This window comes from Primulina tabacum, chromosome 11, assembly GCF_025594145.1.
Source record: "Primulina tabacum isolate GXHZ01 chromosome 11, ASM2559414v2, whole genome shotgun sequence".
NCBI lineage: Eukaryota > Viridiplantae > Streptophyta > Magnoliopsida > Lamiales > Gesneriaceae > Primulina > Primulina tabacum.
Window position 1 is genome coordinate 7022028 of NC_134560.1, and position 140003 is coordinate 7162030.

At 34.6% G+C, this 140003-nt stretch overlaps 13 protein-coding genes, 1 long non-coding RNA gene and 4 pseudogenes across 18 annotated transcripts; 9 read left to right on the plus strand and 9 right to left on the minus strand.

Moving 5' to 3' along the window:
• The window catches only part of LOC142519522 (ferric reduction oxidase 2-like), a 4103-nt pseudogene extending 1497 nt beyond the window's left edge, over positions 1–2606 (minus strand).
• Positions 2607–13578: 10972 nt separating this feature from the next.
• LOC142519579 (putative serine/threonine-protein kinase At1g01540) lies at positions 13579–21027 on the plus strand (annotated as a pseudogene).
• A 3327-nt stretch (positions 21028–24354) lies between these two features.
• On the plus strand, positions 24355–26748 carry LOC142517838 (protein BPS1, chloroplastic-like). The gene is given in 3 exon segments (XM_075620301.1): positions 24355–24501; positions 25468–26305; positions 26307–26748. Coding segments are annotated over 2 exon segments (1029 nt in total). The 5' UTR covers positions 24355–24501; positions 25468–25480; the 3' UTR covers positions 26511–26748.
• A 1551-nt stretch (positions 26749–28299) lies between these two features.
• LOC142518157 (mechanosensitive ion channel protein 1, mitochondrial-like) lies at positions 28300–33403 on the minus strand. Its single transcript, XM_075620864.1, has 7 exons — positions 33197–33403; positions 32242–33088; positions 31887–32164; positions 31021–31121; positions 29784–29891; positions 29170–29391; positions 28300–28517 (listed from the first exon to the last, which is right to left on the minus strand). Exons 2-7 carry the CDS (start codon positions 33009–33011, stop codon positions 28419–28421), a joined length of 1578 nt encoding a protein of 525 aa, XP_075476979.1. The 5' UTR covers positions 33012–33088; positions 33197–33403; the 3' UTR covers positions 28300–28418.
• Positions 33404–34625: 1222 nt separating this feature from the next.
• LOC142519580 (uncharacterized) lies at positions 34626–36981 on the plus strand. The gene is made up of 3 exons (XM_075622623.1): positions 34626–35345; positions 36232–36774; positions 36880–36981. The coding sequence occupies exons 1-3, from the start codon at positions 34626–34628 to the stop codon at positions 36979–36981; spliced, it is 1365 nt and encodes a 454-aa protein (XP_075478738.1).
• On the minus strand, positions 36854–39881 carry LOC142518576 (uncharacterized). Of its 2 annotated transcripts, XR_012813586.1 has the most exons (6): positions 39431–39881; positions 38569–38723; positions 38321–38387; positions 37858–37909; positions 37560–37705; positions 36854–36985 (listed from the first exon to the last, which is right to left on the minus strand). XR_012813586.1 is itself a non-coding variant. In XM_075621368.1 (5 exons), the coding sequence occupies exons 1-5, from the start codon at positions 39777–39779 to the stop codon at positions 37612–37614; spliced, it is 717 nt and encodes a 238-aa protein (XP_075477483.1). In that variant the 5' UTR covers positions 39780–39857; the 3' UTR covers positions 37467–37611. The 2 variants fall into 2 exon arrangements, 1 of the variants encoding a protein (XP_075477483.1); XM_075621368.1 differs by lacking the exon at positions 36854–36985 and having other exon boundaries at positions 37467–37705; positions 39431–39857.
• Positions 39882–40099: 218 nt separating this feature from the next.
• Positions 40100–43423, minus strand: LOC142519582 (sphingoid long-chain bases kinase 2, mitochondrial-like; annotated as a pseudogene).
• Positions 43424–47962: 4539 nt separating this feature from the next.
• LOC142518095 (C-terminal binding protein AN-like) lies at positions 47963–52060 on the minus strand. The gene is made up of 7 exons (XM_075620772.1): positions 51422–52060; positions 50594–50762; positions 50382–50512; positions 49065–49868; positions 48866–48913; positions 48468–48581; positions 47963–48172 (listed from the first exon to the last, which is right to left on the minus strand). The coding sequence occupies exons 1-7, from the start codon at positions 51992–51994 to the stop codon at positions 48101–48103; spliced, it is 1911 nt and encodes a 636-aa protein (XP_075476887.1). The 5' UTR covers positions 51995–52060; the 3' UTR covers positions 47963–48100.
• A 2950-nt stretch (positions 52061–55010) lies between these two features.
• Positions 55011–55658, plus strand: LOC142519583 (uncharacterized). The gene has a single exon (XM_075622624.1). The coding sequence runs from the start codon at positions 55011–55013 to the stop codon at positions 55656–55658; it is 648 nt and encodes a 215-aa protein (XP_075478739.1).
• A 6573-nt stretch (positions 55659–62231) lies between these two features.
• On the plus strand, positions 62232–64365 carry LOC142518236 (heavy metal-associated isoprenylated plant protein 39-like). Its single transcript, XM_075620981.1, has 3 exons — positions 62232–62463; positions 62760–62835; positions 63804–64365. The coding sequence occupies exons 1-3, from the start codon at positions 62458–62460 to the stop codon at positions 64175–64177; spliced, it is 456 nt and encodes a 151-aa protein (XP_075477096.1). The 5' UTR covers positions 62232–62457; the 3' UTR covers positions 64178–64365.
• Positions 64366–73021: 8656 nt separating this feature from the next.
• Positions 73022–75665, minus strand: LOC142518609 (1-aminocyclopropane-1-carboxylate synthase-like; annotated as a pseudogene).
• A 4838-nt stretch (positions 75666–80503) lies between these two features.
• On the minus strand, positions 80504–81358 carry LOC142519584 (uncharacterized). Its single transcript, XM_075622626.1, has one exon. The coding sequence runs from the start codon at positions 81356–81358 to the stop codon at positions 80504–80506; it is 855 nt and encodes a 284-aa protein (XP_075478741.1).
• Positions 81359–96467: 15109 nt separating this feature from the next.
• On the plus strand, positions 96468–97145 carry LOC142518533 (desiccation-related protein PCC27-45-like). The gene is made up of 2 exons (XM_075621324.1): positions 96468–96699; positions 96824–97145. The coding sequence occupies exons 1-2, from the start codon at positions 96497–96499 to the stop codon at positions 97074–97076; spliced, it is 456 nt and encodes a 151-aa protein (XP_075477439.1). The 5' UTR covers positions 96468–96496; the 3' UTR covers positions 97077–97145.
• A 5180-nt stretch (positions 97146–102325) lies between these two features.
• Positions 102326–103231, plus strand: LOC142518310 (RING-H2 finger protein ATL67-like). Its single transcript, XM_075621074.1, has one exon. The coding sequence runs from the start codon at positions 102442–102444 to the stop codon at positions 103048–103050; it is 609 nt and encodes a 202-aa protein (XP_075477189.1). The 5' UTR covers positions 102326–102441; the 3' UTR covers positions 103051–103231.
• An 8599-nt stretch (positions 103232–111830) lies between these two features.
• Positions 111831–116043, minus strand: LOC142519513 (U11/U12 small nuclear ribonucleoprotein 59 kDa protein-like). Of its 2 annotated transcripts, XM_075622552.1 has the most exons (9): positions 115725–115860; positions 115349–115425; positions 114806–115145; positions 114620–114703; positions 114437–114502; positions 113547–113619; positions 112985–113370; positions 112609–112649; positions 111831–112234 (listed from the first exon to the last, which is right to left on the minus strand). In XM_075622552.1, the coding sequence occupies exons 3-9, from the start codon at positions 115127–115129 to the stop codon at positions 112150–112152; spliced, it is 1059 nt and encodes a 352-aa protein (XP_075478667.1). In that variant the 5' UTR covers positions 115130–115145; positions 115349–115425; positions 115725–115860; the 3' UTR covers positions 111831–112149. The 2 variants fall into 2 exon arrangements, with proteins under 2 accessions (XP_075478667.1, XP_075478665.1); XM_075622550.1 differs by lacking the exon at positions 115349–115425 and having other exon boundaries at positions 115725–116043.
• Positions 116044–118069: 2026 nt separating this feature from the next.
• On the minus strand, positions 118070–120045 carry LOC142519217 (protein CURVATURE THYLAKOID 1A, chloroplastic-like). The gene is made up of 5 exons (XM_075622158.1): positions 119785–120045; positions 118816–118910; positions 118628–118735; positions 118449–118520; positions 118070–118279 (listed from the first exon to the last, which is right to left on the minus strand). The coding sequence occupies exons 1-5, from the start codon at positions 119924–119926 to the stop codon at positions 118214–118216; spliced, it is 483 nt and encodes a 160-aa protein (XP_075478273.1). The 5' UTR covers positions 119927–120045; the 3' UTR covers positions 118070–118213.
• Positions 120046–120604: 559 nt separating this feature from the next.
• On the plus strand, positions 120605–123542 carry LOC142519367 (uncharacterized). Of its 3 annotated transcripts, XM_075622363.1 has the most exons (8): positions 120605–120794; positions 121032–121114; positions 121210–121326; positions 121511–121936; positions 122028–122422; positions 122650–122749; positions 122829–122888; positions 122962–123541. In XM_075622363.1, exons 3-7 carry the CDS (start codon positions 121294–121296, stop codon positions 122853–122855), a joined length of 981 nt encoding a protein of 326 aa, XP_075478478.1. In that variant the 5' UTR covers positions 120605–120794; positions 121032–121114; positions 121210–121293; the 3' UTR covers positions 122856–122888; positions 122962–123541. The 3 variants fall into 3 exon arrangements, with proteins under 3 accessions (XP_075478478.1, XP_075478477.1, XP_075478476.1); XM_075622362.1 differs by having other exon boundaries at positions 122829–123542; XM_075622361.1 differs by having other exon boundaries at positions 120606–120794; positions 122650–123541.
• Positions 123543–137707: 14165 nt separating this feature from the next.
• On the plus strand, positions 137708–139167 carry LOC142519163 (uncharacterized). Its single transcript, XR_012813718.1, has 3 exons — positions 137708–137796; positions 138324–138383; positions 138896–139167. It is a non-coding gene; the product is annotated as an uncharacterized LOC142519163 (long non-coding RNA).
• Positions 139168–140003: the final 836 nt, after the last annotated feature.

Consider the following 140003-nt stretch of genomic DNA (forward strand, 5'->3'; position numbering starts at 1 on the left):
GAAATATTAGGCATATTCATAAACATGATACTGGTTGGGGTATAACTTAAACCTGTCCCAAAAAAAAAAAGTTAACAAAACAAAAAATTACATTATTTATCCGTACTATATAAACTGTGTATTAATATTAGAGTCCCAACTCCCAAGGCATGATTTTATTTATACTTTAGATGGATGATATGTACATGCGTACACACCTTTGCTTTTGGAGAAGTTGAGTTCAACAGTTTGGCAAGGCAGAACCCTTGCAGACACGAGGCGAACGCCTCGTCTTGATTGCAAGAATCGAAGATATCGATCGATCATGAAAAGGAAGAATCCAGGGAGCATAATGCAGGTATAGCTAATGCCAACATGGAGTACGAAGAAGAGCATGAATAGGATGTATAGGTGATGAGTGTAGAAGAAGAGCTCAAACATTTTTCGCCTTATCCCGGGGAATGTCGTAGCCCACAAGGCCAATCCTGCTAGCAAAGACAACTCTCCTGCTACGTTGGACACCCCAGTATTCTCCCATGTCAGCATCTAAGTTTTGATTTGGAGAAACGCGAGGCACAAGTCATGATCACTATATTATATATTGGTTCTCGATGGGTAACAACATAGAAAATGAATAGTTAGCTACCTCCGATAATTCATGTGTGGCAGCCCAATAGATAATATAGCAAACGCCGTGAGCAGTGAAAAGGATCATCATAATATGGCCCAACCATATGTGATACTTCACACTGGCCTCAGACGTGAGCCCAAAAAGGGGGAGAACCGATGACCCGCGTGTCACCGGGAAAAATAGGAACGCTAGGGCTATATTCCCCACCAGTCCAAGGCGGAGCCCCGACGATTCTAGCTTCGCTTCCCACCTGCAGTAAAAAAAATGGAATTATCTATAATATTTTTTTAAAAAAAATTCATTTGATATTGTTGTATTTAGGGAAAATCGAGTGATTCGCTGGATATGGACATTGGACACTTTACATTATCTATTTTATTAATAAAAATAAAACTAAAAATTTATAAAATGGTATTATAAGTTTAAAATTAGCTAGAAAATTGTTGTAGTAAAATTTATAAAATGGTATGATTCAAAATAGTGACACTCCAAAAAAATAGAAGAAAGTCTAATCAAAACCATATTACATAGTTTTGATATATATATATATATATATATATATATATATATATATTGTGTGTGTGTGTGTATATATATATATATATATATGTTGTGAGACCGGTCATCGATCCGACCCTACTCATAAAAAATTATTACTAATTATTATTTTTTATGCTAAAAATATTACTTTTATATATATATATGTTGTGAGACCGGTCATCGATCCGACCCTACTCATAAAAAATTATTACTAATTATTATTTTTTATGCTAAAAATATTACTTTTCATTGTAGGTATAGATTAGGTCGACATATACTGTTTCAGAAAAAAAAACATGCTCTTTAATAAATTAATAAATATTAGATATAGAATGCTTCGTGCATGCGACGTGTGTGTATATATAATAATAATAATAATAATTACTTACACTTTTTCTCCACTTTTCGCTGCCGACATAGGTGTAATTTTTGCGAAACTGATACTCAAATAATTGGCAAAATTCCAGACAAGAAGAGCCATAAACATTAGGAAAAATGCAAGCTCAATTCGAGACACAATTCCCAATCCTTTTATTATCAATGGCCTCTTCCATGCTGCCATTTTATGCTCTCCTTTTGATCTGCATGTTTAACATATAACAATATACAACAAATTATAACATGTAAAACTTTATAATTAAGGTTTATAAAAATTTAAACTTGGTGTTAATAAAATTATTGATATCAAATATTTTTATATATATTATATTTTGAATTAATTTCGAATTTTGACTTTCTGCTGTGTGGAGAAGTATGAATTGTAGCAACATGTCATTATTTGGAATTTTAGAAATCCAAGCTTTTAAAAAATATTAATTAATAACTTTAATCTATATTAAAATAAGATTTTATTTGATTACAAGATGTAAATCAAATTTTGGAAATCAAATAATTACCGGTTATTGTGAATCTCCCTTGATTTCTTTCCTAAGTGAAGATACACACAACCCAAAGCAGCAATGAATAACATGGGGAACGTGTAGACCAAATAAGTCGCGCCTGCAAATAAACTTACAATTAAAGTTACATTTTCAAAAAAGAAAATTAAAAAGATAAATATATCCAAAGAATTATATTATAATCTCTGTAAATGCATTTCTTCTTCTATCGGTGGCACCAAAAAATACAAGCAAAAGTTACATTTATGTGCACATATTAATACATTACTACGATTTATTTATCAAACCTTGGTTGTTTCCAAAGTAAGTGGAGGCTGTCTCCTTTCGTATCTCCGGCAACCAAGTCAATCTATAAGGATTAGTGGGCATCATGATCCACAAGAAAAGATAGCCCGTAAACACGGCCACCAGCACAGCCATTATCACCGCCCTGACGGCGTTGCCACCGCCGCCGTGAGATGGTGGCGCTGCAGAGTCCATTTTAAGTGATATTCCTCTCTTTGATTGGACTTGATCGTATTTTTTTTTATGTGAAACGATACTGTATTGTGTGAGGGAATGTCTAAGGGAATGTTATGTTATTTATAGGGAGAATTATATGGATGTAACGTATGTTAAATTTTGTGACACTCTAGCTAGTGGACTTGGGAATCCGGCAAGAAGCACGGCTCCATCCACACGTACTCCCAATCATAAAAAATTCAAAATCAATGATATTTCGAGTAAGAGCAAATCTAGTGCAAATATGCTATGATAGCTACCAATTATTGGTAAAAGTGTGAAATGATTAAAAGTAAAGAGTGAAATGATTAAATTTTATAGAGAGAATTTATTCAAGGTTATAAAGTGTACTTTTTTAGCTCGAGAATGATTTGTTACAATTAGTTTTCGAGATTGTCTTAAATTTGAAATTTTAGTATTAAATAAATTATAAGTTATCGACATGAAATTATGACTATAAATATTTAAATAGTGATATTTTTGTTCAAAAATTCGAATCGGTGCTAAAAGTTGTCCTTTCTGATTTCGTTTGAGAAAGAGTGCAAGTTGACATTTTCCTTCAAGTCAAAAGCTTGTCCACTCCCATTTGTTTGATTACTTGCATGGTTCATGCAAGTTTGTACGTCATATGAGAACTTTATCAACACTACTTGCTTTAGGGACGAGTAATATACTACACGGGAAGTAGAGTGTTTGTATAAAATAATTGGTCGATCATCTTATTGTAAAATTTAAAAGTATTGATGGACTTCATATTTTTTGTTTTCAAGTTAGATGATCGATCGATCATATTATACAAAACAAAAACTAAAAAATAAATCTTTCGGTGTAGCATACACTCACCCTTGATCATTTCACTATAAAATTAAAAAAATATTGATGAACCCTACTTTTTTTTTTTTCAAGTTACAAAACAAAAACCGAGAATAAAATTGGGAATCCATGTTGTAAGTACGGATGTAAATGAACCAAAACGTTTGTGAGCTATTCGAAGTTCGATTCGATAAAAGCTCGTTTGAGCTCGTTTAATGAGGCTCGTTAAGATAAACGAACCAAGTTCAAGTTCTACAATATTCGGCTCGTTAGCTCGTGAACATGTTCGTTAGTAAATTCATAAGTAATATCTTAGATGAAAAATAATAATTTTGATATTTAATTTATTGATTTAACACATTAATTATAAAGTATATAGAAAAATCTATTAAATTTATTTATTATAATAAATTGAAAATTTTTAATAAGAATATTATATTTTTTATGTATAATTTATCTTTTAGTGAATTTTTAAATGTACAATTCATATTTATTGAGCTCGTTTAGGTTCGATAAAAGCTTGAATAAGCTAATGAGCCATGAATATATTTGTTAAATAAAGCTCGAGCTCGGCTCGATTATAAACAAGCCAAACTCAAACATTCAAGAGTTCGGCTTGGCTCGACTCGATTACATCCCTAGTTGTAAGTAATTGGTATTTCAAAAACAAGAAAAATAAAAATAAAGGCGGTTCAAAGAGTTTAGTTTAACCAAGACTTCAACTATATGGAAACAACATGCAATTTTAAACAATCTTGTATTAATTTTACTTTATTGTGTCGTGGAGATATTGAAAATTTCAAAATTAGTCATGCTAGATATACATTTAGATTGACATGCTAGATATACATTTAGATTCAAAATTAGCCTTAAGGAGATGATTTTTCAAACTTTTGTTTTTTTTCTTTTTTAGTCATGCTAGATATACATTTAGATTGACATGCGGAATGACTTTTTTTCAAGAATAATAGAGAATAAAAAAAATAAAAGAAATCCAATTAAATTTAAATATATTTTTCTAATTTATCATACAAAATGTAAGCATGAAATATAACCTTTATGTGTACACCTAAAATTTCACCTTTTTTTTTTTTTTTATCTTTTCAATAATCCATTTCACTTCTTGAAAAAATTCATGCGCCGAGTGTATTTACTACATGCACGTTCCACAATGTGCCCGCGAGCTTATTCTACTTGAACACGCAAGGAGTGCTTTAATTTGCTTTTAAAAAAATATGAGTTTTGATGATAATATGAACTAAATTAATATTTATTCAATAGTGGAAGAAAGAAATCAACTCATTTATTAAGGAATTTAATGTGTATATATATATATATTTGTTATTGTTTTATATCGTATCACATGGTAGAAAAAAGGGACTCTTAACTTTGTATGCTTTTGGTTTTCTTTTCGGGTACGGACAAAAAACCAATAATATTCCATGGATTTTGTTTACATGTGGAAAAAAAAAAACCTTAGTTTTTGAGTAGATGGAATTTATAGTATTTTAGCTCAAATGTCCTCAGAAATATATATATATATATATACACACACAGTTAGAAATTAATAAAAGTTACAATTCATATATCATATTTTGAATTCGTTGAATAAAAAATAATTTAAAATACCGAAATTCAGACACAATTTGCGTAAAAAATAATTATTTGTGAAGGGCTCGTGGTTGTGCGGATTCAAGATTCGTTGTCTGCGTGCTTCACGTGTGCCTCCGCCTCTTTAGCTTCCTACCTGGCTAAATGACATGCTTCTTTCTTTATTTTCGTAAATCATTTTGAAATATAATAATTGCTCAATTATTTTTCAAAATGATTGCATAATTAATGTCGATAATGTTGAAAAATATATTTAAAATGTGAGTATTGAATATTTGAATGTTGAAAATAAAAGTTGTAAATATTGAAAATTAGTGTGTGATGATGTAGGTAATGATGTATTTTATTTTTGGATTATTTGTAAAGATTTCCTATAAATAGATCTCTCATTTGTGAAGAAAATCACAATTGAGTAGAGAGAAAAATATTATAAAGTGTGTAGTTTGGTAAATTTTGAGAGTTTGAGATTTTTACTTTTTACCATAAATTTTTACTTTTTCACAACACGTTATCAGCACGAAGCTCTAAAAGTCCTACATACTTTTCCAAGCTCCAAACAGAAGAAAAAGGTAACAAAAATAATTATATTTATTTTACTGTTATTTATTTATTGTGTATTTATTTAATATACAATATAATGTTATTATTAGAAATAATAAAAATAAATTTTTCATAAACTTGTTATAAATCCTGGGAGGATGTTAAGACGACATCCCACACTCCCGGTAAGGGATACGACAAGTATAAAAGCCTATAAGGTTTTTAAACAAAATAAATTATGACACTCATTATAATATTATGATATGATATACATAATTATTTAAACATGTCTAATATTATATATATCATATTATTACCATAAAATTATACAAATACATACCTTTATTTTTTTTGTACCCCAACGGTCATAAATGGTAAAAAACGGCTAGTTTTTGCCCTATAAATATGATCTCACAAACACATTCCATCACTCCAACTTTCTCTTCTTCTCTAAAAATTATTCATCATCAAATTTTTCGAAGAAAAAAGAAGATGGCTTTCTCAAGGTTATTTTTAATTATTTTGGTTATCATACTCACGAGTCTTTTATTTATCGGAGAATATCCTCATCGTGCGTTTTCTTTATTTTTACAAATACTTGTACTTGTTGTTTATCCGTTACTTTGTATTGCAATAATTATTAACTAATAAAATGTATCGTAATTTTTTTTAGTACCACCATGTCAAATTTAACAAAGCTCGAATTTGTTGCGCTCGACATCACGGGAAAGAATTATATGCCATGGACTCTAGATGTAGAAATGCATCTTGAGTCATTGGGTCTAAGCGAGACCATTAAAGAAAATGGCATATGCACGTCACAAGAAAAGGCAAGAGCCATGATATTTTTTCGTCGACATCTCGACGATGGATTGAAATGTGAATATCTGACTGAAAAAAATCCCATGGCTTTGTGGAAGGGATTAAAAGAAAGATTCGAACATATAAGAGAAGTTATACTTCCGACCGCCCGGGATGAATGGAATACATTGAGATTCCAAGACTTTAAAAAAGTCAGTGATTACAATTCGGCGATGTATAGAATAATCTCGCAATTAAAATTTTGTGGACATGAGGTCACAGAATCTGAGATGCTTGAAAAAACATTTTCCACGTTTCATGCATCAAATATTACTCTACAGCAACAATATAGAGTACGTGGATTCGCGAGATATTCTGAACTCATCGCCTGTCTTCTTGTGGCGGAAAAAAACAACGAGCTATTAAAGAGAAATCATCAGTCCCGACCCACTGGATCAACAGCATTTCCAGAAGTAAATGCTGTAAGTAAAAATGAATTTAAATCTGGAAACCAAAATCAAATTCAAAGACAAGATTTTGGTCGAGGTCGAGGTCGTGGACGTGGACGTGGACGTGGAATTGGCCGTGGTCGTGGTCAAGGCCGTGGTTTTGAAAATAATCGAGATAGTTATTTTTATAACTCATCTCAAAAGAACGTCCCAAACCATCCACAGAAAAGGCATCATGAGAATACAAGTGTTAATGAGAAGCACTCAAAAAGATATGAAAGTTCTTGTTACAGATGTGGTACTCCAGGATATTGGTCCAAAGTTTGTCGAGCCCCTGAGCACCTTTGTAAACTTTATAAAGAATCATTAAAGGGGAAAGAAAAGGAGACCAACTTCACTGAACGCAGTGACCGTTTGAGTGATTCAACTCATTTTGATGCTGGTGATTTTATGAATGATTTCTCTGGAAATAATCAATATGTTGGTGGGATAGAAATGAACAATATTGATGCTGCAGATTTTCTCAACGATTTCTCTGAAAATGAACAATATAATGGTAGAATATAAATGTACAATAATCTATTTTTCATGTATTCATAGAATAATGTTTTATTGTATAATTATGATTTGTGTTATATTTAAATATATATTGCAAGTAATTTATTTCATTGCATATTTTTTTGAAGTTCAAATATGGAAAATGCTATGAGCAAAGCTCAAGTTTGCATACCCGATAGTGGTACAACGCACACTATCCTCCGAGATAAAAGATATTTCTTGGAACTAAAACCAACAAAAACAACGGTGAATACAATATCAGGTCCTGTAGACTTGATTAAAGGATGTGGTAAAGCACAATTTTTGTTACCTAATGGTACAAAATTTTTGATCAATGATGCTTTATATTCACCACAATCGAAAAGAAATTTGTTGAGTTTTAATGATATATATTCCCATGGGTATGATACTCAAACAATGAATGAAGGGAATGAGAAATATATGTATAAATCAGGAAAGAAATATGTGATTGAAAAACTACCAATGCTCCCTACTGGATTGCATTATACACATATAAGTCCCATTGAATCAAACATGGTAGTTGATAATTCTTCGATATTAACCAATTGGCATGATCGATTGGGACATCCTGGTTCAACAATGATGCGAAGAATTATAGAAAATACACATGGTCATCCACTGAAAGACCAGAAGATCTTTCAGAATAATAAGTTTCAATGTAAAGTATGTTCTCTTGGAAAACTTATTATAAGACCATCACCAGTCAAAATCCAAACTGAATCACCAATGTTTCTTGAACGTATTCAGGGTGATATTTGTGGACCAATCCATCCACCATGTGGACCATTCAGATACTTTATGGTATTGATTGATGCCTCCAGCAGATGGTCACATGTATGTTTATTATCAACTCGAAATGTTGCATTTGCAAGATTACTTGCTCAAATAATAAAATTGAGGAATCAATTTCCCGATTATACAATCAAGAAAATTAGACTTGATAATGCTGGTGAATTTACTTCCCAAACTTTCAATGATTATTGTATGTCTATGAGAATCATTGTTGAGCATCCTGTTGCTCATGTACATACACAGAATGATTGGCTGAATCATTGATTAAACGTCTGCAAATGATTGCTAGACCAATGATTATGAAAACAAAGCTCCCTATTTCTATATGGGGACATGCAATTTTACACGCTGCTTCATTAATTCGCATCAGACCAAGTGCATATCATAAATACTCCCCATTGCAGCTTGCATTTGGTAAAGAACCAGACATTTCTCATCTGAGAATTTTTGGATGTATGGTGTATGTGCCTATTGCACCACCGCAACGAAAGAAAATGGGACCTCAAAGAAAGGTTGGAATTTATATCGGTTATGATAGTTCATCAATCATTCGATATCTTGAACCTCAGACAGGCGACGTGTTCACAGCACGTTTTGCTGATTGTCATTTTAATGAGGAAATCTTCCCAATGTTAGGGGGAGAACAGAAACATACCGAAAAGAAAATTACATGGTATGTATCATCATTGTTACATCTGGATCCAAGAACAAAACAATGTGAAAAAGATGTACAACAAATTGTACACTTGCAAAGAATAGCAAATCAAATACCAGATGCATTTGAAGACACAAAAGGGGTAACTAAATCATATATACATGCTGCAAATGCCCCTGCTCGAATTGAAATTCCAAAGAAACAAATGGAAGATACTCATGATGTCATTAAACGCCTGAAGCGTGGAAGGCCAGTCGGTTCCAAGTATAAAAATCCTCGAAAAAGAAAATTCATAGAGAAACACGATGATCACAAAATAAAGAATGACGTTTCTGAAGAAACACATGATGATCACAAAATAGAGAATGGTGTTCCTGAAGAAACACATGATGATGAAAATGTTCTGTCAGAACCACAAACTGACGAGAATCATGAAATCTCTATCAATTATATTAATACTGGAAAAATATGGAACCGAAAAGATATAGATGAAATTGATGATATATTTTCTTATAATGTGGTAATCGACATCATAAATGATAACGAAGATCATGAACCAAAATCTTTTGGTGAATGTAAAAATCGGCAGGATTGGATAAAATGGAAAGATGCCATCCAGGTTGAATTAAATTCGCTAAATAAACGTAATGTTTTTGGACCTATAGTCCTTACACCTGAAGGTGTAAAACCTGTTGGATACAAATGGGTTTTTATTCGAAAGCGAAATGAGAAAAATGAAATAGTAAGATATAAAGCTCGACTTGTTGCACAAGGTTTTTCTCAAAGGCCTGGAATTGATTATGAAGAAACGTATTCTCCTGTGATGGATGCAATTACGTTTCGGTATTTGATTAGCTTGGCGGTATCTGAAAATTTAGAAATGCGTCTTATGGATGTTGTTACAGCTTACTTATATGGATCACTTGATAGTAATATATATATGAAAATCCCTGAAGGATTTAAGATGCCTGAAGCACAAAGTTCAAAACCCAGGGAATGTTATTCTGTGAAATTACAAAGATCATTATATGGGTTAAAGCAATCAGGTCGAATGTGGTATAATCGACTAAGTGATCACTTGATGAAAAAGGGATATGTAAATAATTCAATATGCCCTTGTGTTTTCATTAAGAAAACAACATCCGGATGCGTAATTATTGCTGTATATGTTGATGATTTAAACATCATTGGAACGAATAAAGAAATTCAAGAAGTTGTGTCATACTTGAAGGAAGAATTTGAAATGAAGGATCTTGGAAAAACCAAGTATTGTCTGGGTTTACAAATTGAACAAAAAGAATGTGGAATGTTTGTTCACCAGACAAATTATACAGAAAAGATCCTTAAACGTTTTAATATGGATAAAGCAAATCCTTTAAGTACTCCAATGGTTGTTAGATCATTAAACATAGAAAAGGATCCATTCCGTCCATGTGAAGATGATGAAGATATTCTTGGTCCAGAAGTACCATATCTAAGTGCCATCGGTGCCCTTATGTACCTTACAAATTGTACAAGGCCTGATATATCTTTTGCCGTGAATCTGTTGGCAAGATTTAGCACATATCCAACAAAGAGACACTGGAACGGAATTAAACATATATTCCGTTATCTACGAGGAACGACAGACTTGGGACTTTTGTATTCAAAAGATGCTAATCCAAGTATAATTGGTTATGCTGATGCTGGATACTTATCTGATCCACACAAGGCACGTTCCCAAACTGGATATGTATTTACTCGTGGAGGCACTGCAATATCTTGGCGTTCTCAGAAACAAACGCTCGTAACAACTTCATCAAATCATGCCGAGATTATTGCACTACATGAAGCAAGTCGTGAATGTGTGTGGTTAAAATCAATGACCCAACATATCCAAATTTCATGCGGATTATCATCTGATGAGAAGCCTGTGATACTGTATGAAGATAATGCTGCATGTGTTGCTCAAATGAAAGAAGGATACATAAAAAACGACAGAACTAAACATATTCCTCCTAAGTTCTTCGCATTCACTAAGGAGCTAGAGAAGAATAAATATATTGATGTTCGTCACATTCAATCAAGTGAAAACTCATCAGATCTCTTCACAAAGGCACTTCCTACGTCAATATTCAGAAAGCACATATATAATATTGGGATGCGCAATCTACGAAATTTGTGAAGAATTGTTCGTGTCAACATGAGGGGGAGTTTACGTGACTGCACTCTTTTTCCCTTACTATGGTTTTTATCCCAATGGGTTTTTCCTAGTAAGGTTTTTAACGAGGCAGTATAAAAACACGTAAAGACAATCATTATGATCATCATCACAAGGGGGAGTGTTGAAAAATATATTTAAAATGTGAGTATTGAATATTTGAATGTTGAATATTTGAATGTTGAAAATAAGAGTTGTAAATATTGAAAATTAGTGTGTGATGATGTAGGTAATGATGTATTTTATTTTTGGATTATTTGTAAAGATTTCCTATAAATAGATCTCTCATTTGTGAAGAAAATCACAATTGAGTAGAGAGAAAAATATTATAAAGTGTGTAGTTTGGTAAATTTTGAGAGTTTGAGATTTTTACTTTTTACCATAAATTTTTACTTTTTCACAACAGATAATATAATTGTCTACCATATCTTAATTTCCGGGATCATCCGAGTCCCCAGATGCAAGCCTCCTCCATTGCATATATATATACACACACACACACACAAGTTAATGATATTCGCACTCGATTTTGTGTTATATATATTTCACTCGATATATATAATTAGTATAAATAACATTCATATGTATATAACTTTAAAAATAATATAATTTAATTTAATAAGAATAAGAGAAAATAATACATGATGAATTGCACATTATGGATCTAGCTTGGTCCAACAATGGACCTTATATGATTTAAATGGTTAGTTAACTTTCGATTTTTCTTATATATGGTCAGCCAAGCGTGACCATTTTAGCACTTTGTGTGGCGAAGATTAATCAGAATCAAATTAGGCTACCTAAAGGTGAACTTGGAATATAAGTTGTCATTTTTTAATAAAAAAAAACACTTAATAAATTCAATTTCTTTAAAAAAATTATTTTTTAAAAAAACATAAGCATTTCGACTATTGGATAAATAAATATATATATATGTATGTATGATAAAGTCAAATATGTACAAGTTCAATGAACCACGAACGTCAAATTACCTATCAGCCTAGCACGTGCTTGTTCAAATTCGATTTGTACGTAGCTTGGCCAAATTTTAACCAAATATAGATGTCTAAATGAATTAGATAAATAACATTCAGCTAAACATTAATTAAAGTGATTATTAATTCACTAAATATAATCTCATAAAATATATAATTTAAATACAATAAAATATATTTTAATTAAATTAAATTTTAGTTTTCTGGTCGGTTCGGTTTTGACAAATAAAATCCGAAACCGAAACCATATAAACGTCAGTTTTAACATTTATATCGGAATTTAAAATTTTGATTTTCGGTTGAGTTCGATTTTCGATTTGGATTTTCAATTTTTTCAGTTTTATCCAAAGTTTGAACACCCCAACCTAATATATATGGTTATGAAAGAGAATATTTTATTAGTAATCCAATGAATAGGCTATATGTAGAAATAATATTCCCATCATGCACAAATATGAATCTTAGTTATATCATGAATCACATAAATGAAAATGGCAAGTTAGGAACGACATATTATAATTACCACGATCGTCTGCATATAATCTATCATAATTTGATCTCTATCTTTGTTTCGATACTTTTCGTATTGCCTGGTTAGTTGTTAAATTTCACGTGAGACCGTTCCATAAGAATATTTACTCGTATGAAAATTATTATATCTCTCAAATTCTATAACATATAAATGCCGATAATATCATGCTCTACGATAAATTATAATACCACCCATACTCTATGAACTAATTACACATGTTGACGAAACTAAAAAACTTTTAAAAAATAATCATATAGCTACGCAAAACGTGTATTGTGGTGCTAGTATACATTAAGTCTTCAGATTCAATTATAGTTCTTCACGTTGAAAATAGAACAAAAAGTGGCTTTTATATATATATATATATATATATATATATATATATATATATATATATATATATATATAATAGGGTGAGCTGGGTCAATCAATCCATCGGATCCTGATGTGAAGATAATGAGGAAAAATGAGTTGTATGATGTCCTGAACACAAGAAAACGAACATGTGAATGGTCGTCGGAGAGGTGTCCGGCGTTGCCATTCGGATGTTTAAGTTAGCAAGTTGAAGATGAATAAAACCAGTGTAGAGAAATAAATTCTACTGGTATATATGTGTGAATATATGTCAAGATATATTAAGCCACAGAAGTGAATCAGACATAAGGCGTGATCACGCCTTATTCCAGGACCTCTTCTGTTTTGTCAAGGCAGGAGTTGAGCAGACACAAGGCGTGATCACGCCTTGTCCCAGGACCTCTTCTGTTTTTCTCCTTCTTCCATAACTTAATCTTAGCAACTTCAAATGGTATAAAAATTACATTTTTAGCCCAAATTTATTCCAAAATCACAAAACTTTCTCGATCTTTATCATAAGAATTCTTGGATGATAGGAAAAATTCTTCATCAATTATTTCCTTCATTCTCGGAAATCTTTCCTACTTGGCATTGAACTCTTTGACGATTATCTCCAAAAATTGAACTCCAAAATTGAACTTTTTACGCCTTTTGGTCAAGCTACAAACAATAAAAAAACATGACGATTTAAGTATAAAACTCGGAATAAAAATGTCAGATAAGCACGAATACTACAAAATAAAGTTTTAAGAGAGTTATATGATTCGTTCTTATCAGGCCTCGAATGGATTATCTGACGGAAATGTGATTGGTGAAGGTGGATACAGGATTGTGTATTATGGTGTTCAGCCTGATAATACTCGGGTCGCCATCAAGAATTTATTGAACAATCTGTATGGAAATTCCTTGGATGTTATCTGATTTCGAAAATATAATTTTCTCGACACCGTAGGCTGTGTGACCGTGAATAAGATTTTCGAATCAGTTAGCCATTATTAATCTTGGATACACATCTTTCTCCGCTTCTGATTTTGGTTTAGTTAGCTTAGGGAATCGCCCTTTGCTTGAGTATGTTCTCATGATGTGTAGCTCTGGGAAAAATCGATTATTAGCAAAATATCATTGCCTAACATAATATCATGGCCCAGCAGACATCTGGTGCATTCCTTTAATTTTCATTGAGTTAGAACTTGATATTTATCAATGAGCCTTCATTGCTTGAAACTGATCAATAGGGCGTGTTAAGCTTTGGATATTGATTTCGGATATATGTTTATCACTCTCTAGTTAACACATGATGAGGCATATTAGCTTATAAAATTATTATTGGAGCCACCTTCGACGTGCTCGAGCTTTTGGGATAAATGGTTTCTAATAGTCTTGCCCCTCTTGGCATCATCATTAATTAACGTGTAAAACCCAAGATTTTGTAATCATGATAATATTTCTATAATTTAAGTGTGTTAGTATTATGCAATCTTCGGGTATCTATCTCATTATTTAAGATGTAAGATTTGCAAGATTATCTAAAGTTGTGTGGATAATTATATCGTGCACAATATTTTTGAGCTCAAGATTTAAGATAATATTGTGCATATACTTTGAACTTGTGATAATAAATAGACGACGATCTAAGAAATTAAATAAGGAATATTTGGATATGAGCAGGTAAAGTCTGGAATATAAATTCAAAGTTGAAAAGATTTTTACGAGATAAAAATCTAAGATTTGATATGATATTGATACCAGATAAAGATATAAGATTTGATATGATAATTATCCTAGATTTAAAATTTGATTCAAAAATTCAAACGCAAGGATAATACACGATCAGGATAGCAGCCACCTCCCTATAAATAGGAGAAGCTTTCATTCAGAATTTACACATCATTTACACATCAAATTTTCGAATTTCTCTCCATATTCTCGAAATTTGCTCCCCAAAATTCTGCACAAGTCATCAAAATTTTGTCTAAGTTCAGAAATTCGTTTCTCTCGTTCGAGTAGCCGAAATCCGATCTTCACCGTTCAGAATATGCTTCAATATGTTTGAAACAACATATCCAAATTTCGACTAAATCCGACGGTTAGTTATTCGTTTATAGCCTTCGTAAGAAAACTGCTCAGATTTTAGGCGAGAAACAGCATACCTACGTTTTTTGTCAATAAGCAGGTTAAAACAAATTTCAAACTCGATCTCCACCGTTCATAATATGTTTGACGTAATTTTAAACGTACTGTGAAATTTTGAGTCCGATCCAACGGTTCAATAAGGCGCAATGAATTTTTCAAGACTGCTGATTTTTCGGGCGATGGTGCTGCTGCGTTTTCGAAGTGTCGGTTACATGATTCTTATATGATTTTCGAATTCTTCGTGTTTTTATTCAAGGATTAAGGTAAGTGGACTTGTTTTAAATGTGTAAATTTCGGTTATGCATTTCGGGTGTTTTAAAATTCGGTCGAGTGCAAATTCTTCTTCTACCCCTTCTGGTTACGATTTTTGGCATGAGTAATGTTTTGACACTGTGATAATTCAACTTGATATGGGTGGGAATCTCAACCATACGTACCCTTACGCGGTGGGAGAGATAACCGCTATACGGCCTCGTCCCCTTAGAGTAGTAAAAATTAGGGACTGATATTAGTAAACCATTGAAAGTAGATGAATCTCAGTATCTGGTTAATGATGTGCACGTGGTATAAGTCATGTTATGAAAGGTGTGTGTTTCAAATTTTTATGCATTTTGTTATGTTGTGCTCGAACGGCCCCCACTTGCTGAGTATTTCCCAAAATACTCACTCCTTACTCTACCCTCCCAGATAAATCAGAAAAAGAAATAGAGAAAGAAGAATCAGACACCAGTTTTTGGACTGATAGTGGACGCATGAAGAATTTTAATTAAGAATATGTTCTTGTGAGTTTTAATTCAAGTTGTAAACGCTTCCGCAGATTTTTATCTTTTTCAGAGTTACTATTGTAAGGACAACTCCATTTTTATGATATTTATGATATAAACTGGTTTTGGTTTATACTGTACTACGAGGCTTGTTGTTTAGCAATTATGTGATTGTTGAATAACGCCGGTGTTGAACCCCGGTCTCGGGGCGTGACTGTAACTCCCCGAAAATTTAAAGGTCCACGCAAACCACATGCATGCAATTATTAAATTCTTTTGTATTTTATTTAATTATTTTGATTGCATTAATTATTTATGTTGTGAATATTTGCATGTGTAAAATATATTTTTCGACATTGTTGTATTAAAATGTATTTTTAAAAGTTATTCAGGTTGCGATCGAGGAACGGAGACCGAGGGCTGAAAAAAATAGAAAATGTTTTTATTAAACAGTTGTTTTTAATTATTTAAAATATGAGTGATGCTTTTTAATATTTTTGAAAATAAGGGATTTTGAGGCGATTTTATACGCCGGTACGTAATTTTTATCGGTGTTGGATTTTCAACAAAAAATACGAGCTTTTTGGCAACCCGACTAATAAATTCACAAATTTATTTAAACAAAAACTTTGTTTATATTTTATTTAAATCCTAATTAAACTAATGGGCTTAATTAGAAGGCTTAATAGGCCTAAGCCTTAATTAGTTGAATTATGTAGTATATAATATGTTAAAAATCCCTACACCTAGCATCACAAAATCGGCCACCCACTTTGCAATTCTGAAAACTCTCCCCAACCCCCACCACACACGGCAGCACACATACACATCACTTTGAAGGATTTTGGGAAGGGTTTTCGAAGGTAGTTAGCAAGAACAAGCCAAAGTCGTCTCCCGTTCTTCGTTGTCAACGTATATTCGAGCGTATATAACGCAAAGCCACGCCATACATCTCATTTTCTCATCCATCATATCATAATATTGTTTAAATATTGTATGCATGAAGAACATTATTTATTTTCTGTATTTTCGGAATATGACATGCACATGGGAGAAAACTTAAGATTTTTGATGCAAACTCAAATTTTTATCAAGTAAAGGGGCTGCCATGGTCTTAGGTATGAACTAGTAGTGTTTATGCATGATTTAAGGTCCTAAAACACTCACTAGACTCACGGCAATCACCAAAGAAACAAGCCGCAACTGATAATAAAAACAAGTCGGGACCGAAATCGAAACGTTTTGATCATGGGGTTCGGTTTAAGGGAATATCGATGCTTGGCCTAGCTTGGGTCACAGCTGGGCTCGGCCAGGGCTGGTAGGGGCTTGGCTAGGGTCGTGTTGAGAGGATAGGAGGAGCCCTAGGGTGGCTGGGCACTGCTGCACGTAGGGGAGAAGGGGAGATGCGCGAGACCCACTTGAAGAAGAAAGTGGCGTGCTGCTGGTGCAAGCGCCTAGGCTGGTGCGCGGGTTCAGGCGAAGGCTAGGGTGGTCTAGGTGATGGCTCAGGGTGGTCCAAAGTGGGTCAGGGAGGCTAGGGCTCGTTGGTGGCTGCTGCAAAGAGTCCCACGCAAGTAGGACTCTCACAAATAAGGGGATGCGCAGGTGCTGTCTATGTACAGCACCTTGCTGCTTGGTTCAGGGGCTCGGGCTTGGGGTGGCTCGGATCTGGGACTGGTGTAGGGTCAGTTAGGCTCATGAGGGGTCGGTGGTTAGGTGGCTGGAAGAGTCCTAGGCAACTAGGGAACACACTTCAACAAGAACACTACAAACACACACGTGCAGAATTTTAGGTAGAGTTCCAGGATGTTTTGGGAGCGGGCCAGGGCTGGTTTTTGGGCTGGGCTTGGTAAGTAGGGTCCCTAGGTGGGTTGGCTAGGTTTTGGCTCAAGGTGGCTCGGGCGTGGCTCGAGTAAATTGGGAGATGGCTCGGGTGGTTCGTTAGGGTGTCAATTTCGAAAATTATAAGGCTAAAAATAGATCCAAGGGTCCACGGGTGTGGCTCATGACTTGGAAGGGTAGAATAAATAATAAAAATGCTATCTTTAAAATTTGGGATCAAAATAATGAGTTTTAGATTTAATCGGGATTTTATCGCCTCACGGAACGCTAATTAACGAATTAATTGAAACACCTAGTTTTAAGCTTTATAAAATTATAGAAAATTAGATTTAAGCTTAAATAATTATTAGAAGTCTAAGTTTTTAATTTGGGAATTTTATATTAAAGTTTGAGATTTTTCGAGATTAAAACACCGTCAAAATGATTAATTAAGGATTAATTTAAAAAGCCAAGTTTTTAAGCTAAATAAAATTATGGAAATTTTAATTTAGGCTTAAATAGTTATTTGGGACATGTTAGAGTCATTGAATTCAAGAAAATGTCAAAAACGGGAAATTTTACGTCTAGTGGTAAAACGGTCTTTTTACACCTAAAAATTAGTAAACGTCATGACAGTGCCCTAAATACTGTTTTTATGAAAATATGATTATTTTTAATGTTTATGAATTGTTCATGATAAAAATATGATTTTTAAGTGTTTAAGGAATTTTTATGATTTACGGAAGACATTTAAAATACATGTTGCATGCTTGCTTTCAAAAATGAAAAATGTTATGTTATTCATGATTTTTATAAAGTGATGTGAATGAAAAATATTGAAGGAAGTGAAGTGATTGTGACTAATTCGTTAATAATGGCGACGTCGTGAGGGTGATGGTCCCAGTGGGAGCCTGACGATTGTGTTTCCATTATTACGAATATGAGGTTATGAGGTTTGAGGAAGAATGAGAATATCGTGAGAGGAGAAGGCCCCAGAGGGAGCCCATTTATGGGAGAAGGCCCCAGAGGGAGCCCCGACGATCGTATTTCTATTCGATCATGTTAGGCCAAGGCTCAGTTGACCGGTGAGAGCGTCGCTGATATCCCCGCCACCCAGTACTGCGGTTTCATGTAGATGGATCCATCGATTTTCATGTCATGTCATGATGAGGAAAGTCACAATTAACGATCTGAATTCCACAAAGGAAAAAGAAAAGGAAAAGGAAAAATGTTTATGATCATGTTAAAAAGGTTTTATGTCATGTCATGTTGAGGAAAAAAGAAAAGGTTAAGGTTTATGTTATACATGTCATGAAAATGTTTATTCTTAGGGTTGATGCATCATTATGAAAATGTTTCTATTTAAAGTTCATGCATCATAAAAGATTTACGAAAATGTTCATGTTTGAAGTTTATGCATCTTCATGAAAACGATATTTTAAGTACAAATATTTTTCACTGTTATATGTTGACTGTATTACGTATTACTTGTTATAAAGATGATGGTGTGTTGAGTCTTTAGACTCTCTAGGTGTGATGGATGCAGGTGAGTTTGAGGGAGGACTTGACGGGTGATTTGACTGGACTGAAGGCGCACATAACCCGAGGACCAGCGCTTCTACTTTTTCCGTATTTACGATTTACTGATTCATGATTTTAAGTTAAAGATTTTTAAGACTATTTATTTATGCTTTTGAGAGATTTTTGAGAGGTTTAGTATGGGTTATATTTTTCAAACTTATTGCTTTATTTAGGTTGGGTAAAACAGGTGACGATTTCATTTTTATGACCTTTTCACTTGATTTTTAAAATGCTAGTTGGATGATGTTTTATTTTAAAAGGTAAAATATTTTATAAAAATATTTTCATGAGGGTTATGTATATGGCCGAAAATTGAGTGTTAAAAAAAATTTTTTCTTGCACTTTTAAAGTAATAAAAAGGACAGACGTTTCAGTGACATAACGAGTTAAAGATCAGAGAAGTGCGAGTAAGAATTAAGTTTCATGTCACAAGTGTGATAAAATATAATATTGTACAGAGGGCGATAACGCTTGTAGTTACTAAAAAAACGTTTTACTTTTTGACTAAAAGTGTGGAAGGTATAACTTTTCAATATATGAATGTGTAGTTCCCATTTTTCTCGAGGCCTGAAATTTGATCTGCTGAGGCATTGCAGGGCTCAAGCTGAGAAAGAGTTCAAGGTGGAAGTGGAAGCAATTGGACGTGTCCGGCATAAGAATCTACTAAGACTGCTAGGATACAGTGTTGAAGGAGCTTACAGGTATTTCCATATTTCATTTAATTTTGTTACTTATTAGTTTCGACTGTTGCTCCAATTTCTTCTGCTGTTCCATGTAGGATGCTTGTTTATGAATGTGGAAAATGGAAATTTAGACCAGTGGCTTCATGGAGATGTTGGGGAAGTTAGTCCTTTTCCCATAATTCAGATGGGCATTGTCATAGGGACGGCAAAAGGGTAAGGTATTTTTAAGACTGTCACACCACGGGTCCACTGGTCCGATTTAACTAGATTCTACAAAGTGAGCTTTGCTCATAATTACTTTTCACTTTCTTAATGAAAAAAAGAGTTCATTGCATTTTCATGTAAATCTATTACACTCACACCTCTTCAACCTTCTGATGTAGGATAGAGTGTTACAATTTAATTCTATTTTCTTTTCATCGCATGGAAAGGAATGTCGTTTGGCTTATTTCTTGAGTTATTCTTTGTGATAGCTTGGCCTATCTCCATGAGGGTCTAGAATCAAAGGTAGTTCACCGTGACCTCAAGACCAGCAACATACTGCTCGACCTTCAGTAGAATGCAAAGTTGTCAGATTTTGTGGGCTTGCTAAATTTCTGAATTCGGAGAGGAGTTACGTGACGACGAGAGTTATGGGAACATTTGGGTTAGTTCGTTCGTTGTAATATTATACTTCTTTTGGCTTGTTTTCAGGTATTAACCCCACCTCAAATGGATCAATGTGAAAGAAATATCTTACTTTTCCATGGTTTACAAGTTATGTAGCACCAGAATATGCTTGCACCGGTATGCTGAATGAAAAAAGCAACATATATAGCTTTAGAATGCTGATTATGGAGATTATAACTGGTAGATCTCCGGTTGATCATAGTAGGCCACCGGGAGGTAAAAGTTTTAACTACCAGAATACCCAATTTTATTTAACTCAATACCTGCCTGTTCTTGATTGTTAAATTCTAAACATCACAAACGATAAATGCAGGTCAATCTAGTTGATTGGCTGAAAATGATGGTGAGTGACAGGAAATCTGAGGAAGTAATACATCCTAAGTTGCCTGAAAAACCTGTTTCAAAAATGCTGAAACGTGTGATCTTGGCCGCCGCCCTTCGTTGTGTCGATCCCGATGCTCAGAAGAGGCCTAAAATGGGTCATGTGATACACATGCTCGAATAAGAAAACCTACTATCTCGTTATATATGCCATTAAATTCTTTTTCTTGTTTTTTTTTCCTGAACTCTGGTCAAGTTTAGTTTTGAATCATCTCCAGCAACTAAAAGGTTTTTTGGAATGCAGGAACGACGAATTGGCCGCACATCTTCTGGTTCCCTCAGGGAAAATAGTAGTCACGCGCCGGATAAACAAAGCAGTGAAGGTATATCTGATGCTTCTCAAGGGGATAGCAGTAGGTGCCAAAATTTACCAAGCAGGTAGAGATAGATGGTAAAAAGATTGCATACCATTAATTATTATTTTTTTTTGAAAACATTGCATACCATTATTTTAATCTATTATTCAAAATTTTGCATGCCTATTCATATCATTCCTTTATCAACTAATTATCGTATTTATCATCAAAATATCACTAGCATTTTGTATAAAATGAATGATTCTTTCTTTCCTTCATTGTTTTTAGAAATTACAGATCATTGTTACGGCCTTTCTTGGATTGTGCAAAAGACAAATGTGGCAAACCTCTTGATTTCATCTTTTTCAAAACTTATAAATTATCCCACATAATAAAAGATAAATGTGTGGTCTGCAAGTTTCCCGCTTGACTTCGTACTTCTGCTACATGCGACTCCAACCCAAAACCGAATCAGGGCTTTTTCTCCTGTAAATTTCACTGACACGAGAATGCAGTAACCATTGACAAGGATTTGTAATCATATGACACCAGGTAAGGGGCCACTTGCTGTGGACTTGGCTATTCTCTTCAAAATAAAATAAAAATTCAACTTTTATAGATTATTTCGGTACATGTGATTTTTGTTATAATCGGGTATCGAACCTGAAATTTTGTCTTAATCTTACATTAGACTTTATTTTGAAATATAAACTTTAAATTGATGGACTGACGCCTGGGTATGGACCTTTATCCGATCAGGTGGTAAGAGCCAACGAAGTAAGCCGAAGATGGTTATAAACACGGGTGTGGTGAGTCATTTTAGCCAGATAATTTGGTTGAAATTCTTGTTCTGGTTGCTAAATGGCAACTAGGCGTGCACTTGCAATGTTACATATTGGTAGATAGCATTGAGTTAAGCATGAATGCAAATATAGGTCACATTTGGTGTCATTTGAGTGAAGATGAACTGGCAAATGGCTGTATTGTTTTTCACTGGCCCATCAAGTATGTCTGCCAAGTCTTTTCTTTTGTCACCCAATGGATAAACATATATATCTCTTTTTAAAATAAAAAAAAATCAGTAAATATACAAATTCATTATGTTACATTACAATCAATTCGATTTCATAAAAGGTTCTTGTGAAAGACAAGAAAACAAACACAAGTCTTGATACCTAATAACAAAATTACCACTCTGATTTCTCAATAGTCGAACTACTCGTCGTACTCAGACTAATTGGAGCTAAATCGCATTCGCGGACTAGACGGACGGAATCATCTTTATTAGTTATCCTTATATCACCAAAATATTTTGGCAAAAACTTGTGTGAAATGGCCTCACGGGTCGTAATCTCTTATTTGAGTTATCCATGAAAATATATTACTTTTTATTGTGAATATCGGTATGATTGACTCGTTTCACAGATAAAGATTCGTGAGATCGTCTCACAAGAGACCTACTCATAGAATATTTAGTCAATAAGATACATGTTTAATTTATTGTTTATTATGTTCCATGATGTGGTGATCTTCAGCTTAGTGGGTAGTTCTTCCTTAATTTTATCATTAGTTTGTTATTATTCTGTTTATTATGGTAAGGCTATTATAAATAGTCTGAAGCTTATCGAATAAAGCATTAACAGTTTGAGTTCAAATCCGCCATTCTTTCGTCTTCTCCCCACTTTAATAAATAATTTCATATCAGTTTCTCGACTGATATTCCACGGGCATCAGTCTCTTAGTAGTGGTCTTTCCTTCCTTCGTATTTTTTTAGTACGCTTGAGGCATCTTTGTCTCACGTGGTGTGCCAAAATCAGTTTGGACAGAAATTTTATAGGTGTGCTAGATACAAAATCACACCAAAGTTATAGATAATCCGATTTTTATAATCAAATGATGTAGATCTTAATTCAGTTATTGGTTTAAACTCTCTTGGTAAGCAACAAAACTAAAATTTAAAAGGTCAGAAGATTTTCACAAACAACTTCTAACTATATTGTGTCATTAGAAAAACGGAAGGAATATGCTGAAACTAAGGACATTAAGCTACTGATTTATCGGATTAAAATGAGTTACAAAAATGAAGATTTGTGGAAGCTTTTTGTTGTAATTTTGAGTTGACTGTTGATGAAATAGCTAAGACATTCTTTCTGATGATTATTTTTTTTTCTCGCATTTTCCAAGTAGTTTGACTCATCTTCCACGATCATTGCATGTGATCGTTGGTCAAGTTCAGCCCCAACTTCCGTAATCGTGAGTGCGGACACTTCTCAAATTGACCGAATTTCTAATGAACTTTTGTTTTCTATTTTTTTGGCAAATTTGAGTCCAACAAAATATATATATAATAATTTATTATGGATCTATCTATTTTTTTAAAATGATTGATTCTTAATATGTTATTAAAATTGAACACTTTTTATTAATTTATTTTCAATATGATTTCTACTACCATCCTTACTCGGGAGCTTCTTCGTAAGTATTGTCGCAAGAGGGTTTCTCATAGGTGTATTATGAAGGTGGACGTCCAAAAAGCTTTTGATACCGTGGATTGGAGTTTTTTGCGTGAGGTACTCATTGGCCTGGGCTTCCCAATAAGTTTTATTTAATTTACATAAAGGTTTTAATCCAATTTTTTAAAACTTCTCTTAAACTTATCTCGGATAATATACAGTTATATCCACAACTATTTATAAACTAACTAATAAACATATTCTTTTTAGGCAAAAACTTGTGTGAGACGGTTTCAGCGGTCGTATTTTGGGAGATATATCTCTTATTTGAGTCATCCATGAAAAAATATTAATTTTTATTGTGAATATCGGTAAGGTTGACCCGTCTCACATATAACGATTCGTGAGACCGTCACTCTTCTTTTTAAATTTTCAAATATTTTATTTTAATAAAAATTATTGTAATTATTAATATTTCAATTAAAAACAGAATTTATAAAATAAAAAAGTATTACATTTAATATATAATATATATAAACTTTTATTGGAAAAATCATTTTTACCCATTATTTTACTACAAATGTCGTCTGGCAGTTTCTCCCACTACGGTCCAATTTGGCGGACTATAATCCACCACGCTCTCTCCCACCATATAAGAATAAGCCCCCGGTATAACTGAAATCCAATCGCATTTCGGCACGTGTCCCTGTATCCCACCAACGGTGATTTATCTGACCATTTTATTTCTAATTATAATTATCTTACGACACAAAGACAGCAAACCCTATCTTTGCGAAGACTTCGACGAAGTTTCACAACTTTTCTACGCCTTTCCGAGTATTGTTTCAGGTTCGTCGCATCTTCTCTCCTTGTAAATCACGTATAATACGTATTGATCTATTTGATTTCTCTATTTTTGTGTCTGTCATGTGATTTTTATTAGCAACTAACTTTAGATTTCTGACTTAATTTGTAAATTTTTTCGGGAATTTGGTCCTTAACGTTCTAATCGGCGCAGATCTGATAGTCTAGGTAAGTTTCTTATTTAGAATATGATTTTTTCTTTATCGAAAGTTTGATTTTCTTACATGTTGATTGTCAAATAGTGATAGAAATTAGGACTTCACTTATAATAAAAATTTAATTTCCAGAGATTTTGTGCGTTGACCTTTCTTTTAGTTGAAGATCTGAAGTTTTGGTGTAAACTCGGTGAAGATCTATAAGTTTTGGTAAAGTATTTGGAGAACATCATTTAGTTTTTATTAGATTCGTACGTTGACCGTGCTTATGGGAGGAAATCTATTTTTTTTGTGCGTGAAAGTATTCTGAGTATTTTCTTTTAGTTTCTTGAAGAATCTATATGTTTAGTGAAATTTTTTATTTTTTTAATTATATTTAAATTTCTGTCTGACATCTATATTTCCCTGAGTTTCTGGATGCGATTTGAATATTTTATGATAGCGTTTTTATATGTATTACGGAATCTGGGACATGGTTGTTCTTGCAGATCAGATCTGGCGGTTATATGATGAATTCTGGGGATGACCCCTGGGCTTTACGTGTCTTGGTAGTAGGAGTGATGAATTCATGCTTAAAGTCTGTATTACCATCAATGTTTGAAGTTGTAAAAATTCTGCTTAATGTATTTAAGGTTTTATACCGATTCTTGAAACAACACATTTGATTACTTCTTAGATATTTATTGTGTGTCATCTTTTTCTATGGATCCCTCATTCTTTTCCTTGTAGGATCCAAAGTTTAAAGAATATGTCTTGTCGCATGTGATCCAAGTGTTGTGTTTCTTTTACTTTGCAGTTAGCTTGTGAAAATGAGCCGTGCACAAGAACCACAGAGGCCTTTCCTCCCATTCGGAAATCCCTTCCGAATGATTTTACCAAAAGGCGCTCGCCTTTCCCCAAAGCTCCTCGCTTTGTTGAATAATTTTGAGGAGACGTTGGCAGCAAGGCTTAAAAAGCTTAAGCCAGCTGATAAGGAAGATGTCCTCCGTCTATCATGGATGATTTCTGCAATGGTAGCCTTGTGTGAAATTCATACTGACATAAAAACTCTTATTACAGCACTTGAGCTCCCCGTCTCTGATTGGGAGGATAAGTGGATTGACGTTTACTTGGACAATAGTGTGAAGTTATTAGATATATGCATTTCTTTCAGCTCTGAAGTCGCTCGACTGAAACAAGGTGACCTTTATCTCCAGTGTGTTTTGCATAATTTGAGCAGTGCTTCATCTGATCAGTTTGTTCGGGCTCGATCATCGCTCGACGGATGGAGCAAGCATATTGGTTCAAAGAATCCAAGACTTGATAACTGTTTTTCGGTAATGGACAGTCTGATCCAAATGCTAGATGAACCGAAGGTTAAAAACTCTTCAAAGGGAAAGGTCTTAATGCGAGCTATGTATGGAGTGAAGGTTGTGACCCTCTTCATTTGCAGCAGTTTTGCAGCTGCATTCTCCGGTTCTCCTAAAAAGTTGATAGACCTTCCAGTTCCAGAGTCTTACTTGTGGGCGGGTGAATTTATGGCAATTCAGGCATTCGTTAATTTGGAGATAAGAAGCATATATTCCAGCAAAAGTTTCACCATATTGAAAGAACTTGAAGCTGTTGATATGAGAGCAAAGAAGTTGTACCCTATTCCTGGAAGAAGATGGGGTAGACCCACCTATTGAAACTGGAGTATTGAAAGAGTCGACCCTGGATTTAAAAAAATCGGTAGAAATTTTCTCACAAGGGCTTGATCACCTTGCAAAGGAGGTGGACAGGTTCTTCCAAATTGTTTTAACTGGACGCGACGCATTGATTTCTAACCTTAGAATTGGTGGGGAGTGGCGACGCCTTTGACCAAGTGCTGGGTAGCAACATCGAAAAAGACCAGATGGGTAAGGTAAAACGGAAGGTATAAAATCTTCCTTGTATACAAATATGTGTAGTTAAGGAGTGTCTTGTTTTCTAGTTCAATATATACAATATATGGTTGTGATTTTGTTGTACGTTGTTGTAATTGTGGTGTGACGAGAAATGTACGAACTCTTATGTAAGGTTTTAATGGAATGAATTTGGGATTTATGATCCCATGAAATGTGTTGAGTCTTACGTGGTGGTTTTGTTTTTTAAGCCTTTATGGTGGAGGATGTTCAGTGTTCTCATCTTTATTTCTTTGCATCCCCAGGCCCACTCGGCTGGTGAGTGAAGGTTTGGGATGCGAGTTGATACGAACAGAGTAATCTTCGAATTCAAGTTCGAACTCGAATTTTATTGAGTTGACTTGAAGCTGAAAGCTAAAGCATGACAAATGAAATGAATTATTTTTAGCTTGAGCTGGAGTTCGTTGGAGTATAATTTATTTTGTTAGATGCTAAATATTTTTTAGATCTATAAAGAAAAGCTTCAAATTATGTTTTGTGATTGCGAGTTTCATTTATTTTGTATTGATCTTAAATTATTGATAAAGATATATTATAATTCATTTTAGATATAAGCTCTTATGAGATAGCTTGGTACATCTTTTGGTTTGCCTTGAGCTCCAATCATTATTTAATACGATTCAAGTAATTTTGTATACGAATATAAGTTCATATGTATGCGTGTTAGGCAACCAAGTTCCCCCTGAATTTAATGTCATGCACATCCAAAATTGATTTCTAAACCGACGAAGAATTTGCCTTTAGATTCGATAGTTCTTTGAATAGATGCGTTTCACTTGGTCTTGCCCAGATTCCATAATGAAACGTGAATTTTTTAGAATGGTAAGATTATTGGCTTTTAAGACATTTGTAAATTCTGGCATAGTCTCCTCCCGTAGTTTAAGCTCGTCATTCTTGTTGTTCGACAATGCTCTGCACGTTTGATCAAACCCACGAATATTAACGAGACCGGGGTATTATATATTAAACCCCTGCCTTGTCAAAGGGGGAAGGAAGTCTATAATATGGAAAATTCCACGAAATGACATGCAAGTTATCAACACTTTAATGATGAAAATAGGTACCCTTTCAAATTGTAATGAAATCTTCAGACCGCAATTTTGTCCCCAAGAATCTATTAAAATCACATTCACGAAACTATCCTAGATAATCGTCTATCATTCCCTACGACAGTTCATTTGATACACTTCGCGATCTCAATTAAGTGTTCATTAAACGGTTAAAACTGAACCGGAACTTAAAATTCGTTTTAAACGGTCGATATTGATTTTGAATTCGGATATTTTGGTTTGCATATTATATATATTATTAAAATATATAAAAGGATATATATCATCAATTCAAAAGATTATGAACTTTAATGCAAAATATTAAATTGATGTTTTAAAATTATTTTAATATACTTAATTATGTTATTGTATTTTGATTCTATTTATTTTAAATTGTTAGTTTTATTTAATTATCAAATCTTTCATTTTTAGGCATTTTAAAAAGAATATTCAAATACTTACGAATAAAATTATATTTATACCGAAATTGGTCAAAACCAAACAGACTTTTGCATACCTCTAATCTTAATATAACGATTATGAGTTGCTCTATATTTTGTTCGTTCAGTTTTGATGGATTGAAACGCTTTCAATACAACATTTCAACACACAAAATAACTTCGTTCACTCCCAAAAGAAACTTGCAGAAATCACGAGTGTGTAAAAATTCCAAATGTTTTAAAGGGTGAGAAACGTCACCAAGGAATCCAAAATGGTGCTTGTGAAATACATTTGATTCTTACACACAAATTGGTAGAAGATGCAACATTGGTGTGTCAATGTAGAGTGTTTTCCTGAGTTCTGCCTAATGCAGCACCGTGTTGTTGAATTATTCGGACAGCCTGAAGAAGAATATCCTGCTCCGCCTCATTTCCCTACAGCCATCAACACCGTGAGGACCTTGTAATAAGCTAAACCGAGTTATATATAAAACTAACACATTATGCAAGATCTTGGAATGTCTGGACGAAAGGGTATCAAGAGAAATGGAAGAACAATGTTGATCATTATGCGATGTCAATCATAGTCGATTTAAATAAGAAATTTAGATTAAAATTTAAAAGATTAAGAGCTGGGGGATTCGACCAACTTGACCAATGTTGTTAAAATTAAAAAGATACAGAGAATGGGAGAATTCAACCAACTTGAATGAAAAACTATTAGAGGGACATGAATCTAGAGTCAATGACATCATAGTATCACTGTTCATCAAAAGAAATGCTTTAAACATAAAGTTACATAATGACCAAATCCCATGATCATGAAGATCAGAAAATGCATAATAAGTATTCCCCGTTGGGTTGTACCAGAAAAATCTACCCGTGTTTTCAATTTTATAAATATAATAATTCGAAAATGATAATCACTGTAAAAGGCTTTTAGAACAACTCTAAAGTATAGATTTACCAAGAACAGATAAAAATAGATAAAATCTTGTTCAATCAATTGGTTATGAATGCTTCTTCGTCCAATTAACTTGTATGCAGATCATAAAATATTTGAAATGACCAAGAAAAAAGAACATACCACATTTTTTAAATTGCATCCAAAGGTCAAAACAGCATATGATCTCTCAATACAAGACAAGAAACAATATGGTGCCTCCTTCTCCAAGAACACATTTGAATTTGATCGAAGCATGCTTTTTATATCCTCTGATATCTGGGAAATCTTGTCTATGTCATCAATTTGTAATGGAATTTTTGTGCTCATGGTTCGCCATTTGGCCCGTGATTTATTCACAATTACCTATAATTGGCACAAGGAACTAGTTAACCTTTCCTGAACTGAAAAATCTTGAACTCCACCGTTGACCTTTGCACTTGCTATATTGACCAATTAGTTTTACAGTTCGCAAATGTACATCTGGAAATGATTCATAACTGCATGCTAATACAAATTGTTAAACATAAGATACCCAGGAAGCTGACAAAAATATAAATTATAATCACGATATTTTCAAGAATGTGATATAACAATTAATTATCTACAGCTGGATCAATAAATCAACAATAAACTTGTTGATGTAGAGACAAGCCGATGAGTGCAAGGATAATCTTTGGTGGTCGTTATTTTAACTAAAGAAATATCTAATAAAAAACAAAGTAATTCAACAAGTGAAAAGAAATAAATATGCATACCTGACTGGAAAACAGAGAATTCGGGACAATAACTGGAAACTTTTCTGCAGTCAGCAGTGATGTAGTAGTGAGACCCATATCTACCACTTGACCTTCCACAGACCCAGCCTGCAAAACAAAGTGCAAAGGGATGAAAGGGAGATTGAAAAAGACGACAGACTATCCGATCTGTAGAATGCAACTGAAGCTAGATCAATAAGGTGCCTGTGGACTGGAGAATGTATTGTGGGCCACTAGATACAAAGTATTTAATTCACTTCCTTCACAGCTCTCAAATCTCAACCACCAGGGAAGGATATGGATAGCCTGCATTTGTTCTAAAAATGTGAAAAGAACAAAAACTATTCCCTTTTATAGTATTTTGTTTTGATTTTCACCTTGAAGGCAGGAGGTTCTCTTTTACCACATATGATAAATGATTCGTTGAAATCTCAATTGGAGATGGAATGAAAATATTACTTATTCATTTCTTTCTGGAGACTACCAAGCTCGAATTGAGAAAATGTATTGATATGATTCATATATTGTATTAAGCAGAAAATGGAAAAAAATAAAAATGTGCTCACATATTTATTGAAAGATCACTCTCTTTGTTCGCATCATATATTAGGATTGAGTGATTGATATGACAATCATAGTACACAGCATATGATGAAATATATTAACGCCTTTCAAAAAAACTTTTGCAGAATATGCATAATATTGTCTGTAATGATTTTGTAGCAGCTCAGTGATTCATCTACGAAATTTATTTCGTGTAATTTGTTTAATTCCTACTACCAACTTTCCTCCTCTCCCTAACCAAGAATAAAATATAAGGGACAAATGAAATCTTAACTTCTTATCATCATAATAAATGACTGAAATGATAATGCATCTGTCACATAACTCCATTATTTTACACGCACAAGAAATTGTGCAGATTCACTAGAATCATATATTTCATCTTTGTCTCAAAGACTCAGGTTTACAAAACTTGAAGCAGTTTGGTACGTAGGTGCTTTAGGAAACAAGCATGAAATTCATTTTATCTCTTGTCAAACTAAAGAAAAAGAAATGCCAAAGACTTATTGCAAGATAAAATGTCACCAGAAACTTTTAGCTCATTCTTGGAATTCCAAAGAGCCATGGCATGAAGCATAAGGGGGAGATATTAATACAAATTTTCTAATCAAGATGTGAACCTGCACGCCAGAAACCCATATATTTTTTAAGACGGCAAAAATATTTTACGTACTTTGATCGTGTCTCCAATCGAAAATGGTCGTGATATCTGCACGGAAAGACCGCTTAAAACATTCCCAAGTATGTCCCTTGCAGCAAAGGCAGTTGCCACTCCTGATAACGTATACAAGATGGTGCAGTCAGATTTGAATTTAATTTTTTGATAAGAAACAAAATTTATTAATAGATATATATGTACAATTGAAGGATAACTGGATAAGACATCCTTAAAAGCAATCTTGCAAGACTATCAATTGACAGTCAAATTAGAGTATACATAATGACGGATTCAGGGTAAGATAGGTTGCCACCCAATTAATAATTAACTAAATAGAGTTTTTTGTAAAATCTCTATCCAATTGTGTCCAAAACAAACAATCAGATTTAAACTATTAAAGAACATGTATGATTTGTGGAGTACAACTAATTGCAGGAAGAACTCACCACAAGAACCCCTCCCAAAGAGAGATAATATGGAGAATGGAAGAACAGAAGAAAGTAAAGGACTAATGGAACCATCCGGCCGGTGGTCTTATATATAAAGTTGTAGTAATTGCGATGATCTCAATATGGAAAATTGCATCACTTCTGAGCCAAAGATTTTCTACAAGGTACTCTTTTAAATGAATAATACCTCTTGACTACATGTAAACTGGAGACAAGTCATAGTTATTCTGATATTCTGATATGATTCTCGCTGTCAAGATTCCATATCATAGCAAATTCGTCTCAATTTTGTTAACAGTCATTAAAATTTACACAAAGGATGGTGCATGATTCATGGACATTTTATTTTCACAACTCATAAAAAAAGTTATTCCTTGAAATATACTCCGTATCATTTCTATCACGAAACCATTATCACTAACAAAGACTCACCTCCTATTCCTCCTACAGTCATAACAGACTGCACAGCAACTCCACATGCCTCTGCTAAAGCCATCAACCCCACAACAAGGAGTCCAACAGATGATATTTTGTCCAGAGTCAACAACTTATCCCTGTCGACATGTTCCATGCTCGTAGCTGCCAAAGCTCGAGTAATAACATTTGTTTTCCACCGATGCAGGAACCAGACAAGTGAAACAATAAAAGCACCCCTCCAAGCAGGCACGATGTACTCTGAAGAAATAACTGTTGGAGCTACCATTTCACCACTGCAGAAGAATCGAAGATTAAATCCATTTTTCCTAGATGCTTAAACGAACATCAAGCCAAATATAGATACACTAACATTTGCAAAAATGCCAGGAACGTAATAAAATATCGAACTGGGTCCTCCATAGCACTCCAAAAGCTTTTCTCATAAGGGACAGAACCCCACAGCGAGCTCCTAGCCAACAAAGCAACTGGATTTTGCATGGAGTATCTATGAAATCGCCTCAAGATACTAGGCAACAATGACCACGCCAGTAAAGTTCCGACCAAAGTTCCGCCTACAGGTACAATAACATCTCTAAGATAAGGATAGGTATCAAAAATCTTTTGAACATGAGAAGCAGCTTCATCTGACACTTCTTTTGCCTTTTCCCCACTATATTTCATAGCTTCACCAGCCGATTGCCAGATGTCATTTGCTTTACCAATCCAACCGTCCTGTCCAACACCACCATCAGTCACACCACTCCCACTTGCACCAGAATCAGCAATAACATTTGAGTCACGAGTTATGCTACCTTTACCCTCGGTAGATGAGGAAAACAGCCTATTACTAACGAAAGGGCTGATCCATACAAATGAAAAACTACCTCGAAAAACCAAACTCCCCATTAGCTTGTTCGTATAACATGCATCAAAGTAACCCCCTCTCGAACACCGAGCATAAATAGCAGAGTTCGAAAACAATATTCTAGAACTATTGCTCTCAAGATTCTGCACATGCCCAGATTCCCCAGTGTGATAACTTTTACTTGTATATGCAACACACGGTTTAATATGAATACCACAATTAGCTTTTGCAGAAGAACATAAAGGTCTCAGCCGAGAAATTCTCACCGCAGCCATACTGTAATATTCGGCAGAATTTTCTACAGTCACTTAGTAATCAAAATCTTCACCGAAGCAAAGTCCAAGTCCCAACACTTCAACATGAATCACACTCCAAATCAGCAATAAGAAAAACAAAGCAAAATCGGGGACAAGTAAGAATTTACAAATTTACGTATTACACTAAAATCAGTAAATCTTACTGAAAAAAGCTGAATCAAATTACAGCACAGAAAAAAAAAAAAAAAAACACCACCACGAAGCAGAATGCTTATCAATGACCAGCTTTCCAGATTTAACACCTCAACCAGCTTCTGTGGACTTTAAATAAGAGAAAAACTATATAAAAAAAAATTAAAGGAAATGATAAACAATCTAAAGAACATCTGGTACTTTGCTTGGGTACAGGGCAAAGCAAAAATGCAAAATCAATTTAAATATATAAGAAAAAAGGATAAATTTCCAATGCGTCCCTAAACTATCAATTATTCACTTACCCCCAAAATATTTACTTTTAAATTAATATCTTTGCTAAAAAAAAATTAGTAATTTTGATTCTTTCACGATATGAATTTGAATTTTGATTTGGAATTGAATTTGAAAATTCAAGTATTTGAAATTTTATTTGGTGTTTGGTTTAAAATTTAAAAATGATATTTACAAATCAATTTTTTGTTTGGAGAAAAAATGATTCGAATTTGGAATTTTAAAATTTATTAAGCTAGAAATCATCTAAATATAAATAAAATTTGATGGGTTTTGGATTAAAAAGTAATTGTATATTTTTAAAATCCAAATCCCACCAAATCTTATCAAAGTTGATGGGATTTGGATATACTCATTGAAATCTCATTAAATCACATAAAATTCTAAACAAATCCAAATTCTTTTTTTGAATCACCTTGTCGAACAATAAAAATAAGATTTTGAAATCCAAATCCCATGAAATATTCCCAAATCTTGGTTACCAAACACACTGTTATGGTTCTAAAGATTGTGACTGATGTATAAAAGAAAAGACCGATAGAACTTTTGTAATAAAAGGAAAATCAATAATATCTGGATTTTCAAATTCATTAGTTTTATTTGTTTATGAATCCTGGGCCGTATGGGAAACCCTTGCGCGATAAATCTTTTGTTTTCCAGGCCCAACAATAAACTAGTTAAATAGAATGGACCGGCCCTAACAAGCTTATCCCAACTCCAATTTACCAACCAGAGGCGATGTTGTGAAGATATTCGGCCCATGATTATTTTTAAAAATTTTGTAACTAGAATTAATTTCAGCCCAACATTATCGGATACAATCCTGATACATCAAATCTCCTACTTGGACAGTGAAACCTAAAGCTAATTCCAGATATTCAAAATTCTGCGTTATCATATATATATATATATATATATATATATATCATGACTATCTTCGTTATATTGGGTTTTTATTTATGGAGATATTTTGATCTTCACCACTGATTGATTGTGCAAGTAAATTAACCTGAAAGCAGTAAATTGGATACTGCAACAATGTCATCAAAACAACAAAAATTTTCAAGATGGATAATTGTATTTTTGATGCTAGCCAACTTCATCGTCTTCTCCTTTTCTTTGTACATCTTCAGAGCTTCAAATTTCATGCCCCTTTGTTTAAGAGAGTACAATAACAACGAGCCTTTAATCAGAACAGTAGATTCTCAAAAAATTTCTGATTCCCTTTCAAAAAACCTTACAGAAGTTGCACTTCAAAACCCTAGTTTTCGAGAGAGAACCCGACTCGAACACGTCGTTTTTGGTATCGGAGCATCTTCTAAACTATGGGACAGGAGGAAAGAGTACATCAAAATATGGTGGAGGCCGGACGAGATGCGAGGTTTTGCATGGCTGGATCAGCCGGTCGACCACGACGAGTCCCTCCCTCAAGTGAAAATATCGAGTAATACTTCAGAATTCCCGTATAACCACGTGGGTGGTGACCGTTCTGCTTTAAGAATATCACGTATAGTGTCGGAGATCGTTAGGTTGGAGTTGGATGATGTGAGATGGATCGTGTTGGGAGACGACGATACGTTTTTCGTGGCCGATAATCTTGTTAGGGTTTTGTCCAAATATGATCATACCAAGTTTTATTATATTGGTAGTACCACGGAAAGTCATAGGCAAAACTTATATTTTTCATATCATATGGCTTATGGAGGAGGAGGGTTTGCCATAAGTTATCCATTGGCTAAAGAACTTGAAAAAATGCAAGATAGATGCATGCAGAGGTATCCCACGATGTACGGCTCAGATGATCGGATCCACGCTTGCATGTCTGAACTTGGAGTTCCTCTCACCAAGGAAGTTGGATTTCACCAGGTTTGATTAGATTTCATCTGCTTCGGATTCAGTTGACATAAAATTTTTATTCTAGCTAATATATATGGGTATGTCTTTCATATTTTCTCGCGTTCAAAGAAATAGGATTTGTCGTTCACGTTAAAAAAAAAAAAATTGGACTAGATATTATTCGTATGCAAATATATTCCAGCATCCCTTTAATATTCTTTGACTTGGACATGACATTTAGTACATGAAGCTGTTCCTGGATCCAGCGAGAGTACCTTCGATGGAATAATTTCTTAGTTTTGTGTTTAGTTTCATTGATCTCATGCGCAAAAAAATCTTATTTTGTTCCATTTTCGTGTGTGCAAATTATATTCATAAAATTTCTTATCTTGTGCCGTTATGTGTGGCAAATTAACTACATACATAAAAGTTCTTGATTTCTGTCATTGTTATCTGTGGCAAAAATTGTTTGCTGAGTAAAAAAGATTTCCTAGTTGGTTGTTGTGTAGATAAGGGTTTGAGTTGTCATGAATTCGATTCTCCTGCCAACACTTTCTCGAACGATCTCTGTCGCAAAAAGTTTGTCTAGTGTGATTTACCTAACTAGCCTGATTTGCAGGCGACTCTTCAACCCGGAGGTTTACCTAATGTGCACCAAACGGCAGCGGCTTCGAGTTCTATCGTCATAAAAAAGTTATTTAGACATTCTAGATTTATGTTCGTGCTTTATTTATATATTTTAAATAGCTATTAATTTAACGTAATATGTTTCAAGCTCTTTTAATTTTTCCCATGGTAGAGATTAAAACTGTCCTTATTGTAGGTGTGTGGTACAAATAGTTTATCAAGATAAGCTAGAAAAATGTTAAATATATAAGAACGAATTAATTTATCTGAAATGCTAACCCTATTGCAGCTGGACATATACGGCAATCCAATGGGACTATTATCTGCGCATCCGGTAGCACCATTAGTTACACTCCACCACCTCGATGTAATGGACCCGATATTCCCAAATGTGGACCAGGCACACGCCCTTAAACGACTTAGGATGCCGATGAGACTGGACTCAGCTGCGCTCATGCAGCAGTCCATATGTTATGATAAAGCTCGTAACTGGACGATTTCGAACTCATGGGGCTACACCTCCCACATCTATAGGGGTCTTATTCGGGCTATCGACATGGAAAAGCCTACAAGAACCTTTCTGGACTGGTACCGAGGAGGCGATGGTGCTGGTTTGATATTCAACACTAGACCTTTTGGAACGAATTCTTGTGAAAGGCCGTCTGTTTACGTGCTGTCGAATGCTGTGTTTAACAATGCAACAAACCAAACGGCTAGCGAATACGTCCTGTCGAATTCAGAGAGAAGCTGTGGTTGGAAGATGGATTATGATCCTTCTAGTATTTATAGAGTGGAAGTTTATAAGAAGCCTGATCCTAATCTATGGGACAAGGTAAATGCCAACTTCAGAGAAAATAAACTAATATGCCTAGAGTTGAATTCTCTTGTTTGCTTTAATTGTACTGTTCTCAATTTATATATATTTTTTAATTTGCAGCCTCCAAGGAGAAACTGTTGCACAGTGCTTTCAACACAAAAAGAAGGGACAGTGGCAGTTGATGTTCATGAATGTGCAGAAGGCGAAACAATTGAAATTTGAAAATCTGAAACAGTATAATAGAGATAGTACGTTTAGGGAAAACGATTTTTCCCCCGTTAAGTTTTGGTCTATTAAGTTGTCTAAGTTCGATTTTGATGCACTATATTTCTATTTTTGATTATTTTGGTTCAAAGGCTCACTTGACATCTGATATGTGGTATTTTTTTTTACGTCAAATCAGTATTTTCCGGTACCACATAAACAATTGCATCAAAATAATCGAAAAATTTAAAATTAGTGTATTAAAATCAAACTTTGAAAACTTAGTAAATTAGTGGACAAAAATTTCAACTTTACAACACATAAAAATTTCAAATTTATTCTCTCTTGACTGTAGAGTTTAAACGTTTGAATATTTGCTTTTTTGTCACATTGACCTACCATATATTTTTCATATTCTTTACCATGCATGCTAGAGTACAAGGGTGACTTACTCCTTTTGATGATAGGATCAGACACCTCAAGGTTGAGATACAAGTTATGTGTGATACCCAAGTTCATCCTAACTTTATATGCTTCTATTGAATTTTTGTTTCACAGTAAACGAACTTGGTTACGTTTAAAGGTTAAATATTTACCTTAAAAGATGATTAAAAGGTGAAAATTATTAAATCATGCCATTATCTCACGCTACTTGCTAGATTTATTGCTAAATAATCCCCTGCAAGGCTTTAAGATTTGCTTCAAAAGAGTCATTTTGGGTACATTCCAATGTTCCACATGCCTGAAAAGATCCAAGCAGGATGTTAGTTATGTACAAGGATGCAGAATTCAAGACTCGATAAAGACTAGTAGCTAGTTGCAATCTTGAATTCATGGTTTTTTTAAAAAAAAATAAAAACTTGAATTCACACACATGTATCCATGTTTGCATACCTGCATATTTTTCCAGATTTTTCATCAAAGTAATACTCTGTATAACCAGTAGCTGCATTGAAATATAACTATTAAATTATTCAGCAAAATCACAGTTTTTTAAATCCTGAAAACAAGGACAAACTGAACACATTCCCCATCAATTTGGCAAGATCACAAGTGCCTATAAATTTTCAAAAATTATGAAAGCTACACCTGCATTTAACTGAATTGAAAAACGACTAACAGAAGTGTTCGAAGAACACCTGCATGTGGTTTTCTGTCATCGTTTTCCTTTCCTAATGGCATGCGAAATAAGGAGGAAAGTGTAGGTGGCAGAAACATCAGATGTGGGTTTCACAGTTCATGATAGCTCAGAGGTAGCATTTGTGATCAGGAAAAACCTAAGGGGTTTTACGTGTAATTTACTTGAATAACAGACTCATAATTCTGTGCCTTCATGAGTTGTAAGTTGAATATACACCTGAAAGAATGGGCTTCCAAGGAAATGACATGACACATATAAACCGCCAGTGCCCAATTCCTTTCTCCTGTTCATAAGCAGAAAAAAAGCACATTAGAAACCTCAAAATCCACCAGCTTTCTATATACACGGCATCTCAAGGACGAAGTATAAAGTGCCAAATTACAAAGTTGCGTGACAACAAAAACTTGATGGAACTTAAAAGGGAAATATTGGGACAAGTTCAGCTGTTTGGTTGTTGATCTGACCTCAAAATCCTCCCATTTCATGAGTTTCATATTTGACTTTTCGAGGAGATAACCAAAATTGGTACAGTTTCTTTTGAATCGACTTAGCCCTCGAAAGGAACCCGCTGGATCAGCAAATTCACAATCCTCTTCATAAGCATCAAGTGCCAGATTTCCTGAAGCATAACAGAGCAAGATTAGTTTTTTTCTTGAATCATTCCTCACCTTCAAGAATGGATATAAGGATGTCCATATCTCAGGTGATGTCAAGACACACCCCATGAAGAAGCCGAGCATTTTCCAACCCCAAGGTCCCAAACACGATGAATTGCATACTTTTAACAGCGTGCGAGAAGGGATTTAACTTTGTCACCAGGCCATTCCATCAAAATGAAAAAAATAAATTAAGTTTATGTTCAATTTTCTAAAGCACAAACGTACACTTTGCCTTGTCAATAAGTGATATACGTGAAAATGACAAACTTTCTTGAGGGAAAAATTGATAAATTCACTGTTGCGAAACCTACAGTCGAGGATTATCCCTGTGAAGTGTTATATGCTACATGGGATCAAATTCATCCCCATAAATATATATGTATCCCTATGAAATATGTAGGGCTCACATGATCCAATAGTTTTAAACTCAAGGGTATGTTCCTCCGGCTATAGTATAGACGCGTGTCTTACATTGGCGGATAACTTTCCTATCTAAGTTAAATTTGCACTTTTGGAAGTAATCCACCAAGATATATTAAACATTAATCTGCAGCTTTTTTGTTCCATGGGTAATTTGCAATTTCACTTTTTACTAGGCTTATTTGCCATTTAGAGACGGAGACACATTGAAAAGCTAGCACTTAATTCATAAATAGCAGTAATTTACCAGTGACAAAGTATGATCTTTGAAAGTCCTCTTTGATGGCTGCCACAACCACAGCCCGATCAATCTTTCCAAACCCATCAACAAAAAGCTCTGAGACACCTCCTCCTGCATCCTCTGTTCTCGTTGGAGAACGGAGGAAGGAAGCAGCTATACCAAGAAATTCAGAGCCATACCAGGCGATTTTGAGCAACAAATTTTCAGGTTCAGAATCTTGATTCGTTGTGTTTTTTGCACTGCATCGGAATTTGTAAACTTTTTGGCGATAATCAGGACTAAAAATCAGATGGTTAGAATGTAGGGCTGGAGAGGGAGAGATAAGTACTGGTTTGAATAAAAGAAAAGTGGCCATCGAAAAAAAAATGTAGAAAAATGCAGAGGTGTCAACAGCAGCTTCAACAAATATTGGCCATAAAAGCGAGCGGGCCAAATAGATTTAGACGGGAGACTTGGCACTACTGCTACCAGTAGCAGAAGCAAACAAAAAATACGAGGAATTTAAAAGTATTCAATATAAAATTAGGTCTTGAAAAACGATATTATATTCTGGTTAACAAGAAAACAGACTGAGAGATGAGGCGAGCCCGCCTTGCAATTCATAATACATACAAGGATGAGAAGCAACTCAGAGGAGAATATACATTGGCAGAATAATGTCAAAAAGAAAAAGAAAACATTGGAAAAAATTCAAACTTTATTTCAGACGTTCGAACCCCATTAAACTCGACAGCCGCCAAACATCATCTTAAATCTAAGTCAACAGCATGAATTTGCAAAATGGGCTCCTTTTTTCCTTTCTCATGTTGATTTGGTGCGTAAATGCCGGCTTCTTTCTTGTGATGCTGATTCTGGAGAACAGCAATGCGGCGGGCAATAGGAAGCTTGTATTAATTCTTCTGTTACAGAAAGGGGCAGGTTTCCTCACTCATGTAGAGTTTAGTCGTGAGGAAGAAGGCAGCGTATCATTTCACCGCCACGTAAAATGTTAAATTTCCTTGGAATGAAGTCTAAATATTCCCCATCCGACTGGACAAAAATGTTGCCACTTGGTACTATTTGCTGGACTTCAATTGAGCACGCTCTGAAAAATAGAATAAGCAAAGAAAGTTAGTATATCAGGTCATGTAAAACCCAGAAGAAATCTACCAAGAGAAGCCTTTTTTTTTTTTTTTGCTATGAGCCTATGACCAACGTAAATAAATCAAGATGAATGAAGAAGTTAACATGCAAGCTTCAAGAAAGCTTAATTTCACAAGTTGGGAACTTTGTCGGTCATTAAAAATAGTTGTGTTTCATCTTAGTAACAAGTTCAATCATTTCTTCACAGGTTAAAACCTCATTTACTCGCCTGAACTATAAAATTTATTAGATACAGAACACTAATCTTCGAAGCCCACGACAGTGACTAATGAGTATAGAATATAGAGGAATGGAAAAATTATAGCTTTCATGTGAGAGATGGGTACGTTCTTGAAGATACATTATTCACTGACAAATGTGTACCATTGAATAGTTTATGCAGTTTGAGAACAAAGTCATACCACGTGAAATTTTGAAGAATGACCGTCTGGACAGGTATGCCAAAGTAAACTTTTTGCTACAAAAAGCTATATATGTAGATAAATGAATTATGTCAACAATTCACCTAAAAAGTCCTGCTAGAGGAGTCGGCATTTGGGGAAATCTTCATGCCACCGAATTTGGCATTTCCAATGCAAAGAGGGTTACTTGGGAGTATACTTCCCAATCACCATCATCAACCTTGATGAAAATAACAAAATGTTAGCCTGTATTAACACATGAATACCGCGAGACAAATGTATTGCACAGGGAAAAGAAAATTTCGAGATAAACCTTAATTCTAAGGTCTTGGTTATGATGACCAAAAAAAGCTTGCAAAGCTCTGATAACGTAACAGAGATTTCCGAACGTTTTGTATCTTGATGCATAATGACCAGCCTTAGCACTCCTACAAGATTAGAAGTAAAAGAAAGAAAATCAAGATGGATTTTTCAGTACATAACCATAGTTTATTCCACTCCATAATAGATGCACATAAATTCTCATACTTACAAATGAGCATTGGCGACATTTATGAAATAATGTGGTTCGCCGCTTTCTCCCCTGATAAATCCAACATCAATGTGAGATCTCATCCCTGAAAAATTAGTCAATAGAGGAGAACAAAAGGGCACATAATGTGGCCGAGCTGCAACCTATTACAATGTTGACAAGACCAGAAATCTGGCAAAGCGCTTGCAGACAACATAAACTTTAGCAATTCGGCCTATGGAAGCAGATAAAACTTATCTTCCAATGCTCATGTCTAGAGAGATGAACCCACTGACTAAACTCCAAAATAAACTCTAAACACATGAGCCATCAGTTACACCAAGAGCAGTGGTGTGGACAGCAGTCGAAACATTATTAATAACAGGTTTACCTCCCTAGAAAAAGCCTTTTACAACCTACAATTATCACATCAACCGGGTCATACTTTGTTATACTCATATTAGATGCCACTTTTAGAGCCCTTGCAATGAATACATGATGGTTCATGAGATATGATGTTAAAAGAGTTAAATAGAGAAAAATTGTGGGGTGTCAAAAGCCCATATCCAGGCAAGAGAAACCACCCATTCACATATTATTAGGATGGAAATAATTATATTTGCGTCAAAATATGCTACAAAATGATCATACAGAAATAAATAAAATATACCTCGTGAAGAGTTCTATCGCCTCCAACAGCAATTATAGCATCAGCACCCTCGCGTATAGCCTGGTTATATAATAAAATTCAACTCAAATAATTGATAATTATAAGTGCACACATACAATAGATAGTAAGTATTTCTCACCTCCCTTGTAATGTCTATCGTATGGCACAGCCCAGAAGTCAAAGATTCACATATCTGACTAAAAGAAGGAAAAACATTCAAACAATTACTCCATTTAAATTTGAAGCACACGAGGAAAGCTAGACTGCCCCCACATGAAAAATTAAGCTACACTTATGTCTAAATAAAAACAGCAAACAAGACAACATTAATTATGTATGCCGTGATACAGAGATAGAAAGAAGGGCCACAAAATTTTATCAAATTCATCAATTGAAAGTTTATGGCAAAGCCAACCGGAAAGAGTTTATTCATCAGAAGGGATAGGCTTTCTGCCAGATACAAGCCAAACCAGTAGAGTTCAATGTCAAAAGAAGAAGAAATTAAGCGGAAAAGAAAGACAACACCGGCATCGATCATTACATAGGATAGAAATGGCATCACTGGCGAAGACAACTCAATCGATAGACACGATACAAAGACACGTGATGATTGTGCAATACCACGTAGCCTGGTAGGCTGGTACATTCCAGCCTAAAAACATACAAACTAAAACTTCCAGAATTACAAATTATGTCAACAAATATCACTATAACAAGGTGAAATTCAAGTTGAAATCATGATTACAGTCTCCGAATTAAGCCTATCATGAAGCAAATCACTAGTTAAAATAAGTCCGTATTTGAATAATAGTTTGAACAAAAGCATTTCTCACATTGCATTCAGAACCAAGGCGAGACCAAAAGCTTTTTCCACTCCTTACCCGTCCTTCCATTAGCTCCTGTCTCAGATTCAGTTATTCAAAAAAAAATTTAAAAAATTCAAAACTCAAAACTGCAGACAGAGCAACCGCGAGTAAAACATTGTGTTTACGCCAACATCCATTTTTCAGCCAGTAAAAATATGATCGAGCAATAACACGTGCATAATAAATTACGAGATACCTCGAGGATTTACTACAAAGACGATGTCGTGGTGGCGAGAAGCTCCGCCGGTGCGGTGAACTGCACGGTCGGCGGCGAGATCTGGAGCCAGGGGCTGCTCTGCGCTGATAAAGGAGGCTTCAGCCATTGGCACGCTTGCCGAGATCATTTCCAGACGAAGTGGTTATTGACAGATACACGTATAACGAAGTGCGCACAAAGCCACCCTATGACTTGTGACGAGTATTTGCTATGAATTATCGAGTATAAATTATTATATTATAGTTTTAAATATTTTCAGTTAAATGGATTAAAAGTTGACATTTTTTTAATTAAAAAAATATATATGTAGCAGAATAATAATAACATAGAATCAATTATATTAAGAAAAATGAATTTTGACGATCCTTTTAAACCAAGCACTGGAAATTTTTTTTTCCCCAGATATGAGTGATTTGCAGTAAAAAGATGTTAAATTACTTAAATAATTGATACATTTAATGAAAACAACATCTTTACCAAGAATTTAACATAATCGTACACAAAGATCATTATTTTACGATAAGGCCTCACGAATCATTATCTGTGAGACGAGTCAACCCTACCGATATTCCCAATAAAAAGTAATACTTTTAGGCATAGTTTGGTACATAGGATAAGAGAGTGATTGATAAATAATCATCATTATCCCATGTGTGGTACATTTTATGATATAGATAATATCATGGGCCTTTGATAAATAATTTTTTAGAAAGATAAAATGTCCATTCTATTAGGTGTGATAATTTTAATTTAATGATAAAATACACTACAAATGACTTAATTGCCCTCAATTTATAAATGATTTTTCTAAATCTATGCTAGTAGGTAGAAATTAAAATCAAATAAATATTTTTATCTATAAATCAAACAACAAATTTGAAATTATAAAATTTATTATGATAAAGTTAATTTTGTCATTACAATCTAATATATAAATTTAATCACTCTTATTAAAATCATACCAAACATTAAATATAATATCATACATCTTATTTATCCTTAATTTATCCTTATATTATGTAACGCCCCGAAAATTTAAAGGTCCACGCGAACCACATGCATGCAATTATTAAATTCTCCTGTATTTTAATTAAATATTTTAATTGCATAAATTAATTATGTTGTGCATATTTTCATGTTTAAAATATATTTTTTCTACATGATTGCATTAAAATATATTTTTAAAGGTTATTCGAGTTGCGATCGAGGAACGGAGACCGAGGGCTGAAAAATAGAAAATGTTTTTATTGGTTAATTATTTTTAATTATTTAAAATAAGGGTGATACTTTTTATTATTTTTGAAAATAAGGAGTTTTGAGGAGATTTTATACGCCGGGACGTAAATTTTATCGGTGTTGGATTTTCAACAAAAATACGAGCTTTGTGGCAACCCGGCTAATAAAGTCACAAATTTTATTAAACAAAAATTTTGTTATTATTTTATTTAAATCCTAACTAGACTAATGTGCTTAATTTAATGGCTTAATAGGCCTAAGTCTAGTTAGCAAGTTAATTAACTATTTAAAACTTTTAATCACCAAAACCCTACACTTGTTGCACCAAACAATCGGCCACCCTCTTTAAAAAAAAAAAAAAAATCTGAAAACACTCTCTCAACCTCACGGCACACACAACACACTTTGGGGAAGAGATTTTCGAAGGTGCAAGCAAGAACAAGCCAAGGTTGTGTCCTGTTCTTCGTCGTCAACGGATTTTCGTGCGTATATAACGCAAAGGTACATCTTAATCTTCCTTTTCTCATCCATCATATCATATTATGGTTGAAATTATTTTACGCATGAAAAAAACATGATATACTTTTCAGAATTTTCGGAATTTCTCATGAGCATGCCTTGAACTTTTGATTCTATGCACAAAATTCACGCCTTGTATGTATGTAGGGGCTGCCATGACATTAGGTTGTAACTAGGTAAAGTTTGTGCATGTTTTAGAGTCCCACACACCACACATATATCGACTAAACCAAAGGAGAACAAACAAGCAAACCAAAACCAGAAACTTGCTGTTGGGGCGATCGGGTTGCTTGTTCTAGGGGGAGGCTTGGTCTTGGCTTGGGCCAGGGCTCGGCTAGAGTCGTGTACGGGTCAGGGGGAGAGTCCTAGCCTAGCTAGGACTCACGGTAAGGGCTGGGGAAGAGTCCTAGCCAAGCTAGGACTATACCCGAGAGGTATTCCAGGGGGTGCGCAGGGTTTGTGCTACTTCCAGGAGATGGGGGCGCGGTCTGGGGTTCAAGGGCCGGGTCCAGGCGATGCACTAGAGTCCTAGGAGGGTTCACGAGGGGTGGCACAAGGGCTGGGCTCGCTGGTTCAAGGGTTGGGAAGCAAACCAAAGAATCCTACACCACTAGGGGTCTCGGCCAGATTAGGTGGGTTGTGAGGGGCTTCGTTTGTGGCTTTAGGTTGGGATGCTTGATAAAGTTAGAGTCCACTAGGTTAATTTAGGATGTTGGGCAAGTTTTGGACCAACATGGTTCGGGGGTAACTCGTGAAAATCGGAAGTTGGCTCGGGGTCGAAGTTTAGGTGTCAAATAGGGTGTTTTAAGTAAAGAAAAATTGGAAAACGGCTCACCGGGGTCCAGTCGTGGTCCATAAGGGCTAAATAATATAAAAAGACTAAATTTAGAATTTAGGAATTTTATATTAAAGTTTGGGATTTTTCGGGATTAAAACACCGTCAAAACAGTTAATTAAAGATAAATGAAAAAGTATAATATTTAAGCTAAATAAAATTATGGAAAAATTCATGTAAGCTTAAATAATTATTTGGGACATGTTAGAATCATGAAATCAAGAAAAAAGTCAAAAACGTAAAATGTCGAGTCCAGGGGTAAAACGGTCTTTTTACACCAGGAAATTAGTAAAGGTCATGGCAGTGCCCTAAATGCTATTTTTATGATATTATGATTATTTTTAAATGTTTATGAAATGTTCATGATTAAATTATGATTTTTAAATGTCTAAGGGATTTTTATGATTTAAGGAAGACATTTAAAAGACATGTTGCATGCTTGGTTTCAAAAACAAAATATTATGTTATGCATGATTTTTATAAAGTGTTGAGAATGTAAATGTTGAAGGAAGTGAAGTGATTGTGACTAATTCGTTAATGTTGGCGACGTTTTGAGGGTTATGGTCCCAGTGGGAGCCCGACGATCGTGTTTCCATCATTGCGAATATGTGGTAACGGTTTTGTGGTAACAGAAGAATGGGAATATCTTGAGGGGAAAAGGCCCCAGAGGGAGCCCATTTATGGGAAAAGGCCCCAGAGGGAGCCCCGACGATCGTATTTCTATTCGAATAATGATAGGCCAGGGCCCAGTTGACCGGTGAGAGTGTTGCTGGTGTCCCCCGCCGCCCAGTACTGTGGTTATATGTTGATGGATCCATCGATCTTCATGTCATGATCAGGAAAGTCACAATTAACGATCTGAATTCAACAAAGGAAAAGGAAAAGGAATAAGGAAATGTTTACGATCATGTTAAAATGTTTTATGTCATGATAAGGAAAAGATCAAGGTTATTTATGCATATCATGAAATGTTATTTTTACCTACAAGTATTTTCACTGTTGCATGCGATTTTATACGTATTATTCGTTATCAAGATTATGGTGTGTTGAGTCTTTAGACTCACTAGGTGTGATGGATGCAGGTGAGTTTGATGGAGGTCTTGATGGTTGACCTGACTGGACTGAAGGTGCACACAACCCGAGGACCAGCGCTTCTATTTTTCCGCATTTACGATTATGAATTATGATTTATGTTAAAGTTTTTTAGACTATTTATTTATGCTTTGAGAGATTTTTGAGAGGTTTAGTATGGACTATACTTTTCAAATTTATTGCTTTTTAGTTTTGGTAAAACATGCAACGATTTTATTTTATGACTATTTCACTTGATTTTTAAAATGCTAGTTGGATGATGTTTTATTTTAAAGGGGAAAATATTTTATTTTCATGAGGTTTATGTGTATGACCGAAAATTGAGTGTTTATAAAAAAAAATTTCTAGTACTTTTTAAGCAATAAAAAGGGCAGACGTTTCATATTATATATCACATGTTTATTCTATAATGTGTACCAAACTATTCCTTAGTATAAAAAATAATATTTTTTCATGGATGACCCAAATAAGAGATTTGTCTCACAAAAGTTTTTGTCTTATTCTACTAATTAATTTAGGGGAAATTTTTAACAGTTTAATTCAAATTATACATATGATCATCCCGTCTCACGCAAGTTTTTGTTTTATTCTACTAATTAATTTAGGGGAAATTTTTAACAGTTTAATTCAAATTATACACATGATCTTCCCACGATTTTTATCTTTTGTTCAAACATAAAAAATTGTGTTCCTCTCTAAAATAATCAACTAAAATTTTAGTTTGTACGATCCAATAACTAGATAATAAGGATATAATAGGTTTTTAAATGTGAAACAATGGAGGTTGTTTCAATTCGGTCTTCATGCTTTTACTCGAGGGAGAGAGACCCAAAATATGCACCGGAAGTCTTAGTCAAAGGAAAATTTTCACCTTGGTCAAAGGAAAAATTTCACCGGATTGTTGGTTTAAAAACCTAGACAAATGTTTGTCAAAAAAAACCTAAGAGTAACGGCCAACACCCAAAAGTTGTTTTTTATTTTTATTTTTTTTTTGAATTCGATATCATTGAAATTGAGCAACATGCCTTTGACTCAAAACAGGTACATCTCTCATAAAATTGCATTTAGATTTCAGCACAAGCATTGAATGCTTTACAAATGATACCATCTTCTCGGACATATTACAAACAAACCCCAATCAAATTGTAATGAAATTGTTAAGACTGATCGTTCCAACTCCAAACGCCTAGTCAAGCCAGCGGGTGACCCCATCTTCGCCTATGGATGCAACAATTTCAACACGCACATCCAACATGGCCTGCATATCACCGTCATTACAACGTGTGTTACAAGTAAAATATAAAAAATGTAAACTTATTACTCTTCATGAAAGCTTGGGATTGTTAGCTGTAAATTTAATCCAGGTATTTAGTAGACAATAAAGATAATTTTTATCCCCCGTAAAGTTTTCTTTAAAGTAAAAAGAAAATTTAGGGCGTCAGGGCTGTGAAGTTACATATTCAGGCACTGCTTGTCATTATGGCTACGTAGAATCAGGATTTGTAGCAGCAATTCACGAATTAATAATACAGCATTGTCAAATGAGAACTTACCAGAGGATTTCTGCAGTTCACCAACTTACAATCTTCCAAAGAACCTTCAATTCTCCAACTCTCCCAAACATCGAAGCTGTGGCTAGCAAATACAAATTCCATCCTTCTATTGATCTGCAAAATCAAAGTGAGTATTCCGATAACAGAAGTTCCAAATATTTCCTAAATGTCATGTCAAGAACCATACATTATTCGAAAAGAGAACTTGGGCATACCCATTTATACGATTACAAAAGTCAAGCGTAGCCAATTGAATTATTTTTTATGCTTTTACATACCAATGGAAGTTGATCAGTTTATTTTCACAGATCCTACATACGTCGTCAATCCTACCATTTCCATCATTCTTAGACGCTTGAGAAGTGTGTGATAGCATATTTACAATTCAATTGCAATACCTGTAAAAGTTTTCCTCCAGCTGTAACTGATCTAAAACCAACTGAATCCTGCAGAGTATGGTTATCAAAGAGAAAATATTTAGCTTTCTTGCATACCATTCTCATTCACTCTGTTTTGTAACTTTTGGCTGTTTACATCAACAGCCACTGAAAGCAGATATATCAAGCAAAAAAAAAATGAAAATCCCAATCTAAATACCTTGCTTCTGAATTCAACAAGGAACTGTGCAGCAGGATCTCTTTTTGTCACATTTGGCAATGTGTCAAGGAACCAACCACCACCTTGAACTCTTAGCCTAGAGATATGAAGCGCAGGACGATCTTTGGTGTGTAAAGCAATAATATAACCGTCTTTCAGCAGTTCACCAGACTTTTCACTGAGTTCTATGTGTGGTGTCAGGATAAGCTCTGGAGGTGATTCTGCTTTTGAGTCAATTGATGTCTTCCTGTTCCTTGAATCCTCAGGAGAAGCAAAACGTGAACTGGAGCTCAACACCTGATCTGTGCCACTCATATTAGCATCATCTTCTTTGTAAGAAGTACTCGCTTTTTCAAAAGTCAAAGATTCGTCTGCTTTATGCTGTGATTTTTGGCGCCCGTGCCTCTTTTTAGCCTTCTTACTCGATCTGCTTCGCTTTATTTCTGATCTATTTGAAGTATTTTGAGACAAAACAGAACCTTGGGTATGGGATGATGCCTCTTTTGATTCATTGATAACCTTTTTCTGGGAGCTTTCAGCTGTTAACTGAATATCTTCAACCACTCTATCACAGACAGAACCTCGGAATGAAGTTTCATTGTCAAGTAAATGATGGTGTTCATTTGCAAATCCCACAGCACTTTCCAATTCCTCCTCATCATCAGATACAGCATTTTGTGGGATGACATTATCCATGAAAAAATTCTGTAAAATGGAAATTGCCTTTTCTCTTATCTCCATCCACACTTCTTCACTATAATCTGCACTTCGAGGAAGAATCAGAACATTGGGCATTTCCCTCACCTGAAATTTGGTGATAGTATAACATTGGGGTAAAGTTCTAGAGAAAAGCAAATATCATATCATCCTGAGAGATATCAGAGCTTACACTCTCCATGGTGGCAGTTACAATATGCTAAAGATGACTATGGAAACCATATTAGTAACTTGAACCAAAACTAAAAAATGCAATAATGCTTCACTCTATCAAACCCTATATACAATAATGCATCACTCTATCAAACCCTATATACCACCCTTTGGTTTTTGAATATTCATACCAAATCTTAAATGCGATCCCACACACATACCCCAATATGTAGCACTGCAGATATCGAAAGACACAAGCTTTCAGTCATAGGGGCTGCTACATTTGAGGCGGGTAAGATTCACATACAAACAAAAGCATAAAAAAACCTTTGAGAGAAAAAAAATGATCATAATAAAAGCAATCACACACAACAAAAAAATGCAATTTCACCACTTTCTAAACCACACATCTCTATCGCATTCATAACCTAACACTACTCATCATACCCAAGCTTCCATCCACTGTGGCCCTTCAGCACCATCCAGGGCACAGCCAGCAAGTGTGCCATCAATCAACAGTTGTTTCACAGCACAATCATCCAGCAGCTGGCTGCTACCAGTATTCACAAGAAATGCCCCTTCCATAGAAATATCATCCTTGTAAGGGACAGAGTTCAAGAATCAAGGACCACAGAATCTCATAAGCAACATTAATTTACCAGGCTTTAGGTGTTGCAAACAATCTCCATTAATAATTTGAGTTGTTTCATTCGTCAGAGCACAGTGCAGAGATATGAGATCACTTGCAGCAAGCAAGTCATTTAGCGTATCCATTCTCCTGGCTGCAGCTGGGAATGTCAATGAAGATCTGCTCATTCTACCATTGTCCTAAATAGATGCCAGAAACAAACACTTTAGTTAAAAGATTATATAAGAAGAATACAACACATGTAACTGTACGAATGTCCGACCGAATATGGCAAGATAGCTAAAGTCAATGAACCAAGACATAATTTTATAATGCGGAACTTTATACGTAAAATGTTAGCACATTAATAAAAAAAGAACTTTTGGCCCTCCAAAATATTAATGCAACTGTTGGTAACCAACTTTGCTACTATGCAGACTAAGCATAAAACACAGTGAAATTAGAAACAAAAGCACATATCTAAAACAATGTAAAACTAAGTAGAGTGAACAAGAACATCATATTACATAATCGAATTGATTATAAACTACAAATTACTAACACCAATTAACTACAACAATTTAAAGTGAAACAGTAGCTTAATAAAAGCAGTGAATGGCCATGCTACACAGGGAGAAGATATAGAAAAAACATAAACTGCATATAACAGTTTCCAGAACCCCTTAGCTGTAATCCATGCTAATAAACATGTACTAAACTAAGTAAAACTACAAGAAAACAATTATAGTCCGCATAGTTCAGCAATAAAAATACGAAAGAGGAATGCAAAGTACCAACACAAATACTATCGAAGATCCAAAAACTCATAGTTTTAGACAAATTAGGTAATTCATCATACCTCGTGAACATCAAAATAGAGCACACTCATCTTAAACGCCAAGCTCCTATTAGCCAAAGACGTCGCAGAGGCGGATCTACCAACAATCCCCAACACCAGACCACGACATCGGCGCATTCCACGACAAAGTGGCTGCACCGAGCCGAGCCACCCCGAAGCCGAGAGCGCGTGCCTCGACAACAGATGCGTCCGCCTAAGGAGTCCCAACATAAGCGCCATCACGGTATCCGCCACCTCCTCCGCACGGCTCACATCGACGTGGATCATCCGGCTCAAGCCAAGGTCGGAAGCTAAGGCTGAATCAACAGCGCGGTCGGTCGAACCGAGGCAGAGAATCAACTGCCAAGGGCGGAGCCGCCGCTGGGCAGCGCGTGGGAGGAACGCGAGCGAGTGGAGAAGAACAGCCGCCGCAGATTCGATCCGCGACTCGGCCAGCCTGCTCAGAGGCACGTGCTCCACGCGCGCGATTCCCGACAAGCATTGCTGTTCAAGTGCAGCGTCCTCGATGCAATTCAGTGTTACCAGCAGAGGGAGGGGATGAGACTGAGTAGTGGAGATGTTGCGATGAGGCATCGCTGTAGGAGATCTCTTTTACACGTACAAACACACAGTAAGATGGCCGAAGCTTTTTTTGTTTTAAATTTTGCAAGTATTTATTTGTTTTTTTTACCCAGATAACCTAGGATTTGCGAATACACTTGAATAGCCAAATTTTTATAAGTTTTGTGAGGTGGTGGAATAAGTAGACGTTTGATCAATTCTTGTATGTGTTTCTACCAATATTTTTTTAGGACAAGGTTTGTTCGTACAGTTTATTTGACTAGCGTAATTTATAGACTACTGCGTTAGTTCGAAGATTTGTCAAATACGCAACGAATGATAGCGGTTGCAAATTTCATCGACATAAAAAATTTAATTAATTAGTAATGTTATATGAAGATAGGATTTTGTGTTTTTGTATCTCATGTGTGTAAACGAATTGAATTGAATTGAATATATATATAATTTTAAAGATCGAATTAAATTTGTTAAGCTCAATTCGAAAATCAGACAGTTTAAAATCTTTGGCATGATTTCGATTTGAATTAGAGCTCGACTTTGAATTCGGACCGAAAAAATTCGAAAATGATTGCTATTTTTTCGAACATTACTCAAAAATAAATATTCAATTGATTCAAAATATATTCATATAATATATAATTATATTATACTGATAAAATATTTAAAATGAAGAACTATGACACAATAATTTGGGTTGATTTCAGCTTGAATTTGATAGTTTTAAATATGAAACAAATATTTTTCGAACCGATTCGGTTATTAACACTCCCGTTATATTTTCAAGTGTCTCTTGAGAGTACCTCGATATGTGCATAAAGTTACAGTCCAAATGTGTTGTAGGTGCATATATTGTCCACGTTAGTTAGGGCCAACTACTTTAGAAAACCAAGTTCTAAGATTAACAATGTTCATACTCTTGATATTCATCCAAATCGATCCTTTTGGAAGGAGAAAAAACTTCACCTGAAGTACCACTTATGTATTGAATGTTTACAATGAATTCTTCTAATATCTTGGGTTTAATTTTTTTAAAGATATTCATATTAAGTGAGTAAAACAAAAAACAAAAAACATTATTGGAACTAAAACACAGATCTACTACTTTAATTTTGATCATTTTTGCAAAAAGTATTATAATTTTTCGTTTCATTTTAAAATGAAAAATGAATAATAACTTATTTTAAGATTGCAAACGTTCAATAAATATGCTTATATTATCTCAACCAAAGAGTCGGATTTAAGTTCCCCAAAATAAAAAAAAAGAAGATAAAAATCACTTAAAATAATCTCTTACAAACATTATCTTAATATGGATTGTTATTAATATTAGTAGTGAAAAGATACATGCTATACACGTAAAATGATAATCAGAATTTATATTTTGTGAAATATTTTTATTTCTAGAAATTAGTCTTAAGAGACAAATATTTTATTTCAATTAAAACAAAAGGTTACATGATTTATACAAGTTCGATTTTTTTTCGAGCTAAGAGATATATGTTTGTTTTGATTCCGAGATTTTGATGTCAAATAAATTATAAATATCGTTTATTTGTTGCTAACAGGGATAACTCCATAGTGTGTATATAATATATATCTATTCTTTTTTGTTTTTAAGTTACCTGTTTTAAATTTGGGTTTATATTTTATATATTTATCCTTTTGAGCTTTAATATTATAGTAATGGACTCTGTGTGACTGTATTTTTAAATTGGACTTTTCTAAATTTGATAATCATGGATAAATTTAAATAAAGAATAGATCTCTTGTGAGATGGTTTCACGAATCTTTATCTGTGAGGCGGGTCAATCATACCGATAATCACAATAAAAAGTAATAATTTTTCATGGATGACCAAAATAAGAGTTTCATCTTACAAAATACGACCTGTGAGACCGTCTCACACAAATTTTTGTCTTTAAATGAAACTAGAAAATATTTAAAATCCAGTCCAATTAAAGACGTCAACGTAGGGATTAGTATGCAGGTATTTATATACAATTATATGATAAATAAAAATGGGCAATTTAATTATTTAGTTACACACATTATCAACTAAAATAATTTTCTTATTGTGTAAAAATTGATTGTTATTTAAATAGATAAATCGAACAAAAATCCGTAAATATTTCATTCTAAATTCTAATTAAACATAAAGATTTGTATTTAGGAATTTATTTACTATTTGAGCAGTTATCAATAATTTGTTGGAATTTTGATGCTTAATGAATGAAAATTAACCAAATCAATCAATGTGTTTGATTGGAAAAATTCGAAACGAAGAACGAAGCTTAATGAACGAATATTAAGTTTGGTGGTTCTGAATTAAACTTGAAACGAGTTCATCAAATGTTAAAAGAACATAAAACGAGTAGTCGGAACATGTAAGGGACGGAAACGAAAAAAAAATTTGTTCGGTGAACAGTGCCCGGCGCGCAGCTGCGCGCGTCTGCCAGTAGCAGGCGCGCGGCCGCACGCGGTTCTGCGCGCAGGCGCGCGCTCCTGCCGAGAGCGCTCGGCTGCGCGCGGGCGCCTGGACGCGCCCCTTCGCATTTTTTCGTGTCTCTTCGAGTTTTTTTGATATTTTTTCATTCTCTTGGCATTGTTTGATGATTGTGGTCAGTTATAATGGCAAGGGACACCCCTATGAATGAAAGTTCATGTCTTTTAACATGAAAAACAATAAAAGATTGATTATTGAAAATCAAATTATTACATCATAACATCTTTTTGCATCTTCTTCTTCTTCCTTCTTCCACAAGAGAGAGTTTCTTCGTTTCTTTGTGAAAGAACTTGAATATTTGAGTGCTCATTATTCAAGAGTTGTAGTTGTATCTTGGGATAAGATTGTCACAAACCTCTAGCACATTGTGAGGGGCAAATTCTTCTTAAGGAGAAAGTGTTCCACACTTGCCTCTACAAGCCATTATTTTTGTTTTCTTCTTGCTTTTTTCTCTCATATTTGAATACCACAAACAATAATCTTAAGAAGAATTTTGGTTTGTAATCATTTGCAAGGAGAATATCAATGGCATCAACATCTACAACACCACATGCAACCGTTGCACCAGGAGAGAAACCGGAGAATTTTTCTGGTGCGGACTTCAAAAAATGGCAACAAAAGATGCTTTTCTATCTCACAACCTTGAGTTTGTCAAGGTTCTTGAAGGAGGATCCTCCCACCGTTGCTGAAAACGAGACAGACACCAACATGAGGGCCGCTTTGGATGCATGGAACCAAAGTGACTTCTTGTGTAAGAACTACTTCCTAAATGGACTTGACAATGCATTGTACAATGTGTATTGTCAAGTCAAGACCGCCAAGGAACTTTGGGATATGCTTGATAAAAAATACAGGGCGAAGGATGCGGGTTTGAAGAAGTTCATTGTTGGGAGATTTCTGGAATACAAGATGGTGGACTCAAAATCTGTGATAAGTCAAGTGCAAGAACTACAACTTTTCTTGCACGAGATTCATGCGGAAGGAATGAGTCTAAGGGAATCTTTCCAAGTTGCTGCGTTGATCGAGAAACTCCCTCCATTGTGGAAGGATTTCAAGAACTATTTGAAGCATAAAAGGAAGAAGATGGGATTGGAGGATCTCATTGTGAGATTGAGGATAGAAGACGACAACAAGAGCACTCGGCCAAGGCAAGTAAAATGGCAGCAAGGGTGAACATTGTTGAATCGAGTTTTCAAGGGAAGAAGAGAAAGTTTGAAAAGCAACCACAACAAGGCCAACAACCACCAAACAAGAAGAAGTTCAAAGGCACTTGTTATAACTGCGAAAAACCGAATCACATGGCTAAGGATTGTAGGAGGCCAAAGAAGGGAAATCCTCCAGCCAACGTAGTTCAAGAAAGGTCGGTACCATTTTATTTTTCTGAACTTGATTTATCTGCAGTTATTTTGGAATCCAATTTGGTGAAAAACCCCAACGAGTGGTGGGTTGATACTGGAGTAACTCGACACATATGCTCAAACAAGGGGATGTTCTCCACATACACTCCATCGACCGGGAGAAAACTATACATGGGGAACTCCGCTACATCTGAGGTGGTGGGCACCGGAAATGTGGTATTGAAGATGACATCGGATTTGGAAGTAACCCTTGTTGATGCACTTCATGTACCGGACATAAGAAAGAACCTCGTGTCGGGGTCTCTGTTGGTCAAACACGGGTTTTGTAAAACCCAATACTTTGTAATCGTGATAATATTTTTTGTAATTTAAGTGTGCTAGGATTATACAATCTTCGGGTATCTGTCTCATTATTTAAGATCTAAGATTTGCAAGATTATCTAAAGTTGGGTGGATAATTATATCATGTACAATATTTTTGAGCTCAAGATTTAAGATAATATTGTGCATATATTTTGAACTTGAGATAATAAATAGACCACGATCTAAGGAATTAAATAAGGAATATTTGGATATGAGCAGGTAAAGTTTGGGATATAAACTCAAAGTTGAAAATATTTTTACGAGATAAAGATCTAAGATTTGATATGATATTGATACCAAATAAAGATATAAGATTTGATATGATAATCTATCCTAAATTCAAGTTTGATTCGAAGTTCAAACACAAGGATAAAACACGATCAGGATAGCAGCCAATCCCTATAAATAGGAGGACCCTCCCATTCAAAATTTACACCTCAATTTTCGAATTTCTCTCCATTATTTTCGAAATTCTTCCCCAAAAATTCTGCACGAGTCATCAAAATTCTGTCCAAGTTCAGAAATTCATTTCTCTCGCTCGGGTACTCGGAATCCGATCTTCACCGTTCAGAATGTTCTTCCGTATGTTTGGAACAACATATCCAAATTTCGGCCAAATCCAACGGTTAGTTTTTTGTTTATATCCTTCGTAATAAAACTGCTTAGATTTTAGGCGAGAAACAACATACCTACGGTTTTTTGTCCATAAGCAGGTTTAAAACGGCTTCAAACTCGATCTCCACTATTCATAATTTAATTAACGTACTTGGTAACGTACTGTAAATGTTTGAGCCCGATCCAACGGTTCAATAAGGTGCAAGGAATTTTACAAAGGGGATGATTTTTCGGTAGATGTGCTGATGCGTTTTCAAAGCATGATTCTTCTATGATTTTCGAATTCTTCATGTTTTCTTCCAGTCTAAGGTAAGTGGGCTTGTTTTAAAATATGTTGCGTACGAATTATTTCGTTTTCGAAAGTTTCGGTTGAGCACCTTCACTCTGTTTCTACGTTCTTTTTTGTGCGATTTTGGTACGTTTACGTGTTGGCACTGTGAGGATTCACTGAAAATGGGTGGGAATCCCAACATATGGCCCTTCACGGTGGGATAGAACCGTTTTATGGCCTCGCCCCCTTAGAGGATTAAAAATTAGGGACTGATATCAGTAAACCATAGTAGGTGAAAGAATCACAGTGCTGTTATGATATGAATATGATGATATGTTATGAAAAGTATGATATGTTTACGTGTTATTTTCGAAAAAATTGTGTAAATATTTTTATGTTGTGCTCGAACGGCCCCCACTTTCTGAGTGACAACCATATCACTCACCCCTTACTCTACTCTCCCCAGATAAATCAGAAAAGAAAATCAAGGAAGATGAACAAGAACAGTTTTGGGGCTGATAATAAGATGATTCAAGAAGTTTAATTTAGTTTTGACTTAGTAAGTTGTAAACGCTTCCGTATATTTTTTTATCAATTTTAAGAATCTACGTTGTAAAGACAATCTTTTGATTGATTATGAGTAATAAACTGGTTTTTGGTTTATACTGTACTACGAGGCTTGTTGTTTTCAATTGTGTGGTTGTAAAATAACGCCGGTGTCGACTAACCCCGGTTACGGGGCGTGACAGGTTTAGACTAGTATTTGAGTCTAACAAGGTTGTATTGACAAAAAATGGTCATTTTATTGAAAAAGGATATCTCGATGAGAACCTTTTCAAGTTGAATGTAATGGCTATACGCCAAAATGTTGTTGAAAGTAATAAAGACAAAAGTTCTATTTACTTGCTTGAGTGTTCTCATTTATGGCATGTTCGTTTAGGACACGTAAATTTTAATACCTTGCAACGTTTAATGAAACTTGAATTATTGCCTAAACACAACGTTAATCCAACACACAAATGCGAGATATGTGTTGAAACAAAAATGACCAAAGCGCCTTACCACTCAATTGAAAGATGTACAACTCCTCTAGAACTAATACACACCGATCTTGATGATTTAAAGTTTGTACAAACTAGAGGAGGGAAAAGATACTACGTGACATTCATTGATGATAATACAAGGTACTGTTACGTATATCTTTTGAGGTCAAAAGATGAAGCTCTTGAAGCATTCAAATGTTATAAGACCGAAGTTGAGAATCAACTAGGCAAACAAATAAAGAGGGTTCGAAGCGATAGATGGGGCGAATACGGAGCACCGTTTGATGAATTCTGCACATCTGTGGGTATAATTCATGAAACGACTGCTCCTTATTCACCACAATCGAATGGCATTGCCGAAAGAAAGAATCGAACTCTAAAAGATATGATGAATGCTATGTTAATAAGTTCAGGACTACCCCAAAACTTGTGGGGGGAAGCAATACTATCGGCTAATCACATCCTGAACAAGATACCCCACAAGAAAAATGACAAGTCACCTTATGAATTGTGGAAAGGTCACAAACCTTCCTACAAGTATCTCAAAGTGTGGGGGTGTCTAGCTAAGGTTGAAATACCAAAGCCTAAACAAGAGCGAATTGGACCAAAGACGATCGACTGCATATTCATCGGATATGCACATAATAGTAGTGCCTATAGGTTTATAGTGCACAAATCTGAAAATGCAGAAATGAATATGGGCATGACAATTGAGTCAAGAGATGCAGTATTTTTTGAAAATATATTTCCTTGTAAAGAGAGGAAAGAAAATGGTTCTAGCAAGCGAAAACTTGAGATGGAGCATGAAGGTCAAGTACCTACACATGATCCAACTCTAAATGAAAATGCTACACCATTGGAAGGCTCTTCAAAGGAGCAAGATCCAAGAAGAAGCAAAAGGTCTAGAATCTCAAAGTCCTTTGGTCCAGACTTCCATACCTTTATGTTGGAGAATGAACCAAAGAACATACAAGATGCTCTGGCTATCCCTGAAGCTCCTTATTGGAAAGAAGCCATCAACTCTGAAATGGATTCCATTTTGCAAAACCATACTTGGGAACTAGTGGATCTTCCAACAGGTACCAAACCATTGGGATGTAAATGGATATTGAAGGAAAAAAAATGAGAGTTGATGGAAGTATTGAAAATACAAAGCCAGGCTTGTGGCCAAATGCTATAGACAAAGAGAAAGTCATGATTTCTTCGACACGTATTCACCAGTTTCAAGAATAACATCCATTCGTGTACTCATTGCTATTGCAGCTTTGCATAACCTTGAGATACATCAAATGGATGTTAAAATAATATTCTTAAATGGTGAACTTGAAGAAGAAATATATATGGAGCAACCTGAAGGCTTCATTGTTAAAGGACAATAAAGAAAGGTCTGTCGTTTAATTAAGTCACTGTATGGACTTAAACAAGCGCCCAAGCAGTGGCACGAAAAATTTGACAAGGTAGTATTGTCAAATGGATTTAAGATTAATGAGTGTGACAAATGTGTTTACATTAAAGGACCTCGAGAATCTTATGTGATAGTATGTCTATATGTAGATGACATGCTAATAATGGGGAATAGCCAAGAGTTGATTAAGGGTACAAAGAAAATGTTGACAAAACATTTTGATATGAAAGATATGGGTATTGCTGATGTAATTCTAGGGATTAAAATCTTTAGAACTCCAGAAGCAATAGTCCTATCTCAATCTCATTATGTAGAAACAGTGTTAAAAAAGTTTAACGCTTATGACTCTACCACAGTAAAAATGCCTTTGGACGTGAATGTCCATTTGGCGAAGAATCGTGGAGAACCAGTTTCCCAACTGGAATACTCCAAAATTATTGAAAGCTTTATGTACATCACTAATTGTACTAGACCTGACATCGCTTGTGCGGTTAACAAGTTAAGTCGGTTTACAAGTAATCCTAGTGATTCACACTGGAAGGCGTTGACAAGGGTGCTTAGATATTTAAAGCACACCTCAGAATATGGACTAAATTACACAAGGTATCCTGCAGTACTTGAAGGATACTGTGATGGAAATCGGATTTCTGATACCAATAACTCCAAATCCACCAGCGGCTATGTATTTAGCATTGGTGGAGGAGCAGTCTCTTGGAGGTCATCGAAACAAACTTGCATCGCTAGATCTACTATGGAATCGGAGTTCATAGCGCTAGATAAAGCTGCAGAAGAAGCTGAATGGCTTCGCAAATTTTTAGAGGACATTCCATGTTGGACAAGTCCAGTGCCAGCAATCTTGATACATTGCAACAGTCAGTCGGCAATTGCAAGGGCACAAAACAGTATGTACAATGGCAAGTCTCGACTCATTCGTCGAAGGAGTTATATCTGTTGATTATATTAAATCAAAGGATAACTTAGCGGATACGCTTACAAAAGCATTAAATAGAGATCAAATGTACTGTCTGTCAAGATGAATGAGTTTAAAACCTACCAAATAAAGTTTTCATAGTGGCAACCCAACCTTGTAGATTGAAGATCCCAAGATCTTGGTTCAATGGGACAACTAAGTTATGAAAACTTGATGAATCACTCCTCATTCTTAAGACAATGAGTGAAGTTGCCTACAAAAGTAGTGAGGCTGAGTATTGTACTTTTAATGATTCTGTAGCTTGCAAAAACGGGGTAAGTAGGATACCCTTTTACAAGGAGATCACCTATGTACGTGTGAGGACGGGCCGCCTCAATGAAACACGTATGAAGCCAAGATGTGTTCCATGGCCAAAACTGACACAACCGATAAAACAAAATGGAAATGGAAGAGAGGTTATCATGTGGGTACAGTTGTCTGGGTTTACATGAACCGCCAATAAGTTCAAGACATAAAGTTCACTTCGTGGCCTAGTAGATCTGATTGTATTCCACTAGGGCAGGTTCAAAGCCAAAAGCTACCTCTCCTGATGTGATAATTTTTCGTATATACTCTCTCTTATGCATCACGAGCATTCATGCATTAATTTCATTCATGTGGAGAATTGTCGGAATTTTGATGCTTAATGAATGAAAATTAAGCAAATCAATCAATGTGTTTGATTGGGAAAATTCGAAACGAAGAACGAAGCTTAATGAACGAATATTAAGTTCGGTGGTTCTGAATTAAACTCGAAACGAGCTCATCAAATGTTAAAAGAACATAAAACGAGTAGTCGGAACATGTAAGGGAAGGAAACGAAAAAAAAATTTGTTCGGTGAACTGTGCCTGGTGCGCGGCTGCGCACGGATCTGTGCGCAGCCGCGCGCGCACTCCTGCCGAGAGCGCTCGGCAGCGCGCTTCGCGTTTTTTCGTGTCTCTTCGAGTTTTTCTGATATTTTTTCATTCCCTTGGCATTGTTGATGATTGTGGTCAGTTACAATGGCCAAGGGACACCCTTATGAATGAAAGTTCATGTCTTTTGACATGAAAAACATTAAATGATTGATTATTGAAAATCAAATTATTACATCATAACATCTTTTTGCATCTTCTTCTTCTTCCTTCTTCAACAAGAGATTGTTTCTTCATTTCTTTGTGAAAGAACTTGAATATTTGAGTGCTCATTATTCAAGAGTTGTAGTTGTATCTTGGGAGAAGATTGCCACAAACCTCTAGCACATTGTGAGGGACAAATTCTTCTTAAGGCAGAAAGTGTTCAACACTTGCCTCTACAAGCCATTATTTTTGTTTTCTTGTTACTTTTCCTCTCATATTTAATACCACAAACAACATAATTTATTTTATTAATACAAAGTGATGTTTCAGATATTAATATTATATAGCAATATTGAAATTCCAAAAATTAAACTCGAAAGATTAAAAATATATATATAAAGTATAAGATTATAATATATTACTTTAATATAAAAAAAGATGAAATTCCTTGATAGAATGCATTTTGGTTTTTTGGATTATTTGGGAGCAGAAAATATATGAAAGCAACGTGACCCGGAGCGAAATAATGTCACGTTTCTGGAAGAAAAACATGCACGTACGGTCCGAGAGAGGACTCAAGAACAATTTGGTTATTTTTTTTTTTATCTATTATTATTACATTAAAATTATCTTGTTCAATTTCCGACAGAAAAATCTCTAATTAACTGTCGTTTTTATATTCCTCTTCAAATGACACATGATTCGTAGCATTTGTCTTTCTCTGACTCTGCTCTCGTTCTCTTGTTTTTAGTTCACCCCCCCCTACTTTCCCTTGCAAGCATAGAAAAACAACAGTGAAATCCTTTGATTTTATCCGAGTCATACATCTGATCTCATTCTCATCTACATTTTGAGGCGGGTTCGAAATTCTCGGAACAGCCCACAGAAATGAAGGTTCGATTCTTGATCCACTCTCTGTTTTTCTTGGTGCTGCTGATGATTGAGTTCGAGCTCTTGTTTCCCTTTTTGCATTTCTTTTTGTTCTTTAGTCAGTATTTACTTCTCTGAAATACGGAAAAAAGGTGAAATTTTTGGAAAGTTTGTTACCATTTGTTAACACGTTTTTTCATTTCGTTTAGTACTTTGGTTGAATGGTATAAACTTGAAAGCAAATACTTCATTCATTCAGTTTTTTTTTTTTTTTGTATGATCATTCTTTTTTTCTTTTTTCTTTTTTGGAAACTTTTCAGAAGTTTGTCTTGAAATTGGATTTACAAGATGGGAAAGACAAGAGGAAGGCTTTAAAAACTGTGTCAACTCTTTCAGGTATGAATGATTTTTTGTGCTGTTTAATTCATTATCAACATGAACCAATTAATCTAATAATTTTCATATACCAATTGAGAATTTTCCCAATTTCGTATAACATTTGTTTGGATGTGTCGTTGTAAATACACTACTTGTAATTATATCTAATAAAATAGACGCTCTTAGTTATCTGTCATTGCTAGTATAGCTGGTTTGTCGCTAAATTGCTTTGCATATGCCACACATGTATTCAAAGGAAGATAGGGTCATAAATGGTGTGATTTTTTAGGAGAAAAAAGAGATTATTTTTTGGTGGATACAGTGTTGAAAGTATTTATTGTTGCAAAGAAAAGAAAATATAAGATTGCCAATTTGAGATTGTAGGAAAGAAACTGGGCCATTTTGCTGATTACAGTAATGTTGAGAACATTTGGCATAGATAAATCTACTGGTTTCACATTCAAGTTCTCTAAAATGGCATCGGCTTTTATGTTTTCACTAATGAGTAAACAGTAACTTTATGCTATTTAAGTGAAGAAAATAAGTAGTATCTAACGAGACAGCCACGCTTGTTGATATCACCGCGATTTGATGCATTCGGGGGGGTGCAAAAATTGGATTTTTATTTAATACAAATTAGTTTAGCCATTGTAAATGTGAGGGGTGATTGCTCTTACCTTGCCAAGTATATACCCCCTTAGTAGTGCTCTGTAAGCAAAGCACCTGTGCATTAACATATGAAAGAATGAAGCTGTTTACTCGTAAAATATCTAGCATTCTGTCTGCAAGTGTACTGGTAGATGAGTAAACCATAGACTCAAAACGATTTTTAAGTTCATTGGCTTTTTTTTCTTTGTAACGCTTTACGTGATGGAATTCTTCTCTTGGTTTTATGACCTAACACCGGCGAAAGAGACTAACAGGTGCACTGTTATACTCGTAGTAATCATGCTGAACTTGATAATATTTATCCCATTGTGTTGTAGGAATTGATGAAATCACCATTGATGTGAAAGGAAAAAAACTAACAGTGATTGGAACGGTTGATCCCGTGAGTGTGGTGAGCAAATTACGGAAAAAAAATTGGCCATCAGACATCATCTCCGTTGGACCAGCCAAAGAACCTGAGAAGAAAGAGGAGCCAAAGAAAGAAGAACCCAAGACAGATGAGGCAAAGAAAGAAGAGTCGATAAAAGAAGAAGCCAAGAAGGAAAAAGTCAAGAAGGTCGAGAAAAAGGCTGAACCGGAGGTATTGTACGGGCCAGTAATGCCACACAAGGCTTACTACCCTCCGTTGAACACGTACTACTACATGCATCACAGCAATGAAGAGAACCCCGATGCTTGTGTTATCTGCTAAAGTATGCTAAAATGAATAGAGGGGGTTCTATTCCTTTTTTCTTGATCATGGTTTTGTTTAAAATCTATGCAAATCCAGAGGAAAAACTTCATAAACCGACCAATTCTGCTGTTATGTCGGCATCCAATGACGTCAGCTTATCAAGAACTTTGTTATGAATATAGAATTAAATAAAGTTTTGATTATCATTCCTGGTGCATTGTTTAAGTTTAATATAATTTTCATCATCCTTGCGTGCCCATAATTTTGTTCAAGTGATATGCCACAGGTACCTGTGCAGTTGAAATCTTTGCTGTAAAGTTGCCCTTGTGCACGTAATTGTCTTTGTTTGTTTCTTCTTCAAAGCAAATATATTTAAAGGAGCACTATGATGGATTGGTTTTTATAGGACAAAATTGCAATGGGTAGTTATTTTTAAATGGAACTATGGCTTGGTTCACGAATTATATATTTAGGGGATCAATCCCATGCAATATATATTTGTTTCATCTCATGTTTTAATTTGTTCGAGTTATACAAATGATTATAGTTATACGTTAAGATTGGGACTTGGACCTAACTCAATCCCAAAAGCTAGCTTAAGAGAGGAGGATTGTCAAGTACATATATGAAACTCTCAGATATTATATTTAATCGATGTGGGACTACTAACACACCACTCTCACACCCAGAAATGAACATATAGAGTGTGAAGTTTACAAATGACCCAACTATGGACAGAACGGGTGGCCCAATTATGAACAATCCAACACATAACGGTAGAACATGAGCTCTAATACCATATTATGAACAGAGTCATAGTACATGAGAGGTGGAAGAAATTATCTACTCTGTTATCCTTTTCCAAAATGATCGATCATGAACATATACATATGGGTTAAATACAACTGTCAAACTAACTAAACCAACTTAAACTAACTAAAAAAATTTAGAACTAGCTAACAAATAAAGTCAAATAAGTACATGTGTTTAAAATTGCAAGTCATACTTGTTGCAATGATGATGTGTTTCAATCCATGTCTAAGATACATAATGTGTCGGTGACATTGCCCAATTGAACCACAATTTCCGTTGATTACATTGGTGATGTTCACGTCACTTCAAATATTACACTTCCCAGGGTTTTATATATTCCTCAATTAAATTCAACTTACTGTTTGTAAGTACTCTCTCTATAAGTACACTCACCACGAAGTCAAACTTGGTTGTGCGGTTTTAACATGACCACTTTGTTATTCAAGAAGCCAATTCTGGGAGAATGATTGGCAAGGGTGATTGAATTGGGGATTTGTATATCTTGGATCTTCATCAACTTGGTCCAGATTCTATATCATTTGTCAATAAAGTCTCTGTGCAGCTGTGACACCAACGGTTTGGTCATTCATCTTTCAAAGTGTTGTATTCGTTGCACAACAAGCTAGAATATCATATACCCAAAGAAAGGTCCATCCACTTTATGTCACATATGTCCACTTGCAAACAAAGGAGGTTACCTTTTATCTCAAATAATCATGTCTTCACATCTTTTTTGTTTGAGCCATTGTGATATTCTCTCAGTGATCCATCCTATTCTGGTCATAGGTATTTTCTGACTTTAGTCGATGATTGTACTAGATTTACATGGGTTTTCTTGTTGCAATCAAAATCTGATGTTGCTCATGTAATTCCCCGTTTCTTTGCTATGATTGATACTCAATTTCAATGCAATATTAAGTGTTTTCGTTCGGATAATGCCAAAGAATTAGCCTTATTTGAATTCTTCCATCAATGATGTGTTTTACACCAATACTCGTGTGTTGAACTACCACAACAATACTCTGTGGTCAAACAAAAACATCAACATTTACTCAACGTGGCTCGAGCTTTATATTTTCAGTCTGGCATTCCTCCTTCGTTTTGGAATAAAAGTATTCTCACTGTGTGTTATCTCACTAACCGTACTCCATCGTCTGTACTACAAGGCAAGTCACCATTTGAGCTTTTTGCATCATAATGTGATTGATTATTCTAGCCTCAAAGTATTTGACTGCTTGGCATTTGCTTCAACTCTACCTGCAGCTCGATCAAAATTGCAGCCTCGAGCACGTTTGTGTGTATTCCTTGGATACCCACCTGGTGTTAAAGGTTAAAAATTGTATGATCTTGATAGCAAACATATTTTTTTGTCTAGGGATGTGATCTTCCATGAAGAAATATTTCTGTTTCATACTCATACACCTATATTTCCCTCTGTTGATCATTTCCCTGATATTGTTCTTCCCCTAGCTCAGCCTGAAGCTTGCCTTGATGCTCCTGATAAGGAATCCTACTTCAGCACCTCGTCATTCCACTCGTATTCGAAAACAACCATTTTATCTCCAAGATTACCACTGCAATCTTTTTCACGGTTCTGACCCCATACAGCCTTCGGTGCATATACACCATATCCTTATCCAACTATCTTTCCTATGACCAATTAGCACCTGCTTACAAAGCTTTTTTAATTAATGTCTCTTCTGTGTGTGAACCAAAATTCCTATCACCATGCCATCAAACATCTCGAGTGGCAGCATGCAAACTGTTGAGTTAGCTGCATTGGAGAGTAATAATACTTGGTCGATCGTTCCTCCTCCAATTGGTAAACACTCTATTGGTTGCAAGTAGGTCTATAAACTCAAACTTCATGTGGATGACTCGATTGAAAGACATAAAGCTAGGCTTGTTGCTAAAGGATTTAACCAACATGAGGGTGTTGATTTCTTAGACACGTTTTCACTTGTCGCAAAATTGGTCACGATTAAAGTTCTTCTTGCTTTGGCAGCATGTAAGAATTGGCATTTGGTTCAGCTGGATGTTAGTAACGCCTTCTTAAATGGTGATCTATTTGAAGAATTATATATGGACTTGCCACCAGGATATCAATTTCTGGGGGGAGTCGGTTAATAACAGGAACCATATGGTGTGAAAACTTCACAAGTTTATATATGAACTCCGTCAAGCTTCAAGACAATGGAACTCCAAGTTTTCCCAAATTGTGCTCAAGTTTGGTCTTGCTCAATAAAAATTTGTTTATTCTCTATTCACTAACGGATTGAGTTCATCATTCGTGGCTCTATTAGTATATGTGGAGGACATCATTATCACGGGATGTCTCTTGTGCTCATTGAATCCTTAAAACAGTTCTTACACAGTCAATTCAAACTTCGTGATCTGGGCAGCCTGAAATATTTCCTGGGGGTTGATTGCTCGATCTTCCACATGAATTGTATTATCTCAACGCCAATATGCTTTGCAACTTCTTGCTGACACAGGTTTTTTGGCTAGTAAGCCTGTTGTGACACCGATGGATCCTAAGGTTCGTCTGAGTTCAGCTGATGGTGAGCCTCTCGAGGATATTACCCAATACAGGCGTCTTGTGGGTTGTTTACTATATCTCACACTTTCAAGGCCAGATCTTTCGTTTGCTGTTCAAAAACCAAACAAGTTTGTGTCTCAACCTCGCACACCTCATTTACAAGATGTCAATCATATCCTTCGATACATCAAAGGCAATTCAGGTCAGGGTCTTTTCTTCTCAGCATCATTTTCCTACAGCTAAAAGCTTTTTGTGACGCTGATTTGGCAGCCTGTGAGGACTCTCGAAAATCGATTACTGGATTCTGTATCTTTCTTGGACATTCTCTTGTATCATGGAAAGCCAAGAAACAGACAACCGCGTCGTGCTCATCGGCAGAGGCAGATTATAGAGAACTCGCTACAACAGCCATTGAGATAGTTTGGATGACCCATTTACTCTCAGATTTTTCGATTTCTTGTCTGATTCCGCAACTATTTGTTGTGATAATCAAGCTGCAGTGCATATAGCATCGAATACAACTTTCCATGAATGCACAAAACATAATTGAAATTGATTGCTATTTTGTCCGAGACAAATTACATGAAGAGAGTATCAAGCTTTTGTACATACGCTCACAACACCAGTTGCGGATATCCTTACCAAGCCCTTACCTATAGCTTGTTTAGCATCTCTAATGTCCAAGATGGCTATAAAGGATATTTACAAGCCACATTGAGAGGGAGTTTTAAACACATGTGCTTATTTGACTTTATTTTTTAGTTAGTTCTGAATTGGTTTAGTTAGTTTAAGTTGGTTTAGTTAGTTTGACGACTGTACTCAACCCATATGTATATGTTCATGATTGATCGTTTTGGAAAGGATAACGGAGTAGATAATTTCTTCCACATCTCGTGTACTACGGCTCTGTTCGTATTATTATATATGGTTTTATTGTCCATATATATCGATCTATTCTTTTTATATTATACATCATTTATCATTTAATCCCACAAATTCAAATCCAAACATGAATTTTTAACATTGTAACATGTTTATTTTGTTGTGATTATTATTTTTTTTCCTTATTGTAAATATTTTGTAGAAGATCAAATTTTGTTTTTGATAGTCAAACTCCAACTCTTCAAAATAAGAGCACGCCATTGTGGTGGCTTTGTTTGAAGAAAATTGCTCTTCAAGACAACCTTAGCCCTTAGGTTAGGTGCCTATGTTTTCGTCGGATTTTGACTGAAAAAGATGCGGCAAGTGGCTTTAGGCTGTCGCGTTTACATTTAATAATTTGGCAAGAAATTACTGATTTATACTTGTAAAGCAACCAATATAGATGTATGTACGTACATATATAACATTTTTATTAACTATATGTTATACATCCTATCAGAGAAAATTTTTTAACCAGAATAATTAATCTTGATGTTTTTTTCAAGTTTGTAAATAAAAATATCCTTCTATTTTGTACATAAAAAAAGAATAGAATTGAAACACCTTTATTAGTATCAACACTTACTATACATGCTTGAGTATTAATTTAAGAATATTTAGGTAAAAAATTTAAATCAACGTATTGATTTATATATTTAAAGTACCAATCGACTCAAATTAGATACAAAATTATGATTTAGACTTTCAGTGTTAGAGATATGAGAAACACATAGGTCAAATATTTTTTTATATATACCGAACGCTTGTTTTCTATCAGATCTGAAACAGTTGATATCGAAAACTCATATTTTTATAATATATTCAATTACTTGTACTTGTTTTCCACATCGGATTTGATATGTTAGCTCAATAAGTGTAGAAAATTTTTCTTGTGAATCAAATAGTACAAAAACATTTTTTTTCCAGACATGAACTGATCCCAAGTTTGAGTTTGAAAATTTAAATACAATTTACCCCCAATTTTACCCAATTAGTTATGATCTTTAGCTCAAGTTTGCCTTTTTTATTTTATATATCTACCACACAATGTGTTAATTTTTTTATGCAACACATTTCAATCTCATGTATTATAATGTGTTAATTATTTTTATCATGGTTAATGTTAGATGCACTATCTGAAATTAAAATCCTATTAATGTTATTATTAGGAAAAAAAATACATTTGATCCAGTACTGTTTCTCGATTAATGTTTTTTTTGTAACTCTAAAAAATGCCTAACTGATTGAAAAATCATCTGAATCCATTCAAAACCACACTGACCGACGATATCGGCTGGAAATAAATCTAGCAAGCGGACTAGGTCAAGTTATAATAAATGGATGATGAATCCAAGTATCGATCCCACAGAGACTAATATTTAATTACTAGAATTTATATCACTTAACTTAAGCTAGACAAAATAAATAAAAAGATGATATGTGGATTATTAATCTAAACTTTAAATAAAATAATTGCAATTAAAAACGAGAGATTCAAATATCAAGGAGGGATTCAAATTCAAATAAATAACTAAGACACACAATGGTACCAAACTCTACTATGTTGATACGTGTTAAAATCCAACTAATTATTTAATTCTTAACAATTACGGTGAAATCCCGAAATTTATTTATTAAACGATTCCTCGAGTTAATAAACCTATTTAAATCTAATAGTCCAATTATTTCTAATTTAATTTAATTAGATCTAAATGCATTAAATCTTCGTGGAATTTCAGTTTTCACCTAAAACCGCACACTGAAACCGAATACTATTTCTAGTCAGTTTAACCATGTGTTGATGATGTCTTTGTTGCTATATTTAACCAATCATCTTCCGATTCGTGATTAATCAACAGACATGTAAATAGTTGATCAGGCTATTAACAAAAAATATTAAACTAACATCAATCAATAATTAAAATCAAGAAAAATAATATATTGAAAATAAACCAAATATCAAACAAAATATTTTTTGGCCCTATTGTAGTCTTAGCCTAAAGAAAATTATTCCATGAATTTAAAATAGAAGTGAAAACAGATATTTAAGTTCATAGAAGAAAACAAAAGAAAGAATGGGTGAAAGGAATTCTCAGTGATTTGTGGCGTGTGTTGAGGAATTTCTCATGCTTCTGTCTCTGTCTTCCTCCCTGTTTCTTTTCTCTTCTTCCTCCCTGGTGTTGTCTTCCGTGTAGTCTTCTGTTCTGCACTTCCGTCTTCTCTCCTCTACCTCTCTCTTCTTTTCTCTCACTGTTCACGCCTCTGTACGCTTCTGCCTCTCTCTTCCTCTTTGCTTCTCTGCCTCTCTCTTCCACGCTGGTTTTTTTCTTTTGTTTTGCGCCTCCCTTTCACGTCTCTGACTCTTCTCCTTTTTATTCTTCTCAATGGGCCTCATCTTTCAAATATTTTAAGCCCATGTCAAGTATAAAAAATATAGATAAGATATTTATCAAGATTTACATAGATTTTTCTAAATTTTTAATATCATCAAGGAATGCAAATATTTTATTTTCTTTCTTTTGATATTTCGTTTCCTTTGAAATCTTGTAAAATCATCTTATCTTCCAATTTAGGCATTTTTCATCTTCTATTCAAATCTACAATCATTATAAAATTAATTAAGATAAACACAAAATTAGGGATAATAGGTCTAGATAAGCACAAATATTATAAAATAAAATGCCTAAAATCTCTATAAGATTTGGGCTTATCACGCACATTTAAGTTTATGTGAAAAACTCCAGTTTTCAAAAATACGGATAACATACTGCACATGGCAATTCGGTTCTAATTTTTCGAAAAAACGGATCAATCTCACTGTTATTATCGTTAGAGGTATACATCATCTGTCCATTGGGAAAAAATATAATACAAAAATTTTTGTGAGACGGTCTCACGAGTCTATTTTATAAGACATATATTTTATTTGGGTCATCACTAAAAATATTATTTTTTATGTCAAGATTGTTACTTATTATTATAAATATGAGTAGAGTTGATCGTCTCTACTAAAAATATAATATATATATATATATATATATATATATATATATATATATACACACGTGTGGGCGTGGGTCGTTGCTTGGAAAGTGACTTAAGCAAAATACGAATGGAGAAACATAAGCCTGATCAAGATAGCCATAACATGACGCAGCACTGAAAACGATATATGGCAGGATGAGGTATTGGATTTGGTAATAATTATTTTGTTTGATTTTAAACATTTTGCATGCAATTATATAATTGGTGTGATCGGTTTATTTTGATTAAAGATGTAACATTTGTCTTTATTAAAATAGCGATTAAAATGTGATTCCCGAGTTATTATACGATTTGCGATTTGAAATATTATAGTTGTAACTTTACCACCGGTCAACTATAGATTTTTTATAAAACATTAAATATTTGGTCCTAAAATTAGTATCTTTCACGTGTTTGATTTCTACGTATTGCAATTAGTGCAAACTATTGAGAGATTGTGTTAATGCGAAATAATTTTCCCTATTGGGAAAATGATGGAAAATTTACTCTTGAGTTGTGTACAACTTCAAAAATAAGAGTTGCATCAATATATATTTTGATAAACGATAAACATCCGGACATATAAATGATAATATGACCCTATACTAGTTATATTGATTAATATAATTATTTTAAAATTCATGTCTATTTCGTTTAATTTAAAGAAATAATTAATCAATTAAAACATGACAAAAACTCGTGTGATAAAAAATAATATGAAATCTCGATTTCGAGATTCAAGATAAAAACATGACAAAAACTTGTGTGAGACGGTATCACGGGTCGTGTTTTGTGAGACGGATATCTTATTTGGGTCATCCATGAAAAATTATTACTTTTTATGCTAAGAATATTACTTTTTATTGTGAATATCGGTAGGGTTGACTCGTCTTACAGATAAAGATTCATGAGACCGTTTCACAAATACCTACTCAAAAAACATTCACCAACTTAAACAAAATTTCTTTTTAAATCAAAAGATATGTTGTCTCAAATTAAATCCATTCTTCCAAATATATCTTACCTAACCTTCTCTGGCATCTTATATTTATTTCCCAAATGAAAACGGGCCCGGAAGACGGGACTTGCAAATGTGAACAATGTACAATGTGATCGTGCACAGATATTCTATGCTACATAGTCTTTATTAGGGGTGGGGCCTAAGCCTCAAACCGACAAAATGAAGGCCGGTGGATCATCCACACAACAGTAAGGGAGATATTCGAAGGCATCGAAAGTAAAAATAGATATTTCTAGAAATATTTATATATTTGTTTCTAAAATAAATTCATTCACCGACTCTTCCCATTGGTTTCTCGACTGGTTGGGAACAAAGAAAAATGGTCATGTGGTTTGGCTTTTGTAGCATATTGTATTTGTCAGAAACTGAATATCACGACCAGTGACTTGTAGCACATCTCAGTGACAAACTGTCAAGTTTAAGATGAGATTTCGAGTTTGAAATATAATTGTAATCATTAACTAATCCCTCTTAAAAAAATTGAATATTGCATTATACGTAGAAATTAAGAGTATATTCATATTTCTTTCGGTACAGTAGATTTTACATAATTGTTTATTTGGCATAAAAAAAGATTACATATGATGAGGTAATAATACTTCAAAAACACAAACCGTAAAAACCTTCTCTGGCATGCATGCATGCATATGCAAGAAACAATTATCGAAGGCAAAAACATTTTTTAATCGGTTTAAAAAAAAATTTCAAATACGAGAGGAAATGGTACGTAGTTTCGGTATGGGTAGCTAGGTCCTCGCACTAAGTAGGGGCGATCGAGGGAGTGGAGAGTGAGGGGATTGCAACGAAACCACCCAATTTTCATCATACATTTGTGAAGGAAAACTTAGTGTGAGATGTCCTTTGCTTGACTTCTTTTGCTTCATCCCTTGTTGCGGTACTTGATAATTCTCTCGAACCACAAACTTCCTAATTCTTGCAAGAGCGATTCTCATCGTTTTTATGTCAATATTCGCGAAACAAACCCTAAACCAACCGGGCTCGTGGCAGTGAAACGACGACCCTGGGGACACGTTAAGCTTCACATCACTTATGATAACCCTCCACAGATCCATTTCACCTTCAAAAGTTGCCTCTTTTAACAGTGGCCTTAAGTCCATCCAAACGTATACTCCTGCATTGCTTTCTAAACACTTGATCCCCATTTCCTCCAACCCTCTGGTGAAAAAGTCGTGCTGGTTCGCTAGTCTTATAGCACTCTCGGTGAGATATTTCTCGACAAATTCTTCGTCTGATAGCATGAACGCTAGAAAATATTGAGTCTGAGACGAGATTAGTCCGAAGCTCGACATCTTACGAGCACAACTCACGACTTTGTCGTTGTAGGAGTACACTATGCCGACCCTGAATCCCGGAATCCCCATGTCCTTTGACAAACTGTACACGATGTGTATCAGGTCACGATCACATTCCATTTCTTCGATTATCTCAGAAACGCTAACCAATTTCGGGCCACGAATACAGTGGCCGAGTATATTTCATCACACACGAGGTGGATTTTCTTGTCATTTATGAAGTTCACCAGCATCTTAAAGGTTGCCTTGTCCATGGTTGTGCCCAATGGGTTGGAAGGATTTGCTATGATTAGGCCTTTCACCTCGATGTTTGCTTTCCTTGCATTTTCATATGCGTCTTCTAGGGACTTTTTGGTTAGCCGGAAATTGTTCCTGCTTTCGCAGTCTACGTACAGCAGTTGCACCCTGGTTCTCCATCTCAAATCCCTATCAAATCTGTTCAAAATTCAAACCACATGTCATGAATAACTAAACAAACCAAATATGACTAAGTTATAAAGTATATAATTTTTTTTAGTAAAACTCATACTTATGTCTATGTAATAGAATTCAAGAATATCCGACACATTTGACTGTTTGGTGACGAGGTAATGGATCATGAATCAAGGCCACGTAATATGGTTGACGCTTGTCCTATAATATTGTATTTAAATAGACGTTGAAATTTTGAGTACTTTTATATTAGTCCAGTCAACTCCTTTAAGTGATTGGACTTTTGGTGAGTTGAATAGTACTCTGTGTCGGTTTAGTTTTTCGTAATTCACAGCTGTATGAAATGGGTAGGTGCAGTGCGTGACAGACAATTAATTAGCTAGTCGTGCCTTTTCTCTCGAAAACGTTCTTAAAATCGACATTCCATGCACATCCAATCACGGCTTTGTCTGCCTAAAACATTCTAAAATGGATTTGCCTTTAATTCTAAGTTCAATCCATTATAATCCTTTAAAGAATATACGAGTGCGACCAAGTCATGTTATATATATAAATCGTTATATTTAGTTTATAACATACCAAAAACAGAAAAATTCTACTGGAAGGCGGTATATATTCAAATGATGGAACATACGCTGGATAACAAGGCGAAGGGACCAAGAATCCGTCTCCACGATTGGCCAAACAGAACATCAGTATCTCGCTGGCTCCGGTGGCTCCACCAGCAATTACTATGCGTTCCGGATCAAAGCTGGCTCGTCCCCCTCTCACTTTCTCCATTAACTTCGCCACCGCCTGGAGGAAAAAAAAAACAAAAATAAATATATACATATATATCGAACCAAAAATCTTCTAGCTCTATATAAAAAATTGACAGAGTTCAACGTGCCCCGATGGAAGCATGATCACTGAGAATTAATTCCTAAGCATAGAGAGGGGGCGAAACAGATTATCCACGATTTTCATTCGATATATATATGATCTTATTATAAGGTTTTTGGGCTAGCTCGTACATTTCTAAACTGAGGCAAGCCATGATAATCTTGAAAACTTGAGATATCTTTGAATGCATGAACTCCTTCGGGAGTGCAGATTGAAGCTCGGGGGTTTTTCTTGAGCCAATCCTCAAACAACTCGACAGAAAGCTGCAAAAAAATGCGGAAGAATGAGAAAAACAAATAATGGTGTGTGTGTGTGTGTGTTTGTATAATATCTGACAATGCTAATTCACATACCCCATTTTCAGCAAGTCCCATCTGTATAACTCCTTCACGGTTGCTCGTGGGGTGAAAGGGATCATTGTCATAAGCTTTCCATCCTTCGAAATACAGAGAGTTTTCGCCATGATCGTCGCTAGTCGCTAGCTTTGACAAATTTGAACTCCCCTTTAGCTCCATTACACTTATTAAAAAAAATTTTATTAACGAATGTATATGTGTGAAATCTTGCTCTGGCGCTTGAACAGATAGGAGAAAAAAGAGGGGACACATCGGCTATTTATAGGGAGAAGCTACCACTGGAAAATGTCAGGAAAAAATGGCTTAATTTAACATAGGAAAATTAGAGGATGGGAACAAAGAACAAAGTCGGTTTCAACGTTCAAAAGGGCGTGTAATCTGTCAAATGCAGGTAATCGCTTCCTTGGTAAGCATGCGTACGTACATGAGATTCAATGAAGAAATATCCACAGTCCCTTTTTTTTTCTCATGTCTTGATTTTTGCATTCATTGGAGATTTTTAAAAAATTTCAAAGGGTACAAGAGCAAAAAAAAAATATCAAAGGGTACAAGAGCAAATATCATCGGTAAATTAAAGTCAAAATATATAATTATTTTTAGACCTTCGATCAGTGAAATGAAAAAAAAAATTAAAAATGTTAGGCTGGATTTGGTGTTGGTGTTGCATCAACTACTACTACTAATAATAATAAGAATTCTATTTATTCACATTACCATACAATGTTTAATATTATTATTCTAAACTTTTGAATTGTAAGAACCATAAATAATAAGTAAAATAAAGTACACCAAATTGATTAAATCGAGCCTCTTGTGAATAGTAGAGAATATAGAGAAGAGAGAATGATTTTTTTGTGTGCTTTATTCATCATTGGAGACCTCTATTTATAGAGTAGATTTACAGAACTTGAATAGGTAACAATATCAATAATCATCTATAATATCTTTTCTATAATACTCCCCCTTAGATGATTATCGACTCATTAAATCACTTCTAAGAGATGTGGGAGTTCAAATGCTACCTCGTTAAAACCTTGTCAGTAAAAACCCAATGAAAAAATCTGAACGAAGGAAAAAATGTACAATAATAGATACTCCCCCTGATCTCAATCATCTGAGATCCTTCAACTGATGCATCCCTATCTTGTGCACCAATTTCTTGAATGTTGAAGTTGGTAATGCCTTTGTAAATAAGTCAGCTACATTGTTGCTTGAGCGAATTTGATGGACGTCAATATCACCATTTTCTTGAAGCTCATGTGTATAGAAAAACTTTGGTGAAATATGCTTTATTCTATCACCTTTGATGTAGCCTCCTTTTAACTGCGCAATGCAAGCAGTATTATCTTCGAATATTACTGTTGGGTCATCTTTGGCTGTTGGGAGTCCACATGATTCTTGAATATGTTGTGTCATAGATCTCAACCACACACACTCCCGACTTGCTTCATGCATTGCAATGATCTCAGAGTGATTTGAAGACGTCGCTGTTAAGGATTGTTTCACCGACTTCCATGATATAGCAGTGTCTCCTCGTGTAAACACATAACCTGTCTGGGATTTAGCTTTATGTGGATCAGAAAGATATCCTGCATCTGCATATCCGACTAAAGGAGACTTTGATTTTGTCGAATAAAATAATCTCATATCAATTGTACCCCGAAGGTAACGAAATATGTGTTTTACACCATTCCAATGTCTTCGGGTTGGACATGAGTTATATCTCGCTAAAAGATTAACAGAAAATGATATATCTGGGCGAGTACAATTTGCGAGATATGACAGTGCACCAATGGCACTTAGATATGGTACTTCTGGACCAACGATTTTTTCTCCATTTTCAGGTGGTCGAAAAGGATCTTTGTTAGCATCAAGTGATCGAACAAACATTGGTGATGCTAATGGGTGTACCTTGTCCATGTAAAAGCGCTTTAATATTTTTTTTGTATATGATGATTGATGAACAAATATTCCCTCTTGCAAATGTTCAATATGCAATCCGAGGCAAAATTTTGTCTTTCCTAAATCTTTCATCTCAAACTCATTTTTCAAGTAATTGACAGTTTTAGTAAGCTCTTCTGGAGTGCCAATTAGATTTAGATCATCAACATATACTGCCACGATTGCAAAACCCTCATCTGTTCTTTTTATAAAAGCGCATGGACAAATAGCATTATTTGTGTATCCTTCTTTTAACAAATATTCACTAAGACGATTGTACCACATGCGACCAGATTGCTTTAATCCATATAAGGATTTATGCAGTTTTATTGATAACATAGCCTTGGGCGCTTCACCATTTTCTTTCGATAGTTTGAATCCTTCAGGCACTTTCATATATATATCACCATCAAGTGAACCATAAAGATAAACAGTTACAACATGCATAAGTCGCATATCAAGAGTTTCTAATACTGCTAAACTGATTAGGAATCGAAAAGTAGTGGCATCCATCACAAGTGAATATGTTTCCTCATAGTCAATTCCAGGTCTCTGCGAGAAACTTTGGGCTATGAGTCGGGCCTTGTATCTTACAATTTCACCATTTTCATTCATCTTTCGTACAAAAACCCATCTGTATCCTACTGGGATTACATTTTCAGGTGTTCGTACTACAGGTCCGAACACTTTATGTTTTTCTAGTGAGTCTAATTCAGTTTGTATGGCCTTCTTCCACTTTGGCCAATCATCTCTTTGTTGACAATCCTTAACGGATTGTGGTTCTGGGTCTTCATTATGTATGATGTCAAAGGCGACATTTAGGGCAAAGACATTCTCAACAATTGTGTTATTTCGATCCCACAATTTTCGAGATGATATATAATTTATTGAAATCTCATTATTTTCATGAGGATTTGATTCTTCAGGAATAATATTATCCAAGTTTAGTTCATTGATCTCTTTTACTATATCATCCAAGATTTCTTCTTCGGGAGCTTTTGAATTTTCTTTCTCTTGTACATTTCTTTTTCGAGGTACAATATCCTTTGAACCAATTGGTCGACCACGCTTCTGGCGTATTTTAGATTCATTTGCAGGTTGAATAATAGCTGGTCCTACGGGGACATCAATTTTTACAGGGGTATTCTCTGCATGTATATGTGACTTTGTCACATTCTTTGTATTAACAAAAGCACAGGGCAATTGATTTGCAATTCTTTGCAAGTGAATGATTCTTTCAACTCCTTGCTCACATTGATTATTTCGAGGATCATAATGAGATAGTGTTTTCTCATTCCAACAAATCTTTTGTTGTTCTTCGGGACACAACTTTATTTCTCCTAGATTTGGAAATTTCAATTCATCGAAGTGGCAATCTGCAAATCTCGCAGTAAACAAATCTCCTGTTAAAGGTTCCAAAATCTAATAATAGATGGTGAATCATATCCCACATAAATCCCAAGTCTACGTTGTGGGCCCATTTTGGTTCGCTGTGTAGGTGGGAGAGGGACTTGTACTGCACAACCAAATACTCGAAAGTGAGAAACATCAGGCTCTCGACCATAAGCAAGTTGTAAGGGTGAGTATTGGTGATAATTAGTTGGCCTTATACGAATCAATGATGCAGCATGTAATATGGCATGTCCCCACACAGATGATGGAAGTTTGGTTCTCATCAATAATGGTCTAGCAATTAATTACAAACGCTTAATAAATGACTCTGCTAAGCCATTTTTTGTATGGACATGGGCAACCGAATGCTCAACTGAAATCCCTATTGACATACAATAGTCATTAAATGTCTGCAATTTAAATTCAGCAGCATTATCAAGACGAATTGTCTTGATTGAGTGATCTGGGAATTGAGCTCGTAATTTAATAATTTGCGCAAGTAATCTAGCAAAAGCTATATTTCGAGTTGAAAGAAAACTAACATGTGACCATCTAGTAGACGCATCAATCAATACCATGAAGTATCGAAATGGTCCACATGGTGGGTGTATAGGTCCACAAATATCCCCATGAATTCTCTCCAAGAAGGTTGGGATTTCAACATCAATCTTTGTAGGGGAAGGTCTTATAATTAGTTTGCCTTGTGAGCAAGCTACACATGGATAATCATTGTGTAAAAGAATCTTCTGGTTCTTTAGAGGGTGTCCATGTGAGTTAATTATTATTCTGCGCATCATTATTGCCCCAGGGTGACCAAGTCGATCATGCCATAATTTGAAGCTCTGTTGGTCAACAAACTTCTGGTTTGTGACAATGTTTGCTTCGACTGTTTTTATTGTTGTAAAATACATTCCAGAAGGAAGTGTACATAATTTTTCTTTTATCTGCTTCTGGCCAGATATAATAGATGTTATGCAACGGTATTCGAATTTATTTTCATTTAATGTTTCAATATTGTATTCATTTCGGCGGATGCCTTTAAAGCTAAGCAAATTTCTACTGGATTTGCTCGCATATAGGGCATTTTCAATATATAGCCTTGTATTATTTGGTAAAATGATTTTTGCCTTTCCATAACCTTCAATAATTTTTGATGCACCCGATATTGTTGTAACATTATTTTCAGCTAATGTTAACTCCAAAAAATACCTTTTATTTTGAAGAATGGTATGTGTTGTACCACTATCCACTAAGCATTCATCCTGACATTTCATCGTTAATCTAAAATAAAAATATAATTCAATAAGCTAAATTCAATAAATAATGTGTAAAGCTTTCAAAGGAAATATTTTATTGAATAATGAAAACATTTATTGAATAACAAAATAAACCTCCATGACAAATCCTAAACATGAACTGAAAATCAAAATAAAAACGAGACCACGATAACCTAATAAACAATAGAAATTCAAAGTAGGAACAAGAGCAATGAAAGTAATTACTTATTATTTTCTAACACACCACCACCAATCAAATTATCTATATTTCCATCTGGATTAGCAAAGAAATCAGAGACGTCCAAGTGAGTTATATCAATTGGATCATCATTGTCCACAAAATTTATCTCCATTTTTCCATTTTCCTTGATTGATTTTTGGTATAGATCCACAAGATGTTTTGCCGTACGACAGGTACGAGACCAATGCCCTTTCATTCCACATCTATAACATTTTTCTTCATATACTTTGGAACTCTTCTCCTTTGCTTCTTCATTATTGGAATTCCACTGCTGGTGGCTTGTTTTATGTTTCTTTCCATTTTGTTGCTGATAGTATCATCTTTTTGGCCACGCCCACGCCCACGCCCACGTCCACGTCCACGTCCACGTCCATTGTTATGATTTTGAGTGGAATTAGCATTCGCTTCAGGAAATGCGATTTCATATTCTTCAGGAAATGTAGTTCCATTTGCTTCAGGAAATGGTGTGGATCCAGTTGGGCGCATTTGGTGATTTTTCATGAGCAGCTCATTGTTTTGTTCAGCAACTAGTAAGCATGAGATGAGTTCAGAGTACCTTTGAAATCCACGTTCACGATATTGCTGCTGCAGGAGCACGTTTGATGCATGAAAAGTGGAGAATGTTTTTTCTAACATGTCTTGATCAGTCACTTTCTCTCCACAAAGTATCAGTGTGGAACTAGTCTTGAATAATGCAGAGTTATAGTCACTTACGGACTTAAAATCTTGTAACCGTAGGTGCATCCATTCATATCGAGCTCTTGGGAGAATTACAGTTCGTTGATGGTCAAATCTTTCTTTTAGATTTTTCCAAAGCTCTCGTGACTCTTTCACAGTGAGATATTCGACTTTCAACCCATCATTGAGGTGATGACGGAGAAAAATAAGTGCCTTTGCACGGTCCTGCTGGGACATTTCATTTCTTTCTTTTATTGTATCTCCTAAATTCATAGAGATAAGGTGGACCTCGGCATCCAAAATCCATGATAAATAATTTTTTCCAGTCAAGTCAAGTGCTTCAAATTCAAGTTTGGTGATGTTCGCCATTGCAACTTAAAAAATATTATATAATTAGAATCATGACATAAATAAAGTAAAATTGCATTACTATTATTGAAAATAAATATTATAACAAATTATGCATGTTACTAGTTTTACTATGTCATTTTGAAATTTTGTTATTCTATTTGTTAAACTAACATCGATGCAGGTGTACATTGAGATGTGCTCAATTAATAATTTATGTATCTATTACAAATTGCACTAATTACAAATTGTAGCATTATAAAATAAAGAAAAAAATAAAACTCTTTTATGCACAATTATTCTAAATACGTAAAACAAATATCACAGAATCCTGCCCAACTTCGTAAACAAACCATATATTTCTTGAAAAGTAAAAAATCCAACACTTTGGACTTAAAGAAATTATAATAAAATTTATGTCTTAAAAAAAATTACTCCCACACCTAGAATTTCTCACACCACTGCTGTGGTTGTGAAGAATTATTATTATTATTTTTTTTTATGGTCCAATTGATATCAAAAATAGTGTTGTGATTGACTTAAAAATTATCATAAAACTAGTAAATACTAGTATTCACACAATATTTTAGCGACTATTTAAATCATCAAAATTCAAATAATATAAATCTTAAATAAGCAATCCAAGATATGAAAAAAACTTAAATCAAAACAACAATACATTTATAATCAATATTCTTCAAGAATATTGTCGAAACATATGATAGTTATCTAAATTCTTCAGGAATATGATAACATTATATTTTATATCAATATTATTCATAGATATTGATAGATCTTTATGATTTTAGATCAAGATTCTTCGGGAATATTAATAAATCTTATTCATCTATATTTTATTCATAGATCTATCAATATCTTCAACATAAAGTTGTGTTGTGCTACTTCAGAAGCATCAACATAAAATTAAAAGTTGTGCTTCTTCAGGAGCATCGATATAAATCTATAATTTGTGCTGCTTCGGGAGCATCAATATTAAATCTAAATATTGTGCTTCTTCAAGAGCATTCATACAAGAATAAGAATAAATTATTTATAAATTTTACCTTGAAGAGCACTCGTGCTGATAACGTGTTGTGAATAGTAGAGAATATAGAGAAGAGATAATGATTTTTTTGTGTGCTTTATTCATCATTGGAGACCTCTATTTATAGAGTAGATTTACAGAACTTGAATAGGTAACAATATCTATAATCATCTATAATATCTTTTCTATAATAGAGCCTACATTTTTATACAAACATAAACCGTTTAGTTTTTTTAACTTAAGATGTTGACTTTACATCAAGCAAGTTAGTAATTCTGAATGTAACATCGTCAGTTTTTGACGTGATATTAACATTACAACGGAAAATGATTAAAAGTGAAAACACGCAAGATCAACCCACTTGTTAACTAGACTAAGATCGACTAATCAATTTTAACTATTTAGATGACTGAAAATCGAAAAAGATCAAGTTATTTTTGAAATTGTAATTTTCCGGTTTATTTAGAAATCTTGTCTATTTTCTCATTATCAATCAATCCTTCATAATATTTCGGTGCCCGCTCACGCGATCTGCTACGATTTGTCCCTATCAACCCGTACATACGTGTGATCATCAATGCATTCATATAATGTAATTTTCATAGCATATGAACGTAAAAACAAACAATAATTAGATGAGTAGGTTTCTTGTGAGACGGTCTCACGAATCTTTATCTATGAGACGGGTCAACCATATCAATATTCACAATAAAAAGTAATATTTTTTCATTGATGACCCAAATAAGAGATCCGTCTCACAAAATACGACCCGTTAGACTGTCTCACACAAGTTTTTTCCTTATTAAATAATCTAGACAAAAACTTGTGTGAGACGGTTTCACGGTTCATATTTATGACACGGATCTCTTATTTAGGTCATCCATGAAAAAATATTATTTTTTATACTAAGAGTATTACTTTTTATTCTGAATATCAGTAGGGTTGATCCGTCTCACAGATAAAGATCCGTGAGATCGTCTCACAAGAGACCTACTCAATAATCTAAGACATACCGACCAGCACTCCAAATTCGAATCCTAGAAATCCAATTTTTTTTCAAAATATCAAATCGAATGCGATGTTTAACTTAAGCTGGGGATGGATGGATAATTGGGTTCGAAGATCTATATATCAATAATTGAGAAATAATGGTTAAATTATCCAAAAGTTGAATATAAATGTGCAGAAAGCACATAAAAAGAATGGCTCATCGAATGTTTGAAGAGATCGGACTTCAGCAATCTCGTGTTAATCATTAACTAATAACCATGGATGGGAACTTGAAAAACCATTAGAATTTGTTAGAAATTTGAGCTACATGTTACCGCCCCTCCAACATAGAGATAATTGTTTCTTCTTTAATTTTGTGGGTACTGCTCACCATTCCGGCCGGAATTATTATATATATTGTATGACCATAATTTACATTTGTTAAAATTTGTGTGTATGTAATATACTGAGGATGTACTTGATGAGAGGATTTGGATCTGCATGAAGAGAGATTCGAAGTGACTTCATATTTCGATGGATTGGAAATCTACTATAGTTGTACTTGGTGTATGGATTTGGAATCTATGAATTTTGATTATAGTTTTATTGTTTACTATAAAGTTAATAGATCAAATGTTAACTCAATATTTTACTTATTTACGCATTAGTAATACAAAGTGGAATGTATTTCGAATGACATTATTATTGGGTGAACTTGAAATTCTTCATAATTAACATGAAATGTTATATAAATATTTAAGGAGCTGATTGTACTTGAAGTTTATGTTTTTATTTTTCTAAACAACCAAAATATATTTAAAATGCATGGATTTGGAATTTATCCATCCAAATATAACTTACGGTAATTTAAAAAATAAACAGTTAAGAATTTAAATCCATTATTTCTTTCAACATTTCTATCATTGATAATCTTTATAGTGAAAGTGTGGATCTGATATGGATGTACGTATCTCCATTCTAAATACAAACATATTTGATATGTTGAGAAATTACATTTTTTTATCATATTATTACTCAATTAACAATCATACTTTACTAACTTGTATTTTTTTTGTTCAATTTTAGTCTCTTTTCATTGAAGCATTAGCGTGACATTCGTCGTCGTGTCAGCATTTCCTGATGAGACGTCATCCGCGAATGAATATATAAATAAGTTGAATCTCGGAGAATTTTGGATTGTATGTGTCTTTCTAGTAGTTATTCTTAAGTCTATCATATCTGTAACTTTTATAATATTCACATGTAGCTTGATTCAGTCTTGGATATGGGCGAAAGCTCCTAAAGCCTTTACGAGACTTAAAAGGTCCGGAGAAAGATAGATATCTACTTTGCGTGAAGTGAGTGAAGGAAAGACTTCTTTTGACATTTTCACATTGAAAGAAAGATGCGAAACTCTTGTAGATGAGGCTTTTTTCACATCTAAGATTCTCACTAGGTCAGAGCTAGTGTTAAACTTCCGATCCTCCAAAAAAAAAAAAAGTTGTAACATTTTCAGTAAAAAAATAATTAAAATTAAACAAAATACAAATCAGTAAACAAAAACTGATGACCGCTATCCCTCTTTTGTCCAACTATTCGATAGTACAGATTCCATCAGATTTGTTGAACGTGCCGCCATGTTGACTATACCATGTCTTATAATTAGTTCATTGTTTCCATACGCGCTTGTATTTATTCCCCGCGTGACAAGAATCAACAATTACAGTTTCCATTGGGAGCAAGTAATCGTACTTGTACGTGGTTTGATTTTGGAAGAACAAATCCAGTGTTTATTACTGTTGCATGCATCACGGCTGCTCGTGAATCCCGCCATCCACCGGCCATGCACCGTACGTCATTTGGTTACCTTTAGATAATTGGATGGACAGCTGAGTAGCTAGCTATTCATCCAAACTAGAAATTAAACTACGTACATATTTCTGTCGACAAAATGTTTTTCAAAAACGTGGGCGTTGGCATATTTGACGGGTTGGCAGAAATTTCGTGGAAATTTCAGAAGACGCGTTTTCACACTGACAGAGGTTCTATAAATAGAGCTCCCCTCTTCATTCTGAAATCATCCATTCTTCGAGTTTTCTCTCATCTTATAAGCCATTTTAGTGCTTAATTCTATAATATTTGTGAGGTGTTTGTTCTCCTGTATTAAGAGAGTGTGTGTTCTCTTTGGAAACACAGTGAGTGAGCTGTACACCACAAAATATTATAGTGGAATTCTTTTCATCTTGCCCGTGGTTTTTACCCTAATAATTTTTAGGGGTTTTTCACGTAAATCTCGGTGTCCAGTTTATTCTTTATTTTTGGGTTTTATTATCTCAAATTCCGCACGTGGGACCAACAAGTGGTATCAGAGCCTTGGTTTAAAATTCCTTAAAATTCTGAGTATGCTCTATAGTTGCAGTCTAGACTGATCTTCCACATCAGAAAAGATTTTTTGAGATATTTTATTTAAGGCGGGATTATTTTGTCCGGTCTACTAAAATTGTTGTAGACATAATGGCGGAAAGATACGAGATAGCAAAGTTCAATGGAAGCAATTTTATAGTGGAATTCTTTTCATCTTGCCCGTGGTTTTTACCCTAATAATTTTTAGGGGTTTTTCACGTAAATCTCGGTGTCCAGTTTATTCTTTATTTTTGGGTTTTATTATCTCAAATTCCGCACGTGGGACCAACAAGTGGTATCAGAGCCTTGGTTTAAAATTCCTTAAAATTCTGAGTATGCTCTATAGTTGCAGCCTAGACTGATCTTCCACATCAAAAAAGATTTTTTGAGATATTTTATTTAAGGCGGGATTATTTTGTCCGGTCTACTAAAATTGTTGTAGACATAATGGCGGAAAGATACGAGATAGCAAAGTTCAATGGAAGCAATTTTATAGTTGAATTCTTTTCATCTTGCCCGTGGTTTTTACCCTAATAATTTTTAGGGGTTTTTCACGTAAATCTCGGTGTCCAGTTTATTCTTTATTTTTGGGTTTTATTATCTCAAATTCCGCACGTGGGACCAACAAGTGGTATCAGAGCCTTGGTTTAAAATTCCTTAAAATTCTGAGTATGCTCTATAGTTGCAGCCTAGACTGATCTTCCACATCAGAAAAGATTTTTTGAGATATTTTATTTAAGGCGGGATTATTTTGTCCGGTCTACTAAAATTGTTGTAACATAATAGCGGGAAGATACGAGATAGCAAAGTTCAATGGAAGCAATTTTATGCTGTGAAAAATAAAGATACAAGCAGTTTTAAGAAAAGAAAATTGCTTGGCGGCTATTGGAGATAGACCGGTGGAGCTTACAGATGACGGAAAGTGGAATGAGATGAATGATAATGTTATTGTCAATTTACACTTGGCTATAACTGACGAAGTTTTGTCAAGTATCTCTGAGATAAAAACAGCCAAAGTTATCTGGGATACTCTGACAAAGATGTACGAGGTCAAGTCGCTACACAACATGATTTTCCTAAAGAGAAGGCTTTATACTCTTCGGATGACAGAATCCTCATCAATGACCGACCATATCAACACACTAAATACTCTATTTGTCCAACTCACTTCCATGGGGCATAAAATAGGGGAAAATGAACATGCAGAGCTTCTACTTCAAAGTCTACTAGATTCATATGATCAACTTATCATCAACATTACCAACAATATTCTTATGGGATTTCTAAGATTCGACGATGTCTTAACTGCGGTTCTCGGAGAAGAAAGTCGGCGCAAGAATAAGGAAGATAGGTTGATAACTTCGAAGCAGGCAGAGGCTTTACCGATGATAAAAGGAATATTTATGGACCGTGACTCCAGTGGGAGCCAAAGACGGGGTAGATCAAAGACGAGAAGTAAGAAGAAAAATATTTACTGCTTTAAATGTGGCGGTAAAGGGCAATTCAAGAAAGAGTGTATGAGTATCGATAAAAGTTCTCAAGAAAATGTGGCCAGTACTTCAGGCAGTGGTGAAATATTATTCAGCGAAGCAATAACAGTTGCAGAAGGAAGACACAAATTTTGTGACACATGGATTATGGATTCAGGAGCGATGTGGCACATGACGTCTCGGAGAGAATGGTTTGATCATTATGAACCAGTCTCAGGAGGATCTGTATTCATGGGAAATTATCATGCCTTGGAAATCGCTGGGGTCGGTATTGTAAAAATTAAAATGTTTGATGGCACAATTCGCACCATACAGGAGGTACGACATGTGAAAGGACTGACGAAAAATCTTTTGTCATTGGGGTAATTGGATGACATCGGGTGCAAAACTTGTATCGAGAACGGGATCATGAAAATTGTGAAGGGTGCGCTTGTGGTTATGAAGGCGGAAAAGGTTGCTGCAAATCTGTATGTACTATTGGGGAAAACACACAAAGAGGCAAAATTAGCTGTTGAATCAAATGGTTCAGGAGAAGAATTAACAGTGTTATGGCATAGAAAGCTCGGGCATATGTCATAACGGGGATTGAAAATTCTCTCAGAACGAAGCTGCTGCCAGGACTTACAAAAGTGTCACTACCCTTTTGTGAGCATTGTGTTACCAGTAAACAACACAGATTAAAGTTTGGCACTTCTACTTGCCAGGAGCAAAAGCATATTGGAGCTGATTCATTCAGATGTTTGGCAAGCATCGGTTGTATCCCTAGGAGGAGCGAGATACTTTGTCTCGTTCATTGACGATTTCTCTAGGAGATGTTGGGTGTATCCAATCAAGAAGAAATCAGATGTTTTCCAGATCTTCAAAGATTTCAAAGCGCGGGTTGAACTTGATTCTGAAAAGAAAATCAAGTGTGTGAGGACTGACAATGGAGGAGAATATATCAGTGACGAGTTTGATGCATATTGTCAACATGAGGGCATCAAGAGAAAATTCACGACGTCTTACACACCTCAACATAATGGAATGGCGGAGCGGATGAACAGAACCTTGTTGGACAGAACAAGAGCTATGTTGAGGACTGCAGGTCCTAGAAAAGTCATTTTGGACGGAAGCAGTCAAAATCACTTGTTATATTATCAATCGTTCTCCTTCAATGACGATTGATCTGAAGACTCCGATGGAGATGTGGACTGGGAAGCCGACAGATTATTCTCATTTGCATACATTTGGAAGTCATGTGTACGTTCTGTACAATGAGCAAGAAAGATCGAAGTTGGATTCGAAATCCAGAAAATGTATCTTCTCGGGTTATGCTGATGGAGTAAAAGATTTTCGCTTGTGGGATCCTACTGTTCACAAGCTTGTCATCAGCAGGGATGTTATCTTCGAGGAAGATAAAGTAAAGGGAGACAAAGGCACATTGAATTCATGAAACTACTACATTTCAGGTGGAAAATAAGACGGACGAAAGTCAGGTTTCTTATGAAGCAGTACCAGAGCACGAAGAACAAGAGCATGTTGAGTCTGAGGTTTCCAATGTGAGGCAGTCAACTCGAGATAGAAGACCACCAGGTTGGCTTTCAGATTATGTCACTCAAAGCAACATTGCATATTGTCTATTATCAGAGGATGGTGAGCCATTGAGTTTTCACGAGGCTACTCAAAGCTCGGATATATCCTTGTGGATGATAGCAATGCAAGAAGAATTGGAGGCATTGGACAAGAATAAAACTTGGGATCTTGTTACACTACCACGAGGGAGGAAAGCCATTGGAAACAGATGGGTCTATAAGATCAAGCGTGATGGCAATAATCAAGTGGAGAGGTATCGTGCTAGATTGGTGGTAAAAGGGTATGCTCAGAAAGAAGGCATTGACTTCAATGAGATATTTTCTCATGTGGTTCGACTTACAATAGTCAGAGTAGTGTTGGTATTGTGTGCGGTGTTTGACCTACACCTAGAACAGCTAGATGTGAAAACGGCATTTCTTCATGGGGATATTGAAGAAGAAATCTATATGCTCCAGCCAGAAGGTTTTGCGGAAATAGGCAAATAGAACTTGGTTTGCACGTTGAAGAAATCTATGTACGGTCTCAAACAGGTGCCGAGGTGTTGGTACAAGAGATTTGATTCCTATATCATGAGCCTTGGATACAACAGACTGAGTGCAGACCCTTGTACGTATTTCAAGAGGTCTGGTGATGATTATATCATTTTGCTGTTGTATGTGGACGACATGTTGGTAGCAGGCCCCAACAAAGATCAGGTCCAAGGATTGAAGGCACAGTTGGCTAGGGAATTTGATATGAAGGACTTGGGACCAGTAAACAAGATTCTAGGGATGCAAGTTCACCGAGACAGAAGTAACAGAAAGATTTGGCTTTCCCAGAAAAATTATTTGAAAAAATTCTTGCAACACTTCAACATGCAATATAGTAAGCCAATCTCGACCCCTCTTCCTGTTAACTTCAAGTTATCATCTGAAATGTGTCCTAGCAGTGAAGCAGAGATGATAGAGATGTCTCGTGTACCATATGCATCAGCAGTGGGAAGTTTGATGTTCGCCATGATATGTACAAGACCGGACATTGCTCAAGCAGTGGGAGCAGTTAGTCGGTATATGGGGAATCCTGGACGAGGGCATTGGAGCACGGTTAAAAGGATCCTTAGATACATTAAGGGTACCTCGAATGCTGCATTATGTTTATGGAAAATCGGATTTTACACTCAGGGGCTATGTCGATTCAGATTATGCAGGTGATCCTAATAAGAGGAAATCTACTACTGGTTATGTGTTTACACTTGCGAGGGGAGCAGTAAGCTGGGTTTCAAAACTGCAGACAATTGTGGCGTTATCTACAACAGAGGCAGAATATATGGCAGCTACTCAAGCTTGCAAGGAGGCAATATGGACTAAAAGGTTATTGGAGGAGATTGGACAAAAACTAGATAATGTTCCTTTGTTTTGTGACAGCCAGAGTGCCTTACACATCGCAAGGAATCCAGCCTTTCATTCCAGGACTAAACACATTGGAGTCCAATTTCACTTTGTGCGAGAAGTAATAGAGGAAGGAAGCGTGGATATGCAGAAAATCCATACAAAGGATAACATAGCTGATTTTCTGATCAAGCCAGTGAACACTGATAAGTTTGAGTGGTGTAGATCCTCAAGTGGCCTAGCAGAAACATAAGCAGCAGGGAATGGCAAGATTGAAAAGATGTGTGGAGATGTGTTTGGTTCTCAATCAAATCTCCAACTGGGAGAAATGTCGGCAAAAATTAAATGAGGTGGGGACAACATGTTTTGCATGTTTTTCAAAAACGTGGGCGTTGACATATTTGACGGGTTGGCAGAAATTTCGTGAAAATTTCAGAAGACGCGTATAAAACGCGTCTTCACACTGACAGAGGCTCTATAAATACAGCTCCCCTCTTCATTCTGAAATCATCCCTTCTTCAAGTTTTCTCTCATCTTATAAGCATTTGAGTGCTTAGTTCTATAATATTTGTGAGGTGTTTGTTCTCATGTATTAAGAGAGTGTGTGTTCTCTTTGGAAACACAGTGAGTGAGTTGTACACCACAAAATATTATAGTGGAATTCTTTTCATCTTGTCCGTAGTTTTTACCCTAATAATTTTTAGGGGTTTTCCACGTAAATCTCGGTGTCCAGTTTATTATTTATTTTCGGGTTTTATTATCTCAAATTTCGCACGTGAGACCAACAATTTCATGGATTACCAGTGAAGTTAAACTAATTAAACCAAATTAAAGTTGCTTCTTTTGCCATTTTAACCATCTTTTTTTGCCTCTTTAACCGATAACATCAATAGTATCTGACATCTTATGAGTAATGATTGATCCATGTTAGCAATATTTGGTACAACGTCACTACTTAAACAAGGAAAAATTTAAATTTGATTTTAAAATTTTCCAATTTAATTTTTTGAACAAAAGTACTTATATATATATATATATCCACATATATATTATACTGTAAAGAGAATCTTAGGAACACTATCTTGATATGACCACTCCAAAATTTCAAAACAACCCTTAATTTTATTCAACTTACTAATTATTATGTGATAACTTATCCAAAAAAAATCGAAAATTGCTCTCAAAATTAGGAAATATAATTTTTTAAATTATTTAAATTAATATTTTTGGATACCTATCCCGAACAAATCCAAAAAAAAAAATTAGAGAAAAAATAAAAGAAGTCCAGACCCTTCATAAAACAAAGAACAATAAAATTAAAAGAATGTCAAAATTCAAATTCCGTCCACCAAAAAAAATATTATAAATAAATAGCTATTACATAAGCACACGACGTATACATAATATCGTTAGTATAAACAGATTATACAAAGATACAACGATTGCAGAGAGACGCTAGTATATATATAAAAAAATAAATAAAGTAAAAATTTATGTGAGACAGATCTCTTGTTTGAGTCATCCATAAAAAAGTATTACTTTTTTATGCCGAGAGTATTACTTTTTATTGTGAATATCGGTAGGATTGACATGTATTACAGATAAAGATTCGTGAGACCGTCTCACAAGAAACCTATTTAAAAGTCAAAACATAAACTAAATACTATATATTGGGTGAGTCCATATCCATGCTAAATCACATTAATTCCAACCCGGACATTAATGCAAGCCGTTGATAAAGAATCAACACTTGTTTTTGACTAAATCATTTCATGAACTTTGAAACATGTTTCTTAAACGTAATGTGATGGTTGACTTTAATTATTTTTAAGACAAGAAATGCTTGGTTTAATCCATCACGTTGAAACGAGGACGACGGATCGACTGAATATAATTAATTTATTGATTAAAAATGGAAAGATAATTATGTGTTTTAGCTCTAAATCTAAGACTCAATATTTAGCGTGTAGGAAGAATTAATCAATCAGACTGGTAAAGTTGAAACTAGACTGGTTTTAATTAATAAGTAGATTAATAATGGAGTTAGTTTCTTGTCTATTTTATTAAATACAATTATTAGCTTAATTATAGTTGGGGAAATTAAATGAACATTATAATTATCTTCTTCAATTAATAAGAATTTACTTTAAAAGTGCGTGATAATTATTAGGATAATTAGAAATTTGACTTTAAATTAAATACAACAGTTTCCATATGTTACGTGCGAATGATATATTCTTTAGCTTATTTGAAATGTTTAAAAATATCCTTTCGCTTACAAACATGCACTTTAAATTATTTAAATTCTTAACTTAAAGAAAACTTATATTTTTGGTTATGTAACTTGCGTAATTTTTATTTTTAGTTCCGTTGTCAGTAAATTTATAGTATTAGTTCATTAATATGCACTTTTTACGGTCTTAGATCACTATTTTGCACTTTAATCTAAATATTACTGACAAGTTTGATGTTATATTAATACTTATATTTAAAAAAAGTCCGAAACGTTTTTAAAAAAAAATATAAATTAATAAATTAATATGGTTCATTGACCAAAATAATATAAAAACAAAAACGTGTAAGTTACGTTACAGGACCAAAACCTGTTGAACTTATACTGCGTATGGATGAAGTTCATAATAGTGTGAAATAAAACTCGATTCAGTCAACATCTTTCGTAGCTTTTCTAACATGTCAAACGTCTATTTCTTTGTTCCCTGGTGTTATATGTCTCCAAAAAAAACTATCACACGGGTTAATTTTGTGAGATATATCTATAACCTGATTCAATTTATGAAAAACTTATGCCATAAATATTATTTTTAATGTTAGGTATGAGTCGAATCGACCAGTCTCACGGACGTAAACCAGTAAAATCGTCTTACAAGAGGCACACTCTATGTCCCAACTACCAAGAGTTAGAATTTGGAGTCAACAAAAGTAAAATAAAAAGGAAGGCGTAGGGGATTTGATGTTATATTTCAAACTTGTACAAAATTGTGCAGTCGGAACCAAGTATATTTGAAATTGATAACCAGTCAATCTAGATTAAAGTTGTCTATTTTGACATGAAGTGTTAACTTCGAACTTATCTAGTTAGAACAAAATCTATGAGGAAAGGATTTAGGTTGAGATTTTAAAACATCACTTGAAGCTCAAGTCGTTCATGGGTTTGGTGTGGAATAAATAAGCTTTCTTGGCTGAAAAACATGTCCACATTAGTCTTGAAAATTCGCACACATTTTCCAGCTTACCAGCAAATATATCGTGGATTTAATGTTATCTTATTGTTAAATGAACATATATTTTTTATTCTTTCTAATTTTCAAATTGGGAAAACAGTTTTTTGTATATTAACTTGTTTGATTTCGTGTTTTGGTCAACTAAACTTTCAAACTTTGGTTTTGACACAATAACTTTCGATTTTCCGCTATTTTGATATAATTATTGTCGTGACGTTTAAAAATGTTAATGTGACAACGAAAAATGATGACATTACATTGAAAAATATTGAAGTGGATTCAAAAATTGATGACTAATCAGATGCACATCAACAATTAGACCAAATAGCCGAATGCTAAAATTTGATGAGGGATGTCAAAATGAACGTGACCCGCTAACCTGACATGAGTTGATACAAAAAATATGGAGTTATGGTTGGGATCAGATCGGGTTCGGAAAAAAAACTGGGTTGGGTTCAAGTTGACCTGAATTTAGAATCAGGTTACTCATCAACTCTAACTCACCCGCCTATTTATATTTTTCAAGGTTTGACTCGTATAAAAAGGTGTGAAACGATGAAGATGTGAAGTTTGAACTTGAAATTTACTTTATAATATTAAAATTTTTTAAATATTGTATATTAATATCATAAATTTTCATTACATAATATTTATTTTATGAAATATTTAATTTTCTAAACAATAATTTCTTTTGTGGAGTTAATTAATACTTTAGATATTTAGACCCTTAAATTTAAATATTTAAACTCATGAAACATAATTATCATATTTAAGCGATGTTTTGTTATTATATGTATAAATTAGAATATCATTATTACGAGTTTTATATTTTTATTTAATTATTTTGTTAAAGATTTAGCTGCATATTAAAAATCAGATCAGGTTGGTTCGCTTTCGAATTTATACTTTTAAAGTTGGTTATCAGGTTGGGAATTTTTTTTAATATGTTTTTTCCAATCTGAACTGAACCCACCCAAATTGACACTCTTACGTTAGTGTACCAACATCAAAATTTAAAAACTTAATAAACAAAATAATTTATTTACCTTTTAAATAAATTATAAACTTTATACGCATCGATCCATGTATAACCAACCGAGTTTTCTTTTTACTAAAATATTAGTATACTTCCAAGCGTTAGACTGCGAATGCAAAATCACAAATCATTGTCAAAATTTAATTTTCCAAGTTGAGTTAATATAAATCATGCTAAAAATTAATTTTTCAAGTAGAATTATTAGAAATTATTTTAAAATAAGTTATAATAGCTCAGAATTAATTACTATAATATTACTTATTCTGTCCCAAATATAAATGTCACTTTTTTTTTCATGAGTCACAAATATATAGTTCAGTTTCTATATTTAGTATTATTTTATTTATTATTTTACAAATCTACACATCATTAAATAATTAACTACTCCCACAATTTTTTTTCGCATCAGAACATTCGTTAAATAAAGTTCAAAGTGAAAATTTCTTTGTAAACTTTATTTTTCTAATGACATTCTTAAAATGTGAAAATATACATAAATCTCAATATTTAAGACGGATGTAGTAAGATACTTGTGATGATAGGATAAATTTATATTTTTAAAATAATAATTCATAAAACAGTAGCTTTCGAACAAAAACTTGTGTGAGACGGTCTCACGGGTCGTATTTTGTGACGGATCTCTTATTTGGGTCATCCATAAAAAAATATTACTTTTAAAGTTAAGAATATTGCTTTTTATTGTGAATATCGATAAGATTGATCTGTCTCATATATAAAGATTCGTGAGACCGTATCATAAGAGACCTATTCTTCGACACGATGGACGGCTCCTAACTCTAGCGCATATAAACTGAAAAGACATCCGAGTGTGCAATTTGCATGTTTAACATGCAAATAATGTCAACACCATTGCAGTCGATGTACGTCGCTCTCCTATCTATATTAAAAATTCTCTCCCCCTATTTCTTACATAAAATTTTTATGTATTAAAGTTACATTTAAAATAGATGATAAATTAATATAAAAATATATTTGTAGTCTCCTAATCTGTTTTTTTTTTTTTTGTTTCTAATTTCTTTAAATACCTTTTATAATAATTAATATAGCAGTTTATCACCAACGATACCTATAGTTCATACTTCTATTTTCAAATTAAAATTTAAAACATCAACAATTTAAAATTTATTTATTTAATTTAATCTATCATAATTTACATGAAAATTAAAGCTTAATGAATTGGGGATATAGAAAAAGAGTAGCTCTTTGTGAGACGGTTTTACGAATCTTTATATGTGAGACGGGTCAACCCTACCGATATTCACAATAAAAAGTAATAATTTTTCATGGATGACCCAAATAAGAGATTCGTCTCACAAAATACGACCCGTGAGATCGTTTCATACAAATTTTTGTCAGTAGAAAAAAAAAAAGAATAACCGAAATGAATTAGCCAAGATAATCATACGTACCCAACCATCTATTCTGTATAGAATGATTCTTTATGTTTTCCGAACGGTGTATTTCGATGCGTATTAGATAAAACTACATACAATACAACATGACTATTGCTTTTGAATGAGTAAAAGAGTTGCATTTCTTATCGTTTAGATCATATTTTCAAGATCCCACGATGAGAACGATTGCTGGGAAGACATATAACCGCGCAGAAGCCAAGGTCGAAATAGAGAAAGTTACTTTCCAGCACGGTGGGTCGTGGGATATGGGCGATCTTTGTTATTGTCTGAAGCTAATGCGAATGGATGATCCTCTAAGAATCATGAACAGGATGGTATCTAGCCCGCAGATCGAGAATTTTCCTTTTTTTTAAAATAAATAAAAAAAAATTGAACTAGCTCCACCTATGTACGCAGTTGTTTTGGGGAATTATTCTTTAATTCCTATTCAAATGTGATCCATTAACACGCGTTTGCAGCACTCGCGTTTTCGTCCCACAGATGTCGCTACGCGGAGCAGGTGGCCAGAATAGAATCCAACACGTGTCCCGTCCCATTATAAAGCCCGCATTCGCTGTTTGAATTGCACTCAATCGAAAATGAATTTGGTGGACAAGGCTAAGAATTTTGTCGCCGACAAAGTGGCTGACATGAAGAAGCCTGAGGCTTCGATAACGGACGTCGATCTCAAAGACGTCGGTCGTCAGGGGATCACTTATTTGGCCAAGGTCTCCGTTAAAAATCCTTACGGCGTCTCCATTCCCATCTGCGACATCGAGTACTCACTCAAAAGCGTCGACAGGTTCTCTCTCTCTCTCTAATAAATTCCTTGTTATTTGTCAAATGTGACACTTTTTGTTATTATGTCGAAAAAATAAAATAAAATAGAACTGTTAATGGATTGATTTCGATGGACATGGATGTAGGGTGATAGCTTCGGGTGAGATTCCGGATCCAGGATCTTTGAAAGGAAACGACGATACGGTGCTAGACGTAGGAATAAAGGTGCCACACAGTGTGCTAGTGAGCTTGATCAAGGACATCGGCGCCGACTGGGACGTGGACTACTTGCTCGAGATCAAGCTCGTTGTGGACCTCCCCATCGTCGGAAACATAACCATTCCCGTTTCTCAGAAGGGGGAGATGAAGCTTCCCTCTTTCTCCGACTTCTTTAAATAGAACTAATAATGGGCATGTATGAATTTCTTGGCCAAATCTTATGAAAAAAATGATGTTTTCTACTACTAATTAAGCAGCTTTGTTTGTATGTTCGAGTAATCAATCCCCCTAATGCATAATAATTTGGGAGGGGCTGTTTATTTATTTATTTATTTATTTATTTTATTACAACACACGGGGAGGGGATCGAATCGGAGAGGGTCTGTTTATTGATATGTCGAGAAATAAGTTTGTGGCGTTTAATTATTACGTGGTATAATTACTAACCACCCGGGGACTATACATCCGGCGGAGAGCTAAGATGCATAAACAAAGAAAGAAAGGATGAACGAAGCCCGTTTGAAAACTAATGGGCTTGTCTCATTAACTGGTCCAATAACTTGTATATCTTTCCTTGTAATCTAATCCTAGATCTTTCATCTATTTCCAAATTTCCATCGTTCATCTCTTCCTCTCTCATCATGTCTACCCGTTTTAGAAATTTCTAAAGACCATCGTCCCGTCGCCGAAATCTTCACTATATATATATATATATATATATGCACCCAAATTTACTTTAAACTAGTTATTATGTACACGCAAATTTTTTTATCATTATCGATGGACTAAAGTGTAATTTGACAATTTAAGAAGTGACTAAATTGATATTTGAATTGTTGAAATAAAAAAAATAAAAATGTGTGTTGAAATTAAAACAAAAAACAAAAGTGTAATATTAGTATCATATAAAGGTAAAATTGGAAGAAAAAGTTGGTGTCTTTCTAGGTAATTAGTATCATGTGCTAAATCTTAATAAAATAGAATAGATAGAGTGAGAACGAACAAGAAAGAAAAAGAAAGAAGCTATTTTCAAACCCAATTATCGTCACAACTGTTACAGTTATCGTATAATCGTTATAACTCATCTGTTCGAACTTGAAACTTAAAAATTCTCGAATGATTGTATTCCTAACATCCTAAACTTCAATTCAAGCCATAATCAGTGATTTTGAGCAAGTATTCAGCTGGATCGAAGCTGTTGTTTTTCAGCTCGTTTCCCAGCTTGTTTCAGTTAGTTTTTGGTGAGTTTACAGCTTTTGCTTCTGATTTTCGGGTTTATACATATTGTGCACTAATAATCTTGATTGTGGTTCAAATAGAACTTGTAGATCTATTTGTTAGCTTTCTTTAACTGCTGGAAAAATGAAAATCCAATTAGAATTGGATTTGATATGATTTTTCTACCAAACAGTGTCACAATCAAATTCTATATTTGAGCTGTGTAGAATGGCCACTGAAATTTTGAAAATGGTTTCTACTAAGAAAACTTAGATAATTGAGTTTTCTTGCATATCCAATTTGCGGATCTTGATTTGATGCATTGTTGAATTAATTGTGAATTTTGTACAAAAACCGCTCTGTTTGGAAAAATAATTTGAGTTCTTAATATTTTTTTCATATTCCATTGAAATATTGACTTGAGTTGGCTCAAGATTATTTACTTTAAGTTGTTTAATATTAAATCAAGGTTTGTTTATCAGTATATCATATTTTTAGTTGGTTTTGGGTCGAATACTTGGATGGAATAAGAATTAGTTGATATTGTACTTTGTTGATATTATATTAGACTTCGGGGGTTCAAGACTTCTCAACCTTGTTTAATATTGAATCAAGGTTTGTTTATCAGTATATCATATTTTTAGTTGGTTTTGGGTCGAATACTTGGATGGAATAAGAATTAGTTGATATTTTACTTTGTTGATATTATAGTAGACTTCGGGGATTCAAGATTTCTCAACCTTGTTTAATATTGAATCAAGGTTTGTTTATCAGTATATCATATTTTTAATTGGTTTTGGGTCGAATACTTGGATGGAATAAGAATTAGTTGATATTGTACTTTGTTGATATTATAGTAGATTTCGGGGGTTCAAGACTTCTCAACCACATCTTTCGATCTGTTTTTGATAATATTTGAAAAGTATGTTACGGTCGGTAACATACGAGGTAAAAATATCATTTTTATTTTAAATTATAATTTCTGTGATTCGATGAATTACTTATGATTTATTGATGATTGTTGTCTCGAGATGAATTATTATGATATCAAGTTGATGATATTGATTTGCATAATTGTATTGCATCTTGAGCTACTTTTCGATTCAGATTTGATATGACAGAGGTCGCCTTGATATATAGGACGTATATGGCTATAGTTGAGTTGGCATAGTGTATGCAGAGATTGCTGCTATGGCTTGAACACTTTCTATATGAACATCATAGTCCTGGAATTGTAGAACAAAGCACCTACCTCGAGCGGATGAGTCGACGGATGTTGCTGGGGGATTCTCTTTCCTTGGATACCTTATGACCAAATGATTCACTTAATATTTAGATTTATTGGTAGCCGCAGCTTCTGATCATGAATTGCATTATATTGCATCTTTATGGATTTCATATGAACTAGTTGTCATTTTAATTCTCATATGTTATTGATTGTATCATACTGAGTTTATACTCACCGACATGTCAGTTACCTCTTGTTTTCATGTGCTTGACGGTAGGTGACTGTGAGTCCTGGGATGTCAGAGTACAGCTTCAGGCGAAAGATGCGAGTTAGATTGAGATTCTCGGGTCTTAGAAGCTATTTAATGATACTTGGATTGTTTTGGTTCACTAGTTTATTTTGGCATGTTAAAAACTTATATTTCAACATTTGGGACTTGTAAATTATTTTGTCGATGTTTATGTCGGTCTATGACCCACATGTTATGTGTTTTACTAAATCGTTTGTTTTGTTAGAACTGTCTTTGTATCTTTGGCTTTTTGCTTGAAACATGTTTTTATATTTTTGGATGCTCCTATTTTAGGGGAGATGCTGCCATTTTATTTTAGAAAAGTTAAAAAAAATTCCCTTATTTATAGTTATTAGAAATAGATGTCGGACCTTGGGCCCCACATTAGGTCATCATATTACCACCCTAAGGTCGTATAGGCTTGATGCGGTCGGTTGGCGATTGGTCGGCAGTCTTGGTCGAAGTTTAGAACACTGTATAAAATAATGATAATCTGACAGATTGGTATTTTAAAAAAAACTATTGTAAATAATTTAATTGGTATATAATCCAAATAAAAACAAAATTACTCCGTCAAAATTTTTTTAAGTCCAATTATTTTTATTAAATTAAACTATAATTATTTTAAATTATAAAACAAAATAAAATTATATTATAATAAATAACTATAATAATTTTTTGAAAAAAATATTGGAATTATTAGATAATAATTTTTTTAAATATTTATAAATATATAATAAAATTATTTTTTCTCTGCCTATATTATATATATTAGAAAATTAAAAATCAACAAATAAATCATATGTAAGGTTATATTTTAATATATTCATAAAAATATAATAAAATAAATATTTTTTATTTTAAAATAAATTACAATTGAAAAGCTATGAAGATTATCATAAATGTATCAATCAAATGTAGGGTTGGGAAAAAATACCGAATTTTCGGTATAACGAAATTATCCTACCGAAAAAATGCCGAATTAATCGAATTTTTGGGTACGGTAACAGTATGCAATTTGAAAATTTCGATATATACCGGAATACCGAAATATCGAGAAAATGTACAAAAATTTTAAATATATAATATTTTAAAACAATAAATATATATATATATATAATAAAATTAAATGTAAGGTTTTTTTCGGTATAAAACGGTATATACCAATACCGTATCGAAATTTCGGTATAATCTGTATGCTAGTTATATGTACCGAAATTTTCGGTACAGTATCGGTATGAATTTTCTTATATCGTAATTTGCTGTATGGTGTATGATTTTCGGTACGATACCGCCTGATCAAATGTAAGAAGCTTTCGACTATCAGAATAAAAAAAAATCGGGAAAATGAAAGGGTTGTGTTGATGCTCCGGAAGCCTTTTTTTATCTAGAATAATTGTTCTTTGCATGATTTATAATTTTCATGTGAAACATTTTTCCCAACTCTAGGACGAATATTTATTTTATTATATTTTATCAGTATATTAATTTTTTTTTTTTGCTACATATGTGATTTATTTATTAGTTATAATTTTCTTAATATATAGCTACAAATTATTGATAAAAAAATAATAGTTAATTTATTATATTTTTATGAATATGTTTAAAATATATTATATTTTATTATATAATTTATATGTTGAGATATATTTATAATAAATAATAATTCTAATATTTTAATATAAAGACTATATTACTTATTTATCATAATATATTTTTTAAAAAATAAATACTCGTTTTTTTCAAAAAAAACTTGAAAAAAATGTGTAAATTGTTCTATTTATTTAAAAAAATTTAAAGCTTAAAAACAATTAAGTTAAGGACAAATTTGACTTTGTAGTTCGATTATATATCAATTAAATCATTTATAATAGTTTATGTATCAATTTGTCAATAGTTTATGTACCAAAATATTTTAATTTTTCTTTAATGGATTTTTTTCTATAAGTTTAATTAGATCGTACATCTTATTTTTATATTTTATCTAGAAATTTTGTTTTAATCCTTGTACATTTGAAATTTAAATTGACATTTAATATTGAAATATTGATCCAGTAACTGGTATATGAATGTCAAAATTGATGTTTTGTAATCCCATTTATTATCATTTATGGCAATAACCTATTTGAATTCCCATTCCAAATTACACAATTCAAATTTCACAACAACGTTAACCCAAAACGACGCTCCAAAACTCCTATTCAATGTTCCTCAACAATTGGAAGCATACCATTCATTGGATTCATGAACTCTTTCATACTACAATTTGTTGATATTCAAGTGGAAAAAAACAATTACTTGTAGAATACAATTAGAGAAAAAATATATTTTTTTATCAGCGTTATTGTCTGTTTATAATTTTAGTTATGCAAAAATTTATGTGAGAAGGTCTCACGAGTCGTAATTGTGACACAAATCTCTTATTTGGGTCATCCATGAAAATTATTACTTTTTATGCTAAGTGCATTACTTTTTATTGTGAATATCTGTAGGATTGACCCGTCTGTCTCACAAATTATGATTCGTGAAACCACCTCACAAGAAATTTAGTCTTTTTTAGTTATCAGTATGGTCAAGTTTCAGTTATATTCTATTGTTTTTTTATTATATAATTTTAATTATTTTTGTAAGAGTTTTGATAGTTGTTGTCAGCATCATCTTCCCATGTTGAAAATTAAATGAGTTGCTGTGTATTAAATGCTGCAACTAAGCGCCTCACCCACTTTCTCCCTTACCCCATTGTACCCCTCATTTTCCTCTTCCTTCCGGATGGCCCTTTTCTTCCCCACCACCACTTTCCTCCTCTCCCAATGTCCGCCACCCTACCCATACCGCCGCCGCCGCTAACCACCACAACTGTCAAATCCTCTTTCTCTCAGAACCTCAGTTCCATAGGTCTCGGCTACGCTATCGCTATTGCCTTCGGATTCCTCGTTCTCTTCTCCACCGTCCTTCTCGCCTCCTATATCTGCTGCCGTTCAGCAACCACACGCCGACGCAGACAACACCGTCGCTCCCCGTCTTCTACAGACCAGAACCCCTCCACTGAGAACAGCGTCTACCTCCCCCGGATAATCTTCGTCGCCGAGGATGACGAGAGCGACTCGCAAAACGTCGTCGTCGGGCTCGATCAAGCGGTCATTAACTCGTACCCGAAGTTCGTCTTCTCGAAGGGAAACGGGAACGCGGGAAACGAAAACGTTTGTTCGATCTGTTTGTGCGAGTATAGGGAAGCGGAAATGCTGAGGATGCTACCGGATTGTAGGCACTGCTTCCACGTTATGTGTGTGGATGCGTGGCTTAAGCTGAATGCTTCGTGCCCTGTTTGCCGGAACTCTCCGTTGCCAACGCCGCTGTCCACGCCGTTGCAGGAAGTGGTGCCGCTCTCTCAATACTCCGATGGCCGTAGGAGAGCATAATGTTAGGGGTGAAGTGGTGATTGAAGAATTATTAAGGGGTCGATTGCTATTTTTGGGATAGGGTGGTGGGGTGTTTTTTTGAAATTGTAAAAAGGTTTTGGGTTGCTTTTGGTCGTGGCTGGCATTAATTGTTTTAGTGGGATTATTTATTTTAAGCTTTTTTATGTCTGTTTTTTACGCAATGGATATATATATATATTAATATTTGATTTGATTGGATATTAAAAATAGAAGATAGCAAGTTTAAAAATGTCTTTTTCTTTGTCAACCTGTTATGAATTTAGTATTTTGTTACTAATTTTACCAAGTAATGTGTTTGTGACATTGAAAATAAGATTTCAAATTTCATTTGACTTGACTGCGAGTCAACTCAATCAAATATGCGTTGACTTCTAAATCAATATATATGTTTAATTGGGGTGTAATAGGCAAATTCATCTATTTTTTTATCAATTTTATTTAGATAAATTTTAAATTCATACATACATATATATATATATGTATATATATATATATTTATTTATTTATTTGTGTGTGTAAAATTTGGATATGTTATATCACATATAATAGATGTACGTTATTTCATTGATAGACACAAATATGTACATAATTGACAGAAACAATATCAAAATTATATACATGTGTATAATTATCATCTATTTAAAATATGAGTTTGAAACATCTACAATTGTTGTAATTATTATATTTTCATTATCTTTTCTCTACACTTCCGTACAAATTGGATGTGAAGAAGTGAGTGAATAATTGGAAATACAATCAGATTACTATGAATTTAAAATTTATCTAAATAAAAATTGATTGAAAAGTCAGATGAATTTACCCATAACACCCCAATTAGACATAAATATATTGAGTTAGAAGTCAACGCATCTTTGATCGACTCGCAGTCAAGTCAAATGAAATTTGACTACGCTTTATAATATTATCAATATATATAATTTGTTTTGGCAAAAATTTGTGTGAGACGATCTCACGGGTCGTATTTTGTGAGACAAATATCTTATTTGGGTCATCCATGAAAAATATTACTTTTTATGCTAAGAGTATCACTTTTTATTGTGAATATCGGTAGGGTTGACCCGACTCACAGATAAAAATTCGTGAAACCGTATCAAAGAACATACTCATGAAGTTATGGGGTACATCTTCTTTGGCTTTTCTTTTCATTTTATTTTTGGGCAGAATTTTAACCTTACGTGTCAATACTTAAATATGTTGAAAATATGAAAAATATTTGTGTTTAAAATTATAATGTTGAATGTTGAAAATTAGGTAAAATTAGGTGTTGAATATTGAAAATTAGTGTGTGATGATGTATGTAATGATGAAATTGTTTTTGGATTGTTTTCCAAAGAAATCTTATAAATAGGTGTCCATTTGTAAAGATTTGATACAATTGAGTAGAGAGAAAAATATTATAAAGTGTGTAGTTTGATAAATTTTGAGAGTTTGAGATTTTTACTTTTTACATTAAATTTTTACCTTTTCACAACACGTTATCAGCACGAAGCTCTAAAAGTCTTCCATACTTTTCCAAGCTTTAAACAGAAGAAAAAGGTAACAAAAGTAATAATATTTATTTTACTGTTATTTATTTATTGTGTATATATTTAATATATAATATCATGTTATTATTAGAAATAATAAAAATAAATTTTTCAAAAACTTGATATAAATCCTGGGAGGATGTTAAGACGACATCCCACACTCCTGGTAAGGGATACTGTGAGGCCCGGGGCCGAAGAGGACGGGGGGTGATCGTCGGTGCCATGAGGTTGCACGGACAATGTGCGGCTCCTGGCAGGCTTCTAGGTGGAGGTAACATGAATGAACCGATCCCACACCGGAATGAGAGGGATTTCGAGGCTGTTCAATGTAATGGACTGCACAGTTGAAGAGGGCTTAAAAGATTTGATTTGTACTACTCATATCACGAAGGTGCATCTTTTTTTCGGTAGCTCATCACATAAGAACTCCAAAGTTAAGCGTGTGCTTGACTTGGGGCAATTTTGGGATGGGTGACCTCCTGGGAAGTTTCCCAGGTGTGTGTGGGCGTTACAGATACGACAAGTATAAAAGCCTATAAGGTTTTAAACAAAATAACTTATGACACTTCATTATAATAATGTGATATGATATACATAATTATTTAAACATGACTAATATTTTATACACCATATTATTACCGTAAAATTATACAAATACATACATTTATTTTTTGGTACACCAACGGTCATAAACGGTAACAAAACGGCTAGTTTTTGTCCTATAAATATGATCTCACAAACTCTTTCAATCACTCCAACTTTCTCCTATTTTCTAAAAATTATTCTTCATCAAATTTTCGAAGAAAAAAGAAGATAGCTTTCTCAAGATTATTTTTAATTATTTTGGTTATCATACTCACGAGTCTTTTATTTATCGGAGAATATCCTCCTCGTGTGTTTTCTTTATTTTTACAAATGCTTGTACTTGTTGTTTATCCATTACTTTGTATTGCAATATTCATTAACTAATAAAATGCATCGTAATTTTTTAGTACCACCATGTCAAATTTGACAAAGCTCGAATTTGTTGCGCTCGACATCACGGGAAAAAATTATATGCCATGGACTCTCGATGTAGAAATGCATCTTGAGTCATTGAGTCTAAGCGAGACCATTAAAGAAAATGGTATATCTTCATCACAAGAAAAACAAAAGCTATAATATTTTTGCGTCGACATCTCGATGAAGATTTAAAATGTGAATATCTCATCGAAAAAGATCTCATGGCTCTGTGGAAATGATTGAAAGAAAGATTTGTTCATATAAGGGAAGTTATACTTCCGACCGCCCTTGATGAATGGAATATGTTAAGATTCCAAGATTTTAAGAAAGTCAGTGATTATAATTCAGCGATGTATCGAATAATCTCGCAGCTAAAATTTTGTGGACATGAGGTTACAGAATCGGAAATGCTTGAAAAAACATTTTCCACGTTTCACGCATCAAATATAACTTTACAGTAACAATATAGAGTGCGTGGATTTGCGAGATATTCTGAACTCATCGCATGTCTTCTTGTGGCGGAAAAGAACAATGAGCTATTAATGAGAAATCATCAGTCCCGACCCACTGGATCAACAGCATTTCCAGAAGTAAATGATGTGATTAAAAATGAATTTAAACCTGGAAACCAAAATCAAATCCAGAGACAAGGTTTTGGTCGAGGTCGAGGTCGAGGTCGAGGTCGTGGACGTGGACGTGGACGTGGAATTGCTCGTGGTCGAGACCGTGGTTTTGAAAATAATAGAGATATTTATTTTTATAACTCATCTTAAAAGGGCGTCACGAACCATCCGCAGAAAAGGCATCATGAGAACATGAGTGTTAATAAAAATCACTCGAAAAGATTTGAAAGTTCTTGTTTCAGATGCGGCACTCCAGGACATTGGTCTCGTATTTGTCGAGCCCCTGAGCACCTTTGCAAGCTCTATAAAGAATCGATAAAGGGGAAAGAAAAAGAGACCAACTTCACTGAACGAAGTGACCGTTTGACTGATTCAACTCATTTTGATGCTGCTGATTTTATGAATGATTTCACTAGAAATGATCAATATGTTGGTGGTATAGAAATGAACTATATTGATGCTACATATTTTCTCAATGATTTCTCTGAAAATGAACAATATAATGGTAGAATATAAATGTACAATAATTTATTTTTCATGTATTCATATAATAATATTTTATTGTACAATTATGATATGTGTTATATTTACATATGTATTGTCAGTAATTTTATTTCATTGCATATTTTTTTTTAAGTTCAAATATGGAAAATGCTATGAGCAAAGCTGAAGTTTGCATACCCGATAATGGTACAACACACACTATCCTCCGAGATAAAAGATATTTCTTGGAACTAAAACCAACAAAAACAACGGTGAATACAATATCAGGTCCTGTAGCCTTGATTAAAGGATGTGGTAAAACACAATTTTTGTTACCTAATGGTACAAAATTTTTGATCATTGATGCTTTATATTCACCACAATCGAAAAAAAATTTGTTGAGTTTTAATGATATATATTCCCATGGTTATGATACTCAAACAATGAATGAAGAGAATGAGAAGTATATGTGTCTTATCACATATAAATCAGGAAAGAAATATGTGATTGAAAAACTACCAATGCTCCCTACTGGATTGCATTATGCACATATAAGTCCCATTGAATCAAACATGGTAGTTGATAATTCTTCAATATTAACCAATTGGCATGATCGATTAGGACATCCTGGTTCAACAATGATGCGAAGAATTATAGAAAATACACATGGTCATCCGCTGAAAGACCAGAAGATCTTTCAGAATAATAAGTTTCAATATAAAGCATGTTCTCTTGGAAAACTTATTATAAGACCATCAACAGCCAAAATCCAAACTGAATCACCAATGTTTCTTGAACATATTCAGGGTGATATTTGTGGACCAATACATCCACCATGTGGACCATTCAGATACTTTATGGTATTGATTGATGCCTCCAGCAGATGGTCACATGTATGTTTATTGTCAACTCGAAATTTTGCATTTGCAAGATTACTTGCTCAAATAATAAAATTGAGGAATCAATTTCTCGATTATACAATCAAGAAAATTAGACTTGATAATGCTGGTGAATTTACTTCCCAAACTTTCAATGATTATTGTATGTCTATGGGAATAATTGTTGAGCATCATGTTGCTCATGTACATACACATAATGGATTGGCTGAATCATTGATTAAACGTCTGCAAATGATTGCTAGACCAATGATTATTAAAAAACAAAGCTCCCTATTTCTATATGGGGACATGCAATTTTACATGTTGCTTCATTAATTCGCATCAGACCAAGTGCATATCATAAATACTCCCCATTGCATCTTGCATTTGGTAAAGAACCAGACATTTCTCATCTGAGAATTTTTGGATGTATGGTGTATGTGCCTATTGCACCACCGCAACGAAAGAAAATGGGACCTCAAAGAAAGGTTGTAATTTATATCGGTTATGATAGTCCATCAATCATTCGATATCTTGAACCTCAGACAGGCGACGTGTTCACAGCACGTTTTGCTGATTGTCATTTTAATGAGGAAATCTTTCCAATGTTAGGGGGAGAACAGAAACATACCGAAAAAGAAATTACATGGTATGTATCATCATTGTTACATCTGGATCCAAGAACAAAACAATGTGAAAAAGATGTACAGCAATTTGTGCACTTGCAAAGAATATCAAATCAAATACCAAATGCATTTGCAGACACAAAAGGGGTAACTAAATCATATATACATGCTGCAAATGTCCCCTGCTCAAATTGAAATTCCGAAGAAACAAATTGAAGATACTCATGATGTCATTAAACGCCTGAAGCGTGGAAGGCCAGTCGGTTCCAAGGATAAAAATCCTCGAAAAAGAAAATTCATAGAGAAACACGATGATCACAAAATAAAGAATGATGTTCATGAAGAAACACATGATGATCACAAAATAGAGAATGGTGTTCCTGAAGAAACACATGATGATGAAAATGTTCTGTCAGAACCACAAACTGACGAGAATCATGAAATCTCTATCAATTATATTAATACTGGAAAAATATGGAACCGAAAAGATATAGAAGAAATTGATGATATATTTGCAATCGACATCATAAATAATAATGAAGATCATGAACCAAAATCTTTTGGTGAATGTAAAAATCGGCAGGATTGGATAAAATGGAAAGAAGTCATCCAGGTTGAATTGGATTCGCTAAATAAACGTAATATTTTTGGACTTATAGTCCTTACATCTGAAGGTGTAAAACCTGTTTGATACAAATAGGTTTTTATTCGAAAGCGAAATGAGAAAAATGAAATAGTAAGATATAAAGCTCGACTTGTTGCGCAAGATTTTTCTCAAAGGCCTGAAATTGATTATTAAGAAACGTATTCTCCCGTAATGGATGCAATTACGTTTCGGTATTTGATTAGCTCGGCGGTATCTGAAAATTTAGAAATGCGTCTTATGGATGTTGTTACAGCTTACTTATATGGATCACTTGATAGTAATATATATATGAAAATCCCTGAAGGATTTAAGATGCCTGAAGCACAAAGTTCAAAACCCAGAGAATGTTATTCTGTGAAATTACACAGATAATTATATGGGTTAAAGCAATCCGGTCGAATGTGGTATAATCGACTAAGTGATCACTTGATGAAAAAGGGATATGTAAATAATTCAATATGCCCTTGTGTTTTCATTAAGAAAACAACATCCGGATGCGTAATTATTGCTGTATATGTTGATGATTTAAACATCATTGGAACGAATAAGGAAATTCAAGAAGTTGTGTCATACTTGAAGGAAGAATTTGAAATGAAGGATCTTGGAAAAACCAAGTATTGTCTGTGTTTACAAATTGAACAAAAAGAATGTGGAATATTTGTTCACCAGACAAATTATACAGAAAAGATCCTTAAACGTTTTAATATGGATAAATCAATTCCTTTAAGTACTCCAATGATTGTTAGATCATTAAACATAGAAAAGGATCCATTCCGTCCATGTGAAGATGATGAAGATATTCTAGGTCCAAAAGTACCATATCTAAGTGCTATCGGTGCCCTTATGTATCTTACAAATTGTACAAGGCCTGATATATCTTTTGCCGTAAATTTGTTGGCAAGATTTAGCACATATCCAACAAAGAGACACTGGAACGGAATTAAACATATATTCCGTTATCTACGAGGAACGACAGACTTGGGACTTTTGTATTCAAAAGATGCTAATCCAAGTATAATTGGTTATGCCGATGCTGGATACTTATCTGATCCACACAAGGCACGTTCCCAAACTGGATATGTATTTACTCGTGGAGGCACTGCAATTTCTTGGCGTTCACAGAAACAAACGCTTGTAACAACTTTATCAAATCATGCCGAGATTATTGCACTACATGAAGCAAGCCGTGAATGTGTGTGGTTAAAATCAATGAGCCAACATATCCAAATCTCATGTGGATTATCATTCGACGAGAAGCATGTGATACTATATGAAGATAATGCTGCATGTGTTGCTCAAATGAAAGAAGGATACATAAAAAGCGACAGGACTAAACATATTCCTCCTAAGTTTTTCGCATTCAGCAAGGAGCTTGATAAGAATAAATGTATTGATGTTCGTCACATTCAATCAAGTGAAAACTCATCAGATCTCTTCACAAAGGCACTTCCTACGACAATATTCAGAAAGCACATATATAATATTGGGATGCGCAATCTACGAAATTTGTGAAGAATTGTTCATGTCAACATGAGGGGGAGTTTACATGACTGCACTCTTTTTCCCTTGCTATGGTTTTTATCCCAATGGGTTTTTCCTAGGAAGGTTTTTAACGAGACAGTACAAAATCACGTAATGAAGACATCATCGTATCATGATCATCATCACAAGGGGGAGTGTTGAAAATATAAAAATATTTGTGTTTAAAATTATAATGTTGAATGTTGAAAATTATGTAAAATTAGGTGTTGAATATTGAAAATTAGTGTGTGATGATGTATGTAATGATGAAATTGTTTTTGGATTGTTTTCCAAAGAAATCCTATAAATAGGTCTCCATTTGTAAAGATTTGATACAATTGAGTAGAGAAAAAATATTATAAAATATGTAGTTTGGTAAATTTTGAGAGTTTGAGATTTTTATTTTTTAACATAAATTTTTACTTTTTCACAACAAAATAAACATTTTATACCGCATAGTATATTATACCACTTAGTGACTCCTCTTTTTTTTTTTTAATGCGTCACTCTTAAGGTAATCTAAATATAAATATATAATGTTGATTTTCACAAATATACTTCTCAAATTTTCTAAAAAAAAAATTGACTCGTAATAAGACTAATGAGGTAATGTGACGAACAATATAGAAAATTATCATTAAATCGATATGCTGAAAGTAATTATATTGATTTTTTTAACAAATTAATAAAAAAATTTATAATAAAATATTGTTTGGGACAACACGCTAATTTATTTCCCAACAAATAGAAAACTTTGTTTAAACAAGTACTTGTAAAACATTTTTATAAAAGTGTTTTTTTGTATAAAATGTATTAAAAGTTGGTTTAAAAAAATATGTTTGGAAAACTATTTTACTGAGATATTTTTAGAGTGGAAAATGTGTGTAGAAAACTATTTAAAACATACGATTTTATATTTAAAAATAATGTAAAAAAGTTTTGAAAATTTTTAAAAACATTTTTCAACAACATTTTACTTAAATCTTATAAAAACACAAAGTTTAAGATTTTAACTTATAAATAAAACACTGAAAACGTTTGTAAAAATACTTGTCTAAATTGAATTCTAAATTTTCTCTCTTTTTTTCCTTTAGCTAAAATGTAAATTTTCTGTCAAACCATATTATATAAGGGTACACTTGAAAAAATGAATATGAAATAATAAATCAAAATTTTAAATAGACCCCTTATTTATTCACACATTAGTAACATAAATTAGAATCAATTTCAAATAACATTATTATTTGATGAACTTGAAATACATCGTAATTAACATGAAATATTATATAAACACATAAGTTGTGGATTTGAAGTTTATTGTCATACTTATATAAATAATAAAAATACATTTGAATATATTTGAAATTCCGCGACTCATAGTAATATGAGTTGTCATGCACGTACATAATTCATTCCCCTTTTAATATTCAATCTACTGCTAATCCATACACAATCATTTCATAAAAGTATTTGTCACGTTTTTATCCTAAAAAATTCGAGCATATAATTTAATTCTGAATTAACTAGTAGTCTGTTCCCTCTATACTAAGTGATCACAGATAACAACTTCAACGAGAAGACAAGTTTACCAAAGTGGAAGAGAATTACCAGAAGCGCCACCACTAGAGGAACACAAGTCACTTCGCCCTCGGTTAATACCCATTGTGAGTACAAAAGTTAAACCATCTTTCTTGTTCGTAATGGAACCTCGCTACCGTCTCGAATTACACTATGATTTAATCCTTGGCTCATTTAAGAATCTGGTCTGTTCATCAGGTAGGATGCCCATATCTCATCTGCTGGAGGGGGAGGTTGAACCCAATGTCCGGGTATGCAGCTGCGTTAAAGTTAAGTTCAATTAAGGAAGCGTAACACAAGGATAAACTCAATGGTGTAAAGGATAGTGAAATGTGGAAGATATCAAGTAAGTAAAAGAATTATAAGTGATAATGCGAGTATTAACTAAAAGTGTGCAATAAAATTTTGTGATGAGGATTATATATCATGTTCGCGGACTTCCCTAAATTTCAACTTTGTTAAACTTGCTTGCAATAAGAACCAATTAGCTCAGATTTTAAGCTCTTTGATCTCGTGAATATTACATTATTTTGGTTAGATTCATTGTTTCCCATTACTTGACCCACCACTACGCATATAAACGTGAATCTAAAAGAAAGTTAACTTGGTTAAGAGTGAGTACTTTTTACACACCTTCCTCTAGGCCTTATATATGCATCCCATGTTCTTCTTACCTGCATGGAATGATAAAATTGCAATGGATAAGACGACACATGGAGCTGTCAACCTGTCATAAATCATGAATATGGCAATTTTTGACTAACTATTGTGATGCAATAGAAAAATTGGAATAATTTCAAGTGACAAAGCCCCAACTGAAAACTAATCTCGTGGTTATACAAGTACTCAGTAACTTGTATCCTGCCAAGAAACACAGCTTCTGCACAACAGAAGAAAAGGGAAGAAAGCCCGAAAGTAAAAGAGGACTTTGCAGCTAAATCAAATCTCCAGCCATATGAGGGAAAGTACAAGAAAAAGTCAAGGAACTTGAAACATTAATGGAGATCACCTCAATAAGTATGCCCATATCAGTATTGCTGCCATGATAGTAATGGTAAAATTCCAATGGCAAATTAGCAACAGAATCATAGGCATTGCCAGAACCAGGTTCTTTTGATCCATGACTTGATTCCTTCTTAAGAACCGGCATTGGAACTGAGTTGTTTGCGCTCTCATTGTTCTGGTCTTGATTTCCCCTTCCTCCAGCATGATTATGTTCGTGTTCTTCTGAGTATGTAACATCACTCTTGATATGTCTTCTTGATACCTCGGCAGTAACTATGGCATCTTTGGCAGCATCTGTGTCTGCTGCAGCCATTGCTTGACGCTCCTCTTCCTCAACCGCAGCTTTCACTTTTTCAAGAAACTTGTCATCCTCTTCGGGAAGAAAATGACCTGTATGATAATATAATTTCATCACATAAATTCTCTCATCTGTTTTCTAAAACGACTAAGAATTTAACATGACTTAGCTCCAACTGGTAAACAGAGCCTTTTAGTCAACAATAATTCCGCAAGTACTCGATATTGGAAAGCTCTTTATCTAGAAACTAGATAATAAATGTAATTACCTTGTTTTTTTAATTTCAGTATCCTGATAGAACGTAATTCCTGTAGCTTTTCAACAATCAACACCATCTCAAGCTGAAATTAGATTATAATAGGGTTATTTCGTTTAGTTAATCCGCGTATGGGAAATAAACCAAAAGAGGGAATAAAAATATTCAGTGGGAGCAGAGAAAACAACTCTAACAACATGGAGCAAATGAACATCCTCAAAGCAATGACAGCAAATAATTGTATATGATTCAATTATCAGGAGATTAGGTTTAGACAAAAAGGATGTAAACAGGAAAAAAAAAAGGAATTTGCAAGTGGTAACAACCACCTAGTATTTTGAAAGTATATGGAACATCAGATATATTTGAAGCATGGATCATGAAGAGGACGGTCAAATGTTAACATAAGGCAACTCGCTCATATTGTAACTCCTAATCATTGAAGCAGTATGCAAGTTATGCTTCTGTTCAAACGAACTACATCGAGAAGGAATAATAAGTTAGAACTTTCTGCCTGTTTGTTATGTTTCTATGCATGCGCCAGATGAGAAACTATAACATGTATGAAGGGTCATGAATGCATTTCAAACTAATGGCAAACAATTTCAAAAGAAGTGACCCACCCCCTATAATTTCCACTGGAAAAAAGTCGGAGATAATATTTAACTTCTGCTTTAGAAAATATGTGTTTTGACCTTTATCATACAAATGGACGAGACAGTGTGAGAAAGAGCATAAAGTTAAGACTGACATCTGTGATACAAGGAACATATATAACATAAAGTTAGACAGACATCTGTGATCCAAGGAACATATATATCGCGAGGCAACCAAGGTTTTTAAATGATTCAGATTAGATTAGCATATTAACATAAAGTAAAATGTATACTAAGCACCCTCACCTCAGATTCCAGCCTCTTTTTCTCCTCTTTTGCCTTAAGCTTGGCTATTTCCTTCATCTTTTCTACCTGCAAGATCATATGACGTCTTTACTTAGCCACAGGGACAAGAAGAGGCGCTGATCTAAAAAATAAAACACACTATAAATAACATAATTAAGAAGTAAATATTATGCAAGTCAGGACCTTTCGTTGTGCTATATTTTTGGCAATATCCCTGGCCCTCCATTCATCAGCTTCTTTATCCATTTGATCAAATCTCTCGCTCTCCTAAGACCATGAAAATTTTGAAGTTAAATCATTAATCAAATTACATAGTGAAGAAAATAAAGACTAAAAAACTACAGAAGAAAGTTCATCGCATTATACTACCTTGGCTATGTGTTCGGCTATTCTCCTTCTCTTCCTTTTCCGCCAAAGTTTATTTCTCTTGTACTTCATTATGTTATTGGCTAACCTTTTAACAGAAGATTTTTCTTCCCATGAACTGTTGTGTGTGGCAACCCTGAGTGGCTCCAGCTGAAATCTCAGTTTCGACATTATGGCATTTGTAGCATTCAGTGACATAGATTCTTGGAACTCAGCTTCAACCTGATTATCTTTCATAAATTTAGAAAACCCATCAAGCGACAAGTTAATATTCCTTCTATCTTCAACTTCGACGAGTCCTTCCTTCTCTTTCATCAAAATGATCATTTCCAACTCTTTTTTCCTGTTCAAATAAGCATTGCAAGCAAAATCAACGAAAATAAAAATGGTTTCTAGACCAGCAACACACGATAAATATAAAATATAGGCAGTCTCTGGTGCCCAATGAAAAGAACGAATTCCAAACTATTCTATGTAAATATCATTTTCAGTTTCATGAACTTCCATTCAAAGTAGGGCGTTAACAATGAGTCCATTCACACCCACAATATTGAATCTAGAATATTTACTGCAGTAGATATTTTGAAGCATATTAGCACCTAGCCAGGTGTCTGCTACAACGCCTGCAACAAGAACCTAGACTTAGTTTCAACTTTTTAATCCTTTCTCAAAGCTCATTGTGAGATCACTTCACCGAAACAATTTCAAAGCTGAAAAACTATTACAAAATTGAGAGGAAATTTATAAATTCGAAATCCAACTGGGACCAATATGCAGTTTTTTTCCAGAATAAACTTGTTTAAGCTTAAAATCACCATTACAACATCACGTTTTAAGTATAAAAAGGCAAAGACAAGTCAACAAATCTCTAATTAAGTATTCCAAATGGAAGTGAACATAACTCAGGTTGAAGCTTTCTTACAATGCTTTGGCGAGATTCAAGGAATCCTGAACTTCCTCAAGACGACTGCGAACATTGGCGGATGTCCAGAAGGAAGCCGACGGGGGTGGAAAAGGAGGCAGCACAGGTGGCAACGGAGGAGGCGTCGGCACGGGCGAGGCCCAAAGCGTAGGACCCAAATTAAAAGGAACCTGACCCATAGGATTAATCGGATTCATTTAACCGATCGGGCCAATCGAAAAATATTAATCTGGCCAACTTGGCGGAACAAAATTAGAATCACGTTAAGACCAGATCTAACTCATTCCATTTTGTGATTTCTTGAGCCAACTCTTTCCATAACATGTATATTTACTGATTCTAAGCAATCACTATGTATGTTCTAGAATTTTCTGTACATTGTCACGTGAGCATATAAAAAAATATAAAAAACTTGTGGTAGACGATCTCACGGATCGTATTTTGTAAAACAGATATCTTATTCGGGTCATCTATGAAAAAAATATTATTTTTTATGCTAAGAGTATTACTTTTTTATTGTGAATATCAGTAAAATTGACCCGTGATAAAGATTCGTGAGACCGTCTCACAAGATACCTACTCTATAAAAAAAATGGATCATTATTCTAAACTTCGAGTATTTATCATCACATGGCGTAGTTAAATGTTAGTTTTTGGATTATCAATATATATATTAACTTTCAAAAAAATACGTGAGATCCACGTGATCTAATTATATTGGAATTTGAGGAGAAACTCTCCACGAACGCATAGTAAAAAAATATATTAGAGGTCGCTGCATGACCAAGCTGTTTTAGAACTACAAATAGTTCTTCCACGGGACAATGTAAAGAACCTTAAAAGCTCAGAGGTATGCAAACTAGTTACAAAATTGAAATCGCTACGCTTCCAATCCATTCTGAGTGAAAGATTATTCAAACAACCTCAACTTCTTCACTAAGATTTAGTTGTGTTTGAGTACTGATCATCTGGATTAACATACTTCCCCAACGTTTTTTAACGGGGTCGTAGATTCATCCGTTGTATTCTTTCTCTACGTTGTTGCTTCTCTCTTCTTTTTCTTTACGCTTCGAGTTATTTTCCTTTTCATGTATACCCTTCCAAAATACTTCACCAGACTTTCTGGGTTTTCATAATCAAACTCCTCAGCAAAGTCCTCGTCTTGCATTAAACCTGTCTCGGGGTCTGCATACACCATTCTTCTACCACTATGATATCTCCAAACATTGAACAGTAATTCAAGAATACGGGAGTAACAATGATTTCGCTGCCAGTCATGCGGTAGGCATATTTCAGAAGGACCAAATAGTTTAAATCTAACATATTATTGGAAATTCAAATCTATTGACATTGAAGTTGGCTGCAAGAAATTACTTAGAGTCTAAAACTATTAAAAAATGCAAGTTTCAAATGGAAAAATGCAGTATATACTTATAAGTAGAGAATCAGCCCTCGTAATAAGAGTCGCCTTGGATGAACTGAGATAACGCCCAGTTTTCTGGTGATTGTCATAGAATAATGCATCAAGTGCAGCTACGAACATTCGACAAAGGGAAATAGGTTCCGTGTTAACGACATACAAGCAAATGAATAATATTGGCGGGCATTAGGCTTCATAGAAGTTCAAACCTTGAAAACATAACAAACTCCATGAATGACTTAGCTGGTAATGCCCAACAGTGCATGACAGAAAAAAGTGCTTTTCTCCAAAGCCATAAGGGGGATAGAATCAAGTCCTGCTTTATACCATACATCCTTGTCATAGCCTCCGAGAAAGAAATCATTTTTGTAATCAAACAAAATAATTCAGGTGTAAGATAAATCCTGATAAACAAATTTTGAATAGGTTTCAAAACCTTGTGGGATGCTTTTTATTCTAAATGAGGAATTATATATTGGACTTCGTTTTATTGAGGTAAGCGAACATCATATTAAAATTATATATATATTATTTATTTGTAAGTAGTGTAATGTTCATTTACCTTTCCTTTTTTTTTACTTGTTTACAAATCTTTATCAAGTGTGGTATACCCCACAAGTCTAGATCTTACATGTAATATTTTAGCTGACCATAAAAAAATAGGACGACATGGGTAAACATCTTTATGTGTCTCGTAAGTCAAGCTATTGCTTTATGTGGCATCAGGTATGGTTATCCAAATTAAGTTTTAAGACAATTTTTTTATTTAAAAGAACCAATATTTATTATTATATCCTAAACTAACATTCCAAGTTCTATCCTCTCCATTTGCCTCTCAATTTCTTTTTCCTTTCGGTTGTCTTTCTTTTTTATCCTATTTCTTTTTAGGGTGACCACACAAACACACAAACATGCATACATATAATTGATCTAATTTTTCTTTTAAAATTTATTATCGATATATTCTCATTATAGCACAACAAAAGATGTATCTGGTACAAAGACACGAGCGTAAAGATCGGATTGTTTCTGAGAGGCCTTAAGCATCTGATTACATTCATAGATTCGTTCATTCGGCTCCAGAAACCTTCTTCTTTAACTCCTCGATGTCTGTTACAAGTTCTTTTCTACTTGACTGCAGGAACATAAAATGGTTTATCAGATCCAACTTCGAAGTTTTATCAGATTGATTAACAAGAATTACAGCACAAGAAAGCATATTAATTGTTTATACTGTTGTTAATGATCCTAAACCGTAGGGTTGTTGGAATCAATATTAGTGGCGAACATTCATGAAAGGGTACCTTGAAAAGAAGGTAACGGTACACGAACCATCCAGTATATCCAAGACCTACCAACTCCATGATCTTTGGAAGCTGAGATAATGAATATAATCTTGTGTTTAAGGATAGCATAAACACAAAACATTATAATTTTACGAATATACATGTATGCGACAAGTTTGATGTTAAGAAAACCTTACCAAAGGCACCGAATTAACAGCACTCACAACAATAGAGGCCAACCAAACGCCTACAACTGCACCACCTCCATAAAGTAGTACTGTAGACTTGTTTTCGAGGCCATCCCACTGTATAGTACATTGGAGTTGCACAAGAATGAGAAATTAAGACATGAAGCAAGTCTTCACCCTGATTCAAGCATAATTACCTTCTCCTTAAGGTCTGTGAACAATTCATTGACATCGAGTGAACTTTCCTCCGATGAAGATGCCTTCACAATCAGCTGATAAAACCTCCCCTTCTCTGTTCAAAGTTACACAACCGATATTAGCTCAAACATATTTGGTAGAGAATCAACAGGACTATCTAGTTCCTGTAGTGGAGGTATGCATGATTTTAAACACTAGATATTCATCAAAATGCCTACTTGAAATTCAATGGGTCAATGGGCCATGCATGTATTTTCCTGCTAGTACTTTTCACTTTATAATAGTTCAAGATTATGAAAGAGAGAAATAATCTGCCACCAAGCAATCCAGTTCTTCTTGTGAGCCAGAACGCTTATGCTAACTATTTTAGTTCGCTAGACATTAAAATGTCAGAATAACTGAAATTCTTGATTAAATTCAATAAGCTTCGAGTGTGAATTTGCTGACACCCTAAAGAAACAATGCCCAATCATCAAGCAAAAGACAAACATTTCGACATTATCAGAAGAACGACATTCTGGAGACTATCCAGGCAAGACCTCCGTAATCCGAACAAAATCTATCGGAAATAAACGAAACCACTTTAACAAATTAGTCCATGCAGCTGAATAAATAGAGATAATTAATAGCATCCAGTTTATTTCAAACACGTGGTAATGTAACTTCAAGACCTGGATATACTCCAAGAAAAAACCCAGTGACAGGGAGACTTAACAATGTGAACAACTGCAAAAAAATTGCAGAAAAATAAAAAATAGCGGCTTCAAGAAAACATAATTGGTAACACAAAGCGAAAGTTAAACTGAAACCCAGTAAATTCCTAAGAAAATCCATGGTTTCGATAGGGCACAGGATAAATTCCCAGCACATTAATTGCGTACAATAGTTTACACCAACATAAGAACCCTAAATAAAGATCACATCCGAATCCATTTCAATACCTAAAAATCTAGTGTTAAAGTCTGTACCTTTGAGTTGCTTGAATGTAGCCGAGCAAAGGGATGGACGGACGGGCAAGGGAGAGAAGACGGCGACCCTGTTGGTGGCCGGGAACCCTTGCATGAAGACGGTGGCCGCCACCGCGAAAGAACTCGAAGCTGCCGCTGCCATTTTTCACAGACTAATTAAACAAACAAAAATACACCTTGATTCTTGGAATGCTTGTCCCAAAACAAATCCGGATTCTGGGAAAAAGCCTCTGTGAGTGAAGATATTTTAGGGAAAAAAAAAAACTTGCTGTCTACATGGTTCGTTGGGTCGATGCTGATATGATCTCAACTTCTGACACGTGGAAGAATATCATTTCCTGATTGGTGAATTCTATATCTTCAAAATCTTTTTTTTAAGCATTGATTTTTTATATAATCATAATCTGGTAGGCGAGACGTGTAAGAGATAAAACCAGAGAAGATTGCAGAGTCAGAACGGATGCCTGCTGATGTTAATCAATATAAATTTTTTAAAACTTTTTTTTAAATATCTAAATCTTTCGTTTTTTAAACATACTATTTTTTGTCAATTTTTTTGTCATAATTTATATTTATATATTATTATTATTATTATTATTATTATTATATCTACTCTACTTATACCTAAAGCACGCAGTTGGGAGAATTGGCCAGTTTCTTTGCGGTTGCAAGTTAAGATCCTAAACGTGTCAATTGTTTTACCTTCCACCACACCACAACACTGCAAGTGGGTTTTCTTCATTATTTGCCTTTTCGTTTTTATCTTTCTTCTTTTGATTTGGAGCCTCTGTCTACGTCTTTCCACCATTGCACCCTTCTTTTGATTTGGAGCCTCTGTCTACGTCTTTCCACCATTGCACCGAGCAAATTCCAACAAAAAATTTGATTGTTGTCTTCTCTGCCTCCTCCTTGTTGCAGTTTATCGGTTTTAACTCTGCTGCGGGGAACTTTGTTTTGGAGCCTCGGTCTTCGTCTTTCCACCATTGCACCACGACAACACCGCACCGCAGGTGGGTTTGCTTCTTTCTTTACCTCATCGTTTTCTTCTTTTCTTCCTTTGTTTCGGAGAGCAAATTGCATGTTTCAAACGTCATTGTCCTGCTGCACGTGATTGTCCTGCTGCTTGTAGTCCCATTTCTTTTCTTTCTTCTATCACTTGCTGTTTTTCTGGAATTATTTTCTTCGGATTCAATTGACCATAATATGTAGACTTTGATTAAGATGTGTGTTCTTTTTTTGGCTACCAGAGTATGGGATGCTCCAATGACTGTACCGACAGGAAGAAAGGACAAACACAAGTGCTGATACCCAATATTACTTGAAGCAAGAGGTATGGATTATGGAATAACTGATTTTCTAAGCTTTGTAAATTTTAAATCTCAAGTGTTGTAAACCTTGATCATAATACACAAATTACCACGCCAGATATTGCAGCTTGGAAGAGAGTACATGATCAAATTACTGTCCGTGGAGCTCTTGAAAAGGCTCTAGGTTATAGGACTTCCTCCAATGATACTTCCGAACAAAACAACTGTTCCTAAGGTACCACTCTATAGCTCTTACATTCGAACGTTGACGAGAATTTTTATCATTACTTGCTATATTCTTCCACAAACCTTACATGAACTCACCTGTTTATTTTTTCAGTTTTATGGCTTGCTTGATTTCTCTCATGGCCATGCCAACAATAGTTGGCTTTGATGAAAATTGCTCAAATTAATTCCAGCAAGCCACAGAACTCATCAGAGATATTGCTATATTGGAGCTTGAAGTTGGGCATCTCGAACAATATCTTCTTTCACTGTACAGGAAAGCATTTGATCAAAAAATACCTTCCCTGTACCCATCCAAGAAACACGGAGATTTGAAACCACCCCTATCACCACCAAGAAGAAGGCGCCTAGATTTTTCGAGATCGGATATCACGTCAACAAGAGCGAAGTTTTCGCCTCAAACTGAAATTCCAAATGTATCCAATACAAGGATGGAAATCAATAGTTCAACAGAAGAGAAGTTCAATGATTCAAGTGTACTCCGTTCTCATTCTTCTGTGTACCAATACTCATCTCTGGAAAACCAAAACTCACCTCCAGCAGAAGCCTTTGGGAAAGCTTTGCGGGCATGTCATTCTCAACCATTATCCATGATGGAGGTATCTCACATTTGTCCTTTATTTTCGATATTTTTAAACTTGTCAATTTTTTAGTAACTTGAATTTATTTGTTTTCTTACGGTATGCGCAGAATACTTCTTCACATGTCATCAGTCTAGCAGAACATCTTGGAACCCGTATCTCAGATCATCTCAAAGAGACACCGAACAAGCTTTCTCAATATATGGTCAAGTGCATGTCCATTATATATTGCAAACTTGCTGATCCGCCATTAACGAATCCTGGACTATCATCTCCCACTTCATCTTTGTCCTCAGTTAGTGCATTTTCTCCGAAAGATCAATGCGACTTTTGGAGTCCAGGATTGAGAAATGATTCTTCCTTTGATGTTCGGCTGGATAATCCTTTCCACGTCGAAGGACTCAAAGATTTTAGTGGATCTTACAGCACCATGGTTGAAGTAAATTGTTTACACACTAATAGCCAGAAATTGGGTGATACTGAATGCTTGTTGCAAAATTTTCGGTGAGCATACTTCCACTATGTTGATATGTTCAGATATATCTATTTTACATCATCTAAATTTTTACCATCCCCATATCGAATTTGTGATAAATTATGGAATGGTCATTAAGTTTAGGAGGTTGTCCCACCTACTAATCAGTCTTCAAGATTTTTCCATTCAGGTTCTCTTCTTGGGTGAATGCATAACATAAACTGAACAACGGATGTTAAATTTTTACGTTTTGCAGGAGTCTTATTTCTCGATTGGAAAATATCGATCCTCGAAAGTTGGCCCATGAGGAGAAGTTGGCATTTTGGATCAACGTACACAATGCTTTGGTGATGCATGTAAACACCCAAATAACTAAAATTCATAACAATAAGAATCATTTATCACGAGTTGACTGTAAAGTTTTCATGTGAACAGGCCTTTTTGGCTTATGATATCCCCTAAAACAATACTAAGAGGATGCTGCTACTCTTAAAGGTAATGAGACATAATTTATTTTTTGAAATAAGACTGAGTTTGAGAATTAAAATTTAACACTCTTGTTGCCTAGGCTGCCTATAATGTTGGAGGTCAAATAGCAAGTGCAGAAGTCATCATAAATTCTATCTTGTCTTGCCGAATGTCTCGTCCGGGACATGTATGAATATATACTCAATGTGTTCATTTTCTAAAGTTTTATAACTTTATGTTATTTTACTTGTGTGTAGACCGATCAATTATCTCTAGACTGCACAAACTTTAATTCATTAGCAAAAAACAATAAGAAATATGGCTAGATTTTGCACTTGATGAAGGAAAGGCATATATGTTTCAGTCATTAGTTCTTGTTCTCTTTTGACAAGTCGACCAAGATGCTCTTATCCAATTAGTTTTGTATCCAGTAGCTCAGGTTGCTACTTTCCTGGAGGACGAAATTTAAATCGGGTGATGCACGAACAAAAATATGCAATTGAACGTCCTGAGCCTCTTCTGCACTTTGCACTTTCAACCACCTCCAAGGTTAATTTCTTTTGTTTACATGTTACTGATATGCGTTTTCTTCTTAATACGAGTTCCAAACTATTTTTATTCATATACTTTGATTTCTTTTATTAGTCTCTCGTTGTAATCATCTATTCAGCTGTCTTAAGAATTGGAGTTGGTTGATTATATTTCCCGAAATAACTTAATCTGGTAAGAGCTGCGTGAATTAAATTGATTCTCATGTTTATATATCTTAAAAATTCGAAGTTCCAAAATTCATAAATACATCAACTAAATTCTCAAATAAAAAATATTATATCTATTGAAATCCTATCTACATTAACGAGTTTTCAAAGCTCTTTGATTACACTAAGATTTTAAATGCTCTTATCGATTGTTTAATGGTTCATATTACAACTAATATTTAAGTTAAAGTTGTCACGTTCGTAAATCTATTAGTGTCAACCATGTCATTAAGTGTGGTACCCTTACAACCACTACCCTGATTTAAATATGGATGCTATATTTTCGAATTTATAATAACATATTTATGAAGTAGATATATGATTAAATTTTAAGATGAACAAATACTTTATGTCCGATTTGAAACTTGTTATTAAAATTCTTCTTTTTTAATACCAACTCGATCTTTTTTCTTAACTATTTTCAATTTTATAAATTCTTTGTTTTTTCATACTTTTTTTACTTTGTTAAGTACAATGCCAACTTGAAATCCTAATTGTATGCCTACGGATATAAAAGAAAATAATAAATTACTATAATCAAAATACTTATGTTTTTTAAAATTAAATTATTAAATAAGATTTACACAAATATGAACACATGGTTTGTTGGCCTAAAGACAAATGTAAATGCTCATACAATACCTAGTAATAAATCAATGCATCTTGGTGTGTTTGGGAAGTGGGATTCTTTCGATTAATTTTATTATTTATAATAAAATAATATATTAAATCTTAAATTTACATTTTATTTATTTACAATTTTTGTGAAACAATTTCCAACCCAGATTGGACCCGGAACTAAGCCGGACGGGTCTAGAAGTGAGACGTTGGGATTCCGGATTTACAATAATGTTAGGCCCATATGCATATGCGGCAATTACGAAAAGGGGTCAGCCAACAAAAAAATTGAAGTGTATGACATAAAAATTCGTTTGATTTTTATATTTCATTATTACTCTGAAATGTAGAAATTTTTATTTTGTGGATATTTTATACATATAAACGTCACTATATTTACAAAATTTGTTCCATGAAAAGTTTTTCCTAAAAATATATTTCAACTCAAACCAATAAAACCGTCTATTTTATGGCAAGAACTTGTGTGGGATGACCTCATGGGTAGTATTTTGTGAGACAAATATCTTATTTGAGTCATTCATGAAAAAGTATTATTTTTTATTCTAAGAGTATTACTTTCTATTGTAAATATCGGTAGGGTTGACCCGCTGTATAACTTTTAGATATATTTTTTATAAAAAAAAACTTGAAGTAATTTATGTTATGATTTCTAATTTTTTTTATTTGAAACAAGTTTTTTTGAAAAATAAATAAAAACTCAAAGAAAAGATTTAATTTTAATTTTATAGGCATGTGAGGAAAAAGACAAGGAACACGTGCTCTAGACCATGTGGAAGACACGCGGGCCACAACAACATCCGTTTAGACGGTCGTGCGCGTGAGCCAGTGTGTGGGTCCCATTTACCCCTGTAGCCTTTCGTAGATTGACACGTAACACTTCGAGTCGCTGTACTTTGTGACTGCTCGATTCCTTTCTTGTCGCCCTTTGGAAAATGACATTCATTCCTTTTTGCAACACTGTGGCATGGATTAGCTCTAGCCGTCGGATTCATACATGGATTCTTTTATTATCGTATCGCAAAATATTGTTTTTATCGAATTTAACAATATATCGTAAATTTCGATATGATACGTTTTTGACACCGATATCAATATGACATTTAAAAAATTCGATATTTTGGTGACATACCCAATTGCAGGCAATAGTAACATAAATATGAGTTGGTTTTTTGTGAAACGTTCTCTTGAATCTTTATCTGTGAGACGGGTCAACTCTACCGATATTCACAATAAAAAGTAATATTCTTAGCATAAAAGGTAATATTTTTCATTGATGACCCAAATAAGATATTTGTCTCACAAAATACGACCCGTAAAACCGTCTCAAACAAGTTTTTGTCCATAAATATTTCTTGATCGAAGGGACTGTTAATTCAATTCTGTATGAACATAAACGCTGAACCTTATTGTAATTAAAAAAAAATTTGTTAAAAATACAAAATTTTGTCCCCAAATATTTAAATTTGGGGACAACATATCTCGGATTTTGTATGTTCCACCGAGCTTCATTTTATTTTTTAAGATTAAGATAACGTTTGTCGTAATTGAATAATCCGTCCTTTTAGGATGTTTACGACGAAATTGTATTTTTTATTGTGTAAATTTAGTCTTCTATGCAATAAAATTTTGGTTTTATTTCTTCATCTTTCGATTTTACAATTTTAGTCATTTTTCATTGAAAATATTGATATAATAATATATACGTCGAAGTTACATCAACTCTGCCAAGTAGGGGTATTCATTCGTTTCGAACCGAACTAAACCGAAAATAACTGAATTTTCGGTTCATTGGTGAATCCAAACCGAAAATCAAACTGGATTGATTAGGTTAAAAACCTAAATATATTTGGTTTTGCGGTTTGGATTTGCAATTATTTATTTATTTTATTTAGTTTGTCTCATGCAAGTTTTTCGATGAAAAAAATTTGAGTAGGTCTCTTGTGAGACGGTTTCACGAATCTTTATATGTGAGACGGGTCAACCCTAACGATATTCACGATAAAAAATAATACTCTTAGCATAAAAAGTAATAATTTTTCATGGATAACCCAAATAAGATATTCGTCTCACAAAATACGAACCGTGAGACCATCTCACACAAATTTTTGCCATTAAATTTGTAATTTAAAGTACCTAAGTTTACTTATCTATTTCAAATGCATCAACGATTGGTACAATTTTTATTATATCAGAAATATTTAATCTAAAAAATTTAAGAGCTTGTAAGTTATTAATTAAGTGAATGTCCAAATCCTATTTCTAATAGTACTTAATTTAAAATATATATGCGATCTATGGATGAAAATTGCAATTACGAATTTTCAATACATTAACATAAAAATTTAAATGAAAAATATCTATATTAGAAAATGGAAATGACATATTTTAATTTTTAAAAAAATTATATGATATTTTCAAATTTTATAATATAATATCTAACTCAAAACGTAAAAAAAAAAAATACAAATGAAAAAAGGAAAAAAATATTTTAAAAAAGTGATTTTCAATTCGGTTAAGGGTTAACTGGAAAAAAATATATCGAACTGAACTGAAAACCAAATATATGGAAAGCTAAAAACCGAAAACGAAACCGAATGATTGGTTCGGTTTCCGATTCAAATCGAATTTTCGATTTCGCATCGGAAGGCTAACTAAACTGTAAACACCACTATCGTTAGGTTGGGGAAAATTCTAAAATTACCAAAAAACCAAAATCATAAAGAAAAAAACGTAAAGGACAAAAAAAAAAAAAAGAAATTATCATGTTTCAGATATTAATTAAGTGGGAACCTATCGGAAAAACTATCAATTTTTAAAATATTTTAAATGTAAATCTTTTGTATCTCAATAATTCTTCCTATATTTGTATCTACGTTAAATGTTAGTTACTTTTTAAAAAATATTAATAATAACAATAATGTTCTTCTTTTTATAATATAAAACTAATTCTTTACATTGTTATTGGGGCACTCGAAGCTTAATTTTTTATGATGGTGCATGGTCCATAACATCGATAGTTAATATAATGGAAAGATGGAACATCCACCAACGTTTGGGTGAAGGAGAGTATAAATGAATGGATCCATACACCATAATGAAATTATAAAAAATTTAATAAATATTACTCTTATCAGCAAAATATATATTTGCTTATATCACGAAAATTGCGGGCGTGCCAGACACGTGTTCGTGCCAAATTTGTGAAATAATATGACTTCGTTTACCAAGCGTTGCGAATCTCGATTCGACCGTTAGTTATAATTCCTTCGAAATGGCTCTAAACTAAAACGCATAAACTGGGGAAATAAAGAAATTGTACAGGAAATCCATAAACAACATCAAACTTAAATGTGTTGTTATGAAATTTGATCAACATTCTTACAAGAAAGTCGGAGGAATACATAAAAATTCAAATACTTGACTACTGGTAATCGAAATAAATGAACATAGAATTGATGAAATTATGCAGAAATTATGCTGTAGATTTTTGTGAATTGATTTTGTCGGTCCTTTTTTCTGATTACTCCTTCTGCCTTTGTCACACTCCACGGGAAGTTTCAACCGTATTCCACGATTACTCCACGTCTTCCATATTGGGTAATGGATGTAACCGGCCGCAACTTTCTTTCACTGGGCCAACTGCAACTCCGATAGGCTTTATCTCTTGGGCTTCTCTTTTGGGCTTCTCTAAAAAAAATTAATTTTTGGCACAACTATTGCCCCCTAGCCAATTTGGGCCAATGGTCAATTTGGCCCAATTTGGCTATTTTTAATAATTCAAATATATTTGGCCTATTTACAAGCTGGCCCATTTACATAATACGATACATATGAGGAGGAGGAGGAAGAGGAGAAAAAGAAAGAAAACAGTGTATTCACAACACCATGCTTCCCAAACTTCTTCCTTATTCTTCTTCCCCCAAAACCCTCCAATTCTTCGCTGCTTCCACAACCTATTCTCCTTCACTTTTAGATAACTACTCAACCACTCACGGAGATCTCATGTCCCATATCACCACCGATTACATCGCCTTTGTAATGTCATCCAAGTTTCTGAAAATTTCCATCATCAATCTCTTTTACATCAAGTCACACCTTCTCAAGGTAGGTATATTTAAGCATTTTTCTCAATCTTCCATCACAAAAACATTGTAGAATTTGCCACATTTCATACTGCACTCAAGGTGTTTGTGTCTATGTTTGAATGAGTTTTTTGATGAGCAACACCTTGCAACACTTGTGGCAAGGGATTCCCATAGATGTGTCTGAACTCCTTGTAGTGCTTCCTCACATATTTCTCAAATTTTGAGACATCTTGCCTTTTAAAAATATCTCAGAGAGCACCACCGTCAACGTCTCCAATATTTTCCAACATGTTTCCTGAAATCGGCATTCCATAATTTGCACATTCTTCCTCTTGGGACTTTTCCACTATTTCAGAAGCTTCCAACAATTTCTCCGGACCATCATTAATTATGTCACTCGAGCTCACTGCTTGCACCTCAATAGAGCAACTTCCTTGTTGTGCATATTCAGAGCTTGGTCTATAGCCTGTGCAACTTATATAATCTTCCATGTACTTACAAGAAATGCACCAGCACAAGGAATTGTGATGCTCCACCAAATTCACAGAGGATGAGATCCCATTTTTTGGATTTTTGGCAAGCCATAAACTCAAAAATGGCAAGATTCATTCAATCTCACAAAAAAATGACGAGTGTCCACATCAATGACAACATATAGCACACACAAAGCATAGTTTTGTTGATCAACACTCCATTATATCTCATGTGGTTCTCATTTATTTTTCAGGAAACATGGTTGGAGGAATCGAATATTTGAGCAAGGAAGTACCTTAAAGACCAATGGAGATGAAAAATCCTCCTGGTAGTGTCGCTGGCCAATCCAAAAGAAAATTGCCAAGCTTTGATGAATATCTTTTTTGCACTTGTTTGCCATTGTTTGGCAAGTGTCTTTTATGATGTGTAAAGTTGGTAAAGTGGCTTGAAAGCCAAACTTTGTTGTTGGAAACATGTTGTTTACCTTATACAAGCTGCTTGGGATTTGTTTTCACGTATTTGTATTTCCGGGATGTCACGTTTACAGAGAAAACTCTGCCCGGATTTCTGTAAAATAAATTAAGAACAACGGCTAAATAGCCTGTTTTCTTCAATATTATCACAACATGTTATCACCATTGCTCATTATCACCCATACTTTCCAAACACCATCAAAGTATCGAAATATGTAATAAACGTACTCTACACATCATCAATTCGGCTATCAAGACAACATATTATTCTCTTAAAAACACATCAGCTGCAAAGGATTCCACGAGCAAATTTTCTTTTTATTTATTCACAGATGATCCATCACTATTTGCAAACAAGTTCAGCGGAAATGGCTTAAAAGCCTATTCCTCGCATATTACAGAAACTTTCTACGAGTCAATATCTCAACATTAGCGAAAGTGGCTATCCAGCCTACTTTGTACAATACTTCTCATCTATTCCATCTTTATAAAATATCCGTCTGCGGCTGTCGATCTTTCATCTGAGCCGGAGCTAAGTTTAAATCCTTCATTTGTAACTCTTTCTCCTTGCTACCTCCATACTCCTCCTCAAATATTTTCTTTTCTTTGAATGATTCCTCCACCTTAGATATGCGCTCAACAGCTTTTCTCTCAACAAACGTCATTTTTGGGTCCGAGAAAGCGGTTTTGGGAACTTTGGATGCTCCACCCGTTTCCATACACCATTGGGGATTGCTCTGGGAGGAATAAAAAATCGAGATTTTCTTTCATATCTATTATCGGTATCCAGAGGTGGTGGCCTCTGTATTAGCTTCTGGAATGACTGTCGGTCACTCCTTCTCTCGCCATTCATTGACCCATGAAATGAAACCTTTCCGAGGTGCTGGTTCTCCGGCCTTTTGGCCATGGATCCCCTACTGTACCTCATATTCCTCCCACTATAATACATATCATCTCCACTGTGACAGCGGCCTTTTCCATGAAAAGTTTCTGTCTTGTTCTCCTTTACATCAAACATCATTTTCCGAGGCAGCGTGACATACCAAATAAAAGCAGTACTAGTCAATGAATTGGGAAACAAACGAAAATTGTAGTTGAAAAAATTATCCAAATTTGCTAATTCCCCACACTGTATTGTAAACCTCGCCACATGTTCCACGTTAGATTGACAGTCTTCCCCCGAGTACAAAGTAAAGTCTGGAATGTGATATCCTCGTGGGTAAGGATTTTCACGATCAACAACATCGGGGTATGGCTTATGAAACTCTGATCGGTTGATTGGCCTCACTCCCAGGCCATACAACTCTTGAATAACAACATGTATAGTCTCGGAGTCCGAAACTGGAAGTTTTTCGCAATGGGTGCGGAGAATAATTTGCCCCTCGAGTGTTATTCCCTGAACATGGCGCTGAAAATCCACGCATTCTGTAATGCCTGAAATGAATATTACAAGTTGTTGATTTAGTAATGTGATATTACTAAATAATTAATTATTTTTAAAGAGAGAAATATGACATACTTTAGTCATATGAAGTCCAAATGATTTGAAATTTGGATATAACGTAGAAAACTCAAAGATATAGAAGTTTCATGTTTTGAGTTTTGAGAAATTTGGTCGTTTGACTGGTCCAAAGAGATATACCGATGTTAAAATGTTAAATATATTATATTATATTATATTATTTAATTAATATAATATAATATTTAAAAAATAAAAAAAAAGAAAAGATAAATTTGAAAAACTCAATCGGTGAATGAATTAGAATTTCATTCATCGACAGCGTAGGGAGAAGAGAGACAGTGAAACAGGGTTTGATATTTTCTTTTCGATCTTGCGATTTATCGGTTTATCCAATCGACGAACCGATTTCAGTTATGGAATCGATAACACGAGGTCTTCGATTTGAGGTATAAATTTTATATTTTTGGTGATGTTTGAAATTCGTCGATTTTTGGAATAAATCTAATAAATTGTTAAATCATACTGAAATTGAAAATTGTTGAATAGTGTATGACTTTAACGAAGTAGAGAAGATTATAATGATGTTATTTTGAATTATTCCCAATTTATTATAATTAGGGATTTTTAATCGTTGGATTGAGATTGAAGAGTTGTTTGTCAGTTGTTATTAATTCTGATTGTATATTCGGAGTCTACGAAGTATAGGCTACACGTTGATATAAAGTTTTCGCAATTCGACGGATGTTGTAAAATAGCCTTTATTTGATGTTAAATTAATTAGGGTGTATTTTATGGTAGTATTGTGAATTAAATACACCAGAATATTAAATTGTTGAGCGATAATAATTTATAATCGAGTTTTATATTTTGTTGAATTAATTGTTGTTGGGCTATTTGATGTTATATATTGAGGCTGTTATGATTATGTTGATACGGTGACAATGATCTGATAATTGTTGTTGAATTATTTAGATACATCACACGCCTCATGATCAAAGAAATAGCCAGATTGTATATATACTCGATTATCAGGTACGTCTTGACGTACGAGCATATGTTGTTATTGTTTAGTATTGATGAATACTATTGTGTTGAACGATGGTAAATCACTAGATATTGGTGATTTGATATTATATTTGTTGTTATTTATTATTGATGATGTTGTTGGCTGTCGTTGTTGGGAGTTGTCACGTTGATGTTGTTCGTTCAACGATATTAGTTGTCGCCGGAGTTGGGGTGCGACGTATCGTCGATGTTATTGTTGTCGTGTGATGTTGTTGAGGTTGTTGATGGCTTATTGTCCAGAAACGGCAAATGAGTTATTTCTGTTATCATTCTAGTTATATCTTATGTTGTTAATATAACTGTTATGTATTACGATGATGATTGTTGTATATGCTCACCCTTTGGGGGCTGTTTCTGTTGGACAGGTTACAGGACTATGCTGTGAGACATGATAGAGGTGAAGGACTAGGTGTGTCTAGTCAAACAATCATGTAGTTGATAGTAGATATAGACAGTATAGCTTATTGTCTTACTTGAGTTGTATGTGTGTATTTATTATACTGTTTCTGCTGCATTGACGTAGATAGTGTGGTGATTGCACTATTTTGTCGTATATGCATTATATTATTACGTCGTTGAAAAGAAAAATTTATGCATATGACGTCACATGTTGTATGATTACGTGGCGAGGTTTGGGGCACCACATTTGGTGGTATCAAAGCATATGTTAGATGTCTGGGATGGTTAGGAGTTGTGTTTGTGATGAGGGAGTTGGATGACGATATTATCTGCGTGTGTCTGTGCATTTGACTTGTTATTGATGATTTCTTGATATGATTGATTGTTCTTTAGTTGCATATACTTTCGTGCGACTGGTGTGATGATGATTACTGGATTATAATTGTTAAATGTTATGATTAACAATTTGATTTTCAGTGATGGCATCTAGAGAACAGGTACACCAACACGAGGAAACGGAAGAGGTTGACAGTGAGTTTGGGCAGATGAATCCATTGCCACCTCCTCCTATGGGACAGGCACCTGCAGATCAGCTTTTATTGCCTGGTGAGTTGATTTTGGCATAGTTCAACAGTTATCTTCCGCCGAGATTTGATAGTTCTGAGACTTGTGAGCGAGCCGAGGAGTGGATTGAGAGGATAGAGCAGATATTTGTGACCGCTCCAGTGTGCTAGGTCTGCTTGGTTACAATTGGCTACATTTCAGCTTTCGAGGAATGTATTATTGTGGTGGCAGACGACTGAGGCCGGATTGAAAGCCCAGGGTCCGTACCTGTTGATAGGGATGTGTTTCGCTCTCGTTTTCTTGATAAGTATTTTTCTATAGCAGCCAGACATAAGAAAGAGAGAGAATTCGAGGATTTGAGGACAAGGCAGTATGTCTGTTGCTGAGTATGAGACTCGATATTCTGCATTGCTGAAATATGTGCCATATATTGCTACGAATGTTCATGCTAAGATGAGGCATTTCTTGAAAGAGTTGAAGTTAGAGTTATTTGATCGTGTGCAATCGAACAACCCAGTATCATTTGAGGATGCAGTGACGAGAGCTGAGATGGCTGAGTTGGTGATGTAGGAGTATGGGGCTCAGGGACGATTATCAGAGCCGACTAGGGAGTCATTGCGACCACAGAGACAGTCTTTTAAATATCAAAAGGGTTCATCTTCTTCTTCAGCATCATCTGGGAAGCGTCGATTTGATTCACGACGTGTTGAGAGTCGTGGGGGCAGTTCTCAGTCTGTTCAGGGGCAGAGAGAAGTGTCCAGAGCAGTGAGATGTTTTCGTTGTGGAGGACCTCATCTGATCAGAGAGTGTACACAGACCGAGATCACCCTTTTTGAGTGTGGTGGTGTTGGTCATCTGGCGAGACAGTGTCCTAGTCGTGAGGGACAGCGAGAGCCTAGGAGTGCTAGAGGTAGATCCTTAGAGAGAGGAGGACGACAGCCTCAGCAGTTTATGCAACGACCTTCTGGAGGACAGCCACGTATGCAGGGAGCTGGTCCGCCTCAGGCACAGATGTATGCTTTGACACGAGAGCAGACAGAGGAGGCACGAGAGGAGATGATACCGGGTAAGTGTTATTTATGTTCTTATCCTGCTTATATTCTTGTCGATACTGGTGTCCTCGCATACTTTTATATCGAAGAGGTTTGTGGTTGAGCATCATATGCGCTCATCTCCATTATCTATGCCTCTTTCTGTTTCGACACCTTCTGGAGTTGATATATCAGTTGTATCTATGATATCAGATGGTATTATTTCTTATGAGGGCTATGAGCTGAGATCTGATATGATTATTCTAGAGATGACTGATTTTGATTGTATTGTGGGAATTAATGTGCTGAGGAGATATGGTGCGACGATTGATTGTTATCAGCGGGTAGTATACTTTTATACAGATGAGAAAGAGCGTTGGACATTTTATGGGAAGAGTTCTCGTCCCCGTGTTCCGTTGGTATCTGCTATCCGGATGTCTCGGTTATTGGAGCATGCTCATGAGGGTTATCTTATTTATGCTGTAGATGTGACAGAGAAGAAGAAGGAGGTTGGAATAGAGGAGATACCTATAGTTGCTGAGTTTGCCGATGTATTTCCTGATGAGATTCCAGGCTTCCCACCAGCCCGTGAAGTGGAGTTCGGGATTGAGTTGATGCCAGGTACTTCCCCTATTTCTCGTACTCCTACAGAATGGCACCAGCAGAGTTGAGAGAGTTGAAAGACCAGTTGCAGGACTTGCTGGACAAGGGATACATTCGCCCTAGTGTATCGCCTTGGGGTGCACCAGTCTTATTTGTGAAAAAGAAAGACGGAACGATGCGACTTTGTATTGACTATCGACAGCTGAATAAGGTAACTATTAAGAATAAATATCCCCTCCCTCGTATTGATGATTTGTTTGATCAGTTACAGTGAACCTCGGTATATTCGAAGATTGATTTGAGGTCAGGATATCATCAGATACGAGTTAGAGAGGAGGATATTCAGAAGACAAGCATTCAGGACCAGATATGGGCATTATGAGTTTTTAGTTATGCCGTTTGGGTTGACAAATGCTCCAGCTGTGTTCATGAGTTTGATGAATAGGGTATTTCAGCCTTATCTCGATCGGTTTGTTATTGTGTTCATTGATGATATATTGATATATTCTAGGAGTGAGGCTGAGCATGCATGGCACTTGCATTCAGTGTTACAGGTGTTGTGAGATAGACAGTTGTATGCCAAACTCAGTAAGTGTGAGTTTTGGTTGGATCGAGTGGTCTTCTTGGGTCATGTTATATCGAGAGATGGGATTTCTGTTGATCCAACGAAGGTCGAAGCCGTGTTACAGTGGTCTGCACCTACATCTGTACCAGAGATCCGTAGTTTCTTGGGTTTAGCAGGTTATTATCGTCGATTTATCGAGGGATTTTCAAAGATTGCTAGGCCTTTGACACAGTTGACTCAGAAAGGTGTGCGATTTCAGTGGTCTGAAGCATGTGAGAGGAGTTTTCAGGAGTTGAAACACCGACTGACGATTGCACCGGTGTTATCAATCCCTACGGAAAACGAGAGGTTTGTTGTTTATACTGATGCATCATTACATGGTTTGTGATGTGTTTTGATGCATGATCGACATGTTGTGGCATATGCCTCGAGACAGCTGAAACCACACGAAACAAGGTACCCTGTGCATGACTTGGAGTTGGCACCCATTATCTTTGCCTTGAAGATATGACGACACTATTTATATGGTACCTCGTTTACGATTTGTACTGATCATAAGAGCTTGAGATTTTTGTTTACACAGACAGAGTTGAATATGAGACAAAGACAATGGCTAGATTTGCTTAAAGATTATGATTGTGAGATTGAATATCATCCTGGTCGAGCCAATCTTACAGCTGATGCATTGAGCCGTAAAGTGAGTTGTACTGTAGATGATGTCAGTCGTTTATCATTTATGATGATGTCTTGTTGTTCCTTGGGATATGATTTTGATATCTCGACGACTCATATCCAATTATCTACCTTATTAGCTGAACCTGATATATATGGTTTCATTCGTAATGCACAGATGACAGATGAGAGAGTTCAGCAATGGAAGGAGTTAGTTTCTCAGAAACAAGATACTCGTTTTAGAGTGGCTGATGATGGCAGTTTGAGGATGAATGATAGATGGGTAGTTCCTGATATATCTGAGTTGCGCTAGGATCTGTTGCGGCGTGCACATTGTAGTCGATATTCTATCCACCCTGGTGGCAAGAAGATGTATAAGGATCTACGCTCTCAGTTTTGGTGGAAGGGAATGAAACGTGATGTGATTGATTTTTTACGTCGATGTCTCAATTGTCAACAAATCAAAGCTGAAAGGAGAAGGCTAGGAGGTGAATTGAGGAGTTTAGAAGTACCGACTTGGAAATGGGAGCACATATCGATGGATTTTGTGACTCATTTGCCAAGAAGCACTGGAACTATTGATGCTATTTGAGTGATTGTTGATCGATTGACGAAAGTTGCACATTTTATACCCTATAGCATGAGTAGTACGTACTTGACGATGGCACAGTTGTATATATGATATATTGTACGATTGCATGGGATTCCAGTGTCTATTATATCAGATAAAGATCATCGGTTTACTTCTCATTTTTCGGAAGGATTGCAGACTGCGATGGGGGACAGAGTTGAGATTGAGTACGGCTTATCATCCCTAGACAGATGGTCAGACTGAGCGTACTATTCAGACGCTGGAGGATATGTTGCGTGCTTATGTTATGGATTTTAAATCTGTTTGACAGTCATCTATTTCATTGGTAGAGTTTGCGTATAACAATAGTTATCAGAGTAGTATTCAGATGGCTCCATTTGAGGCATTGTATGGCAGACGTTGTAGATCTCCGTTATACTGGGATGATGTTGATCGAGCTGCAGTTACCGGTCCTGATATGATTCATGAGATGGAACAAAAAGTAAAGTTGATACAGCAACGATTGAAAGCAGCGCAAGATAGACAGGCCGCCTATGCAAATAAAAGACGAAGACCTTTAGAGTTTCAGCAGGGCGATCGGGTATTTTTGAAAGTTTCTCCTTTTCGTGGCACAGTGCGATTTGGTATGAAAGGAAAGTTGACACTGAGGTATGTTAGTCCGTATGAGATATTGCAGCGGATAGGCACTTTGGCTTACCGATTGGCTCTACCTCCATCTTTATATGGTATTCATGATGTGTTTCATGTGTCGATGTTGCGGAAGTATGAGCCTGATCCTTCACATGTGTTAGATATTTCTGATGTTCAGTTAGATCTTGATGTGTCTTATGTTGAGAGACCAGTTTGTATTTTGGATCGATCTGAACGGAAGCTTCGTAGTAAGCTTATACCGATAGTGAAGGTTCAGTGGGAGCATAGAGGTGTCGAAGAGGCCACTTGGGAGACAGAGCGACATATGAGGGAGCTCTACCCCTACTTGTTCTGGTGGTATGACGTATCTTTATTTATGCATGTTATTACTGTTGTTGATTAATTTCGGGGTCGAAATTCGTTTAAGGAGGGTAGAAATGTAATGCCTGAAATGAATATTACAAGTTGTTGATTTAGTAATGTGATATTACTAAATAATTAATTATTTTTAAAGAGAGAAATATGACATATTTTAGTCATATGAAGTCCAAATGATTTGAAATTTGGATATAACGTAGAAAACTCAAAGATATAGAAGTTTCATGTTTTGAGTTTTGAGAAATTTGGTCGTTTGACTGGTCCAAAGAGATATATCGATGTTAAAATGTTAAATATATTATATATATTATATTATATTATATTATTTAATTAATATAATATAATATTAAAAAAAAATACAAAAGATAAATTTGAAAAACTCAATCGGTGAATGAATTAGAATTTCATTCATCGACAGTGTAGGGAGAAGAGAGACAGTGAACCAAGGTTTGATATTTTCTTTTCGATCCTGCGATTTATCGGTTTATCCAATCGACGAACCGACTTCAGTTATGGAATCGTTGACACGAGGTCTTCGATTTGAGGTATAAATTTTATATTTTTGGTGATGTTTGAAATTCGTCGATTTTTGGAATAATTCTAATAAATTGTTAAATCATACTGAAATTGAAGATTGTTGAATAGTGTATGATTTTAACGAAGTAGAGAAGATTATAATGTTGTTATTTTGAATTATTCCCTAATTTATTATAATTAGGGATTTTTAGTCGTTGGATTGAGATTGGAGAGTTGTTAGTCAGTTGTTATTAATTCTGATTGTATATTCGGAGTCTACGAAGTATAGGCTACACGTTGATATAAAGTTTTCGCAATTCGACGGATGTTGTAAAATAGCCTTTATTTGATGTTAAATTAATTAGGGTGTATTTTATGGTAGTATTGTGAATTAAATACACCAGAATATTAAATTGTTGAGCGATAATAATTTATAATCGAGTTTTATATTATGTTGAATTAATTGTTGTTGGGCTATTTGATGTTATATATTGAGGCTGTTATGATTATGTTGATACGGTGACAATGATCTGATAATTGTTGTTGAATTATTTAGATACATCACACGCCTCGTGATCAAAGAAATAGCCAGATTGTATATATACTCGATTATCAGGTACGTCTTGACGTACGAGCATATGTTGTTATTGTTTAGTATTGATGAATACTATTGTGTTGAACGATGGTAAATCACTAGATATTGGTGATTTGATATTATATTTGTTGTTATTTATTATTGATGATATTGTTGGCTGTCGTTGTTGGGAGTTGTCACGTTGATGTTGTTCGTTCAACGATATTGTTGTCGCCGGAGTTGGGGTGCGACGTATCGTTGATGTTATTCGTTCGACGATATTGCTGTCGCCGGTGTTGGGGTGCGACGTATCGTCGATGTTGTTGTTCGTTCGACGATATTGCCGTCGCCGGAGTTGGGGTGCGACGTATCGTCGATGTTATTGTTGTCGTGTGATGTTGTTGAGGTTGTTGATGGCTTATTGTCCAGAAACGGCAAATGGGGTATTTCTGTTATCATTCTAGTTATATCTTATGTTGTTAATATAACTGTTATGTATTACGATGATGATTGTTGTATATGCTCACCCTTTGGGGGCTGTTTCTGTTGGACAGGTTACAGGACTATGCTGTGAGACATGATAGAGGTGAAGGACTAGGTGTGTCTAGTCAAACAATCATGTAGTTGATAGTAGATATAGATAGTATAGCTTATTGTCTTACTTGAGTTGTATGTGTGTATTTATTATACTGTTTCTGCTGCATTGACGTAGATAGTGTGGTGATTGCACTATTTTGTCGTATATGCATTATATTATTACGTCGTTGAAAAGAAAAATTTTATGCATATGACGTCACATGTTGTATGATTACGTGGCGAGGTTTGGGGCGCCACACATTCCCCCATCACCATACATCCCTGGATGTGAGTTAGGAGATGTCACAGAGAACATATTAGCAGCCATTTGTTTACTGTTATTGCAATTCTGGAATTTCAACCCCAACTGCCTCGTCCCTTTTGTGCGGAGGAGTATATCTTCCTTCCTTGGCAGATTTAGGAATCAGTGCCTCCCCCAAGCGGCGACTTTCACCTGCTTGAGAAACCCCTGATCCTTGGCCTTGATCTTTTAGCAAATTAACGTCAGTTTCTTGAAGTTCAACATTTTCTGGTGTAACAGCCTCTCCTTTTGCAGACTTCCTCCATTCCTTCATTTCTGCCACAAATTCTATCATAACAGTAGAAAAAGTTTGGGTCATTTCTCTGAGATCACTGCGGATATTTTTCTCCATGGCCAACATAAAGTTCAGTGGAGACCCATCACCACCAGAAACAGCAATTCCTTCTTTTATAGTCTCTTCCTCGAACTGGTGTACAAGCTTTTCAACCGTTCTTCCTTCTGCATCAGTTTCTTGAAACTCTTCTTGTGAACGATGACCTTTCCCCAGTGATGGAGGAATTCCTTCACTCTTCTCAGTACGCTTTGGAGGCATTGGGTCCCACCGGGCGTGCCAACTTGTTTATCACGAAAATTGCGGGCGTGCCAGACACATGTTCGTGCCAAATTTGTGAAATAATCTGACTTCGTTTACCAAGCGTTGCGAATCTCTTTTCGACCGTTAGTTATAATTCCTTCGAAATGGCTCCAAACTAAAACGCATAAACTGGGGAAATAAAGAAATTATACAGGAAATCCATAAACAACATCAAACTTAAATGTGTTAT

What these genes read in the sequence shown, in the direction of transcription:
- LOC142518236 (XM_075620981.1), top strand. An exon ending in AACTGTGTCAACTCTTTCAG is followed by an intron (nt 62,836 to 63,803) that starts GTATGAATGATT and finishes ATTGTGTTGTAG; the next exon opens with GAATTGATGAAATCACCATT.
- LOC142519217 (XM_075622158.1), bottom strand. Translation starts at nt 119,926, where the DNA reads ATGGCAGCGGCAGCTTCGAGTTCTTTCGCGGTGGCGGCCACCGTCTTC. An exon ending in TACATTCAAGCAACTCAAAG is followed by an intron (nt 118,911 to 119,784) that starts GTACAGACTTTA and finishes AACTTTGAACAG; the next exon opens with AGAAGGGGAGGTTTTATCAG. An exon ending in ACCGTTACCTTCTTTTCAAG is followed by an intron (nt 118,280 to 118,448) that starts GTACCCTTTCAT and finishes ATGTTCCTGCAG; the next exon opens with TCAAGTAGAAAAGAACTTGT.
- LOC142519584 (XM_075622626.1), bottom strand. Translation starts at nt 81,358, where the DNA reads ATGGCGAACATCACCAAACTTGAATTTGAAGCACTTGACTTGACTGGA.
- LOC142518310 (XM_075621074.1), top strand. Translation starts at nt 102,442, where the DNA reads ATGTCCGCCACCCTACCCATACCGCCGCCGCCGCTAACCACCACAACT.
- LOC142519583 (XM_075622624.1), top strand. Translation starts at nt 55,011, where the DNA reads ATGGCATCAACATCTACAACACCACATGCAACCGTTGCACCAGGAGAG.
- LOC142518533 (XM_075621324.1), top strand. Translation starts at nt 96,497, where the DNA reads ATGAATTTGGTGGACAAGGCTAAGAATTTTGTCGCCGACAAAGTGGCT. An exon ending in TCACTCAAAAGCGTCGACAG is followed by an intron (nt 96,700 to 96,823) that starts GTTCTCTCTCTC and finishes ACATGGATGTAG; the next exon opens with GGTGATAGCTTCGGGTGAGA.
- LOC142518095 (XM_075620772.1), bottom strand. Translation starts at nt 51,994, where the DNA reads ATGCCTCATCGCAACATCTCCACTACTCAGTCTCATCCCCTCCCTCTG. An exon ending in CACAGTGGATGGAAGCTTGG is followed by an intron (nt 49,869 to 50,381) that starts GTATGATGAGTA and finishes ACCAAATTTCAG; the next exon opens with GTGAGGGAAATGCCCAATGT. An exon ending in TTGTTGAATTCAGAAGCAAG is followed by an intron (nt 48,914 to 49,064) that starts GTATTTAGATTG and finishes CATACTCTGCAG; the next exon opens with GATTCAGTTGGTTTTAGATC.
- LOC142519580 (XM_075622623.1), top strand. Translation starts at nt 34,626, where the DNA reads ATGCCCCTTTGTTTAAGAGAGTACAATAACAACGAGCCTTTAATCAGA. An exon ending in AGGAAGTTGGATTTCACCAG is followed by an intron (nt 35,346 to 36,231) that starts GTTTGATTAGAT and finishes ACCCTATTGCAG; the next exon opens with CTGGACATATACGGCAATCC. An exon ending in ATCCTAATCTATGGGACAAG is followed by an intron (nt 36,775 to 36,879) that starts GTAAATGCCAAC and finishes TTTAATTTGCAG; the next exon opens with CCTCCAAGGAGAAACTGTTG.
- LOC142518157 (XM_075620864.1), bottom strand. Translation starts at nt 33,011, where the DNA reads ATGGCTGCGGTGAGAATTTCTCGGCTGAGACCTTTATGTTCTTCTGCA. An exon ending in GACTGTAGGAGGAATAGGAG is followed by an intron (nt 31,122 to 31,886) that starts GTGAGTCTTTGT and finishes ATACGTTATCAG; the next exon opens with GAGTGGCAACTGCCTTTGCT. An exon ending in CGATTGGAGACACGATCAAA is followed by an intron (nt 29,892 to 31,020) that starts GTACGTAAAATA and finishes TTTGTTTTGCAG; the next exon opens with GCTGGGTCTGTGGAAGGTCA.
- LOC142518576 (XM_075621368.1), bottom strand. Translation starts at nt 39,779, where the DNA reads ATGGCCACTTTTCTTTTATTCAAACCAGTACTTATCTCTCCCTCTCCA. An exon ending in TTGGAAGCCCATTCTTTCAG is followed by an intron (nt 37,910 to 38,320) that starts GTGTATATTCAA and finishes ATTTCAATGCAG; the next exon opens with CTACTGGTTATACAGAGTAT. An exon ending in AAATCTGGAAAAATATGCAG is followed by an intron (nt 37,706 to 37,857) that starts GTATGCAAACAT and finishes GGATCTTTTCAG; the next exon opens with GCATGTGGAACATTGGAATG.
- LOC142519367 (XM_075622361.1), top strand. Translation starts at nt 121,294, where the DNA reads ATGATACTTCCGAACAAAACAACTGTTCCTAAG. An exon ending in ACAAAACAACTGTTCCTAAG is followed by an intron (nt 121,327 to 121,510) that starts GTACCACTCTAT and finishes AATTAATTCCAG; the next exon opens with CAAGCCACAGAACTCATCAG. An exon ending in AACCATTATCCATGATGGAG is followed by an intron (nt 121,937 to 122,027) that starts GTATCTCACATT and finishes CGGTATGCGCAG; the next exon opens with AATACTTCTTCACATGTCAT.
- LOC142519513 (XM_075622550.1), bottom strand. Translation starts at nt 115,921, where the DNA reads ATGAATCCGATTAATCCTATGGGTCAGGTTCCTTTTAATTTGGGTCCT. An exon ending in ACTGAAATTAAAAAAACAAG is followed by an intron (nt 113,371 to 113,546) that starts GTAATTACATTT and finishes ATTATCATACAG; the next exon opens with GTCATTTTCTTCCCGAAGAG. An exon ending in ATATGGGCATACTTATTGAG is followed by an intron (nt 112,650 to 112,984) that starts GTGATCTCCATT and finishes CATTCCATGCAG; the next exon opens with GTAAGAAGAACATGGGATGC.